We start from the raw sequence: 144,179 nt of genomic DNA on the forward strand, positions 1-144,179 counted from the left end.
GGCAGTGCAGTGGTGTTCGGGCAGTGTAGGGGGTTGTGCTGGGGTGGTGTTACAGGGTTTAGGGCAGTGCAGTGGTGTTCAGGCAGTGTACGGGGTCGTGTTGGGGCTGGTGTTTTAGGGTTTAGTGCAGTGCAGTGGTGTTTGGGCAGTGTAGGGGGTCGTGCTGGGACTGGTGTTTTATGGTTTAGGGTAGTGCAGTGGTGTTTGGGCAGTGTGGGGGATCGTGGTGGGGTGGTGTTTTACAGTTTAAAGTAGTGTAGTGGTGTTCAGGTAGTGTAGGGGATCGTGCTGGGGGTGTTGTTTTAGGGTTTAGGGCAGTGAAGTGGTGTTCGGGCAGTGTAGGGGGTCGTGCTGGGGGTAGTGATTTAGGGTTTAGGTCAATGCAGTGGTGTTCGGGCAGTGTAGGGGTCGTGCTGGGAATAGTGTTTTAGGGTTTAGGGCAGTGCAATGGTGTTCGGGCAGTGTAGGGGGTCTTGCAGGGGGTGGTGTTTCAGGGTTTAGGGCAGTGGTGTTCGGGCAGTGTAGGTTCTCGTGCTTGGGGTGGTGTATCAGGGTTTAGGGCAGTGCAGTGTTTTTTTGTGCAGTGTAGGGGGTCATGCGGGGGCTCGTGTTTCAGGGTTTAGGGCAGTGCAGTGGTGTTCAGGCAGTGTAGTGGTTCGTGCCGGGGTTGTGTTTCAGGGTTTAGGGCAGTGCAGTTGTGTTCGGGCAGTGTAGGGGGTCGTGCTGGGGCTGGAGTTTCAGTGTTTAGGGCAATGCAGTGGTGTTCGGGCAGTGTAGGGGGTCGTGCTGGGACTTGTGTTTCAGGGTTTAGGACAGTGCAGTGGTGTTCGGGCAGTGTAGGGATTCGTGCTGGGGCTAGTGTTTCAGGGTTAGGGCAGTGCAGTGGTGTTCGGGCAGTACAGGGGGTTGCGCTGGGGCTAGTGTTTCAGGGTTTAGGGCAGAGCATTGGTGTTCGGGCAGTGTAGGGGGTCGTGCAGGGAGTTGTTTTTCAGGGTTTAGAGTAGTGCAGTGGTGTTCGGGCAGTGTAGAGGATCTTGCTGGGGGTGGTGTTTCAGGTTTTAGGGCAGTGTTGTTCAGATAGTGTAGGGGTCGTGCTGGGGCTAGTGATTCAGGGTTTAGGACAGTGCAGTGGTGTTCGGGCAATGTAGGCGTTTGAGCTGGGGCTGGTGTTTAAGGGTTTAGGGTAGTGCAGTGGTGTTCGAGCGGTGTAGGGGGTCATGCTGGGGCTGGTGTTTCAGCGTTTAGGGCAGTGCAGTGGTGTTCGGGCAGTGTAGTGGGTCATGCTGGCTGGTGTTTCAGGGTTTAGGGCCGTGCAGTGGTGTTCGGGTAGTGTAGGGGGTCATGCTCGTGCTGGTGCTTCAGGGTTTAGGGCAGAGCAGTGGTGTTCGGACAGTGTAAGGGACGTGCTGGGGTGGTGTTTCAGGGCTTAGGGCAGAGCAGTGGTGTTCGGGCAGTGTAGGGGTAGTGCTAGGGGTGGTGTTTCAGGGTTTAGGGCAGTGCAGTGGTGGTCTGGCAGTGTAGGGGGCGCTGCTTGGGTTGTGTTTTAGGGTTTAGGGCAGTGCAGTGGTGTTCGGGCATTGTAGGGGTCATGCTGGGGCTGGTGTTTCAGGGTTTAGGGCAGTGCAATGGTGTTTGGGCGTTGTAGGGGGTCGTGCTGGTGCTGGTGTTTCAGGGTTTAGGGCAGTGCAGTGGTGTTTGGGCAATGTAGGGGGTCATGCGGGGGCTCGTGTTTCAGGGTTTAGGGCAGTGCAGTGGTGTTCGGGCAGTGTAGTGGGTCGTGTGGGGGGTGGTGTTTCAGGGATTAGGGCAGTGCAGTTGTGTTCGGGCAGTGTAGGGGGTCGTGCTGGGGCTGGAGTTTCAGGTTTTAGGGTAGTGCAGTGGTGTAAGGGCAGTGTAGGGGGTCGTGCTGGTGCTTGTGTTTCAGGGTTTAGGGCAGTGCAGTGGTGTTCGGGCAGTGTAGGGGGTCGTGCTGGGGCTAGTGTTTCAGGGTTTAGGGCAGCGCAGTGGTGTTCGGGCAGTGTAGGGGGTTGTGCTGGGGCTAGTTTTTAGGTCTCGCGAGCCAAAGGCTCGAAGAGACATTTTGTATGTGGGATTTTCAAAGTGCTACCCACAGTTTTGGCTGGCCTAAACCTTGAGTGCACGATCACATGCTCGTGCACAGCTGCTCCCACTCCCCCCTCCCTTCTCTATAGCTTTCTTTCACTTTAGCCGCTTTGACCCTTGCATTCCCCCTTCCCTTCTCACCCAGCCCTTTGATGCTCTGCTCGATTACTTTCACTTTCGCCGCTACAAACTTTCCACTCCCCCCTCCCTTCTCTATAGCTTTCTTTCACTTTAGCCGCTTTGACCCTTGCATTCCCCCCTCCCTTCTCACCCAGCCCTTTGATGCTCTGCTCGATTACTTTCGCCGCTACACATTTTTCAATCCTTTTACCGCCTTTGATTTTCTTTTATTTTGCTGATCCTTGATTCATACGCGCTTGTGATTTCAAGGGAAGTCTTACCCATCTTCAACTAACAGCATGCAGCCAAGCGTGAAGGATTATCGCTTGTACTTTCATTTCATATCATCTACAGCGCGTGTCCTCTAACGCATGTAAATAAATGTAAAGGCACGATCAGACAAACGGTAAGGATAATCGCTTGTGCTTCCATTCAACTTTGTCTTCAGCACGTGTGTTTGTCAGCGCGCAGCAGATTTTCATGTTTCCTCGCTCATGACTATACATCGACGCTTGCATCATGTTTCTCCATCTCTCCCTTCCTCCTATGTCCTTAGTCAACTTTACATCACTCTCTGCTCCTTTGCCACACACTCATTTGTCCTCAGTGTATCGCCTTAACGCTTTGCTTCCACTGATAGCATAACATAACATAGTATAGCATAACAAAACAAAGCATGGCATAACAAAACATAGCATAGCATCACAAAACATAGCAAAGCATAACAAAACAAAGCCTAGCATAGCAAAACACAACAAAACATAGCATAGCATAACAAAAAATAGTATAGCATAAAAAACACAACAAAAAATAGCCTAGCATAACAAAAAATATCAAAACAAAACATAGCATAGCATAACAAAGCTTAGCATAACAAAACAAAGCATAGCATAGCATAACAAAACATAGCATAGCATAACAAAACATAGCACAGCATTACAAAACTCAACAACACATAGCATAACAAAACATAGCAAAACAAAGCAAAGCATTGCATACAACAAAACGTAGCATAGTATAACAAAACATAGCATAGCATAGCAAAACAAAACATAGCATAACAAAAAACAAAACATAGCATAGCATCACAAAACATAGCATAACAAAACATAGCATAACAAAACAAAGCATAGCATAACAAAACACAACAAAACAGCATAGCATAAAACATAGCATAGCATAACACAACATAGCATAGCATAACAAAATATAGCATAACAAAACATAGCATAACATAACAAAACACAACATAACGTAGCATAACTAAACACAGACACAGGGCAAAATGCAAAGTACTGTGGTGGGGGAGGGAGGGGAGCGCGCACATGCCCAAAGACGTGCAAGCCCGCTCCATTCATCAGCTTTTGGATGTTATAAAATCCACAGTAGTTTAATACACCATAACATAGCATAACATAACAAAACATAGCCTAGCCTAACATAAAATAACAGCATAACATAACAGAACATAGCCTAACATAACAAAACATACCATCACATAACATAATAAAACATAGCCTAGCGTTGCATATCATTGCATAGCATACCATAACTTAACAAAACATAACATAACATAACATTTCAAAACATAGCCTCGCCTAACATAACATAACATAACAAATCATAACATAGCATAACAAAACATAACATAGTATAGCATAACATAACATAGTATAGCATAACATAACATAGTATAGCATAACAAAACAAAGCATAGCATAACAAAACATAACAAAACATAGCATAGCATCACAAAACATAGCATAGCATAACAAAACAAAGCCTAGCATAGCAAAACACAACCATTGCATAGCATACCATAACTTAACAAAACATAACATAACATAAAAAACATAGCCTCGCCTAACATAACATAACATAACAAATCATAACATAGCATAACAAAACATAACATAGTATAGCATAACATAACATAGTATAGCATAACATAACATAGTATAGCATAACAAAACATAACAAAACATAGCATAGCATCACAAAACATAGCTTAGCATAACAAAACAAAGCCTAGCATAGCAAAACACAACCATTGCATAGCATACCATAACTAAACAAAACACAACATAACATAAAAAAACATAGCCTCGCCTAACATAACATAACATAACAAATCATAACATAGCATAACAAAACATAACATAGTATAGCATAACATAACATAGTATAGCATAACATAACACAGTATAGCATAACAAAACATAACAAAACATAGCGGATCACAAAACATAGCATAACAAAACAAAGCCTAGCATAGCAAAACACAACAAAACATAGCATAGCATAACAAAACAGTATAGCATAAAAAAACACAACAAAAAATAGCATACCATAACAAAAGTATCAAAACAAAACATAGCATAGCATAACAAAGCATAGCATAACAAAACAAAGCATAGCATAGCATAACAAAACATAGCATAGCATAACAAAACATAGCATAGCATAAGAAAAAATAGCATAGCATAACAAAACTCAACAACACATAGCATAACAAGACATAGCAAAACAAAGCAAAGCATTGCATAACAAAACACAACAAAACGTAGCGTAGCATAACAAAAAATAGCATAGCATAACAAAACATAGCATAGCATAGCATAGCAAAACAAAACATAGCATAACAAAACACAACAAAACATAGCATAGCATCACAAAACATAGCATAACAAAACATAGCATAACAAAACAAAGCATAGCATAACAAAACACAACAAAACATAGCATAGCATAGTAGAACAAAACACAACAAAACATAGCATAGCATAACTACACAAAACATAGCATAGCATAAAAAACATGGAATAGCATAGCATATCAAAACAAAACATAGCATAAAAAAGCATAGCATAGCATAACAAAACATAGCATAGCATAACAAAACACAACACAACATACTTTCACTTTCGCCGCTACAAACTTTCCACTCCCCCCTCCCTTCTCTATAGCTTTCTTTCAATTTCGCCGCTTTGACCCTTGCATTCCCCCCTCCCTTCTCACCCAGCCCTTTGATGCTCTGCTCGATTACTTTCACTTTCGCCGCTACAAACTTTTCAAGCCTTTTACCGCCTTTGATTTTCTTTTATTTTGCTGAGCCTTGATTCATACGCGCTTGTTCCGATTTTAAGGGAAGTCTTACCCATCTTCAACTAACAGCATGCAGCCGAGCGTGAAGGATTATCGCTTGTACTTTCATTTCATATCATCTACAGCGCGTGTCCTCTAACGCATGTAAATAAATGTAAAGGCACGATCAGACAAACGGTAAGGATAATCGCTTGTGCTTCCATTCAACTTTGTCTTCAGCACGTGTGTTTGTCAGCGCGCAGCAGATTTTCATGTTTCCTCGCTCATGACTATGCATCGACGCTTGCATCATGTTTCTCCATCTCTCCCTTCCTCCTATGTTGTCCTTAGTTAACTTTACATCACTCTCTGCTCCTTTGTCACACACTCATTTGTCCTCAGTGTATCGCCTTCACGCTTTGCTTCCACTGATAGCATAACATAACATAGTATAGCATAACAAAAAAAAACCTTGCATAACATAACAAAACATAACAAAACATAGCATAGCATCACACAACATAGCATAGCATAACAAAACAAAGCCTAGCATAGCAAAACACAACAAAACATAGCATAGCATAACAAAAAATAGTATAGGATAAAAAACACAACAAAAAATAGCATAGCATAACAAAAAATATCAAAACATAGCATAGCATAACAAAGCATAGCATAGCATAACAAAACATAGAATAGCATAGCATATCAAAACAAAACATAGCATAAAAAAGCATAGCATAGCATAACAAAACATAGCATAGCATAGCAAAACACAGCATAGCATAAGACAACACAACAAATCACAGCATAGCATAACAAAGCATAGCATAACAAAACATAGCAGAGCAAAACAAAACATAGCATAACAAAACAAAGCATAGCATAACAAAAAACAACAAAACATAGCATAGCATGGCAAAACATAGCATAGCATAACAAAACACAACAAAACATAGCATAGCATAGCATAACAAAACATAGCATAGCATAACTAAACAAAACATAGCATAGCATAAAAAACATGGAATAGCATAGCATATCAAAACAAAACATAGCATAAAAAAGCATAGCATAGCATAACAAAACATAGCATAGCATAACAAAACATAGCATAGCATAGCAAAACACAACACAACATAGCATAGCTTAACACAACACAACAAATCACAGCATGGCATAACAAAGCATAGCAAAACAAAACACAACAAAACATAGCATAGCAAAACAAAACATAGTATAACAAAACAAAGCATAGCATAACAAAACACAGCAAAACATAGCATAGCATCACAAAACATAGCATAGCATAACAAAACACAACATAGCATAGCATAACACAAAATAATATAACAAAACAAAACATAGCGTAACAAAGCATAGCATAACAAAACACAACAAAACGTAGCATAGCATAACTAAACAAAACATAGCATAGCATAACAAAACAAAACATAGCATAGCATAACAAAACATAGCATAACGACGCATAGCATAACAAAACATAGCATAACAAAACATAGCATAGCATAACAAAACATAGCATAGCATAACAAAGCATAGCTAAACAAAACATAGCATAACAAAACACAACAAAACATAGCATAGCATAGCAGAACATAACAAAACATAGCAAAGCATAGCATAGCAAATCAAAACATAGCATAACAAAGCATAGCATAACAAAACATAGCATAGCATAACAGAACATAACAAACATAGCAAAGCATAGCATAGCAAAACAAAACATAGCATAACAAACATAGCATAACAAAACACAACAAAACATAGCATAGCATAACAAAACATAGCATAGCCTAACAAAACATAGCATAGCCTAACAAAAGAACACATAGCATAGCAAAACACAACAAAACATAGCATAACAAAACAAAACATAGCATAACAAAACATAGCATAGCATAACAAAACAAAGCATAGCATACACAAAACATAGCATAGCATAAGAAAACATAGCATAGCATAGCATAACATAACATAAGAAAACATAGCATTAAGTTTGATAGACTCATAGTAGCGGGCTAGCTAGCTTTAACGGGCAGTGAGTGTAAGCAACTCCATAAACCCAGAAGCAGTCACTCGGTCACCTTTGCTCTTGTATTGCAGTGGCTTCGTTTATTAAACAGTGCCCATATTTATACTGTTAGCACTTTACTTGTGCAAATTTCAGGGCTCACAAAACTTTGATGAATCGAAATTCACAACAGAGGCTGTTAAGTTCGTGCTATATAGAACCCTAAGGATAAATAAAAAACATTGCCATTTACAATGTGAATAGCTCCAAAAAACACAAGACCTTTTTCAAAGAACAAAACATTGCCATTAACAATACCAATAGCTCCAGCTCCAACAAATGCGAGACCTATTGCATTTCCAATGCTTGTTTAGAGTTGAAGGCAGTACAGTGGTGTTCGGGCAGTACAGGGGGTCATGCTGGGGCTAGTGTTTCAGAGTTTTGGGCAGTGTAGTGATGTTCCGGTAGTGTAGGGGGACGTGCAGTATACGGGGTCGTGCTTGGGGTAGTGTTTCAGGGTTTAGGGCAGTGCATTGGTGTTCGGGCAGTGTAGGGGGTCGTGCAGGGAGTGGTTTTTCAGGGTTTAAAGTAGTGCAGTGGTGTTCGGGCAGAGTAGGGGGTCGTGCTGGGGGTGTTCTTTCAGGGTTTAGGGCAGTGGTGTTCAGGCAGTGTAGGGGGTCTTGCTGGGGGTGGTGTTTCAGGGTTTAGGACAGTGCAGTGGTGTTCGGGCAGTGTAGGGGTTCGAGCTCGGGCTGGTGTTTTAGGGTTTAGGGTACTACAGTGGTGTTCGAGTGGTGTAGGGGTCATGCTGGGGCTGGTGTTTCAGCGTTTAGGGCAGTGCAGTGGTGTTTGGGCAGTGTAGTGGGTCGTGCTGGTTGGTGTTTCAGGGCTTAGGGCCGTGCAGTGGTGTTCGGGCAGTGTTAGGGGTCATGCTCGTGCTGGTGCTTCAGGGTTTAGGGCAGAGCAGTGGTGTTTGGACAGTGTAGGGGGACGTGCTGGGGTGGTGTTTCAGGGTTTAGGGCAGAGCAGTGGTGTTCGGGCAGTGTAGGGGGTAGTGCTATGAGTGGTGTTTCAGGGTTTAGGGCAGTGCAGTGGTGTTCGGGTAGTGTAGGGGGACGTGATTGGGTTGTGTTTTAGGGTTTAGGGCAGTGCAGTGGTGTTCGGGCAGTGTAGGGGTCGTGCTAGGGGTGGTGTTTCAGAGTTTAGGGCAGTGCAGTGGTGTTCGGACAGTGTAGGGTGTCATGCAAGGTGTGATGTTTCAGGGTTTAGGGCAGTGCTATGGTGTTCGGGCAGTGTAGGGGGTCATGCAGTGGGTGGTGTTTCCGGGTTTAGGGCAGTGCAGTGGTATTTGGACTGTATCGAGGGTCTTGTAGGGGTGATGTTTCAGGGTTTAGGGCAGAGCAGTGGTGTTCTGGCTGTGTAGGGGGACGTACTGGGGTGGTGTTACAGTGTTTAGGGCAGAGAACTGGTGTTCAGGAAGTGTAGGGGGTTGTGTTGGGGGTGGTGTTTCAGGGTTTAGGGAAGTGCAGTGATGTTCGGGCAGTGTAGGGGGACGTGCTGGGGTGATGTTTTAGGGTTTAGGGCAGTGCAGTGTTTTTCTTACAGTGTAGGGCATTTTGCTGGGGGTGGTGTTTCAGGGTTTAGGGCAGTGCAGTGGTATTCGGGCAGTGTAAGGGGTCATGCAGGGGGTGGTGTTTTCGGTTTTAGGGCAGTGCAATGGTGTTCGGGCAGTGTAGGGGGTAGTGCTGGGGGTGGTGTTTTCGGTTTTAGTGCAGTGTAATGGTGTTCGGGCAGTGTAGGGGGTCTTGCAGAGGGTAGTGTTTTAGGGCTTAGGGCAGAGCAGTGGTTTTCGGGCAGTGTTTGGGGTCGTGCTGTGGGTGGTGTTTCAGGGTTTAGGGCAGTGCAGTGGTGTTCAGGTAGTGTAGGGGTCGTGCCTGGAGTGGTTTTTCAGTGTTTAGAACAGTGCAGTTGTGTTTGGGCAGATTAGGGATTCGTGCTGGGGGAGGTGTTTCAGGGTTTAGGGCAGTGGTGTTCAGCCAGTGTAGGTTGTCGTTCTTGGGGTGGTGTATCAGGGTTTAGGGCAGTGCATTGGTGTTCGGGCAGTGTAGGAGATGTGCTGTGGGTGGTGTTTCAGGGTTTAGGGCAGTGCAGTGGTGTTTGGGCATTGTAGGGGGTCGTGCTGGGGCTGGTGTTTCAGTGTTTAGGGCAGTGCAGTGGTGTTCGGGCAGTGTAGGGGTTCATGCGGGGGCTCGTGTTTCAAGGTTTAGGACAGTGCAGTGGTGTTCGGGCCGTGTAGGGGGTCATGTGGGGGCTGGTGTTTCAGGGTTTAGGGCAGTGCAGTTGTGATCGGGCAGTGTAGGGGGTCGTGCTGGGGCTGGAGTTTCAGGGTTTAGGGCAGTGCAGTGGTGTTTAGGCATTGTAGGGAGTCGTGCTGGGGCTTGTGTTTCAGGGTTTAGGGCAGTGCAGTGGTGTTCGGGCAGTGTAGGGGGTCATGCTGGGGCCAGTGTTTCAGGGTTTAGGGCAGTGCAGTGGTGTTCGGGCAGTGTAGGAGGGCCTGCTGGGGCTAGTGTTTCAGAGTTTAAGGTAGTAGAGTGGTGTTCGGCAGCATAGGGGGTCGTGCTGGGGCTAGTGTTTTAGAGTTTTGGGCAGTGCAGTGGTGTTCGGGTAGTGTAGGGGGACATGCAGTATAGGGGGTTGTGCTGGGGCTAGTATTTCAGGGTTTTGGGCAGTGAAGTGGTGTTCGGGCAGAGTAGTGGGTCGTTCTGGGGCTTGTGTTTCAGGGATTAGGGCAGTGCAGCGGTGTTCGGGCAGTGTAGGGGGTCATGCTGGGGCTAGTGTTTCAGGGTTTAGGGCAGTGCAGTGGTGTTCGGGTAGTGTAGGGGGTCGTGCTGGGTGTAGTGTTTTAGGGTTTAGGGCAGTGCAGTGGTGTTCGGAGAGTGTAGGAGGTCATGCTAGGTGTGGTGTTTTAGGGTATTTGGTATTGCAGTGATGTTCAGACAGTGTAGGGGGTCGTGCTGGGGCTGGTGTTTTAGGGTTTAGTGCAGTTCAGTGGTGTTTGGGCAGTGTAGGGGGTCATGCTGGTTCTGGTGTTTATGGTTTAGGGTAGTGCAGTGGTTTTCGGGCAGTGTGGGGGTCATGCTGGGGGTGGTGTTTTACAGTTTAGGGTAGTGTAGTGGTGTTCGGATAGTGTGGGGGGTCATGCTGGGGTTGGTGTTTTAGGGTTTAGGGCAGTGCATGGTATTCGGGTAGTGTAGGGGGTCGTGTTGGGTGTAGTGTTTTAGGGTTTAGGGCAGTGCAGTGGTGTTCGGGCAGTGTAGGAGGTCATGCTAGGGGTGGTGTTTTAGGGTTTAGGGCAGTGCAATGGTGTTTGGGCAGTGTAGGGGGTCTTGCAGGGGGTGGTGTTTCAGGGTTTAGGGCAGTGCAGTGGAGTTCGGCAGTGTAGGGGTTTTTGCTGGGGGTGGTGTTTCAGAGTTTAGGGCAGGACAGTGGTGTTTGGGCAGTGAAGGGGGTCTTGCTGGGGGAGGTATTTCAGGGTTTAGGGTAGTGTAGTGGTGTTCGGATAGTGTGGGGGGTCATGCTGGGGTTGGTGTTTTAGGGTTTAGGGCCGTGCATGGTATTCGGGTAGTGTAGGGGGTCGTGTTGGGTGTAGTGTTTTAGGGTTTAGGGCAGTGCAGTGGTGTTCGGGCAGTGTAGGAGGTCATGCTAGGGGTGGTGTTTTAGGGTTTAGGGCAGTGCAATGGTGTTTGGGCAGTGTAGGGGGTCTTGCAGGGGGTGGTGTTTCAGGGTTTAGGGCAGTGCAGTGGTGTTTGGGCAGTGTAGGGGGTTGTGCAGAGGATGGAGTTTCAGGGTTTAGGGCAGTGCAGTGGTGTTCGGCAGTGTAGGGGTTTTTGCTGGGGGTGGTGTTTCAGAGTTTAGGGCAGGACAGTGGTGTTTGGGCAGTGAAGGGGGTCTTGCTGGGGGAGGTATTTCAGGGTTTAGGGCCGTGGTGTTCGGGCAGTGTAGGGGGTCTTGCTGAGGGTGGTGATTCAGGGTTTAGGGCAGTGCAGTGTTTTTCGGGCAGTGTAGGGCGTCTTGCTGGTGGTGGTGTTACAGGGTTTAGGGCAGTGCAGTGGTGTTTGGGCATTGTAGGGGGACGTGCTGGGGATGGTGTTTGAGGGTTTAGGGTAGTGCAGTGGTGTTTGGGTAGTGTAGGAGATCGTGCTGGGGTGGTGTTTTAGGGTTTGGGGCAGAGCAGTGGTGTTCGGGCAGTTTAGGGGGTTGTGCTGGGGGTAGTGTTTTAGGTTTTAGGGCAGTGCAGTGGTGTTCAGGCAGTGTAGGGGGTCGTTCTGGGGGTGGTGTTTTAGGGTTTAGGGCAGTGCAATGGTGTTTGGGCAGTGTAGGGGGTCTTGCAGGGGGTCGTGTTTCAAGGTTTAGGGCAGTGGTGTTCTGGCAGTGTATTGGGTCCTGCTGGGGGTTGTTTTTCAGGGTTTAGGGCAGTGGTTTTTGGGCAGTGAAGGGTTATGTTCTGGGATTGGTGTATCAGCGTTTAGGCCAGTGCAGTGGTGTTCAGGCAGTGTAGGGGTTCGTGCTGGGGCTAGTGTTTCAGGGTTTAGGGCAGTGCAGTGTTTTTCGGGCAGTATAGGGGGTCGTGCTGAGGCTGGTGTTTCAGGGTTTTGGGCAGTGCAGTGGTGTTCGGGCATTGTAGGGGACGTGCTGGGTGTGGTGTTTTAGGGTTTAGGGCAGAGCAGTGGTGTTCGGGCAGAGTAGTGGGTCGTGCTGGGGGTGGTGTTTCAGGGTTTAGGCCAGAGCACTGGTGTTCGGGCAGTGTAGCGTGTTGTGCTGGGGCTGGTGTTACAGGGTTTAGGACAGTGCAGTGGTGTTCGGGCAGTGTAGGGGTTTTTGCTTGGAGTGGTGTTTCAGGGTTTAGGGCAGGGCAGTGGTGTTCGGGCAGTGTAGGGGGTCTTGCTGGGGGAGGTATTTCAGGGTTTAGGGCAGTGGTGTTCGGGCAGTGTAGGGGTCTTGCTGAGGGTGGTGATTTAGGGTTTAGTGCAGTGCAGTGCTGTTCGGGCATTGTAGGGGGTCGTGCTGGGGCTGGTGTTTCAGGGTTTAGGGCAGTGCTGTGGTGTTCGGGCAGTGTAGGGGGTCGTACTGAGGCTGGAGTTTCAGGTTTTAGGGCAGTGCAGTGGTGTTCGGGCAGTGTAGGGGGTCGTGCTGGGGCTGATGTTTCATGGCTTAGGGCAGTGCAGTGGTGTTCTGGCAGTGTAGGGGATCGTGCTGGGTGGTGTTTCAGGGTTTAGGGCAGTGCAGTGGTATTCAGGCAGTGTAGGGGGCCAAGCAGGTGGGTGGTGTTTCAGGGTTTAGGGCAGTGCAGTGGTGTTCGGGCAGTGTAGGGTGTTGTGTGGTAGCTGGTGTTTCATGGTTTAGGGCAGTTAAATGTGGTGTTAGGGCAGTGTAGGGGGTGGTGCTGGGGCTGGAGTTTCAGGGTTTAGGGCAGTGCAGCGGTGTTCAGGAAGTGTAGAGGGTCGTGCTGGGGCTTGTGTTTCAGGGTTTAGGGCAGTACAGTAGTTTTCGGGCAGTAATAGGGGGTCGTGCTGGGGTTAATGTTTCAGGGAGTTGGTCAGTGCAGTGGTGTTCGGCTTTGTAGGGGGACGTGCTGGGTGTGGTGTTTTAGGGTTTAGGGCAGAGCAGTGGTGTTTGGGCAGAGTAGTGGGTCATGCTGGGGGTGGTGTTTCAGGGTTTGGTGCAGAGCAGTGGTGTTTGGGCAGTGTAGGGTGTCGTGCTGGGGCTGATGTTTCAGGGTTTAGGGCAATACAGGGGTGTTCGGGCAGTGTAGTGTGTGGTGCTGGGGCTGGTGTTTTAGGGTTTAGGACAGTGCAGTGGTGTTCGGGCAGTGTAGGGGGTCATGCTGAGGCTGGTGTTTCATGGTTTAGGGTAGTGCAGTGATGTTCGGGCAGTGTAGGGGATCGTGCTGGGGCTGATGTTTCATGGTTTAGAGCAGTGCAGTGGTGTTCAGGCCGTGTAGGGGGTCGTGCTGATGCTGGTATTTCAGGTTTTAGGGCAGTGCTGTGGTGTTCGGGCAGTGTAGGGGATGTGCTGGGGGTGTTATTTCAGGGTTTAGGGCAGTGCAGGGGTTTTCGGGCATTGTAGGGGTCTTGCTTGGGATGCTGTTTCAGGGTTTAGGGCAGGGTGTTCGGGCAGTGTAGGGGGTCGTGTTGGGGGTGGTGTTTCAGGGTTTAGGGTAGTGCAGTGGTGTTCGGGCAGTGTAGGGGGTCGTGTTGGGGGTGGTGTTTCAGGGTTTAGGGCAGTGCAGCGGTGTTCAGGAAGTGTAGAGGGTCGTGCTGGGGCTTGTGTTTCAGGGTTTAGGGCAGTACAGTAGTTTTCGGGCAGTAATAGGGGGTCGTGCTGGGGTTAATGTTTCAGGGAGTTGGTCAGTGCAGTGGTGTTCGGCTTTGTAGGGGGACGTGCTGGGTGTGGTGTTTTAGGGTTTAGGGCAGAGCAGTGGTGTTTGGGCAGAGTAGTGGGTCATGCTGGGGGTGGTGTTTCAGGGTTTGGTGCAGAGCAGTGGTGTTTGGGCAGTGTAGGGTGTCGTGCTGGGGCTGATGTTTCAGGGTTTAGGGCAATACAGAGGTGTTCGGGCAGTGTAGTGTGTGGTGCTGGGGCTGGTGTTTTAGGGTTTAGGACAGTGCAGTGGTGTTCGGGCAGTGTAGGGGGTCGTGCTGAGGCTGGTGTTTCATGGTTTAGGGTAGTGCAGTGATGTTCGGGCAGTGTAGGGGATCGTGCTGGGGCTGATGTTTCAGGGTTTAGAGCAGTGCAGTGGTGTTCAGGCCGTGTAGGGGGTCGTGCTGATGCTGGTATTTCAGGTTTTAGGGCAGTGCTGTGGTGTTCGGGCAGTGTAGGGGATGTGCTGGGGGTGTTATTTCAGGGTTTAGGGCAGTGCAGGGGTTTTCGGGCATTGTAGGGGTCTTGCTTGGGATGCTGTTTCAGGGTTTAGGGCAGGGTGTTCGGGCAGTGTAGGGGGTCGTGTTGGGGGTGGTGTTTCAGGGTTTAGGGTAGTGCAGTGGTGTTCGGGCAGTGTAGGGGAGCTTGCTGGGGGTGGTATTTTAGGGTTTAGGGCAGTGCAGTGGAGCTCGGGCAGTGTAGGGTGTCGTGCAGGGGGTGGTGTTTCAGGGTTTAGGGTAGTGCAATGGTGTTCAGGCAGTGTAGGGGGTCATGCAGGGGGTGGTGTTTCAGGGCTTAGGGAAGTGCAGTGGTGTTCGGGCAGTGTAGGGGGTCATGCTGAGGCTGGTGTTTCATGGTTTAGGGTAGTGCAGTGATGTTCGGGCAGTGTAGGGGATCGTGCTGGGGCTGATGTTTCAGGGTTTAGAGCAGTGCAGTGGTGTTCAGGCAGTGTAGGGGGTCGTGCTGATGCTGGTATTTCAGGTTTTAGGGCAGTGCTGTTGTGTTCGGGCAGTGTAGGGGATGTGCTGGGGGTGTTATTTCAGGCTTTAGGGCAGTGCAGGGGTTTTCGGGCATTGTAGGGGTCTTGCTTGGGATGCTGTTTCAGGGTTTAGGGCAGGGTGTTCGGGCAGTGTAGGGGGTCGTGTTGGGGGTGGTGTTTCAGGGTTTAGGGTAGTGCAGTGGTGTTCGGGCAGTGTAGGGGGTCTTGCTGGGGGTGGTGTTATAGGGTTTAAGGCAGTGCTGTTCGGCAGTGTAGGCGGTCTTGCTGGGGGTGGTGTTTCAGGGTTTAGGGCAGTGCAGTGGTATTCTGGCAGTGTAGGGGGTCGTGCAGGGGGGTGGTGTTTCAGGGTTTAGTGCAGTGCAGTGGTGTTCGGGCAGTGTGAGGGGTCATGCTGGGGCTGGTGTTTTAGGGTTTAGGGCAGTGCAGTTGTGTTCGGGCAGGGTAGGGGGTCATGCTGGGGGTAGTGCTTTAGGGTTTATGGCAATGCAGTGGTTTTCGGACAGTGTAGGGGTCGTGCTGGGGGCGGTGTTTTAGGGTTTAGGGCAGTGCAATGGTGTTCGGGAAAGTTGGGGGGTCTTGCAGGGGGTGGTGTTCCAGGGTTTAGGGCAGTGGTATTCGAGCAGTGTATGGGGTCTTGCTGGGGGTGGTGTTTCAGGGTTTTGGGCAGTGGTGTTTGGGCAGTGTAGGGTGTCGTGCTGGGGGTGGTGTATCAGTGTTTAGGGCAGTGCAGGTGTGTACGGGCAGTGTAGGGGGTCATGCTGGGTGTGGTGTTTCAGGGTTTAGGGCAGTGCAGTGGTGCTCGGGCATTGTAGGGGGTCGTGCTGGGGCTGGTGGTTCAAGGTTTAGGGCAGAGCAGTAGTGTTCAGGCAGTGTAGGGGGTCATGCGGGGGCTCGCGTTTCAGGGTTTAGGGCAGTTCAGTGGTGTTCAGGCTTTGTAGCGGATCATGCGTGGGCTTGTGTTTCAGGGTTTAGGGCAGTGCAGTGGTGTTCAGGCAGTGTAGGGGGTTGTGCTGGGGCTGGAGTTTCACATTTTAGGGCAGTGCAGTGGTTTTCGGGCAGTGTAGAAGGTCGTGCTGGGGCTGGTGTTTCACGGTTTAGGGCAGTGCAGTGGTGTTCGGGCAGTGTAGGTGGTCGTGCGAGGGCTGGTGTTTCAGGGTTGAGGGCAGAGCAGTGGTGTTCGAGTAGTGTAGGGGTTGTGCTGGGGGTGGTGTTTCAGGGTTTAGGACAGTGCAGTGGTGTTCGGGCAGTGTAGGTGGTCGTGTTGGGGATGGTGTTTCAGGGTTTAGGGCAGAGCAGTGGTGTTCGAGTAGTGTAGGGGTTGTGCTGGGGGTGGTGTTTCAGGGTTTAGGACAGTGCAGTGGTGTTCGGGCAGTGTAGGTGGTTGTGTTGGGGATGGTGTTTCAGGGTTTAGGGCAGTGCAGTGGTGTTCAGGCAGTATAGGGGGCCGTGCTGGGGGTAGTATTTCAGGGTTTAGGGTAGTGCAGTGGTGTGCGGGCAGTGTAGGGAGTCGTGCTGGGGTAGTGTTTCAGGGTTTAGGGTAGTGCAGTGGTGTTCGTGCAGTGTAGGGGCTCGTGCGGGGTAGTGTTTTAAGGTTTAGTGCAGTCCAGTTGTTTTTATGTAGTGGCAGTGCATGCGCTGCGTCGCTAGGCGAGACCTAAGAAGCATTGCACCAAGATGGCTGCCAACACTTCCTGGATTGAAGTGTTGGCAGCCAATTAGAGCCAAGCTCTAGCTTTTGTAGTTAGGTCCCACCCAGACATATAAAGATTTTTTTTACTTTAATATCTTGAAAATTACTAAACGGATTTACACCATTTAAAAAAAAGGTCGTTTTATGATCCAAGCACTACCTTCTTGACAAATTTGGTGTAATTCCGTTCAGCAGTTTCAGCTGTAACCGTGTCTAAAGTGTCCTATGGGAAATTGATTTTTTGAATTTCTCAGAAACTACTGAACGGATGTAAATCATTTAAAAAAAGGGTCTCTTTCTGAACCAAGGGCTACCTCTTTGCCAAATATGGTGTAACTCCGTTCAGCAGTTCGGGCTGTAGTCGTGTCTAAAGTTTCCTATGGGAAATAACATGGAGAAAATGCGTCTTGGGACCCCCCCCTTCTTACTCTGCCCCTGCTTGGCGAATCACCCTGAAACTTTCAGGATAGGAGCCGACCCAAGCGAGACCAACGTTTTGATAATTTCTTGAAGATCAACCGGCACCAAAGTTATTTGGAAAAGAAAAAACGCTTTTTGAATAGAAACAAGGTCCTAACTATAGCTACCTACTGGCGACCGCCAGTAGGTAATATATGTATATATATATATATATTCACTAAAAAAAACATAGGTTTCAGGGGCGTTATAGTTAGCTGGACCTTTCCCTCATATAAAACCCTAGAAATTCCCCTGTTATAGTTAGTTCAGCTAACTATAACTCGCACCCCCGCAATGCACTGCTGATGACGTCAAATATTACATCACTTATGACATGGTCAGTGACATCACTGATGACATCTCAAATGACATCACTGATGATATCACTGATGACATCATCCAGTGAATGTGTGTTGTTCTGAAAAGTTTAAATATGTTTTATATATTTATAGTGAAAGGCCTATGGAAGAATGAGTGGGTGTATAAGTGTGCGAATGGGTGATTTTCTAGGTACGTAACTGACTCTATAAGTGAGTCATTAACTGTATCTTACTGCAGAGTAGTGACTAAACTGTGTGAATTTCTGTATGTGTCTGTGTGTTGGTGTATAAGTGACTGCATGGTTTTGTGAATAGCTATATGAGTGTCTATATGGGTTATTGATTGGTTGTCTGAGTATTTGTATGGGTGCCTGAGTGTTTCTGTGGGTAGGGTGTGTGTGACTCTGTGCATAGATGTATGAGTGGGTGATTTAGTGGGTGCATGGTTTTAAGAGTGCATCTGTGATGGACTGTATGGTTGGGTGACTGTATGTAAGGGTGTGTTAGTGATTGAATGTGTATCTCAGTTGTACATGGGTCAGTAACTACATATGTGAAACGCAGTGTATATGTGTGTAAGAGTATATAGCTATTTATATGTGAGAGTGTGTGATTTTGGGAGTGGCTGCATGGATGAGTGTGTGCTTGTATCAGTAATTGTGTAAGAGCGTCAGAATTTGTTAGTATTTTTATGAGTAAGTGAACTTGAGTGTGTTTAACTGTATAGGTGAGTAAATTGGACTGTAATTTATTATTTGCATGACTGACTATGTGTGTCAGTACCTCAATGGATGATTGGCGGTGTGTGAGTGTCTATATAGGTGTATAAATGCATATGATTGTCCTGTACTGAGTGACTGTAAGTATGAGTGACTGTACAGGTGAGTGAGTTGAGGTGTATGTAGACCTAAGAGTCAATGAGTGGGTATGTAGTTATTGGTTTTGGAGTATCTATGGTTTTCAAAATGGCCGTCTGAAATTTTGAGTCGGTGTATCAAAGGTTATATTAGGGTGTGAGAAGATGCATTAATTTATCACATGGATGACGTCATCAGTGATGTCATCAGTGAAGTCATTTGAGATGTCATCAGTGATGTCATCAGTGATGTCACTGACCATGTCATGAGTAATGTAATATGTGACGTCATCAGCAGTGCATTGCGGGGGCGCGAGTTATAGTTAGCTGAACTAGCTATAACAGGGGAATTTCTAGGGTTTTGTACTAGGGAAATGTCCAGCTCACTATAACGCCCCTGAAACCTATGTTTTTTTTAGTGAATTCCTAAGGCTTTTTAAATGCCAATTCCTAACTATAACGCCCCTGAAACCTTTGGTTTTTTCAGAGAATTTCAAAGGTTTTTTAAATGCCAATTCCTATCTATAACTTATCTCTGAAGATATCATGTTTAATGATATTCATTGGGTTTCTATATTTGTCAAATTCAGTGTGTCAATTACATTAATTATGTTTTTTTGAAATTCTTTTTTATCACCATTTTTTAAATTTATTTTTTTAATTAATTCTTTTAAAAACATAAAAAATATTATTTGTTTTTATTGGGTTTTTCAAACATTTTTTTTATATTTTTAAAAATATTTCTTTAACTATATGTTCAAAACTTTATTTTATATATATATTTTTCCATGTTTTTGGATCCACGCACCCTATGCGCACCGTTCTCGATCCCTACGCGTTAGCATCCGCGCATGGTATGCGTTGGGCACGTGTTTAGTGCGCGATCGCAATGCGACTGGTACGCGACTCCCAGCCTATACGTTCGATGTACGTAACGCGACGTTTACGCGCTTCCGCGATGCGTCATCTGCGTCTATGACGCGGTAGGTGCGCGGATCCCGCAAAGTAATTAACATTTAAAAAAACATATGTATGTATTTCATGTGAATATTAATTGAAGACAAACTATAAACTAGTCTTAAAACTAAAATATTTTTACATCTAATCCTATAATTTTTTTAAATTCAATTTCGCCGATGCGCGCTGGGTGCGTGCTGCGTAAGCGCAGGGTGCGCGGATCCCATGTGACCTGCAAAAAAAGACATTTGATTGGTTCATTACACTTCCTCTTCTAACTATTGAAAGACCCCACCCATTTCAATCATTCTTCTTTGACCTTTGATGAATTACAGTCACTGGTATGACTGTAATTCATCAAACGTGATCTATTGTATTAAATGCCCTTGCGGCAAAGCATATGTGGGCAAGACTGAGCGTAAAATAAAAACACGCATTACCGAACATAAGAGTAGAATCAGGAACAAAAGCACCACCTCAAGTATTGCCACACATTGGGCCGAGGCTAAACATACGATCTCTCAGTTACGGTTCCAAATCTTAGAAAACTTGACAGTACGACCAGGTCTTGATGTTAAAAATACTTTATTACGAAGAGAAATTTTCTGGATTCAGAAATTGCATTCCATGTTTCCTTCCGGTCTCAATGATCGTTTGGATATGTCGTGTTTTCTTTAAAGACCAGAGCTATTAACTAATATTCAGTAACATCTGATTTCTACCTGACTTTTCATTCATTCTTTCTTTTTTCTATCATTAACACTAATACTGTCATTTCATTTCATTTTGTACCTGGAGCCTGACATTTGGGCATGTCCTGCGCTATTTTTCTCATTTCACTTTGGTGCCGATCACGATCCTGTAAAAACCGTTTACGAACCGTCGGACAGAGCATATTCTCCGTCCGACGCGTACCCGGTCGTCAAAACTTACAAACATGGAATTACGAATCGCATGGAAACTCCATTTCCGTACGATTCGTACAAAACCCCGACCGACGAAAATAAACATACAAATGCGATCCGGGAAAGCGCCGACGTGACGTCGGGACGCACGCAGCCTGCCATTCACGAACCAGGAATTACGATTCGCACCGACGTCATCCCGCACGGTGAATATTTTCCGGCTGCCAAAAACTGCCGGGAAATCAGGACGACGCGAACAAGAAGTACCTGCACGCGACGGACAGACATGGACCCGAACCTACGTGTCATCCCGGCCCTCATAGCAGTCGACCTCCTCTACAGGTTCGTACGCAGATGCCGCAGAAGGTCAGAACAACAAAGGGAGTGGGAAAGGGGGGGGCAGGACCAGGGGCAGGCCACAAAACCCCCGCCAAAGTCACACAGCACACATGCCCTGGACATACCTGACCCCCAGGCCCTGGTCACTACGAGGGGGTGGGGGCGTGTCCAGCAAAGCCAGCGTCCGCCACAACGGAAGTGCTTGACGACGCGAACCGGCAACACAACAATACAGGTACGTCCCGTACCCACGCCTTAAGAGCGTGGGTACGAGTTGTACCCCGCCCACACCTACGTCATCCCAACAATGGCGGGAAGGCTGTACCCACGTGGCAAAGGCCTGGGTACGGCTCGCACAAGCATCACATAGCATGGGGACGGATATGTACGGACCGTACCCCCACCCCCGTATGCATGGAGCGTACCCCCACCCCAACAGTGTAAGTACGACCCGTACCCTCACCCGCCTGACGTATGGAGCGTACCCCCCACCCCAACAGTGTAAGTATGACCCGTACCCTCACCCGCGTACGTATGGAGCGTACCCCCCATGCCAATAGTGTACGTACGGACCGTACCCCCACCCCGTATGCATGGAGCGTACCCCCCACCCCAACAGTGTAAGTACGAACCGTACCCCACCTGCGTACGTATGGAGCGAACCCCCCACCCCAACAGTGTAAGTACGACCCGTAACCCCACCCGCAGACGTATGGAGCGTACCCCCCACCCCAACAGTGTAAGTACGACCCGTACCCTCACCCGCGGACGTATGGAGCGTACCCCCACCCCAACAGTGTAAGTACAACCCGTACCCTCACCCGCGGACATATGGAGCGTACCCCCCACCCCAACAGTGTAGGTACGACCCGTACCCTCACCCGCGGACGTATGGAGTGTACCCCCATGCCAATAGTGTACGTACGGACCGTACCCCCACCCGTATGCATGGAGCGTACCCCCCACCCCAACAGTGTAAGTACGACCCGTACCCTCACCCGCGTACGTATGGAGCGTACCCCCATGCCAATAGTGTACGTACGGACCGTACCCCCACCCCATATGCATGGAGCATACCCCCCACCCCAACAGTGTAAGTACGACCCGTAACCCCACCCGCGTATGCATGGAGCGAACCCACACACGTGTATGTTCTAATCATACATATTGATAAATAGGAGGGGTGTGTGCAGAGTCCTCCCAGCAGTGCCCAGAGACAGGAGGGGTGTGTGCCTATCACTCCCAGCAGTGCCCAGAGACAGGAGGGGTGTGTGCCTATCACTCCCAGCAGTGCCCAGACACAGGAGGGGTGGGTGCAGAGTCCTCTCAGCAGTGCCCAGAGACAGGAGGGGTGTGTGCAGAGTCCTCCCAGCAGTGCCCAGAGACAGGAGGGGTGTGTGCCTATCACTCCCAGCAGTGCCCAGAGACAGGAGGGGTGTGTGCCTATCACTCCCAGCAGTGCCCAGACACAGGAGGGGTGGGTGCAGAGTCCTCCCAGCAGTGCCCAGAGACAGGAGGGGTGGGTGCAGAGTCCTCCCAGCAGTGCCCAGACACAGGAGGGGTGGGTGCAGAGTCCTCCCAGCAGTGCCCAGAGACAGGAGGGGTGTGTGCAGAGTCCTCCCAGCAGTGCCCAGACACAGGAGGGGTGGGTGCAGAGTCCTCCCAGCAGTGCCCAGAGACAGGAGGGGTGTGTGCAGAGTCCTTCCAGCAGTGCCCAGACACAGGAGGGGTGGGTGCCTAACACTACCAGCAGTGCCCAGAGACAGGAGGGGTGTGTGCAGAGTCCTCCCAGCAGTGCCCAGACACAGGAGGGGTGGGTGCCTAACACTACCAGCAGTGCCCAGAGACAGGAGGGGTGGGTGCAGAGTCCTCCCAGCAGTGTCCAGAGACAGGAGGGGTGTGTGCAGAGTCCTCCCAGCAGTGCCCAGACACAGGAGGGGTGGGTGCCTAACACTACCAGCAGTGCCCAGAGACAGGAGGGGTGTGTGCCTATCACTCCCAGCAGTGCCCAGACACAGGAGGGGTGGGTGCCTAACACTACCAGCAGTGCCCAGAGACAGGAGGGGTGGGTGCAGAGTCCTCCCAGCAGTGCCCAGAGACAGGAGTGGTGTGTGCAGAGTCCTCCCAGCAGTGCCCAGACACAGGAGGGGTGTGTGCAGAGTCCTCCCAGCAGTGCCCAGACACAGGAGGGGTGGGTGCCTAACACTCCCAGCAGTGCCCATGGAACGCAAAGGGTGGAGTAGCCACAGATACCATGCCCAAAAATGTCAGTCAGGTGCACAAAGACCCTGCAGTACATGTACCACATGTGTGCGAGGCTGGGAGTATACGCATGTACAGCGCCGAAAAGAAAACATGTCCACATGAAGTCATGTCAATAGTCCACATACACAACTACAATGACTACCAAGGATGCCACGAATGATGCAGGTGGAGACATCGCTCAGCATGCATGTGCAAAGTTAAAGGAGTCCGTCACACACCCAGCTAATGTACACACAGCTCAGCGCTAAATATTGGGGACACCCTGCAGGGAAGATGTCAGGGTACACAGAGGAAGGAATACACCTTGGGACAATTTCACCATGCAGTAACTGCTTAGATGAACAGAGAAACCTAGCTAACACCATGTGATGGCACACAGATACCAGGGTCCCCCCTATGACCAGCACACAACTACATTTCCCACACAGCCAACACATGATTACCACCCAAAATCATGTAGCAGCCCCACCAACAGCAACATCAGAAAAGCAGTAGTGTTCAAAGGAAACAAAAATGGCTTTAATCAGCATGATCTTAAATAGTGTGTTCGTGGAAAGTTCAATATTTACAAAGCCCATAGGGCAGTCCATGAGTCACAGCTGGACGGGGGACACAGTGGGACACGTGTCCCCTAGCTTGCCTGCACAGTCAGACTCCTTCGTCTTCCACAGCGGGGAGGGCATCATGTTGGGGGGAAGGACCAGGCACCGCAGGGACAGGAGGGCGAAGGGTAGGCGTCGTGGGTGCAGGGATGGAGGACTCCACCACAGGGGGTGGGGCAGGGCCAAAGGCGGAGGCCAGGATCTCGCTGCACACCTTAGCAAGGTCATCCAGCGTCTCCCCTGCACCCGAAGGAACCACAGGCCCTAAGGAGGGGGGGGGGCAGAGGGATGGGTCGCAGCACCAGTGGCGGAGGGTGTGGACAGGGGGGGACTCAACCACCCTGACCGGGGACTCCCTTGACCGCTTGCGGGGTGGTGTCACAGTGGGGCTCAGGGACAGAGCGGCCATGAAGGAGTCCTTGCCGGATATGTGGCCAGGAGAGCTGAGGGGAGGGGATTTGGAGGGAGTGGATTGGGTGGAATGCGGACTCCCACTCTGGCTGCGTGTCTTACGTTTGCCCCCCGACCCAGTGGGTGTGCCTACCTCACCCTGTGTGCGCGTGCCAGGAGGTGTGCGTATGACCTTCTCTGCTGGTGTGGTGCCTGTGTCTGTTGTGGTGGGTGCATGCTGACGTCTGGGTGTACGTGGGACAGGCATGGGAGTGGGAAGTGTGGATGGGGCAGGGGTAGGGGGTGGGACGTAGCGCTGCAGGAGACCCACTGCTGCAGTCAGTGTCGAGTCTATGGACCTCAGCAACTGGCGTTGGTCAGCCTGCGACGAAAAAATGCCCTCCAAGTATGCCTCCATGTTGTGCAGCACTTGGCTGTGGCCATGGAGGACATTAAGGATCGCAGCCTGACCAACCTGCAACTGCCGCTGGATGTCCACAGACTCGGCATTGGCGGCAGCAGTGGAGACAGGGGCAGGGGGTGCGGTGCCTGGCAGGAAGGAGACATGTGGTGACCGTGGACGTTGGGAAGGGACACGAGCAAGTGGGAGGCGGCTGATGGCAATGGAGGGGGCGGGGTGCGATGTTGTTCCGCTGTCAGCTGCTGGTGCAGCCTCCGCCCACTCGGAGAGATCATCCTCGGACCCGTCGGCTTCATATTCGGTGGTGCCAGTGGACAGGTCCTCGGCCTCACTCTCCTCCGCCTCTGTACCACTCAATGTGCCAGCCACGATGTCAACGCTGGCACTGGTGCTCGGTCCCTCCGCTCCGTCTGTGCTCATGTCTCCCTCTGTGTCCCCCGACGATGCTGTGGGCAAGGTGAAGAGACAGCAATTAATCACACACCTGTATACATATGTCACATGAGTCCAATCTACATAGGTTACAGTGCATAGCCTGCAAAGAAAGTTAAGTAACATCTACAAAACAAGGTACAGATGTAGGGCATGCAACACACAGTTGGTTGACCCACCATGCCACAGAAAATCCATGGAGAGCATGACACAATTGCAAATGACATGAAATGGAGTTTGACATAGAAGCCAGGCCCTGGGGACAATCCAGCACTGCATCTGCACCACACAGCGTTGCCGACAATAGGGATGAGGAGGGACCAAATCCATGAGCTTGAGGCACATGCTGCATAGGTAATACTGAAAACATGCCCAACATGACTGGCTCACTGCACCTTGAGTGTATGTCCAGACAAACATCACACACTGGCCAGACCTAGCAAGGAGAATTCTGGTTTTGACATGTAGGCTTGGCCCGCACCAACCACCCCCTACATGAGACAATTTGTTGAGACACAAGTGGCAGTTACATCTCTTAGTCTGGGTGAAATACACAGGGGATGCATAAATGCAAGATTGGACGCCAAATACCCGAGGTGCGCCTGTCCAAATAATCATGTACAAATGGCCATCATCAGATGATTGTAACAAGACACACAGGCACTGGCCACTGTGACTATGAACAAGGAAAATCAGGTCAGGCTGTACAGTGGACACTTGTACTACATTTCACGTCAATATACATGGTGCCAGGGGACAATGGCACAGAGCACAACCAATGCTGTAGACACTGAGAGTGTCCACGTTTTGTGATGACACACATGACACCTATGAAAATATGCCCCAGGGGACAGTAGTGGCAACACAACTCCATGGTCCTGAATGGGAATGACTGCAACACACGCCACCATCCCTGCACTATGCGTATCGCACACTCATGCACATCATGTCACAGGCCACAAAATAGGACATGCGTGCTGTAAGGCATGACACTTGTGAGACTAACTCCCATGTCTTGACTCTGCATCAGTGCCAACTGACATGGAACCCACATGTACTGAACTGGACAGGGCACCGGCAAGGTCCCCAAACCTGTTACACACCACCCCCACACATGATGCTACAGGCATAGTTCACGTGGAGAAAGCGCCAGCCTACATTACCTTGGGAAGGAGTGACTACACACAGACCAGGGAACACATTGCAAGGAGGGGAAGGGAGGCAGGAGAGCACAGCTATACTGTGGGTAACTGGATCTGCACAGCACCTTTCAACCCTGGCAGTGTATCCATGCAGCTGTGCACTTACAAATGCTGGTGAAACACAACAAGCACACATGTACCTACCCCCTTCCTGCTGCTGCTTCTCCTGTAAGCGCCTCTCCAAGTCTGGAAATACCACCGGCAGCACACGCTTGTGGATGTGGGTCAGTCGGCGGCGCCCGCGGTTCTTATGGCTCTCAGGTGAGTCCCCCAGCAGGATCCGTGCGATCTTCCGCGTCCAGCACCGGATATCCTGCCAGCGTTTCCTCACCTGGGACAGGCGCCGCTTCCGACCATCCGCACTCCTCACGGCGCTGACGGCGGTCAGCCATATCTGCTCCTTGGCAGAGGCACCTACCTGTGAGGATGAACAAGTGACACTACATCAATACACCTGGCACATGTCACAGGGACACATATTAGAACACATTTTCTGTTTACAACAAGGCAAAGTATGCATCCAACGCATTGCACCTTTGTCATAGGGACATGATCCTCTGGGGAAGGGCAAAAGCAGTACGTGCCATTGAAAGGACACAGGTAGAATGAGGGCAACTACACAATCAATGATCCAGGCTCACACTGTGCATCACAAGCTACACCAGGATAATGTGCAGCACCTCTAAGCAGTCACATGCCACAGGCCACTGACGCTACCGCAGCAGAGTACACAGACACACACAGGCACAGGACATTCACCTGCCATTGCCAAATGCAGCGACATACCTCACTCTGCACATGTGCCACTAGACGGGGGGGGCTCACAGGTGTGGGGCTGGCTCTGCACGTCAGACACACAGCACTGCTCCCTGCTCACATCACATGGCCAGGGTATATCCATCCCTCATGCAGCTGGGGTACTACACTCCACATATGCACCCACCCACATGACAGGGGACTTACACACACACCGATGTCCAGGGTACGAACACATCATGTGGACACTCTCAGCACAGGTACACAGAACTAACACACATCTGTGGGTACAGTCACCTGTCACACTGGTGTGAGCACAGAATCACATGAGGGCTGTAGAGGCTACATTCCCAGGAGGACAAGACAGGCAGAATGTGGCATGCACCATGCAGTGATTGTCACAGTAAACACAATGCAAGTGAGGACGGCAGACATGCAACACAGCATGCACTGGCTGGGAGACATCAGGCATTCCCCCCCTGGCCCCCCCCTACAGTACATAGCATGTGTGCCACACCTGGACACAATGCCAGAAGTCACACTCACAAAAAAGGGACACAGTCTGTGCTGGTGGACTCTGCACTCACCTGATACCCTGGTCGCCCAAACAGCATGGGGTAATGTGGGAGGATCACATCCAGCAAAGCCAGGTTCTCCTCCAGGGTGAAGGGCTGTGACCTCTCCACAGACCTTGACATGGTTCCAGGGAATCAGTAGCAGCAGCTGGGTCGTGGAATACAAAGATGTGCAGGCAAGTGCTCCCTCATAGGACCTGGCTGCCTTATATCTGCCTTGCTGGCCTGTTTCATGCACAGGAGTACAGAGTGATTGGTCACTCACATTTGCATCCTATGTTTCCTCCAATCCCTTCAAACCTAGCACAGTCAGTGGGTTCTTATTGTGTTTTTTTCTTCAGCATGATGTCAACCCCACAAACACATTGCAACAAAGTAGATTCATTTCAACTGACTTCTGCTGTGCACCTTCAAGAACAAATTCTAACTTTAAGCTTGGTCTCCATGACAACCAGCATGCATGTAGGCCTTTATACTTGTCCCTCATGTGTCCCCTATGTAATTTGGAGCTTCACACACAGGTACGGTGCGTTCCGGGGCCCTAGGGCACCCCAAATGCATATCAACGGCCCGTACAGGCGTGTGTACGCTCCGTACCACTATGGGTGTTCTCGCGTATGCGTACTCATGGTGGTACGGAGCGTACACACGCCTGTACGCTCACTATCACTATGAGTACGCATACGCGAGAACACCCATAGTGATAGTGAACGTACGCACGCGTTTACGGTCCGTACCACTATGGGTGTGCTTGCGTATGCGTACTCATGGTGGTACGGAGCGTACACACGCCTGTATGCTCACTATCACTATGAGTACGCATACGCGAGAACACCCATAGTGATAGTGAACGTACGCACGCGTGTACGGTCCGTACCACTATGGGTGTGCTCGCGTATGCGTACCCATAGTGATAGTGAGTGTACAGGCGTGTGTACGGTCCGTACCACCATGAGTACGCATACGCGAGAACACCCATAGTGATAGTGAACGTACGCACGCGTGTACGGTCCGTACCACTATGGGTGTTCTTGCGTATGCGTACTCATGGTGGTACGGACCGTACACACGCCTGTACGCTCACCATCACTATGGGTGTTCTCGCGTATGCGTACTCATAGTGATAGTGAGCGTACAGGCGTGTGTACGCTTCGTACCACTATGGGTGTTCTCGCGTATGCGTACTCATGGTGGTACGGAGCGTACACACGCCTGTACGCTCACTATCACTATGAGTACGCATACGCGAGAACACCCATAGTGATAGTGAACGTACGCACGCGTGTACGGTCCGTACCACTATGGGTGTGCTCACGTATGCGTACTCATGGTGGTACGGAGTGTACACACGCCTGTACGCTCACTATCACTATGAGTACGCATACGCGAGAACACCCATAGTGATAGTGAACGTACGCACGCGTGTACGGTCCGTACCACTATGGGTGTGCTCGCGTATGCGTACCCATAGTGATAGTGAGGGTACAGGCGTGTGTACGGTCCGTACCACCATGAGTACGCATACGCGAGAACACCCATAGTGATAGTGAACGTACGCACGCGTGTACGGTCCGTACCACTATGGGTGTTCTTGCGTATGCGTACTCATGGTGGTACGGACCGTACACACGCCTGTACGCTCACCATCACTATGGGTGTTCTCGCGTATGCGTACTCATAGTGATAGTGAGCGTACAGGCGTGTGTACGCTCCGTACCACTATGGGTGTTCTCGCGTATGCGTACTCATGGTGGTACGGAGCGTACACACGCCTGTACGCTCACTATCACTATGAGTACGCATACGCGAGAACACCCATAGTGATAGTGAGCGTACGCACGAGTGTATGGTCCCTACCACAATGGGTGTTCTTGCGTATGCATACTCATGGTGGTACGGACCGTACATACGTGCGTACGCTCACCATCACAATGGGTACACATACGGCAGCACTCCCATAGTGATACGGGAACGTACACAGGCCCTCTTTGCGAAAGTATGGTGGTTTTCACACATCACAGTGGTGACAGGCAGCACACAGGAAGGAATAGGGCTGACATACTTGTCCATGGATGGACATCAAGGCATTGTCTGGGCAGTACTACATGTGTGGGGCACAGGTGTGAAAGGCTGTGATGTGGCACATTACTCCTGAGTTGAGAAGGCACCAGATGTATGATGAGATGTGTACACATGTAATGTGTGACGGTGCAATGTGTGCCAGGCATGCCCTTGACTCCTTTGACATGTGTGCATGTCGTACTGCACACTTGGGATGAGCGTCACTGGCATGGCACGGACAACAACACACAGAAGTGTCCCCTGAGGCCCGGTACAGGAGTTACCACACCTGACATGTCACTATCCACGGTGCACGATGTGACTGTGTCATGTATGTGTGGGGGATTCCCATTAGCTTGATGTTGGAGCTCGCTCAAAAGCAGCAGCTGTTGCAGCAACCAACATGTGTCTGTGTGTAGATTGACATGGCACACTGTTCCGCACACCATGCCACATGTGGCATCGGATGTGAGGTGCGTATGTATGCATGGGACACGGAGTAGCGTAACAAGGACATGTCTGCATCCTCTCTATGAATGTGTGGTGAGTCATCACATGTACACCTTCATGGCAAGGTGTGTGGACTGTCCTAGTGTAATGTCATGTGACCTGTGGCTCTAGTGTTCCGCTACCAGTCTCTGCAATCGACATCCTACTTCTGCTGATGTGTTGATGTATGTCACTCCTGTCTTGCGTCTGGCTGTTCACTTACACTGGGACACAGCTAATCCCATGCCATGGCATGTGGAGGTTCACAATCTCCGTGTGTAGCTGGGTCTTGGTAGGAGTGTCACCTGGCAGCCATACATATCCAGGGCATGTGGCACATACCTGACTCCATATGTAGCATATGTGTATTGACAGATTAACATTTGCTCAGTACAAATAAATTGTTGTTGTGGTGCACTCACTCTTCCTTGTCACTTCCAAATTACTGCAGAGTGCCGCCTCTTCCCCGACCAATTCCGGACTTGGCTGCCATGCGGGAGAATGACTGTATCCGGTGCTACCGCTTCCCCCAACGGTTGATTCTGGAGTTGACGGCGAGACTGGCACCACACCTGCAACCGCTGCACAGGTATCCTACGGCACTGACACCCAAGCTGAAGGTAATGGCAGCCCTACATTTTCTTGCCACGGGTACCTTTCAAAATACCATAGCTTATGTTGGTGGCATGTCCCAGAGCATGTTCTGCCGTGTGCTGCATGATTTCTTAGAGGCCATGTTGCTTCACCTGGATCACTTCATCCATTTCCCAACCCCTGAGATGTTGACTGGGGTCAAGCGTGGATTCTATGCCCTGGGAGGGATGCCCCATGTCATTGGGTCCATAGATGGGACACATGTGGCTTTGGTACCACCACAGGCACAGGAGGTAGCGTACAGGAATCGCAAGCACTACCACTCCATCAATGCCCTTGTGGTGTGTCTATCCAACATGGTGATTTCACATGTCTGTGCTCGTTTTCCAGGATCAGCACACAATGACTACATCATGAGGCGTAGCAGGGTGCCTGAAATGATGACGCAGCTGCGCAACGAACGAGCATGTGTTGTTGGTGGGTACACTCTGTCTGTCCTGTATTTTGCGTAGACTTCCAGCACGACCGCTTCTCCTGTCCTACTTATGTCCATGTGCTTTCCATGTAGGGGACGCTGGCTATCCAAACATGCCATGGCTGATCACACCTCTCAGCAACCCCATCACGCCAGCCCAGCTCCGCTACAACACCGCCCATGGCCGGACAAGGCGAGTGATAGAGAGGACATTCGGCCTCCTGAAGAGCCGATTCCGATGCCTCCACAAGCCCGGCGGCGCCCTCCCATATGCCCCGGCGAAGGTCTGCAATATCTTCATGGTCTGCTGCATGCTGCACAACATGGCAGTTGAGAAAGCTGTGCCACTCATCCTGGATCAAGATGATCAGGACCATCCACCCGTGGAGGACGAAGGGCTTGGCAATGGGGCTAGTGATGTGGAGGATGTGGAACCGCAAGAGGACATCCGGACTCGGCTCATACGCGACTTCTTTGCTTAGTGGTGAGTACCAGTGTCTGAGTGTGCACGCATTGGTCACCGTGTGGCATGTGTTGCGATGTGTGTGTCCATCTGCATGTATGCCACGTGAGTCAGAGGTGTGTGTGGATGTGTCACTGGAGTGATGGTGCCAGTGATGAGTGTATTTCCCCAGTCATAATTGTGACCTAGCATGTTGTCATCCATACATGTGTCGAGTACATGCACATGCAAGTGGCTGTGCTTTTTGTGGCTGACTTCTTGTGTGTCTCTCTTCCCCAGGTACTTGCGCATGCCGTCTGCTGGTTGCATTGTTGTGGCACTGCTATTCCTCATGGACACGTCATCGTGTGCTGACTCAGCGTTACACGCACGGACAAGTTTGGAAGTCTCCTTAGGGTAAGGGATGCATCAGGGGTGTATTGGGTGTGGCAGTTGTTCACGATGTATGCACACTGCCCCTGTCGATGTTTGGTTCCTCTGCAGACATGTCGCATCACCATGGTACACATGACATGCAGCTGGGTACACCTGAATAGATGGTCAGACTTGTTGACAGTCATCAGTGATGGGATTGTGGAATGTGATGATGGCATCAATGTGTGTTACACTGCCCTCGGACACATACGGTTTGCATTGGCTTGACATGGTGTGGGACCTCCACATCAGCGGTTCTATGGTGTATGGCAGGCTCTCAGTGAGCAGCAGGGGGTGTTTAGCTGTTAGCCGACACTTGTGTGCCAGTTCCATGGATATCACGCATTTGTGGTGCAGAAGGGGGGTGCCAGTGTTGGACCCACATGTTACTCCACATGACCTGTTCATGTGTACTCCGAGTTGCCTCTGCAATCCCGAATACATGACTAATAAAGGTGTCCCTATGCCTCCAAGGTGCCTCTTCTCAGTCAATGCTGGTGTGTTGCCATGGGGCATACGGCATGTCTGGCATGGTTTACCGTGATAGTGGCTATGTGTCTATGTGTAGAGTAGCAAGATGCAAGCTGTTTGTGTGTGATTAGACTGTGTATTGTGCATGATGTCCATGACTGTGTGGGTATTGTGACATGTGCCATCCCCATGCATCCAACGTTGGCCAGGCCACCATTCTATGCATCCACCTGACTCAAGCTTGCAGGACATGGTTCTGCCACCGGTCCACACATACCTGGGTGCCCCCCAGGACACTCCACATGATCCCTGACCTCTGCGCATGGCTGTCGCTGTACTCAATATGTCTGTCGGCACGGTTGTGCGGCCACCCCCTCAGCTGGTTGGGCCCATCACGGGTGTGTATGGTGCTCCATGTCTGTCTTGCCTAATACACTGTGACCCGTGTGTCCTGTGCCAGACTCAGGCCCCAGGGTGTGGATGGTTGAAGTCAAATGAGAACTCAGGCATGGTTAGACTTTACAAGACACATGTAAGGTAATAATGCAACCAGTAGGCATCTTCTCTTCATGGTGTGACTATTTATTTTAGTGGGGGGGGGGTTTGACATGAGGGGCTTTCCGGGTGTGTGGAATCCAAAGTTCACTAGGGGAGTTGGTGTCCTTGCCATTTGAAATCCTCAGAGTCCATGCCACAGTCTTTGTCAACATTGGTCAGACAGTGACCAGCAAGGCCATGTGGCAGAGAATGTCTTTTGATGCTGTGCTGCTGTTGGTCCAGTGGGCCAGGTGCCAGGCCAGGTGTCCTGGGAGATGGTGCTGTAGCGCCGACCCTCACGGTCTTTTACGTGGACGACCCGCCCTCCTGCGGGGACCCTCAGAAGCAGGCCGTGACGATGTTTGGGATGCTCCATCGGATGTTTCCTCTTCCTCCTCCTGATCCCTCCCTGTGGGTGGTGATGTTCTACGCCTGCTGGCACAGGGAGGGTTGCCCATGTTGTCAGCCATCCGACGGAGTGTACTGTGAATTCCCGTGAACACCGTCACGAGCTCAGCCTGTCTGTCCTCCATCCGCCGTTGGTGTTGCTGTAGACAGGCATGTTGCTCCGCATGTAGCTGTGCCTGCTGGGTCTTGATCTCCTCGAGGATGGACACAACCTGGGCCATGCCCGTGGTGTCCTGCCGGTATGTGTCCAGGATGTTTCGGACATGGGAATATACCAGATCCCCAGCCAACTGGTCAGGCTGGCGCCTCCGCCATCCTCCACTCCCACCACCCCTGCCCACTTGCACCTGGCATGCCCTTGTGGGCACATCGGGTCTCCGGGACCCCTGAGGGGTGGCATTGGTGTTGTCGCCTGCCTCCTCCTGGGTGCCCGGGACACCGTGTCCCTCCTGGCCAGCCTGGCTGCTTTGTGGTGGTGGGGCAGGGATCCTGGGTGTCTCCTGGGATGTGGCAGGAATGGGGGTGGTGGTTGGCCTGGTTGTACCTGACGCAGGTGCTGCAGGTCGTTGGACACCAGAGGGGCCAGGTTGGTCGGGGACGGGTTCGTCCACAGAGTGGTGAGAGTCGTCGCTGCCGGTGGCTCCTTCATCCCGCCGAGCCGGGTCCTGTGAGTCTTCCCCCCCAGTGTTGGGGGGTGATCCACGACGTTGACCTGTGTGTGAGAGAGACAATGTTAATTTTGTTCCATGCAACATCCATGTTTCATTCGTTTCAAAGCTGGAACATTTCCTCTGGGAATTTGGTTATGTCTTGTATTCCACTCACAGTGCACTTGTGCATGGGTATGTCCCTTGGGCACAGCTTTGGCGACTTTACCTATGTGTGGCACAGTCTTACTTGCTGCGTCAAGTGTGACTGCAGTCAGCAGTAGAGTGGGCAGGTGTGGCGAGCCGTGCATTGGCGCCTTCCGTGTAGCACTGTACGTGGGCACATGAAGTTGTTCCACACACTTATATGATGAAGGTAGCTGTCGTTGTTCTCGTGCACAGGTTGTGACATGGCCCTGTGTTTTGCCATGGAGGAGAGGGGGGGTGCTGGCACTGGCCACCCTTGTCTACATGCACGCAGTCCACCTGCTGACGAGCAGACATTCCCACACCCCACAAGGCTGATTTGCTCTCCCTATGTCTCCCTCCCTCTCTGTCCCCCTCTCCCTCCCTCTGTGTGTCAGCCTCCTCCCTCTGTCGTCTCCCTGTGTCTCCCTCCCTCTCTGTCCCCCTCTCCCTCCCTCTGTGTGTCAGCCTCCTCCCTCTGTCCGTCTCCCTGTGTCTCCCTCCCTCTCTGTCCCCCTCTCCCTCCCTCTGTGTGTCGGCCTCCTCCCTCTGTCCGTCTCCCTGTGTCTCCCTCCCTCTCTGTCCCCCTCTCCCTCCCTCTGTGTGTCAGCCTCCTCCCTCTGTCCGTCTCCCTGTGTCTCCCTCCCTCTCTGTCCCCCTCTCCCTCCCTATGTGTGTCAGCCTCCTCACTCTGTCCGTCTCCCTGTGTCTCCCTCCCTCTCTGTCCCCCTCTCCCTCCCTCTGTGTGTCAGCCTCCTCCCTCTGTCTGTCTCCCTGTGTCTCCCTCCCTCTCTGTCCCCCTCTCCCTCCCTCTGTGTGTCAGCCTCCTCCCTCTGTCCGTCTCCCTGTGTCTCCCTCCCTCTCTGTCCCCCTCTCCCTCCCTCTGTGTGTCGGCCTCCTCCCTCTGTCCGTCTCCCTTTGTCTCCCTTCCTCTCTGTCCCCCTCTCCCTCCCTCTGTGTGTCACCCTCTGTCACCTCAGCCCAGCTTACTGTGCACACACTGTTAGCAGATCTTTGAATGGCCCTTGGATTGTTGATGTGAGTTTGTTTCTGATCTCCAGGCACCCATTGGGTGTAGTGTGTGTGTCTGCACTGCTGCTGTGGTGGTGTGTGCTGCCACTCTTTCACAGTGTTGGCTGTTCATTGGCTGCTGTCATGTGCAAGAACGTGCCGTCACCCCCATGTGTTGATGCAAGGCGTCCGCCATTTGCTGGCAAGTCATTCCTGTGTTGGGACACACTGTTTGTCTGGCTGTGACCTAGGCCATATGGGCAGGGGGCATTGTTGTCTGCTTCTGAGTTGCACTATCTGATTTTTTGGGCCCACCCTCCCGCCATCCGGCTTACCGTGTCATGTGTTGGTGTCTTCTGTAGCCTGTGACTTGACATTGTCCAGCTGGGTGCATGGGGCATGGTGGCGCCAGTGGCATGTGCGTGTTCATGGAGTGTGGTTGAGTCATGCGATAGCTTGGGGTGGTTGCGTGCCTGTTTGTGAATTTGGTTGTGGATGACGTTCCCCCCATGTGAGGTGAGTTGTTTGTGTACTCACCCGGCTCTCGGAGTCCATCTACTCCGTCCACTGCCACCACCGGCAGTATGGCCATCACCCTCTCCTCCCAGGGATGGTAGTGTACAGGTCTGCGGGCCGGCCCTCCTCCAGTGACGTTGGCCTGGTTGTGTTCATCGGTCATCTTGGCTCGGACCCTCCTCCGCAGATCGTACCACCTGGCTTGGCATTCCTGCTTGTTCCTTCTGGTGTCCGCAACAGCATTCACAGCATCGACGATGGTCTGCCACATGGCTGTTTTTGCTGAAGTGCTGGTCTGTCTGACCAATGTTCCAAAGAGGTGTGGCTCGACTCTGAGGATTTCATCGACAAGGACCTCCAACTCTCGGCTAGTGAACTTTGGATTCTTGTTAGTGGGCATGGTGAGGGGTGTCGGTGTGGATGGTGGGGGGGTGTGGATGGTTGTGGGTGTGTGGGTGTGGTTGTGCAGGTGTGGGTGTGAATGTGATTAGGGGGTGTTTGTGAAGGTGTGTGTGTGAGAAGGTGTGCAAGTGTAAGGTGTGGTAAAGCTTCTAGTATGGTGCTGTAGGTTGTCTGTGGGGTCTGGCAGCAGTGAGTCTGTTTCAAAGGCTCATGGTTTGTGTGTGTGGGCCATTTTTATTGGTCCATTGGTGGGTGTGGCTGTGTTTGAACTTTGGGTGGGTGTGTTATAAGGAGTGGTTGTGTTTTGGGCCTCTGTTTTGGTTTTTGGCAGTTGCAGGTCAGTGAATGTGTTGTTTTAGTGGTTGATGGACATGTTTTGTGGCTTTGTGCCATTCGAATGGTGTATTCTTGTGTCGTTTTGGTTTGTCCTGGTTGTGTACGTGCGTTTTTTGCGTGTGTACGGTGTGTACATGGGCCATTTTGTTGTACAGTGCTGTCCTTGTGTGTGGCTTGGTACGACTCGTACATGCGCGATGTTGTGTGAAGGTGGTGATGTTGGGGCCTGGGGTGCGCTCCGTACTTAGAATGTTGGGGTGGGGGTACGCTCCATGCATACGCGGGTGGGGGTACGACTCTAACGTACACGGGTGTACATACACGGGGGTACGACACGTACACGGGTGTACATACAGGGGGGGTACGACTCTAACGTAAACGGGTGTACATACACGGGGGTACGACACGTACACAGGTGTACATACACGGGGGTATGACACAAACGTACAGGGGGATACGACACGTACATGGGTGTACATACACGGGGGTATGACACGAACGTACACGGGTGTAAATACCGGGAGTACGACATGAACGTACACGGGGGGGTACGACACGTACACGGGTGTACATAAAGGGGGGGTACGACACGTACACGGGTGTACATACACGGGGGTACGACACGTACACGGGTGTACATACAGGGGGGGTACGACACGTACACGGGTGTACATACAGGGGGTTACGACACGTACGTACATGGGTGTAAATACCGGGGGTACGACACGAACGTACACGGGGGGTACGACACGTACATGGGTGTACATTCAGGGGGGGTACGACACGTACACGGGTGTACATACACGGGGGGTACGACACGTACATGGGTGTACATACATGGGGGGTACAACACGTACACGGGTGTACATATACGGGTGGGGGTGTACATACATGGGGGGTACGACTCTAACATACACAGGTGTACATACCCGGGGGGTACTACTCTAATGTACACGGGTATACATGCACGGGGGGTATGACACGTACACGGCTGTACATACCAGGGGGTACGACACGAACGTACACGGGTGTAAATACGGGGGGGGTACGACACAAACCTACACGGGGGTACGACACGTACACGGGTGTACATACACGGGTGGGGGTGTACATACACGGGGGGTACGACTCGAACGTGCGGGGGCTGGGGGGAGTGTTGGGCGCGTATGCGGGCACATGTCTCCATGGTTGCTATGGAAGTTCGGTGCGGACGGTGTTTTTTCCATACGGTTGTAACATCGGACGCACGGGATGGATCGTGATTCCGCGGTAGGACTTCACTTTTCACATTTGTACGGTGATTCGTCCGAGGACGTGTCGGACACATTTTCTGACACGAGGACGTGTGGGGAATTATTTCCAATGCGATTCGTATGGTCTTTTTCCCATCCGAATCGCAATTGGCAGTTTGTACGGCACTTGTACGATTCGTACGGGAAAAAGACCGGATACGAGTCGTACGGGCTATTTTTTTGCAGGATCGTAATCGCACCATAGTGTCCTTAGTGTCATTTGGATTTGCGTGTCACGTGGTTCTTCTGGCATGTCCAGCGTCATTTAACATTAAGTAGATAGGTTTTTATAACTTCTTCTGTATATACACATTTTCTTTGTTGTATATATTTTGTATATTTGTGGGGTATTTATAGAGCGCGACGTTCGCTCCGGAGGGAGCATCTTGGCGCTAGGGAACCTAAGTGAGCCAGTGCAAGAGGATTAGATGGAAGCTTTGGAGTGATCGTCCGGGAGATTAAAGATCCAGGTCTTTAGCAGTTTTCGAAACGGTTTTTCCTGGGTTTGTTGTCTGAGGGATTTGGGTAGTTTGTTCCAGGCTTTGGTTGCAAGGAAGCTGAGGGTCTTCTCGCCCTTCGTTTTCAGATTGTATTTGGGGAGAAGAATGAGGTTGTCGTTGGTTGAGCGAAGGTGACGGCTGGGCAGGTAGTGGGGGAAGCGTTTGGTGAGGTATTTAGGGCCAGTTTTGTTGTAGGCACGGAAGGCTATAATCAGGATCTTGAAGAGAATCCTTTTGTGAAGGGGGAGCCAGTGAAGTGAGCGAAGTGCTGCAGAAATAGAGGATCTGCGGGGAAGGCCCAGGACAAGACGGGCGGCTGTGTGTAGTACGCTCTGCAGTTTTTGGATGGTTTTCTTTTTAGCTCCTGCGAGCAAGCCGTTGCAGTAGTCCAGTCGCGAGATAATGAGTGCTACTGTCACCGTCTTTCTGGCATCGATGGGAAGAAAGTCAAAAAACTTTCTCATGGATCTGATCATTCCAAAGCATTTGCCTGCGACGGTTCTGGCATGCTGATCGAAGGAGAGGTCGGAGTCAAAGGTAACGCCGAGGTTCCTGGCTGACGAAACTGTCTGGGGGGGGGCAACAGAATTGTCAGGCCACCAAAGTGATGGACAAAAGGAGATGTTAGTACCGATCGGAAGGATTTCCGTTTTGCTCGAATTGCATTTCAGGTGGTTATTGTCCATCCAACGAAATACTTCAGTCAGGCAGTGTTTTAGGTTGAGTTCAGCTTTGGTGGATAGTTTGTCTAATGGCACAATGAGCTGTGTGTCATCGGCATAGGAGGTAACAGGTATGCCGAAAGATTCTATTAGATTAAGGAGGGGAATGAGGTAAACGTTGAAAAGGAGAGGGCTCAGGATGGAGCCCTGCGGGACACCTGAGGAGACAGGTTTGTCTTTGGAGTGAAATGGGCCCAAAGAAACGGCTTGGGAACGGTCGGAGAGGAAAGAGGAGATCCAGGAAAGGGCAGAGTCAGAGATGCCGATGTCCCTGAGTCTGCTGATAAGGATAGTGTGGGAGACAGTGTCAAACGCCGCCGTTAGATCGAGAAGGATGAGGATGGAGTTTTTTCTCTGATCATGCAGGGTTTTTATAGTGTCAGACAGTTCAATGAGGGCGGTTTCTGTCGAGTGCTTGGGGCGGAATCCAGATTGTTGAGGATGGAGAAGGTTGTTTTCATCTAGATAGTGTTTCAGTTCATTGTGGACTAGATGTTCCGTGATTTTTCCCAAGGCCGGGAGTAACGAGATTGGGCGGAGGTTGGTGAGATCCGTCGGGGGTTTATTCGCCTTCTTCATAAGGGGTTTGACGATTCCTTTTTTCCAGCGGCTAGGAACGGTGCCTGAGCTAAGCGAGGAGTTGATTAGGTTGTTGATGGTCGGGTTAACCTCGTTGATTAGTTGGTGAAGTATCTTGGGAGGACAAGGATCGGACGGGGAGCCCGATTTACAGGCCAGGATGGCTTTTTTCGACTGCTCAAGCGTGACAAGGGAGAAGCGGCTTAGCGTACAGTTTTGGGAGACCAGTGGGGGGGGGATTGGGAGAGTGGCAGGGGGGGGAAAGTTGATTTGGATCGAGGCAATTTTTTCCTCGAAGAAGTCAGAAATTTGATCGCAGAGTTTCTGAGAGGGTGGGATTTCAGGCAACAGAGCCTTGGGTTGAGTAAATGATTTGACTATCGCAAACAGCGTCTTTTGTTTTTGGCCTGCGTTTTTTATGGCGTTGGTGTAGTAGTTTTTCTTTGCCAGTTTAATTTCCGAAAGGTATTTTTTCCTAGTTGCGATATAGGAGGAACGATAAGTAACCTCGTAGGCCTTCCGCCATTTTCTTTCTGCTTTTTTACAAAGCAGATGAGCATTAGCGAGTTCTGGTGTAAACCAGGGGGCGTTGGGTTTAGTTTTGCCCCGGGAGGTGCGGGGACGTGGGGGCGGGATTCTGGAATTTATTTCTTGGGTGATCCAGTTGTGAAAAAGATCGGCATCGGTATCAATATTACCTGAGAGGGTAGGTGCTTGAATTTGTATTAACGGATTGAGAGTAATGTTATCCTGGACCTTTTTCCAATTGATGTGATTGGCGGGCAGGGAAGCAGATTTGTTGCGGTTGGAAAGGTTTTCGTTAAGGATGTGGAATGGGATCAAGAGGTGATCAGACCAGATCAGGGGCAAGGGCGATAGTGTGGTCAAGAGAGAGAAGTTTGTGCAGACTCCATCGAGGGTATGACCTATGGAGTGGGTGGGTGAGGTAACAAGTTGTTTAAGATCGAATATATCGAGGGTGTGTACGAAATTGATGGTATGAATGTCTGTAGTTGATTCTAAATGGAGGTTAAAATCTCCAAGGAGGGTGAAGAAAGGGTATCTGAGTAAAAGTTGTCCTAGCGAGTCATGCAGTGAGTCGAGGAATTCAGAAGTGTTGCCGGGTGGGCGATAAATGAGTCCGCCTGAGAATGAAGTGTGGTCGTTAAGTTTAATGGAGAAACCTAATCCTTCAGTCTTTTTTAGGGACTCAAGACTAAAGGTGTGGCAAGAGAAGGTGTCTTTGAGAATGATTGCAACACCTCCGCCACGGCCCTTGGCTCTGTCTTCCCTGAAGAGTGAGTAGCCCAGGGGAAGAGCGACAGCAATATCAGGGTTACTGTCTGCTGTTAGCCATGTCTCAGTTATCATGAGGCAGTCGAGGTCAGACTCCAAGATAAGGTCGTGTATATCTTGGTTGTGTTTGCACATGGAGCGCGCGTTGATCAGGCCGCCTTTGAAGGGGGGCCGAGGGGCCAGAGGCATGTTGGCCGGTGGGACCGCTAAGATGAGCCCGGTGGTCCAGTGGCATTGTTTGCAACTGACTGGGCCAGAAAGTGTGGCTGGGTCGAGTATACATGGACACTGCTTAGTGACCTGTAGTTGCAGGAGGTCGTTAGAATGGTAGGAAATGCGGGAGGTAAAATGGGCAGAGTTTCCTGCGCCTGTCGCGGTCTTATCGCGGACGGGCGCAGACGGGCTTGCCTTAGGCGCGCCTTCGGCGCGCAAACGGCGCTCCCGCTGCGCTCGTCCGCTGCGCGTCTTGTATAGGCACATTTATGGGAGATCAAGGGGGGTGTGGCCTCAGAAAGGGGCGGAGTCAGCGTGCACGCCGGTGGTGATGGCGGCGGCAGGCTGGAAGAACCAGGAAGGGCGCGAAGCAGCTAATCCATCAGCTGTGCGCGAGCGCTAAGAAAGGTATGAGGCTTAGGTCCTTTAAAAATACAAAAGATCGAATTTGTGACACCACACAGTTAAATGTTAAAATTACAGAGTACCTCCAGTTCCCGGCTTCCGCCTCAGGAACTGGGTCAAATGGTTTCCGTTGCAGCTCGAGAATCGGCTGTTTATGTACACTGGGCGGGGGGCGTGGCCTCAGAAAGGGGCGGAGTCAGCGTGCACGCCGGTGGTGATGGCGGCGGCAGGCTGGAAGAACCAGGAAGGGCGCGAAGCAGCTAATCCATCAGCTGTGCGCGAGCGCTAAGAAAGGTATGAGGCTTAGGTCCTTTAAAAATACAAAAGATCGAATTTGTGACACCACACAGTTAAATGTTAAAATTACAGAGTACCTCCAGTTCCCGGCTTCCGCCTCAGGAACTGGGTCAAATGGTTTCCGTTGCAGCTCGAGAATCGGCTGTTTATGTACACTGGGCGGGGGGCGTGGCCTCAGAAAGGGGCGGAGTCAGCGTGCACGCCGGTGGTGATGGCGGCGGCAGGCTGGAAGAACCAGGAAGGGCGCGAAGCAGCTAATCCATCAGCTGTGCGCGAGCGCTAAGAAAGGTATGAGGCTTAGGTCCTTTAAAAATACAAAAGATCGAATTTGTGACACCACACAGTTAAATGTTAAAATTACAGAGTACCTCCAGTTCCCGGCTTCCGCCTCAGGAACTGGGTCAAATGGTTTCCGTTGCAGCTCGAGAATCGGCTGTTTATGTACACTGGGCGGGGGGCGTGGCCTCAGAAAGGGGCGGAGTCAGCGTGCACGCCGGTGGTGATGGCGGCGGCAGGCTGGAAGAACCAGGAAGGGCGCGAAGCAGCTAATCCATCAGCTGTGCGCGAGCGCTAAGAAAGGTATGAGGCTTAGGTCCTTTAAAAATACAAAAGATCGAATTTGTGACACCACACAGTTAAATGTTAAAATTACAGAGTACCTCCAGTTCCCGGCTTCCGCCTCAGGAACTGGGTCAAATGGTTTCCGTTGCAGCTCGAGAATCGGCTGTTTATGTACACTGGGCGGGGGGCGTGGCCTCAGAAAGGGGCGGAGTCAGCGTGCACGCCGGTGGTGATGGCGGCGGCAGGCTGGAAGAACCAGGAAGGGCGCGAAGCAGCTAATCCATCAGCTGTGCGCGAGCGCTAAGAAAGGTATGAGGCTTAGGTCCTTTAAAAATACAAAAGATCGAATTTGTGACACCACACAGTTAAATGTTAAAATTACAGAGTACCTCCAGTTCCCGGCTTCCGCCTCAGGAACTGGGTCAAATGGTTTCCGTTGCAGCTCGAGAATCGGCTGTTTATGTACACTGGGCGGGGGGCGTGGCCTCAGAAAGGGGCGGAGTCAGCGTGCACGCCGGTGGTGATGGCGGCGGCAGGCTGGAAGAACCAGGAAGGGCGCGAAGCAGCTAATCCATCAGCTGTGCGCGAGCGCTAAGAAAGGTATGAGGCTTAGGTCCTTTAAAAATACAAAAGATCGAATTTGTGACACCACACAGTTAAATGTTAAAATTACAGAGTACCTCCAGTTCCCGGCTTCCGCCTCAGGAACTGGGTCAAATGGTTGTACCTATCAGAACGTACCCCACATTTGTTCTGTGTCTCTCCAGCTGTTATCTCTTTATTACCCGTTCAGTATTCAATAGGCTTGCATATCCGCCTTTCTCAACTTTTTCTATTTTCCTTATATTGCGACCATTTCGCGCGTTCTTAATTCTTGCTTTGGTTCTTTTAAGATGTTACTTAACTAGCATTTGTTCAGCATTTGATTCATTTTGCATATGTTGCACTACGCACTTAACTTTCCAACATGGCCAACATGGCCCCCTTTTTCCCTATCTCTCGACAACGACCCCAGAGGTCCGTTGTTTCATTCATTCGTCGTCTTTTGTTTCTAATACTTTATTAGTCAAACACCGTTAGGTCCCGCGATATGTCGGCTTCGGCACCAGACTGCTCCTGTGTAACGCTTTGCGTCTCTACGGTTCAACTCACCAGTAAGTTTCTATTCCGAATCTTTGTTTTTTTGTCCGCTGGACCTGATTTAAGTATTTTGTGTTTAAGTTAATAATTAGCATCTGACACATATCTGAGCTCTTTTTTCCTTTACCATTGTTTCAGATCCACACTGTCTTTTTACCTCGAGCAAATTGGGGGGTAAGTGTCTTGTTTCACTGACTCTCCCATACTTGAGCCATTCTGACTAACGTAGTCTAATCAGTTCCATTCCTTCTTCTCTCCTAGTAACATATCGGACCACATTTGGGTTTCCGATTGACCAGACTTATTCTTTTGTTACTTTCATATTGGTATATTTGACGAGGTGAGTCCGTCTCGTTTGCCCCTACCTGCTCACTTTCTTCTTCTGCTTTTGTCTTTTGATTTATCTCCAAGAGTAGAAGTCTGTCTTAATAACTCACGACTAATCACATGGTGATCGACAGTTCCCGGTGGCGTTGTTTTTACACTCTTTGAACCTTCATTACAGCAGTTTCTGATTAATCTATAGAGATGTGTGATTTATCAATGGAGCACTATGCATCTACACAAGTAATGGTTTCTATGCATTGGGTGCTAATATATTTGTCTAAAAAGTAGTATTGTTAATTATTATTGTCTCCTTGTTTTTAGATTGCCCCTGACGAAAGGACGCACCAGTCCCGAAATGCATTGGGCTTTTTTCATTTCATGGTTATCCATATCTGTACATAAGAAATGTTTCAAATATGCCATAATGTGTGAATAATGGCATTAATATGTTATTCATGAACTGTTATGATTGGTGTGTATAAATTTCACTATTTTTGAAAAACTTGAATGTAACAAATACATATATGTGAATAGAATATATGTGACAAATGAACATAACCTATTAGTTGTATTCGAATATTTTTTCCATTGAACAAGCTGGATATTTGTTTGGGTTATGGGCACCCATAGAATTGTGCGCAATGCCGACTACCTCCTGGTTAGTCTCAATTTGCTTAAACTGCAGCCATGTGGTGACACAGGCACCCTTGCACCATAGTGCAAGGATATCTGTGTCATGTGCTGTTTGTTTTTCTGCAGGAAGACACACCTTCCTGCACAAAAACAATGAGAAAATGCATTTTTCTCCTTCAATGTATGCTGATCATTTCAGCATGCATTGAAGATATAAAAATGTGGAGAAATGAAAACAATTCTCATTGTTGTGCTTTCCTACACCAATTTTAGAATGGTGCACCATTCACACACATATCGAGATTTCTGATTTCTGATGAATCTAGACATGTGTCTTGTTCTATGAGTATTCAGTGCAATCATGCACAACAACACTTATAGAACACCCAATCAACGCAAAGTGGTCTGCATGATGAGGTTGTATTTACATGGAGTATAAAAAGTGCACAAAGTGCCTTTTCCTCTCTTTGTAAATATGAAAGAGTATCTTACGCAATAACTATGTTACAAAAAGTGACATATTTCCGTTTTTAAAATTCCTTGCGAATAATAAAAGGTAAGCACAGAGTTTTGTCTGCAAAGATGTTCAAAGATGAATGATTGAAATAATTGCGGTCCTTCAATAGCTAAAATAGGAAATATTATGAACCCGTCAAATCTATTTTTTTGCAGGTCACATGATATCTGATTATGGTCAGATTTCAAAACTACATAGGTATAAACAGAGTGTTTTTAGAAACATGTTTCCACTTTGTAGCTTCTTGCAGACCTCCTCATTCTGCATATTGAGACTTAGTAAACTTACCTTCACAGTAATAGGAATAAAAAATGGTACACATTTTTTTCACATTTTCATTCCAATTTAAATTCTTAAAAATTGCTTATTTTAAAATTTGGATCTGTGAAAGAAAAGAAAAAAAATTATAACATGTAATAATACATTTTTTATAACACAGCATAATTTCCACAAAGTAATTTGTTTGCCTTTTTCGCTGTTCTCAGAATATATTGAATTTCACTAGAAATAGTGATTTCAATCGTACTCATCACTTAACAGCGGGCAAAAAAAAAACAATCAAAAAGATTGTTAAAACAAAAACAACATACTATTCTCAGTAAAATACCAGAAAATACAAATCATACATATATGAAATGCTTACAGATTACAAAATTTTATAACTTTACCTTATAAAAACTGTAAATGTTGCCGCATTAAAATAATCACCGAATAAATGACCACCAAAAAGTCCATAATTCAAAAATATACCTTTCCTTGAGGCCAAATGGTATTTTTGCACTTCTTCTTTATGTAAATTGTCCAATGGTAGTCCTAATAAATTATAATAATAAATTCCTCAGAGAGTGAATTATCTTCCTAAAACTTTCGCTTTAAAAATATTAGGTAGGAATTTGGTAATTCACTAGGCAAACGTTGTTTGAAAACCAACTGGGCATCATTACAAAGTGTCCAGCCTTTATCACATTTTAGATAGGCAGTGTAATGTCCAGATGTGGTGGAAGGTCCATCATGGAAAATTATTGCAATTGCTACAAAAGTCCTTCCTTATATTGATAGTTGTGCTGCTACAAATTGTTTTATTAAAGTATCCAATTTTCTTCCATCAGCTGTACAACGTTGCATCATTAAAATGATGTATTTTCCATATTTTGTTAAGAATAATGTGGATAACATTTCTGATTTACATTGGCTACACTCCATGTATTGAATTGCACCTTTCACTAATTTATTGAAAGACACTGATTTACAGTCTGGTAATGTTAAATACAGAAATCTCTCAGTGTCTACATTGGTTCTACATGTATACATGCAATTCTCACAATAATGTTCCCATTTGTAAGAAAGGCCAAAAATATTTTCTATTTCTACACCTTCATTTTCAAAAATGGTAAGCATATACATTAAAAATTCCTGAGCATCTTGTTGGATATTTTGTGTAAATTGTGTAGAACCAGAACACACATCCAAAAGACTACGAACATCTGAAACAGATTGTATTTTACTTCTATCTGTTGTCAATTTTTCATAAACAGAATGCAACATCTTTTTTGCCGATTCTCCATAATTTGTTCTTGCAAACCTTCAAGATAAAAAACAACATTGACCACTACATTAGCATAGCAGTTGACACCTGAACTATTTTCAAACTGATAACCGACAATCTCTCCAACAATGTCCAATTTCTTTTTACCTGCAATCACATTATCTTGTTCTTTTCTTTTCTTGACACCTTCAGAACAGATATTCTCTATCCTTCTTTTTCGACCAACCACGCGCTTTTCAAATACAGGATATTGACCTAAATTTGGAGCATACACCCTTCTTAACCTTTTATACTCTTTTACACAGTTTGCATCTGCAGTAACCTTTGTCTCATCAAAATCAATCAAAAACAAACCAGATAATGTTCTGACTCGCGACAAAGCAACATATGCCATACCCTCTTTAAATACGGTAGATCCAATGTTCACCAATGCACTGTCTACACTTAATCCTTGAGATTTATGAATAGTCACTGCATATGCCAGAGAAAATGGAAATTGTTTCCTACGGACATATAAATCTTTAACAAGCAAAAAACGAACTGAACAACAACCAATTTCTTTAACTTCATCAATCTGATCAAATTTAATTTTTTAAAATTCAATCCCTTCTTTTTTCTGATAATTCACAAAATCCACCACTTTGCCAATTGCACTATTAACTAAACCTTTCTCTACATCCAAATTACGCCTTAAAATTACCCGACAGTTTACACACGCATACAGTGTCTTTTCCAAACCAGCAGTTTTAGATATTTTTTTTTTAAAACAATCCAGTTTTGATCTCAACTTACCCGTCAAAATAATAGTGATTCCTTTATGCAGTATTTTATCAGTGGCTTCCATTTTTACAATTTCTTCATTTTCCAATTTTAATAATTCTTCGTTGAATATTGAACACTCACGCAGTGTTGGCATTAAGCAAATCACTGACTTATTTTTAGCAATTTCCACGTACACTTTTGCAGGAACTGCATTTTCATTTGGAAAGACATTGCAAAGTAATCGACTCTCCAAAGCTTCTTTCCCTTGTTTTGAAAGAATTCCAATTCTTATATCTTGAAGAATACTTCCATATTCAGCATAGTGTCCTGTCGCATATTTGTTGTCAGTTCTTTGTATTCAAAATTAGTCCAAATGTTCACATTACCAACACTGCCAAGAGACTTTCTAGTATCTTCATGGGCAAGTGTTTTAAATACCGGTTGTCCTTTTACTGGTGTCAATTGCAGTAGATCTCCAAAAACTATGACGTGTTTTCCTCCAAATAACACGTCATACTCTGTTTTAAGAAATTGCTGCATTCTTAAATGCACAAAGTCAAGCATCAAGTTTGAAACCATGCTCACCTCATCAATAATGAGAAGTTTCATTTTCTTCAGGACTCTTGAAACTTCACAACAAGCTTCTCCAGATAGCTTGTGGTATTCCAATTTGTTCTCATGCTCTACTGGCAGCATTAGTAAACGATGTAAAGTAATTCCTTTAATGTTATGTGCTGCCAACCCAGTTGGAACAGTGACAACACAAGACAAATGCGACTCAGTTGTTTTTTGCAGATAACTTGTAATTACTTTAATTAAGAAACGTTTTCCTGTTCCAGCTTGACCACTCACATACATTCGGATAGGTTGAAATTATGTACATGAGCACCCTCTCTTTTCATGAAGTAATCCATGGTCAATCAGCTCTTTCACTTGCTGATATATTTGTTTCTGTTCAACATTTAGTTGCTCTTCCAAGTTTCCTAACTGTATTGCATCTTCTTGTGCTTGATACATTGCTGTTTCCACCTCATTCATTGCAATCGTTGCTTCATTTTCAACAATTGGTTGTCCTAGTGGATCTTGACTCACTGCAGCAGAACTTTGACTGTCTTGAGAACTGTCTCTAGCAATCTCAGCTGCAATTATAGCTTCTTGATCAATTTCATCATTCAACATTTTGACATAATTTGCTAAAGCACTGCATTGTATGCTATCTTTACAAGCATTAAATGAATCTTCATAGCTGGGAAAATCTCCAAGTAATTCCAGTTCAGAACGCCATGGTTTGAACATTTGCAAAAGGGCTAAATAGTAAAATTCCCTTTTGTCAGTAGTGTCGCAACTCAGTTTTCTGTGATTAATTAAATTTCCTTTCCTTGGTTTCACCAGACATCCTTCAGAACCAATCACTCCATATATTCCATCGTTGATGTTCTCTGTAATATTCCGTTTAAAAGTGTAGTTTTGCAGCACTTCATAGAGACACATGTTCTCAAGATGATGACTTCTATTTGGATAGTATGTGTCCAACATATTGTTTTTCAAAATATCTGTACTTTCAGGGTCATTTTCTGCTGAATATTCAATTTCTTGAACAGATTACAGTACCCGATTTCGCATTCCTGCAAGACCTAGACTCACCCAAATGATTCTTCTACTTTTGGAATATAGACTTACAGATGATAACCGATCTAACATTCATATGCTCCAATTTCACGATGCGATAACATCTTCAAACTGAAACTGTATAATTTCTTACTTAGAGTCTTCTCATGAGAAATCTCTTCACACATTTCTTTCAATTCAGTCTTTTCTGATTTAGTAATGTAAGACGTTACATATCAAGCAACAGCAATGGAATTGTCCGCAACATACTGAATATCCATGTTAGCGTTCCACATGGATAAAATAACTGGATTGTAGTCATTTATGTATTTTGATTGTTCGCTTCTTCTTAAGTTGTAGGTGTTTTTCTGAGACTTTCTTGTGATGGTATGTCGTAGAGCTGACATAAAACTGTTCACTCTTCCTTTGGATAATACAGGACGTGGAATTCCAAAACGACATTTGGTATAGAACTTATCCTTTGACGTGTACTTTCGCTGACAGTATTTTCCAAACCTGTGGCTTTGAAATCGTAAGACTTGTTGTTTTAAGTTTTTCTCTTCTCTGCTATTTGGAAGAGCACATGTAGCATAATCTTCAATGGAAGACAAAACAGTTTCATCAGAATCTGTTCCAAATTTGGGGGCGTCCTTGACCCATAACAACATATGTATGTGAGGAGCACCTCTTGCTTGATACTCCTTTCTCCAAAAGAAATCCACAACTTCTCCAAGAGGAGGATTCTTTTTATTGCAGATGAAAGACATCAGAGCTTCAAATCTATTATTGAAATATCTGCATACATTGACAGGATCCAAAGAGCACAATTCTCCAGGTGTCTTGTATTCAATATTTTTTATATTGGAATTTGCCTCTCGAAGAAATTCAAGTAAATCATCCCAAGCATACTCAGCACAGCTTAGTCTAACAAACCATGTAGGAGTTCCTAAGTTCTGTAGCATACATTTCAGTTATCCATGTCGACGGTACCAATATTCATTAGTCCCACACTGACATGCCATCAGATTAATCAACTGGGATTCAAAATGATCCTCTCTCTGATGCACTTTATCCATAAAATCCTTTGCAGTTACATTTTGAAGATGCATTCCAGTTTTTAAAATGTGATTTACTGCATATGAAAGTCCAGACAAGTCACTTTCAAACAGAAGATGAAACATATAAGGGATACATTGTCGAAATCTTGGATCTTCTGCATATAATCTTGTTGTCCGATATTCAGATGCAGGAATCTGCACAGGACGTTCATCATATCGTCCACCTTTTCCTGTTGGAAATAACTGCGGGAAACAACGATTTTACAAGCTCTCTTCCCATACACTCATGGGACTTCCTGTTGCTTTTTTCATTTGAAACAACTCAATCGTATTCCCCATCACCTCTTTGGAATGGAGTGGATGTACACTGTAATGTTCATAGATCTCTTCACATCTGGACATGTCCACTTTTTCAATTTGTCCACTTAATGTTTCACTATCTTCTGCTAAATCTATTTCTTCTTCTCCAAAAAACACATTTCTATAGTACTCATTATTTTTTAACAGATACAATGATGCCTTTTGCACTTTTCTAACATCCACTAACTCTTGCCAGATGTTCTTATTCTTAGTAGGAACACCATTAACTAGAATGACTAGTGGCTCATTTTCTGCATGATCTGCACCAATAGTTTCAATATTTTTCCTTAAATCTAAAGGAAAATACACAACTCTTCTTTTCTATCCTCTTTGCAACTCTGATGGAGGTAATTTACTTGTTTTGGGCTCCATACGAACAATAGCCTGAAACGGGTGAACACATTGTAATAGAATAGACTCATAAGTATTGAAATCTATCAGCTTTCGAGGAATAGAAACCAACTCTAGATTATTATGAACAGCTCTAGCAGGCATTTTATTCTCATCTAATTTGTTATAACAATATTTGCAAATACGCTGCTCACATCCCAAATCAAAACAATCCTCTACCAACAAATAAGTTGCAAATTCCATCCACTTATCATTATCTTCTATTTCACTTTTTAAATACAGATTGACACCCCTAGTCTGATTTTTATAGTGCCTTCGCCGACAACAAATACAAGAAACATTTGGTCTTTCACCTGAAATTACCTTAAACTTTGTGATTTCATCCTCAAATTTTTCTGTAATTACGGGTTCTACATTGTCTTCAACATTTTGTCCTACTAATGTGTCATTTTCTTCACTCTCTTGCTGAGGCCCAAAGTAACAAAACTCAATATCCTCACAGACCTGCTTCACATCTGAAACTGACCCACGTAAAAGAGCACTGTTCAACTCACTTAACTTTAGTGCTGGATTTTTTGCATAATACAACCTTCTCACTAACTTCCGCATTTGAGTATGATGTACTGCCAGCATTCTGAAATGGTGAAAAACACTTTCACAAACTTTCCTAGAAAGACAAGCCAGAGAATGGCCTTGCAAACCAGTATGTTTTCTCACTCTGCAAGGGTCTAGTCCTTGCAACAGCTTAATCTTTTGTTTTACACTTTTTTTAGTAAAGGCTCTTAAAAAACTACATAATTTTTCAATAGATTCCTGTCGTACACAGCAAACACAATTGCAATCCCAAGTGTACACAGGGTTTTTAGCACGTCTCCCTAAAACTTCATCAGCTATCACTTCTTCTGCATTTCTTTCAACCATTTGCTCTTTCTCCATTGGGCAACCATCACTAACCTCATAACCTCTACCACTGGTGTCAACTGCATACAAAAATGTTTCACTCAGTGAATAACTCTCTTCATTAAAAAAAGGCTCTGAACTAGAACTGTGTTTCCATTCTCCCCCAAAAAATCACAAAATAATTTTTTTATTAATAACTCTTTTCCTCCTACTTTTGGCCTACATTACATATATTGGTTTATCTAGTGATCAAATTCTGTTTAACACTAAAATAAAAAGTTTCCTTTTTACTTCAAAAGCTTTTTCCACAATGCTTTCAATATGCTTCTTCTTTTTATAAAATAAAGCTTTCTTTTTATATTTCTTCACATCTTTCAGCAAATTATGCACTACTCTCTTGTAAAATATGTTTTGCGTAATTCCTTATACTGATTTTGTCTTCTTTTACCATACTTTATCTCCTTTGACTGAACATTTGCTTTTTTACTTTTCCTCTTATTTTGAATTTTTTTCTTACTTGAAAAATTCTCAGAAGTTGCAGAATTATCTACATTTTGTTTGCTCCTACAAACATTTTTAATAAATTGATTCGCGCTCTTACCAGAAGATTTTTTCCTTTTAGCCACATTATCTTGTTCATTCAATACTTGTGGTTGATGTTTCTTCAAATAATCCTCCTGACTCTGTTCTTTTGTTTTTCTTTTTTTTCTGGCATAATTTCTCTATTTTAACGTTGAAAAACAGTATCTGTAAAAAAGAATCACAAATAAATGTATATTAATAACTTTCAAATTTACACTATTCCATTACTGTACGAACACATTTTATATAAAAACTGACTAAGAAACTATAGCCCTGAACCAAAAGTGTGACGATGGTTAAAACACTACATGCATAGTGCATACTACTTTGAAGCAGTTCATGCCCTAAAGCCTACCTCACTAAAAGACTACATGCTAACTGACTGAATGATTACAGTACTATAAGGAGACACACTGGGTGAGTAACAGGGTGTTTGCTAGAAGTGTATGAATACTAACTGGGGAATTAAAGGTGTGAAAGACAACTGTGTAGCTGATTAGAGGACTGAATGCATACTGGATAGGCATTTAAAGCAGTCCATGTGCTAAGGCCTGGCTCACTGCATGAGTACTTGGGTACTGACTGAATGATTAGACTGCAGCAAGGAGAGTGCCTGGGTGAATTTATAAGTGGTAGGCTTTTGGCGCAGGGAATGGATTAGTACTTGGTACTGAATGGGTCACTAGAGGAGTGCAAAGGGAGTCACAGGATGTTTGCTGGACGGTATGGATACTGACTAGGGAATCAAAAGTCTGAAAGACAAGTGTCTAGGTGGTTAGAAGAGTACATGCATAGGGGATAGGGGTTTGAAACAGTCCATGTGCTAAGGCCTGGCTCAGTGCATGAATACTTAGGCACTGACTGAATGATTAGAGTACTGCAAAGAGAGTGTCTTGGTGAATTTATAAGTGTTTGGGTTTTGGCACAGTGAATGGATTAGTACATGGTTCTGAATGGGTCACTAGAGGACTGCAAAGGGAGGGACAGAGTGTTTCCTGGAAGTGTATGAATACTGACTAGGGAATTTAAGGTGTGAAAAACAACTGTGTAGGTGGTTAGATGACTACATGCATAATGAATAGGCGTTTGAAGCAGTCTATGTGATAAGGCCTGGCTCACTGCATGAGTACTTGAGTACTGACTGAATGATTAGAGTACAGCAAAAAGACTGCCTGGGTGAATTTATAAGTGGTAGGCTTTTGGCGCAGGGATTGTATTAGTACTTGGTATTGCATGGGTCACTAGAAGAGTTATCTGTCAGAAAATACACAATATTACCCAATCCTTCTCTCACAGTGGTTCCCAAATGCACACAGACTCACTGTGTGATTCTAGACAACAACCACTATCCCTAGAAGTTAACCAAAACTCATTTACTACTGTGGAAGTGGTAAGGGAACTGCACACAATCTACATATTTCAGGACTGCACTTTTGTGTCAAAGCCTGACTCATTTAATCAAAGCATAAGCAAAGACTGCCTTCTAAAGCTACTAAAACTTGACAACATGGAGGGTTTTAAAACAGTTATCTGCCACCAAATACACAATGTTACCAAATGCTTCTCTCACAGTTGTTCCCAAATGCACACAGACTCACTGTGTGATTCTAGACAACAACCACTATCCCTAGAAGTTTACCAAAACTCATTCATTACTGTGGAAGTTGTAAGGGAACTGCACACAATCTACATATTTCAGGACTGCACTTTTGTGTCAAAGACTGACTCATTTAATCAAAGCATAAGCAAAGACTGGCTTCTAATGCTACTAAAACTTGACAACATAATAGGTTTTAAAACAGTTATCTGCCACCAAATATACGATGTTACCAAATGCTTCTCTCACAGTGGTTTCCAAATGCACACAGACTCACAGTGTGATTCTAGACAACAACCACTATCCCTACGAGTTTACCAAAACTGATTCACTACTATGGAAGTGTTAACGAAACTGCACACAATGTACATATTTCAAGACTGCACTTTTGTGTCAAAGCCTGACTCATTTAATCAACGCATAAGCAAAGACTGGCTTCTAATGCTACTAAAACTTGACAACATGACCGGTTTTAAAAGACTTATCTGTCAGAAAATACACGATGTTACCCAATCTTTCACTCACAGTGATTCCCAAATGCACACACACTCACAGTGTAATTCTAGACAAGCACCACTATCCCTAGGAGTTTCCCAAAACTCATTCACTAAAGTGGAAGTGGTAAGGGAACTGCACACAATCTATATATTTCACGACTACACTTTAGTGTCAATGCCTGACTCATTTAATGAAAGCATAAGCCATAACTGTCTTCTAATGCTACTTAAACTTGACAACATGACATGTTTTAAAACAGTTATCTGTCATCAAATACACGATGTTACCAAACACTTCTCTCACAGTGGTTCTCAAATGCACACAGACTCACAGTGTGATTCTAGACAAGCACCACTATCCCTAGGAGTTTACCAAAACTCATTCACTACAGTGGAAGTGGTAAGGGAACTGCACACAATCTACATATTTCACGACTGCACTTTAGTGTCAATGCCTGACTCGACTCATTTAATCAACGCTTAAGCAAAGACTGGCTTCTAATGCTACTAAAACTTGACAACATGACAGGTTTTAAAACAGTTATCTGTCAGCAAATACACAATGTTACCAAATGCTTCTCTCACAGTGGTTCCCAAACGCACACAAACTCTCAGTGTGATTCTAGACAAGCACCACTATCCCTACAAGTTTACCAAAACTCATGCACTACAGTGGAAGTGGTAAGAGAACTGCACACAATCTACATATTTCAGGCCTGCACTTTTGTGTCAAAGCCTGACTCATTTAATCAACGAATAAGCAACAATTGGCTTCTAATGCTACTAAAACTTGACAACATGACAGGTTTTAAATAGTTATCTGTCAGCAAATACACAATGTTGCCAAACACTTCTCTCACAGTGGTTCCCAAATGCACACAGACTCACAGTGTGATTCTAGACAAACAACACTATCCCTAGGCGTTTACCAAAACTCATTCACTACTATGGAAGTGGTAAGGGAACTGCACACAATGTACATATTTCAAGACTGCACTTTTGTGTCAAAGCCTGACTCATTTAATCAACGCATAAGCAAAGACTGGTTTCTAATACTATTGAAACTTGACAACATGACACGTTTTAAAAGAGTTATCTGTCAGAAAGTACACAATGTTACCAAATGCTTCTCTCACAGTGGTTTCAAAATGTACACAGACTCACAGTGTGATTCTAGACAAGCACCACTATCCCTAGGAGTTTCCCAAAACTCATTCACTACAGTAGAAGTGGTAAGGGAACTGAACACAATCTACATATTTCAGGCCTCACTTTTGTGTCAAAGCCTCACTCATTTAATCAACGCATAAGTAAAGATTGGATTCTAATGCTACTAAAACTTCACAACATGACAGGTTTTAAAACAGTTATCTGTCACCAAATACACAATGTTACCAAATGCTTCTCTCACAGTGGTTCCCAAATGCACACAGACTCACAGTGTGATTCTAGACAACAACCACTATCCCTAGGAGTTTACCAAAACTTATTTACTACTATGGAAGTGGTAAGGGAATTGCACACAATGTGCATATTTCAAGAGTGCACTTTTGTGTCAATGCCTGACTCATTTAATCAATGCATAAGCAAAGACTGGCTTCTAAAGCTACTAAAACTTGACAACATGACAGTGGTTCCCAAATGCACACAGACTCTCTGTGTGATTCTAGACAAACAACACTATCCCTTGCCCTATACCATAACACATTTCTTCATCTACAAGGAGTACTACATTTTAGTGCAGAAACATAACTCATTTCACAAATTCATAAACAATGACTGGTTTCTAATTCTACCAAAATATAAAAACTGCATAGTTATCTGTCTACAACACATGAAAAAAACAAATGCTTATCACAAAATGGTTTCTACATGCACACACACTGTCAATACGATTGTAGAGAGAAAAAAGTACTCCCTACACTTTAGCAGAAGAAATACATTAGTTTGATTAAAATAAAAATAGTCTACATACATCCCCTCACAATTAAATAACTCACCTTTCAAGATGTTTTGTAGATTAAGAAGTATAACAGTCACACACCAGATATCAGTCACACACCAGATTTTCTTATACAGAATCTCTGCACTGTGCACCTGTCAGCAGAACCAAATAATGGCAAAGTTTCCCTCTCATTTTCCACACATATACATGTAAACATCAAATCACATTCCTTCCCACATAAATTCAAAAGCAAACACACATTTCTATTGGTTAAACATTTCAACCCTTTCCAAATGACATAAACTTCAACCCTTCTCCCAATCTGCCTTCTGCCCGTTACCATAGAAACATGTCATGGAACACTGTACTGAGCACACAGGTCACAAGTTCAGTACACACAATGTTGCCAATCAAGACAGCAATCATGCGTTTAAAAAACAGAAATATACACCCTACCTTTCAGTGTAGAAGGTTGTCAAACAACCAATGATTTCTTGTCTTTTTTCAAAATTGCATCTTAGCCACCATTTTAGAAACATCTCACTTTCCAAACTGCCATTTCATTTACAGAGACCATCTGAGTGCATCCAGACCTCCTTACAAGATGCTTACAGTGTGGATTGTGGGACACAGCTACATTTTCTGGAGCCAAAGGTATGCAGAAAACAAAGGCATTCACAAAGAAATAGGTTTGCCAAATGTAGACATTAAATGGATTGGACAGAGAGGGTTAAAGTGGCACCAATTGATGCCATTGGTTAAATCCTTCATGTAAATCCAACACCCTGACCTCATAATAGTGCACTGTGGTGGCAATGACCTAGGCACTTTGACTGGGGTAGGTCTGGAAATGCTTATGAAGGACACCTTTGCAGAACTGATTTCACTTTTCTCTAAAACTGCCTTTGTGTATTCTAACATATGCCAAAGGCAGAAATGGAACTGGTCCGATCATTTTTGTCCACAGATTGAGAAAAATAGGAAACATGTGAATAAATCTGTTTCTGCTTTTCTCCGAGACTACAGAATGGGGTCCATTTACAATAACAATCTGCGCTTTCATATGCAAGAGATGTATAGGAGAGATGGAGTACACTTTACTGATCAAGGAAACAGAGTCTTCCTCAACAGCTTTAGACTCGGTATATGTACTTACTTATAAGTACCAAAAACTCTCAATGAACACAACAGCTCTTTTTAGAGCCACTCAAGAACAAAACACTTAAGCTTAATCTTTATCTCCCAACAATTTCATTTTTTTTCCCCTTGGATCCGCGAACCCACCGCGAGAGAATCTGTGCATCCAACGCGATAGAATGCACGCACTGTGCGCGCATTTCGCCGTTTTAAAAAAAATAAAAAAGGGGGGCCCCAGGGGGTCCTTCTGGGACCCCCTAAGCAGCTCTAGAGGGTCAGAGTATTTCCGCTCTGCCTCCTTCATATATTTTATACACTTATTCCCCTTGCTTCTTCAGCCTCACTTCTACCGAGGCAGAAAATAGCCGCCAACAGTTCCTGGTTTCCGATGTAGACAGATACTCGACAGCCAATTAGCATTCAGCGCGCGATCGCGAGGATGCGCGCTCGGTTCAGGGAGGGTGCGCTCACGGTGCGGGTAGGGTCCGCGGATCCTCCCCGGCCATAGATATTTATGTACATTTAACTCTAATTTTCTCAGGAACTACTGAACGGATTCACACCATTTATGCAAAAGGCACGATTCTGAACTGAGGACTACCTCTTTGCCAAATTTGGTGTCATTCCGTTCAGCGGTTTGGGCTGTAGCTGCGACAACAGATCCTGTGGGAAATTGCATGGGGAAAATGTGTTTTGGGACCCCCCCTTTTTCTCGGCCCCCGCTTGACGAATCACCACAAAACTATCAGGGTAGGAGCGGAGCGGAGCTGGCCAAATGTTTGGAAAATTTCGCGAGGATTCATCAACCGGCGCCAGACTTATTGGGAATAGAATGTTGCGGATTTCGTATGGAAAATAGGTCCTAACTATAACTATCTACTGGCGACCGCCAGTAGATAATATATATATATATTTATGCAGTTTAGAAATTTCATCAAACAACCACTACAAGTATATTGATTTACAAAATGTACTGTGACAGTTTCCTCACAACAATGTATGTTTCATTTAGCGGAGTATTTCTTCTATGTCTGTTGGTGAAGGTCATTTGATTCACGATGTTATGTTTAAAATAATGGCGGGCGCAATGGTCTTTGTGTGATCAAGGGCACTCAGTGCTCGAAACACGTCACAGAGGGGAGTTTATGGAATAAATATCTTCCTGCTAGAGCCGTGCGGGTCCGTCTCTCTTTTTTCCGCTGGGAGCAAAAGTAAAGTGGAAGTGTGGAGAGTTTACTTGGTTAATATATATATATATATATATATATATATATATATATATATATATATATATATATATTCACAGAAAAAAACATAGGTTTCAGGGGTGTTATAGTTAGCTGGACTTTTCACTTGTACAAAACCGTTGAAATTCCCCCGTTATAGTTAGTTCAGCTAACTATAACTCACGCGCCCGCAATGCACTGCTGATGACGTCACATATTACATCACTCATGACATGGTCAGTGACATCACTCATGACATCACTGATGACATCATCCAGTGAATGTGTGTTTTTCTGAAAATTAAATATGTTTTATATATGTATATCTCAAGGTCGATGGAAGAATAAATGGGTATATAAGTGTCTAAATGGATGATTTGTTTTTTAAATGAATCTGTCATTGCGCACAATGTATTGCATATTATATTTCACGCCCGGTTCATCTTATATCACACTTTTTGGTGCATAGTTTATACCATACACTATATCTAGTTTTCATTTTCAATCGTGCTCTCAGGACTATGTTCTATATAACACTGTGTTCACCTACCCTTTTCACGGGCATTACATTTTGCGATAGGGGGTGGAGGGTCAGGGGGTGTTTCTGCCAAGTGAGCCCGGAGTCACAGTCACAAACGTCCTCTTCTTCCTGAATAAAAGTGAGATTATGCTGCATACTTGTTCATATTTTAAGTAGTTCGCAAAGACACACGTTTTAAAAACAATAAAGTTCCTAATACCCGCCTTCTCTGAACAGTTAGCTTGCTGCCCCTTCCCCCTCCTCCCTATCCTCTGTTGTGTGAATCCATGGACTAGCCTCCTCCCTGCTGCCATGCATGGTCTGATGTGCTGCCACTGCCCTCAATTTAGTATGATGTACCAGTCCACTCCTCCTGCCCTCCATTGCCCAATTCTATGCCCCATCATTGACCTCCTGCTTAAACTCTGTACTTAGCTTGCTGCCCCTATTCTCCTTCCCCCTGCCCTCCGATGTCTTTGTGTATGCCCCTGCTCCATCCTTTTTGCCCACCATGTTCCATGGACCTGCCACTCCTATCTACTCTGAGTGTTCTGTTGAGCTGCCACTCCCCTCCCACCTGCCTAGCATTGTCAGATGACTGTAACCTGTCCCTGCCACCTCCACCCTGCCTGTCCACATGCCATGCCCCTATCCTCTTCCTCCTGTCCTACATGGTCCATTGTACTGCCACACCCTTCTGCCCTCCCTGGTCTGTTGTGCTGCAACTGCTCCTCCTGCCTGCCCCGTGCGGTCTGTTGTGAGGCCCCTTTCTCTGAACTTTCTTGTCTGTGCACAGGTCCTGACCCTCCCTTCTATCCTCCATCGTCCTTTGTGCATGCCCCTGCACCCTCCTTCTTGCCCATCATAGCCATTGTGCTACCACTAACCCTCCCACTTGCCATGCATGGTCTTCTGTGCTGCCATGGCCCCTCCCACCTTCCCTGTGTGGTCAGTTAGCTGCCCCTGAAACCCTCCCACCTTCCCTCCATGGTCTGTGTGTATGCCATCACAGTCTCACTGTTGCTCTTCATGGTGTGTCCTACTTCTAGTGCCCATCCTGCCTGACCTCCATGGCTATTTTGCTGCTCCTGCCCTGCCCCCTTGCCCCCAGCCCTCTGTTTACATGTGCAGACCCCTACTCCCTTCCTCCTGGCTTGTCTGTTCCATTGTAATGCCCCTGATCCATCCCTCCTGCCCTTTATGGTCTGTTATGCTGCAGCTTTCTCTCCCGTCTGTCCATTATGGTCCTGCCTCTTGCCCCTCTGTTCTCTGTTGTCCATGTGCATGGTCCTGTCCCCTCCCTCTTGCTTTCTATGGATTGTTGTGCTGCACTCCCGTCCCGCATGCCCTGTGTGGTGTATTGTGCTGCTGCAAACCCTGATGCCTGCCCTGCAGTCAGTTTGGTGCACCTCTCCATGTCCCTCCTGTCCTCTGTTATCCAAGTCCATGTCCCTACCCCATTTCCTTCCATGATCCAATGTACCATACTTGCGAACATTTTGAACTTGGTAAGAGGGAGATTTTGAAAAAAAACTGGGGTATTGATTTTCCCCTTTGAGTTACATTGAAAAAGAGGAGATTGTAGACAGGAGACAGGTAAAATAAAGCCCATTTGAGCTTAAAAACATTGGACGTTTCCTGGCTGAATCGGATCTGTTGGCATGTATGGTTGTACTACCATTGCCTCTTCCTTCTGCCCACAATGGTCTATTACATTGCCACAGCCTCTCTTGCAAGTCCTGTATTGTTGGTTTGTTGCCCCTGCCCCCCTTTCCACTGCCCTCCATAGTCTGTTGTGCTGCCACGGCCCTTCCTGCCTGCTCAGTGTGGTTAAATTGTTGCCTTTGCACCCTCCTACCTGCCTTCAATTTTCAGAGTCCGTGCCCCTGGCCTCTGCCTCTCAACAGTATCCTAATGAACAACTAGATTGCTAACATTCTATATTTATTACAAAAGTGTGGAACGCCTGACGTCATCTTGATGTAATCAAAACTGTAATACCTAGAGCATTTCCTTTAGAAATTACATATATGAGAGGGTCTTATTGGCATCAAAATAAAGGTTAGTGCTCTAAAAGACAAAAATAAGGACATATTTTCTGAGTTTTCAAATAGCGAGAAAGCACTTTTAAATTATTTGTTACCTTTATGTTTTTTTATCCAGTTGACCACTTGATTAAATGTTGCACTTAGGGGAGAGGATGTGGTGTTACTTCCAGAACTGCAGACTTTGCAACTGGGGAACCAGGTTGGAGTTTCTGCTTCAGCTCGACATTCTGTGATTCTGGTCAAATCACTTAGTCTCCCCATGTCTACAACCAAAATGAATATGTTCTTGTGTGATGTAACCAATGCTCATGTAAAGCGCTCCAATACCTGACAAGTCTGCACTATATAACACTGCAAAAACACAAAATAATAAGTGTTTTGCACACTTCTGTCATTGGGCTATATTCGGGCTACATCTGGGTGATTTTGGGCTACATTTGGGCTCTTTTGACTCCGGTGGCCATCTTGGGAGATTTATTTGTTATGAAGTTTCCTAATTTCCTCATGTACTGCAGTCTCCTCAGTAGGAAATGCTTTCAGATTTTTACTTTGATTCCATCATGAAGGTATTCAGATATGTCACACATTTGCCATAAATTCTGAATGTTAGCACTCTAGTTGCTCATTAGATCACTGTAGTAAAACTAATGTTCACCATGGAAGTCTGCTCCTGGTATTAAAAGTGCATGTTTCAGTCTGCATGTCAGAAATTTTAATGAAATAGAAGAGGATTTGAGAAGTCACTCAAAATGTGCCCTCATTTTCTTTCTTCAGCATTAATCATAATTTCTATGGCAAAATGAACCCCCTCATTGTGTTCCTTTTTGAATTAAATGTTTTAAGTGTTACCAGTTTATTCCAATCAAGATGGCTTCAGGTGTGCCATACTTTTGTCATAATGAAGACAGTAAGCGCTCTAGTTGTTTTTAAGAACACTCTGGGACATTCTGTCATTGGGCTATACTTGGGCTACATCTGGATGATATTTGGGCTACATTTGGGCTCTTTTGTCTCTGGTGGCCATCTTGGCAGACTTATTTGTTATTAAGTTTCCTAATTTCCTCATTTACTGAAGTCTCCTCAGTAGGAAATACTTTCAGTTTTTTACTTTGATTCCAAAGGCATTCAGATGTGTCACACATTTGCCATAAATTCAGAATGTTAGCACTCTAGTTGCTCATTAGATCACTGTAGTAAAGCTACTGCTCACCAGGGAAAACTGCTGCTGGTATTGAAAGTGCATGTTTCAGTCTGCATGTCAGAATTTTTTAATGAAATAGAAGATGATTTGAGAAGTCACTCAAAATGTGCCCTAAATTTTCTTTCTGCAGCACTAATCATACTTTTTATGGAAAAATGAACCCCCTCATTTTGTTCCTTTTTAAATTAAATGTTTTAAGAGTTACCACTTTAATCCAAGCAAGATGGCTTCAGGTGTGCCATACGTTTATCATAAGTAGGACTGTTAGCGCTCTAGTTGTTCTTTGGAACACTCTGGGAAGCTGCAGTATAACACAAAGGAATCAACTGACAGTCTCTGCCCTTGTTGGATGTACATGTTTTACTGAGAATGGCAGACTTCATTCTTACATGACTGAGAAAGATAATGTGAATTTACAGAAAATAAGCTCTCAGTTTAGCTTATAGATCACCTTCCAAACCTCTGTGGGAAAAGCATGAGAAAATATTTTTCTCTCAATCATGATATCCCAGCAGAAGGCTTTTTCACATGGTGAAATCACCTTAGAACATACCACAATTCCTAAAATGAGTATGGTACCATCAACAAATGATTTATAATGTAACTAAAGTCTTAAAACCTTCTATTAACTGCAATGCTTTTTAATGAGGTGCTATCATGTATATTGGTCCCAAGATGGCTGCCAACACTTCTTGGATGAAGTGCTGACAGCCAATCAGATCTCAGGATGAGATGTGTGGTTAGGCTCCGCCCACATATATATATGATTTTACTTTTGATTTTCTCAGGAACTACTGAACAGATTGACACCAGACCTGCAAAAGGCACATCCCTGACCTGAGGACTACCTCTCTGCCAAATTTCAAGTAATTCTGTTCAGCCGTTCGGGCTGTACCTTGGACTAAAGGTCCCTATGGAAAATTGCATGGGGAAAACGCTTTTTGGGACCCCCCTTTTTTCTCAGCCCCCGCTTGACGAATCCCCCCGAGACTTTCAGGGTAGGAGCGGAGCGGAGTGCCCCACCTATTTTGAAAATTTCGCGAGGATTCGTCAACCGGCGCCAAAGTTATTCCAAATAGAATGTTGCGGATTTCCTATGGAAACACGGTCCTAACTATAACTACCTACTGGCGACCGCCAGTAGATAACATATATATATATTCACTGAAAAAACCAGAGGTTTCACACACGTTATAGTTAGCTGGACATTTTACTCGCAAAAAACCAATGAAATTCCCCCGTTATAGTTAGTTCAGCTAACTATAACTCGTGCGCCCGCAATCCACTGCTGATGACGTCACATATTACATCACTCATGACATGGTCAGTGACATCACTGATGACATCACCGATGACATCTCAAATGACATCACTGATGACATCACTGATGACATCATCTAGTGAGTATGTGTTTTAGAAACATTTGAATATGTTTAATATATATAGGGAAAGGCCTGTTTAAGAATGAGTGGGTGTACAAGTGTGTAAGTGGATGATTTTCTGTGGTGCATAACATGATTCTTTAAGTTAGTCATTAAATGTATCTTACTGCAGACTAGTGAGTAAACTGTGTAAATGTATGTATGTGTCTGTATGTTGGTGTATAAGTGGCTGCATGGTTTTGAGAACAGCTATATGAGTGTCTATATGAGTTATTGATTGCTTGTGTGAGTATCTGTATGGGTTCATAAGTGTTTGTGTGGGTAGGGTGTGTGTGACTCTGGATATAGATGTGTGAGTGGGTGATTCTATGGGTGCATGGTTTTAAGAGTGCATCTGTGTTGAACTGTATGGTTGGGTGAGTGTATGTATGGGTGTGTTAGGGATTGCATGTATATCTCAGTGGTACATGTGTGACTAACTACATATGTGAAAGGCAGTATATATGCGTGTAAGAGTATATAAGTGGGTATATGTGAGAGTGTGTGATTGTGAGAGTGGCTGTATGGATGAGTGTGTGCTTGCATCAATGATTGTATAAGAGCGTAAGAATGTGATACTATTTTTATGAGTAAGTGAACTTGAGTGTGTTTCACTGCCTAGGAGAGTAAATGGGAGTGTGATTATTTGCATGATTGAGTAAGTGTGAGAGCATCTCTATGGATGATTTGTAGTGTGTGAGTGTCTATTTATGTGTGTGTATAAATTCATATGACACTTTTGTATGAAGTGACTGTAAGTATGAGTGACTGTACAGGTGAGTGTGTGGAGGTGTATGTTGACCTAAGAGTTAATAATTGGGTATGTAGTTATTGGTATTGCAGTATGTATGGTTTTGAGAATGGAACTCTTAAATATTTTGTCGGTGTTTCAAAGGTTATATTATTGTGTGAGAAGATGTGCTACTCTATCACACGGATGATGTCATCAGTGATGTCATCAGTGATGTCATTTGAGATGTCATCAGTGATTTCATGAGTGATGTCACTGACCATGTCATGAGTGATGTAATATGTGACGTCATCAGCAGTGGATTGCGGGCGTGCGAGTTATAGTTAGCTGAACTAACTATAGCGGGTGAATTTCATTGGTTTTTTGCCAGTAAAATGTCCAGCTAACTATAACGTGTGTGAAACCTCTGGTTTTTTCAGTGAATTTGCAAGGTTTTTTAAATGCTAATTCCTAACTATAACGTGTGTGAAACCTATGGTTTTTTCAGTGAATTTCAATGGTTTTTTAAATGCTAATTTTTTTATTTATTTTTTATATTTTTGAAATATTTCTATTTAAAAAACTTTCCTATGTATACATTTATATATTATCTCTATCCTTTAATTTGGTGTGGCTTGTTTTTAATTTTTTTTTAAATTTAAAGTTGAACAGCATAGTTAATATCTTCTATTAAGTTATGTCCTCTTTTTTTTTTTATATATAAACTCTTGGGGTGCGCGCTCAGAGCGCGCACCTAGTACGTTTGCGTACATTTTTCATGAATTCCGGCGTACGTTATTTACGTACGCATACATACGTATTACTGCGCGCTCGGAGCGCGCACCTAGTACGCATGCGTACGTACGCACGCTTACGTACGTCGTACGTACTCCACGCGGTATACTTCCGTATACGCGAAGAGTACGCGCGCTGATGTTTACGCATACGCGCGTGCTGCGTATGCGCGTTACGTACGCGCATAGTACATAAGCGCATGCGCGCATACGCATTCGCGCATGCGTAATTGTACCGTGCGCGCAGGGAGCTTGCTCGGTGCGCGCACCTCGGGGTATGTGATGAATAAAACAACACTTCTAATTGGTTTTCATTACTTTCAGTTTCAGATTGTTTCAACACCACACCCAATCCCCTCATGGCAAGTCATGTGATCCAGAAACATCACTTTTCATTGGTTCAAAGTACTTTCAGTTCCAGATTCTTCCAAAATCACACCCACCCCCCTCATTGTTAGTTCTGATTCCCTAGGAGAAGGAGCTAATCTGTGTGTTGAGATACAATGGCAGAGCATCAGCCTCCTTCTGAGAGTGAGCAGGACACTCTTGAGAGACAGAGGCAGAGGAAGCAGAAAGACTCCTTTATATGGCAGTTTTTCACTTTTCCTGAGGGACAAAAGAAGGTGAATGCACCAAAGGTCACCTGCAAACTTTGTCAGTGCATCGTGTCACGTGGGAATCCTAACAAGAAGTATTCTTTTAGTATTCATACTATGTCGAGACACGTTGAGAAAATGCATCCAGTGACTTTTGGTCGAGCTTCTGGAGCAAACCCTCCACCTGCTCAGCTGACGACATCTGCAGCAGCTCAGCCGAGCACATCTTCGGCAGCTCAGGCAAGCACTTCTTCTGCAGTGGTGCCTTCACCTTCTACCACACCTCTGGATATTCGTCCTTGTTTTGGGAGGATGAGTACACGGTGCATGGATTGTGGTACTCTTATTACTATGGGTGAGAGCAGTATTGATCTCATTCAGAGGGAATTTGAGGAGCACCCTTGCACTAGGCCATAGTTTTCTTTTTTTTTCTTCGTTTTTCTCTTCCTCTGTCCCTACATTAACTCAAGGGCTCTTTTTAGAGCCACCTAAAATCCAAACACAAAAACTTGATTTTTAGAATCTATTTCTCTTTTTTTTTTTTAGAGTGCGCGCACCCAGCGTGCACCCAATGGGTTTTTTTTAAAAAAAAAAAAACATTTTTTTTCACCTTTACTTAACCTTCAGGAACTCCTTGAGAAAGAGAGGGCAGTGGCAAAGTAATTAAAAAAGAGATGGTGTACATTTCACAGATGAACGTAAGACAGTTTTCCTATTAAACTTTAAACTCTGCATCAGTATTTATGTATAGGTACCCAAAAAACATAATAGCTCATTTTAGTACTGCATTTGAATTTGCTGTATTTACAAGGAGAGGAAAAGACACACAGAGAGGCTTATCCTCTCCTTGTAAATATGGAGGAGCACCCTGCGCCACTAGTACGTCAAGAAAATTGACGTAGTGGTAGCGCAGGTGGCTTGTAAATGTGCCCCAGAGATGTAAAGGAAATTAAGGGTGAAACAGACAAATCAAGAGTGACATATACAGACACAGAGAGCAAACAACTGACAAGGAGTAAGGCAGTTAAAAAGACTAAGACATATGGATACAGAAAAAGAAACATGGATGAAAAATTAGTTTTAGAGGTAGTAAAGGTAGGGGAGTAGTATAGAAGGAGTGAGGAAGTTACAAAAGAGTAGTAAAGCAGGAAGAGAGAGTGAGAATAGAAATGAGAAAAGTAGAGTAAGGACAGGTGAAGAAAAGGAAGCATGAAACGAAACCAGTGACACATACAGATATGTTAAACTTACCTGACCATCAAAATAAATAATTTAGAATTAAATGTTTTTATTTAATTGCAAAGATAACTGAATAAGATCTTCTAAATTTTCTTTCTAGTTCTGTAAAAAAGAAAAAAAGTATTAATATTCAACAATACACTTTATTAAACAGTACATGTTTTTTCATATTTAGCAAAGCAATTTTTTGCCCTTTTTTTGCTGTTTTCAGAATGTTTTGATTTTCACTGAAGATAGTGAAATCAATTGTATTCATCATTTAACAGCGGGCAAAAAAAAAAAACAATCTGAAAGATTGTTTAAAAAAGCCCCAAATGTATCCTCACTAAAACATACCTTAATAGAAATATTTAAAATACATTTTAAGAAGAATAACAATTTCTAAAAAATAACATCTGTAAACCTTGTTGCAAAAGAACATTTTCCAAAATAATATCTGTCAAAGAAGTCCACAATTGTTTGTTTTACCTTTCCTTACGGCCAAATAATAAGTTTAAAATCCCTTTTGAGAGAAATATCCAATTTTAATCCTTTTAAATTTTAATAATGCGTTCTTCCAATGATGATGTTAGTATTTAAAATTTGGGTTTCAGAAAAATTAGGTAACAATTGGGTAAATCATAAGGCAAACGTTGCTTGAAAATCAATTGAGAATCATTAACAGTGTCCATCCTTTTTCACATTTAAGATAAACTGTGTAATGACCAGAAGTTATAGAAGGTCCATCATGAAAAATTATTGCAACTGCAACAAAAGTTTTTCCAGATATTGATAATTGTTGTCCTGTAAACTTCTTTATTAAAGTGTCCAGTTTTGTTCCATCAGCTCTACAACGTTGCATCATTAAAATTACACACTGTCCATATTTCTTTAAAAATAACGTTGATAACATGTCTGATTTACATTGAGAACATTCCATGTTGTGATTAGCATCTTTAACTAATTTACTAAAAGTCACTGTTTTACTCTCTGGTAATGGTAAATATATGAACCTTTCAGAATCAACATTACTACTGCTTGTGTTCATACAGTTATCACAACAATGTTCCCATTTATAAGAGACACCAAATACATTTTCTACTTCTACTCCTTCATCTTCCAGTACCATCAGGATATACATCAAGAATTCCTGTGCATCTTGCTGGACATTTTGTGTAAACTGTGTACGTCCAGAAAATACATCTAAAAGATTTCTAACATCAGAAGCACTTTCTATTTTAGTTTTATCATTACTCAGCTTCTCATAGAGGAGACTCAGCAAAGAACAGAATCTTTTTTCTTGATTTAGTATTATCTGCTCTTGCAAACTTTCAAGATAAAATACAACATTCAGCACTACATTTGCGTAGCAGTTGACACCAGAGCTATTTTCAAAATGACAACCAACAACCTCTTCAGCATTGTCCTTTTTCTTTTTGCTTGCAGTCACATCACTATCTTTTTGTTTTCTCTTCTGTACACCCTCATTACAGATATCCTCAAATCTCCTTTTCCGACAAACAACACGTTTTTCAAACACAGGATACTGACCTAAATGAGGAGCATAGATTCTTCTTAATCTATTATACTCCTTTACACAGTTTACATCAGCACTTACTTTTGAGTCATCAAAGTCTATCATGAATAAACCAGATAATTTTTTCACGCGTGATAAAGCAACATATGCCATTCCTTCTTTAAACACACTAGATCCAATGTTTACAAAAGCACTATCAACAGTTAATCCTTGAGACTTGTGAATAGTTACAGCATATGCTAGAGAAAACGGAAACTGCTTCCTACGCACATATAAGTCTTTCACAAGCAAGAAACGAACTGAACAACGACAAATGTCTTTAACCTCTTGTATCTGATCAATTTTTATTTTTAAACATTCAATTCCAACTTTTTTCTGATAATTAATAAAACCCACAACTCTTCCCATAGCTCCATTCACTAAACCTTTCTCTACATCCAAATTCCATCTTAAAATTACTCTACAGTTCATACACACATAAAGATTCTTTTCCAAACCTGCTGTTTTTGAAATGTTTTTCTCCAGAGAATCCAATTTAGTACCCAATTTGCCTGTCAATATAACAGTTATTCGTTCATGTTCTATTTTATCCACAGCTTCCAGTTTTATAATCTCTTCATTTTCCAATTTCAAAAGTTCTTGATTGAATACAGAGCATTCATGTAGTGTTGGCATTAAGCAGATTACAGTATTTTTTTCTGCAATTGTCTTGTATATTTTCTCTGGAACTATTTGTTCTGTTGGAAACAAATTACTCAGCAATCGACTCTGTAATGCTTTTCTGCCATGTTCTGTGAGTAGTCCAATTCTTATATCTTTCAGAATACTTGCATAGTCCTCATCATTGGCTTGCCTCATATTGGTAATTAGTTCCTTATACTCAAAATATGTCCAAATATTTACATTGCCTATACTTCCTAATGACTTTTTTGTGTCTTCATGTGTAAGTGTATGGAATACCGGTTGTCCTTTAACTGGAGTAAGTTGCAAAAGATCTCCAAAAACTATGACATGTTTTCCTCCAAATAGGACGTCAAAGTCTGTCTTCAGAATTTGCTGCATTCTTAAATGCACAAAGGCAAGCATTAAGTTTGATACCATGCTTACCTCATCAATAATGAGTACTTTCATTTTCTTCAATACTCTTGAAACTTCCAAGCATGCTTCTCCTGCTAGTTTGTGGTACTGTATTTTGTTCTCATGCTCTACTGGTAACATTAGCAAACGATGTAAGGTAACTCCTTTGATGTTATACGCTGCTAACCCAGTTGGAGCAGTAACAACACAAGACAAAATGGAATCCATTTTCTTCTGTAGGTAGCTTCTAATTACATTAATTAAGAAACTTTTTCCAGTTCCTGCTTGTCCACTTACATACATTCTCATTGGTTCAAAAGATGTGCATGAGCACTCTTTATTTTCATGTAGTAGTCCGTGATCAATTTTTTGTCTGACTTCTTCATAAATTTGTTTTTGTTCTTCATTCAGTTGCTCCTCCAAATATGTTAAGTCTACAAAATCTTCCTGAGCTTGATTCATAGCTGTTTCCACTTCGTTCATGGCTATTGCTGCTTCATTTTCGATGATCGGTTGTCCTAGAGGATCTTGACTGAATGTCCCAGAACTTTGACTGTCTTGAGAACTGTCTCTAGCTACTTCAGCTGCAATTGTTGCTTCTTGTTCAATTTCTTCATTTAACATTTGAACATAAGTTGTGAAAGTACTGCATTCAACGTTGTCTTTGTTGGCATTGAAGGAATCTTCATAGCTCTGAAATTCTCCAAGTAGTTCCTCCTCTGTACGCCATGGTTTAAACAGCTGCAAAAGTGCCAAGTAGTAAAAATCCTTTTTATCAGGAATGTCGCAACTCAGCTTCCGGTGATTTATCAAACTTCCTTTTGTTTGCTTCACCAAACATCCTTCCTCACCAATGACTTTATATTTTCCATTGTTGATATCTTCTGTGACATTCCGTTTAAAAATAAAGTTCTGCAGCACTTCATAGAGACACATGTTCTCAAGGTGATGACTTCTTTGTGGGTAATATGTGTCCAACATGTTTGTTCTTAAAATGTCTGTACTTTCTGGTTCGAACTCTGCTAAATATTCAATTTCTCGAATAGATTTCAGAACCCGATTTCGCATTCCTGCAAGGCCTAAACTTGTCCAAATTATTCTTCTGGATTTCGAGTACAGACTTGCAGATGATAACCTATCTGAGCATTCGTAGGATCCAATTTCTCGATGCGATAACATCTTTAAACTGAAACTGTATAGCTTCTTACTGACAGTCTTCTCGTGAGAAATCTCTTCCCACATTTCCTTCAATTCCGTTTTCTCAGATTTAGTGATGTAAGATGTGACATAGCGAGCAACAGCAATAGAATTGTCAGCCACATACTGTATATCCATGTTAGCATTCCACATGGATAAAATGACTTGGTTGTAGTCATTTATATATTTTGACTCTTCTTTTCTTCTTAGGTTGTAGGTATTCTTAGGCGGTTTTCTTGTAATAGTATGTCGCACAGCTGACATAAAACTGTTTACTCTTCCTTTTGAAAGAACAGGTCGTGGAAATCCAAATTGACATTTTGTGTAGAATTTATCTTTACTCTTGTACTTCCGTCGACAGTATTTTCCACACCGATGACTTTGGAATCGTAAAACTTGCTCTTTTAAATTTTTCTCTTCTGTGCTTTTAGGTATAGCACATGTTGCATATCCTTCGATGAAACTTAAAACTGCATCATCAGAATCTGTTCCAAATTTTGGAGCATCCTTGATCCACAACAGCATATGAATATGAGGAGCACCTCTGGCTTGGTACTCTTTTCTCCAAAAGAAATCCACAACTTCTCCAAGAGGTGGATTTTTTTTATTGCAGATGAAGGACATCATAGCCTCAAATCTATGATTGAAATATCTGCAAACATTAACCGGATCCAATGAGCACAATTCTCCTGCTGTCTTGTATTGGATGTTTCCAATATTTGAATTTGCCTCTCGAAGAAAATCCGGAAGATCTTCCCAAGCGTACTCAGCACAGCTTAGGGTAAGGAACCATGTAGGAGTTCCTAAATTCCGTAACATACATTTCAATTCTCCATGGCGTCGGTACCAATATTCATTCGTCCCACGCTGACAAGCCATCAAATTGATCAATTGAGATTCCAAATGATCATCTCGCTGTTGCACTTTGTTCATAAAATCCTTTGCAGTCAAATTACATAGATGTACTCCAGTTTTCAAAATGTGATTTACTGCATAAGATAGTGCTGACAAGTCACTTTCAAATAAAAGATGGAACAAATAAGGAATACTTTGACGAAATCTCGGATCTTCAGCATATAGTCTTGTAGTCCGATACTCAGAAGCAGGAATCTGTACTGGACGTTCATCATATCGTCCTCCTTCTCCTGTAGGAAACAGCTGGGGAAAACAACGAGCTTCCAAGCTCTCTTCCCATACACTCACGGGAGTTCCTTGTGCTTTCTTCATCTGAAACAGATCAATAGCGTTTCCCATAACTTCTTTAGAATGTAGAGGATGTATGCTGAAATGGTCATAAATTTCTTCTTCTTTTGACTTATCCACTTTTTTAAGTTGCCCAGTTGGTATTCCTGTGTCTTCTAGTATTTCTTCTTCATCCATATAAATGGCTTCATACCATTTATTATTTTTTTTCAAATACAAATTTGCTCTTTGTACTTTTCGTACATCCACCAGCTCCTGCCAAATTTTCTTATTCTTTGTAGGTACACCATTAACCAGAATAAATAATGGTTCAGTATCCAAAGTATCTGCATCAATTGTTTCCATATTTTTTTTCAAATCTAATGGCAAATAGACAACTCTTCCTTTTAAACCTCTCTGTAAATCCGAAGGAGGTAATTTACCAGTTTTTGGCTCCATACGCACTATGGTCTGAAACGGATGGACACATTGAATGAGTATAGACTCATACGTATTTAAATCAGAAAGTTCTGGAGGAATATCAACCAATTCTAAATTATTATGTACAGCTCTAGCTGGCATTCTATTTTCTTCTAACTTATAACAGTATTTACAAATACGCTGATCTTCACCAAAATCAAAACAATTTTCCAGAAATATATATGTTGCAAAATCTTTCCACTTATAATTATCTTCATTTTCACTTTTTTTATACAGATCAACATTCCTTGTTTGATTTTTTAATGACTTCTCCGGCAACATATACAAGTAATATTTGGTCTTTCATTAGAGATGATAGCAAATTTTGTCATTTCATCATCAAAATTTTTACTAACAGTGAGTTCTACATTCTCTTCCACATTTTCATCAATAACTGTATTATTTTCTGCACTTTCTTGTTCTGGACCAAAGTAACAAAACTGAATTTCATCAGTAACCTTCACTACATCTGATACAGATCCACGGAACAGAGCATTATTCAACTCATTTAACTTTAGTGCTGGACTTTTAGCAAAATACAATGTTCTCACAAACTTTCTCATTTCAGTATGATGAACTGCCAGCATCCTAAAATGGTGAAAAACACTTTGACACACTTTCCGAGATAGACAAGCCAGAGAATATCCTTGCAAACCAGTATTCTCTCTCACTCTACATGGATCTAGTCTTTGAAGCACCTTAATCTTCTGTTTAACACTCTTTTTACTATATTCTCTTAGAAAGTCACGTAATTTATCAATAGATTCCTGACGCACAGTACAAATACTACTACAATTCCAAGTGTACACTGGGGCTTTAGGACGTCTTCCCATAACCTCATCAGCCATCACTTGTTCCTCATTTCTTGGAACCATTTTCTCCTTTTCCATTACACACCCATCCTTAACTTCATATGCTCTACCATTGGTGTCAACTGCATGCAACAAACTATTACTTTCAAGATAACTCTCTTCATTAAAAAATGGTTCAGTACTTGAACTATGCTTCCATTCTCCTAAGAACACTTTACAAAAGTTTTTTTTTTTACTTCTCTTTTCCTTTTGCTTTGTGACTTCATTGCATTCACTAATTTATCTAATCTACGCATCCTGTTCAAAATTAAAATGAATAGTTTTTTTTTTATTTCTAATGCCTTTGTAACAATAGTTTCAATTAATTTCTTTTTCTTATAAAACTTGGTTTTTTTCTTATATTTTTTCATATCCTTCAGCAAATTTAACATCACTCTTCTCTGAAACATTTTTCGACGAATGTTTTTAAAATCTATTTTCCGTGTTAAGTCACTCTTCCTAACTTCTGAGTCTATATTAGCATTTTGTTTTTGCTGTCGACTCTGTTGTTGTTTTGAACTTGAAACACTATTTGAATGTATCTTCCGATCATTTTTTTTTTTTGAAGATATTTTAAAAAAAATCTTTAGTTTGCTTACCAGAAGACTTTTTCTGTTTTCCAACACGTTCTTCGCCTCCTATTTTTTTTTATCAGTCGTCTTCAAATATAGTTGTTGTTTCTTTTCTTTTGTTTTTCTTAACTTTATAGGCATCTTTATATTTTTTCACTGTTGCTCACCAATACCTGCAAAAAACTAAAAAAAATACCTTTATGTAATTTAAATTCATTACATTTTTAAAAAAAAAACTTTTCAAATCCTATCACATGAGCTGATCCTTTGCTACGAGTCAAACTCTTACAAAATAGAAGAAACATGAATTAAATCTCTGACAACAATTCCTGTGTCCACACAGACTCATGGTCTGATTCTAGGCAGAAAGCAAAACTTCCTTTGGCAATTTGAAAGCACATTTACTACTGGGGTAGAGCAAGTGATAATTACTGTAACAGACTGACACATGTTCCTTCTAGTTTAGACAGGCAGAAAGGAGCACATGTCCTAACAGCTCCTTGAGACCATGACCATGTGTTACAGGGTGACTGATTAGACTAGAGCAAAGGAAATGAGCCTTGGTGATTTAGAATCTGTTTGCGTTACACACTGCTATCTGAAACAGCACAGAGCTGACTAATACACATGGGAGTGTAGCAGAAGCTGCTGCGTGTGTGCAAAGAGTGTGTTTCTGGAGACTGTGTATTGTCAGCTGCAACAGACATCTGCATAGAGACTCCCACAACTGCATGAAGAGTACAGACATGTGTGTAAGAGTACATGTGTGGTAAGGGTTAATTGGAGTTTTCAACATGTAGGAACCACCTCAGCCATTGCAAGAATTGATGAATAATCTACCATGCTATTTTCAAATGTGTTTGCATTTGCATCACATTTTTGAGATACTGCTTTCTGCTGATTGCTAACCAACACATTGGAAGAAAACAAGCTGAGCCTTTCTTGAATGTGCAAGTTTTTCTGATCAACAGCAATACAAATTAAAACGCTAACAACAATTCCTGTATGCACAAAGACTCATGGTCTCATTCTAGGCAGAAAGCGATATTTCCTTTGGCAATTTGAAAGCACATTTACTACTGGGGTAGAGCAAGTGTTAATTACTGTAACAGACTGACACATGTTCCTTCTAGTTTAGACAGGCAGAAAGGAGCACATGTCCTAACAGCTCCTTGAGACCATGACCATGTGTTACAGGGTGACTGATTAGACTAGACCAAAGGAAATGAGCCTTGGTGATTTAGAATCTGTTTGCGTTACACACTGCTATCTGAAACAGCACACAGAGCTGACTGATACACATGGGAGTGTAGCAGAAGCTGCTGCGTGTGTGCAAAGAGTGTGTTTCTGGAGACTGTGTATTGTCAGCTGCAACAGACATCTGCATAGAGACTCCCACAACTGCATGAAGAGTACAGACATGTGTGTAAGAGTACATGTGTGGTAAGGGTTAATTGGAGTTTTCAACATGTAGGAACCACCTCAGCCATTGCAAGAATTGATGAATAATCTACCATGCTATTTTCAAACGTGTTTGCATTTGCATCACAATTTTGAGATACTGCTTTCTGCTGATTGCTAACCAACATATTTGAAGAAAACAATCTGAGCCTTTCCTGAATGTGCAAGTTTTACAGAACAACAGCAACACCAATTAAAACGCTAACAATAATTCCTGTATGCACACAGACTCATGCTCTCATTCTAGGCAGAAAGCAAAACTTCCTTTGGCAATTTGAAAGCACATTTACTACTGGGGTAGAGCAAGTGATAATTACTGTAACAGACTGACACATGTTCCTTCTAGTTTAGACAGGCAGAAAGGAGCACATGTCCTAACAGCTCCTTGAGACCATGACCATGTGTTACAGGGTGACTGATTAGACTAGACCAAAGGAAATGAGCCTTGGTGATTTAGAATCTGTTTGCGTTACACACTGCTATCTGAAACAGCACACAGAGCTGACTAATACACATGGGAGTGTAGCAGAAGCTGCTGCGTGTGTGCAAAGAGTGTGTTTCTGGAGACTGTGTATTGTCAGCTGCAACAGACATCTGCATAGAGACTCCCACAACTGCATGAAGAGTACAGACATGTGTGTAAGAGTACATGTGTGGTAAGGGTTAATTGGAGTTTTTAACATGTAGGAACCACCTCAGCCATTGCAAGAATTGATGAATAATCTACCATACTATTTTCAAACGTGTTTGCATTTGCATCACATTTTTGAGATACTGCTTTCTGCTGATTGCTAACCAACACATTGGAAGAAAACAAGCTGAGCCTTTCCTGAATGTGCAAGTTTTTCTGATCAACAGCAATACAAATTAAAATGCTAACAACAATTCCAGTATGCACACAGACTCATGCTCTCATTCTAGACAGAAAGCGATATTTCCTTTGGCAATTTGAAAGCACATTTACTACTGGGGTAGAGCAAGTGATAATTACTGTAACGGACTGACACATGTTCCTTCTAGTTTAGACAGGCAGAAAGGAGCACATGTCCTAACAGCTCCTTGAGACCATGACCATGTGTTAGAGGGTGACTGATTAGACTAGAGCAAAGGAAATGAGCCTTGGTGATTTTGAATCTGTTTGCGTTACACACTGCTATCTGAAACAGCACACAGAGCTGACTGATACACATGGGAGTGTAGCAGAAGCTGCTGCGTGTGTGCAAAGAGTGTGTTTCTGGAGACTGTGTATTGTCAGCTGCAAGAGACATCTGCATGGAGACTCCCACATCTGCATGAAGAGTACAGACATGTGTGTAAGAGTACATGTGTGGTAAGGGTTAATTGGAGGTTTCAACATGTAGGAACCACCTCAGCCATTGCAAAAATTGATGAATAATCTACCATGCTATTTTCAAACGTGTTTGCATTTGCATCACATTTTTGAGATACTGCTTTCTGCTGATTGCTAACCAACACATTGGAAGAAAACAAGCTGAGCCTTTCCTGAATGTACAAGTTTTTCAGATCAACAGCAACACAAATTAAAACGCTAACAACAATTCCTGTATGCACACAGACTCATGCTCTCATTCTAGGCAGAAAGCGATATTTCCTTTGGCAATTTGAAAGCACATTTACTACAGGGGTAGAGCAAGTGATAATTACTGTAACAGACTGACACATGTTCCTTCTAGTTTAGACAGGCAGAAAGGAGCACATGTCCTAACAGCTCCTTGAGACCATGACCATGTGTTACAGGGTGACTGATTAGACTAGAGCAAAGGAAATGAGCCTTGGTGATTTAGAATCTGTTTGTGTTACACACTGCTATCTCAAACAGCACACAGAGCTGACTAATACACATGGGAGTGTAGCAGAAGCTGCTGCGTGTGTGCAAAGAGTGTGTTTCTGGAGACTGTGTATTGTCAGCTGCAACAGACATCTGCATAGAGACTCCCACAACTGCATGAAGAGTACAGACATGTGTGTAAGAGTACATGTGTGGTAAGGGTTAATTGGAGTTTTCAACATGTAGGAACCACCTCAGCCATTGCAACAATTGATGAATAATCTACCATGCTATTTTCAAACGTGTTTGCATTTGCATCACATTTTTGAGATACTGCTTTCTGCTGATTGCTAACCAACACATTTGAAGAAAACAATCTGAGCCTTTCCTGAATGTGCAAGTTTTACAGAACAACAGCAACACAAATTAAAACGCTAACAACAATTCCTGTATGCACACAGACTCATGCTCTCATTCTAGGCAGAAAGCTAAATTTCCTTTGGCAATTTGAAAGCACATTTACTACTGGGGTAGAGCAAGTGATAATTACTGTAACAGACTGACACATGTTCCTTCTAGTTTAGACAGGCAGAAAGGAGCACATGTCCTAACAGCTCCTTGAGACCATGACCATGTGTTACAGGGTGACTGATTAGACTAGACCAAAGGAAATGAGCCTTGGTGATTTAGAATCTGTTTGCGTTACACACTGCTATCTGAAACAGCACACAGAGCTGACTGATACACATGGGAGTGTAGCAGAAGCTGCTGCATGTGTGCAAAGAGTGTGTTTCTGGAGACTGTGTATTGTCAGCTGCAACAGACATCTGCATAGAGACTCCCACAACTGCATGAAGAGTACAGACATGTGTGTAAGAGTACATGTGTGGTAAGGGTTAATTGGAGTTTTCAACATGTAGGAACCACCTCAGCCATTGCAAGAATTGATGAATAATCTACCATGCTATTTTCAAACGTGTTTGCATTTGCATCACAATTTTGAGATACTGCTTTCTGCTGATTGCTAACCAACATATTTGAAGAAAACAATCTGAGCCTTTCCTGAATGTGCAAGTTTTACAGAACAACAGCAACACCAATTAAAACGCTAACAATAATTCCTGTATGCACACAGACTCATGCTCTCATTCTAGGCAGAAAGCAAAACTTCCTTTGGCAATTTGAAAGCACATTTACTACTGGGGTAGAGCAAGTGATAATTACTGTAACAGACTGACACATGTTCCTTCTAGTTTAGACAGGCAGAAAGGAGCACATGTCCTAACAGCTCCTTGAGACCATGACCATGTGTTACAGGGTGACTGATTAGACTAGACCAAAGGAAATGAGCCTTGGTGATTTAGAATCTGTTTGCGTTACACACTGCTATCTGAAACAGCACACAGAGCTGACTAATACACATGGGAGTGTAGCAGAAGCTGCTGCGTGTGTGCAAAGAGTGTGTTTCTGGAGACTGTGTATTGTCAGCTGCAACAGACATCTGCATAGAGACTCCCACAACTGCATGAAGAGTAAAGACATTTGTGTAAGAGTACATGTGTGGTAAGGGTTAATTGGAGTTTTCAACATGTAGGAACCACCTCAGCCATTGCAAGAATTGATGAATAATCTACCATGCTATTTTCAAACGTGTTTGCATTTGCATCACATTTTTGAGATACTGCTTTCTGCTGATTGCTAACCAACACATTTGAAGAAAACAAGCTGAGCCTTTCCTGAATGTGCAAGTTTTACAGAACAACAGCAACACAAATTAAAACGCTAACAACAATTCCTGTATGCACACAGACTCATGCTCTCATTCTAGGCAGAAAGCAAAATTTCCGTTGGCAATTTGAAAGCACATTTACTACTGGGCTAGAGCAAGTGATAATTACTGTAACAGACTGACACATGTTCCTTCTAGTTTAGACAGGCAGAAAGGAGCACATGTCCTAACAGCTCCTTGAGACCATGACCATGTGTTACAGGGTGACTGATTAGACTAGAGTGTTACAAAAAAACATGCTGCCCCTTGCCTGCGAGTGCAAGGGTAATAGAGCAAGACCAACCGGAATGAAAACTCTCTTTACATTTCCTATGTGCTCACTGTCTCATGGTATGATTCTAGGTAGAAAACAGTATTCCTGAGTGATACCAGTACACATTAACTTATAATGAAGTCATACTCCATAATATATAACAACGTCAAGCCACTTAAATATCTTCCTTTACATAAAATGTAACATAAAATGTTAAACACAACTTTTAAAGTGGTCGGAAAATGTACCATACTATTTTCAAATGTGTTTGCATTTGCCTCTCACTGATCAGTAAATGATTTCTGCTGAATGCTAACCATCACACTTTAACATAACAAACTACCCCTTTTCTGCAAGTGCAAGGCTAACAGAACAAAAGCAACACAAAATAAATCTCTGTAAAAAAATCCTGTGTGCAGACAGACTCATGATGTAATTCTAGTCACAAAACAATATTCCTCACTAATACCACTACACCTTAACTCACAGTGAAGACATACTCCATAATATGTTACAAGTTCTAGACTGTTAAATTTCTCCTAAATCACAAAATGTAAAACACAACTTAAAATCAAGAATGAGAAATCTATTATTTATATCAAAATACACCACATACTTCCCCTCTCAAACTCATAACTCACCTTTAAAATTAATTAGCTGAGAAAGAAATGTGGGACTCAAACAGCAGATTATCAGAGCCAGAATCTCAGAGCTCTACACCTCTCTCCTCTCTGCAGAGCCAGTAAATGGCAATTTGTCCCTCTCTTTTTTCCCACATATACATGTTAATGTAAAATCACAGACCTTCCCACATTTTTTCAAATGGAATCACACATTTCTATTGGTTGCAACTTTCAACCCCTTTGCAAATCATCCCTTCCCCCAACATGACTTCTGCCTGCTACCATAGCAACAGCTCATGGAACACTGGTGTGAGCACAGAGGTCAGAAATTCAGCAGACATTGTTTCAAATCAAAACAGCAAGAGTGCTTGACTTTTCAAACCTAACAGCAAATCCAAAGTAATGTTCAGTGGGAACACATTTTTCTGTACCAATCCAAAACATGCTTTTAAAAATTTAAACATACAGCCTAGTTTTAACTGTAAAATGGTTTAAATCAGCCAATGAGTTATTTTTATCAAAATAAAGTATGTATGCCTCCATTTTCCAACTGTGTTTCTTTTCATATTGCCATTCTACTGAAAGACACCTTCTGAGTGAATCCAGATCTCCTTGAAACATGTTCACAGTGTGGATTGTAGGTCATAGCTATGTCTTCTGGAGTGAAATATTTGCAGAAAAAAGAGGTATGGTGAGAGACCTTGCTTTGCCAAATGTAGACATTAAATGGATTGGTCAGAGAGGGTTAAAGTGGCACCAATTAATGCCTTTGGTGAAAACCTTTCTACATCTCCCACAGCCTAACCTTATTATTGTGCACTGTGGTGGAAATGACCTAGGCACTTTAACTGGGGTAGGTCTGGAAATGCTTATTAAGGACACCTTTGTGCAATTGATGTCGCTTTTTCCTCAATCTGCCTTTGTATATTCTAACATATGCCAAAGGCAAAAGTGGAACTGGTCCAACCAATTTTGTCCACAGATTGACAAAGCAAGAAAGCACGTCAATAAGTCTGTTTCTGCTTTCCTCAGAGACTATGGTATGGGTTCTATATACCACAACAACTTGCGTTACAACATGCAAGACATTTATAGAGGAGATGGTGTACATTTCAATGATGAAGGGAACAGAGTCTTCCTTCGAACTTTAGACTCTGCATCGGTACTTACTTGTAGGTACCGAAAAACACTCAATGAACACAAGGGCTCTTTTTAGAGCCACCTAATATCGAAACACTTAAAAGTGATTTTTATTACTTTTTTTTATAATGTTTTTTTTCGGGTGCGCGCTGGGTGCGCGCACCTCGTGATGTTTTTTAGGTTTTTTCGGGTACGCGTAGAGTGCGCACATCTCGCGATGTTTTTTAAAAAATTTAAATCTTTTTTTTGCCCTTCGTGGTCCTACTGTGCCCCCCTGACAATGACTAGGGGGTCTACAACTCCCTACCCTGCCCCCTCTTCACGGTCTCCACCTTTCCTTTTTAGTGCGACAGACAATATGGCGGCCGACACTTGATGATTCACCCCGAGACTTTCAGGGTAGGAGCTGAACGGAGCGCCCCATTAGTTTTGAAAATTTCACGAGGATTCGTCAACCGGCGCCAAAGTTATTCAAAATAGAATTTTCAGATTTCCTATGGAAACATGGTCCTAACTATAACTATCTACTGGCGACCGCCAGTATATAATATATATATATATATATATATTCATTTATTTATTTATATATATTCCTAAAAAATCTTCCTCCATAAGGTCGACAAGGGGACACGGCAGGGCTAAAAACACAGTTGATTCAAAGCCTGGCATGACGCGTTTCGGCGGAAGCCTTTCTCAAATGCCTCTGGCGCTGTAGTTCCGTTTAGTTCAGAAGTGTTGGCCCATCCTCCTAAAGTAGCGTGAGACCCACCTGACCAGGTTCTAAGTCACGCCCAAGCAGTTAGTGTGTGGAGGACTGCATTATCCATCATGCAGTTTGTTCGTGGCATTTTGGGGATGTTACTATCAGCCTAAATTTTGATTGTTCATGGTTGAGAGGCTGATGTCGAGCGTGGTAGGACACCCTCTCCCCGTACACAGTGTGCCTGGAGACGTCAATTTTCATATATATATATATATATATATACATATATATATATATATTCACTGAAAAAACCATAGGTTTCAGGGGCGTTATAGTTAGCTGGACTTTTCACAAAACCATAGAAATTCCCCCGTTATAGTTAGTTCAGCTAACTATAACTCGCGCGCCCGCAATGCACTGCTGATGATGTCACATATTACATCACTCATGACATGGTCAGTGACATCACTCATGACATCACTGATGACATCTCAAATGACATCACTGATGACATCACTGATGACATCATCCAGTGAATGTGTGTTTTTCTGAAAATTACATATATTTTATATATGTATATCTCAAGGTCGATGGAAGAATAAATGGGTATATAAGTGTCTAAATGGAAGATTTGTTTTTGAAAAATTGATTGTATAACTGACTGATTAAGTGTATCTTAGTGAATACATGGCTTAGTGAGTAATGTTTAAATATGTAAATATCTGTATCAGTCTCTCACTTTGTGTATAAGTGGCTGCATGGGTTGGTGAGTAGCTACATGAGTGTCTATATAGGTTATTAGTTGGTTTTTTGAGTATCAGTATAAGTGTCTGATGTCTGTATGGTTCGGTGGGGGGTATTACGTAGTGCATAGGTGCATGAATGAGTGACTCACTGTTTGTATGTGTTGAAGACAGCATGTGTGCAGGACTGTATGGGTGGATGAGTGTGTGCATGGGTGTGTTAGTGAGTGAATGACTGTCTCAACAGTGTCTCTATGAGTAACTACATATGTTTTAAACTAGTATATGTGACTATTGGTGTATATAAGTGAGTATATGTGAGAGTGAGAGATTGAAAGAGTTCCTGTATGAATAAGTATGTGTTTTTATAAGTGATTGTTAAAAAGACTAAGTATGTGTAAGTTTCTGTAGAAGTAAGTGTGGTGGTGTGTGTATAACTGTATATGCAGGTAAACGAATGTTTGATTCTTTATTAGCATGAGTGACTATGTGTGTGAGTAACTTTATGGATGAGTGGCGTTGTGTAACAGGATGTATAGGTGTATGAGTACATATGATGAGTGAGTACACGTATGAGTGACTGTATAGGACTGTTGGTGAATGAGTGGATGTGGATGTGGATCTTACAATTACTGAATAGGTTGTTGTAACTGGTATTGGTATGTCCATTGTTTTGAAAATTTTAATTTCTATTTTTGAATGTGTGTATCAAAGGTTATATTAGGGGGAGAGGAGGTCTGCCACTCTATCACAAGGATGATGTCATCAGTGATGTCATCAGTGATGTCATGAGTGATGTCACTGACCATGTCATGAGTGATGTAATATGTGACGTCATCAGCAGTGCATTGCGGGCGCGCGAGTTATAGTTAGCTGAACTAACTATAACGGGGGAATTTCTATGGTTTTGTACGAGTGAAAAGTCCAGCTAACTATAACGCCCCTGAAACCTATGGTTTTTTCAGTGAATTTCTAAGGTTTTTTAAATGCTAATTCCTAGCTATAACGTGCCTGAAACCTATGTTTTTTTCATTGAATTTCAAAGGTTTTTTAAATGCTAATTTCTAGCTATGCCTACAAAGATAGGACATGTGAAGAAAGAAGGAAAACGCACAGAAAGAAAAAAAAGAAATGCAGAAAGAAGCAACAGAAGTCCTCAAAGACGAAGAAAAGTGCAGGAAGAAGTATAACGTGCAGAAAGAACAAACAGAAGAGCAGAAACAAGCCTTGTTGCAAAATCATCCTGTACCCTCAACTTTTTCAGACGGATACTGGTGGTTACTGAGTCTGACTAACCAGTCCTAGAGCCAGTGCTATGTTAAAAGACACTCAGAATACAGTGAAAACACCTACATACACTAGGGCACACTATGTGTTGGGGTCCCCCTGTGATTAGCATGACCTCCTCTGTAAGCCCCTAGTATATAATAGGGCAGGGGATTAAAACTACCTCTTAAAACGCACCACAGGGTGTGTTTGAACACGTAACCTCATGCCCCGTCCCCTCCCTTCCCCACTGTGTAAACACGCCCTGTAGTCGTTTTAAGTTGGGAGATTAAGTCCCCTTGAATCCTGAGGGTCCCTAGGGTCCAACTAGACCACTAGGTACCTCCAGTAAGCGCCACAGAGCTGCGTTGCAGAGAGGTGTAAAAAGTGGCACGGCCTGCACCACCTCTCTGCAACACAGAGCAGTGGTGCTTACTGGAAGCACCTGGTGGGCTAGTTGGACCCCAGGGTCCCTCAGGATTGAAAGGGAATTATTTCCCCAACTTAAAAACGCGCCACAGGGCCTGTGGGCATTCTGAGTTGAAAGATTAAGTCCCCTTGAATCCTAAGGGTTCCTAGGGTCAAACTAGCCCACTAGGTACCTCCAGTAAGCGCCACAGAGCTGCGTTGCATGGAGGTGTAAAGAGGGGCGTGGCCTCAGAAAACCTGTCTGCAACACAGCTCCCTGGCGCATACTGGAGATACCTGTTGGGCTAGTTGGCCCTCAGGGACCCTCAGTATTGAAGGGGAATTAATTCCTCAACTTACAACTGGCCAGGGGGCGCGTTTGAAGAGTGCTGCAAAGAGGGGGCGTGGCCTCCGGCGCGATGCCGGTCTTTTATTTATTTATTTTTAAGAAGGAGGGCTGTGTGGCCCCCTTTCTTTTTCTAATTTATTAGCCCTGGGGACCCCATCCCCCAGGGCCTGCACCCTAATTTTTTTTGTTGAAAAAAATTAATTTGGCCCTCCCAAGGCCTTAATCAGCCCTGGGGATCCCAACCCCCAGGTCATGGCCTTTTATTTATTTTTTTATTCTTTAGGAGGTGGGCTGTGTTGCCCCCCTCCTCAGGCCACTTATGGCCCCGGGGACCCCATCCCCCGGGGCCGGCATTTGTTTTTTATTTTTTTATTTTTAAAAATATATTTATAGAAACACCTAGGACATGCTGGACAAACCGTATGTACCTATCACCATGACGATTTGCATGATATTCATTAAAAGGTGACTATGCATACAATGAATCCACGTAGAATGTATTCACACCGCTAGTGAAGCTCTGACATGTCTGACACCCTACCGTGCCTAATCCCGGCGCCCCCGCTGGTGGGTACTCTCCAAGTAGACACCCTTGTCGTTTATTTATACAAACATGGGTAGCTATTGACGGGCACATTTAATACACATGCACACCAAGCCATTCAAAGGGGATTCGACAAAAATTCGACCAAACTATGCAAGAAACCCCCTCACGGTTAATAAAACACACATCCACCGCCGGATGTGTGATACTTTTTATTTTACTCCCTGGAAAGGAGACAAACCTCAGTTGAGAGTCACAGCGTGCTCCCGGCTGAGCCCAATGCTGTGTAACACCCACCAGTGCCCGCCGAGTGCCACACATCTCTGTGTTGTATTCCACCAGCTAGTGCGTATGCTATGACACTCTCTAGCCCATGTGCACTGTAACACCACCCCGTGAATATGTCATGCCACACTTGCCTTCGCACGGGTTATATTGCCCCATCTAACGTGCCTTCCTCGATGCCTATGTTATAAAGCACAGCGCTATGCCATACATATTACAATCTGAGATCCATATCTTTGTCACAGTGCATATGCAATGTTACACTACCCAGCATATATTTTATATTACAACTTTAGAGACTACTTAGGTTACACAACACTGCCCTGAGCATATTACACTCCAAGGCGCATATCATATAGCAAGCGCTAGTGCCTGTGCTATCTCGAGCTCTCCAATTAATCTGTCATTGCGCACAATGTATTGCATATTATATTTCACGCCCCGGTTCATCTTATATCACACTTTTTGGTGCATAGTTTATACCATATACTATATCTAGTATTCATTTCCAATCGTGCTCTCAGGACTATGTTCTATATAACACTGCGTCCACCTACCCTTTTCATGGGCATTACATTTTGCGATGGAGGTGGAGGGTCAGGGGATGTTTCTGCCAAGTGAGCCCAGAGTCACAGTCCCAAACGTCCTCTTCTTCCTGAATGAAAGTGACATTATGCTGCATACTTGTTCATATTTTAAGTAGTTCGCACAGACACACATTTTAAAAACAATAAAGTTCCTAATACCCACCTTCTATGAACAGTTAGCTTGCTGCCCCATCCACCTCCTCCCTATCCTCTGTTGTCTGAATCCATGGACTAGCCTGCTCCCTCCTGCCATGCATGGTCTGATGTGCTGCCACTGCCCTGCATTTAGCATGATGTACCAGTCCACTCATCCTGCCCTCTATTGCCCAATTCTATGGCCCATCATTGACCTACTGCTTAGCCTCTGTGCTTTGCTTGCTGCCCCTATTCTCCTTCCCCCTGCCCTCCGATGTCTTTGTGCATGCCCCTGCTCCATCCTTTTTGACCACCATGTTCAATGGACCTGCCACTCCTATCTACTCTGAGTGTTCTGTTGAGCTGCCACTCCCCTACCACCTGCCTAGCATTGTCAGATGACTGTAACCTGTCCCTGCCACCTCCACCCTGCCTGTCCACATGCCATGCCCCTATCCCCTTCCTCCTGTCCTCCATGGTCCATTTTACGGCCACACCCTTCTGCCCTCCCTGGTCTGTTGTGCTGCAACTGCTCCTCCTGCCTGCCCCGCGTGGTCTGTTGTGAGGCCCCTTCCCCTGAACTCTCTTGTCTGTGCCCAGGTCCTGACCCTCCCTTCTATCCTCTATGGTCCTTTGTGCATGCCCCTGCACCCTCCTTCTTGCCCATCATAGCCATTGTGCTGCCACTAACCCTCCCACTTACCATGCATGGTCTTCTGTGCTGCCATGGCCCTCCCACCTTCCCTGTGTGGTCAGCTAGCTGCTCCTGACCCCCTCCCACCTTCCCTCCATGGTCTGTGTGTATGCCATCATAGTCTCACTGTTGCTCTCCATGGTGTGTCTTGTTTTTAGTGCCCATCCTGCCTGACCTCCATGGTCATCTTGCTGCTCCTGCCCTGCCCCCTTGCCCCCAGCCCTCTGTTTCCATGTGCAGACCACTATTCCCTCCCTCCTGGCTTGTCGGTTCCATTGTAATGCCCCTGATCCGTCCCTCCTGCCCTTTATGGTCTGTTATGCTGCAGCTTTCTCTCCTGTCTGTCCATTATGGTCAGCTAGCTACCATTGCCTCTTTCCCTTCTGTTGTCTGTTGTCCATGTGCATGGTCCTGTCCCCTCCCTATTGCTTTCTATGGATTGTTGTGCTGCACTCCCGTCCCGCATGCCCTGTGTGGTGTATTGTGCTGCTGAAAACCCTGATGCCTGCCCTGTAGGGTCAGTTTGGTGCACCTCTCAATGTCCCTCCTGTCCTCTGTTATCCGAGTCCATGTCCCTACCCCAATTCCTCCTGCCTACCATGATCCAATGTACCATACTTGCGAACATTTTGAACTTGGTAGGAGGGAGATTTGGAAATAAAACTGGGGTATTGATTTTCCCCTTTGAGTTACATTGAAAAAGAGAAGATTGTAGACAGGAAACAGATCAAGTAAAGCCCATTTGAGCTTAAAAACATTGGACGTTTCCTGGCTGAAAGGGGTCTGTTGGCATGTATGGTTGTATGACCACTGCCTCTTCCTTCTGCCCACAATGGTCTATTATATTGCCACAGCCTCTCTTGCCAGACCTGTATTGTTGGTTTGTTGCCCTGCCCCCCTTTCCACTGCCCTCCATAGTCTGTTGTGCTGCCACTGCCCTTCCTGCCTGCCAAGTGTGGTCAAATTGTTGCCTCTGCACTCTCCTACCTGCCTTCAATTTTCAGAGTCCGTGCCCCTGGCCTCTGCCTCTCAACAGTATCCCAATGAACAACTAGATTGCTATCATTCTATATTTATTACAAAAGTGTGGAATGCCTGACGTCATCTTGATGTAATCAAAACTGTAATGCCTAGAGCATTTCCTTTAGTAATTACATACATGAGAGGGTCTTATTTGCATCAAAATTATGGTTAGTGCTCTAAAAAACTAAAATGAGGACATATTTTCTGAGTTTTCAAATAGCGACAAAGAACTTTTAAATGATTTGTAATCTTAGTTTTTTTATCCAGTGACCACTTGATTAAATGTTGCATCCAAGGGGAGAGGGTGTGGTGTTACTTCCAGAGCTGCAGACTTTGCAACTGGGGAACCAGGTTGGATTTTCTGCTTCAGCTCAACATTCTGTGATTCTGGTCAAATCACTTAATCTCCCCATGTCTACAAACAAAATGAATTTGATCTTGTGTGATGTAACCAATGTTCATGTAAAGCACTCCAATACCTGACAAGTCTGCACTATATAAAACTGCAAATACATAAAAAATAAGTGTTTTGCACACTTCTGTCATTGGGCTACAGTTGGGCTACATCTGGGTGATATTTGGGCTACATTTGGGCTCTTTTGTCTCTGGTGGCCATTTTAGGAGATTTATTTGTTATGAAGTTTCCTAATTTCCTCATTTACTGCAGTCTCCTCAGTAGGAAATGCTTTCAGTTATTTACTTTGATTCCATCAAGAAGGTATTCAGACACATTTGCCATAAATTCTGAATGTTAGCACTCTAGTTGCTCATTAGATCACTGTAGTAAAGCTACTGCTCACCACGGAAGTCTGCTGCTAGTATTAGATGTGCATGTTTCAGTCTGCATATCAGAATTTTTTAATGAAATTGAAGAGGATTAGAGAAGTCACTCAAAATGTGCCCTAAGTTTTCTTTCTTCAGCACTAATCATAATTTCTATGGCAAAATGAACCCCCTCATTGTGTTCCTTTTTAAATTAAATGTTTTAAGTGTTACCAGTTTATTCCAATCAAGATAGCTTCAGGTGTGCCATACTTTTGTCATAAGTAAGACAGTAAGCGCTCTAGTTGTTCTTAAGAACACTCTGGGACATTCTGTCATTGGGCTATACTTGGGCTACATCTGGGTGATATTTGGGCTACATTTGGGCTCTTTTGTCTCTGGTGGCCATCTTGGGAGATTTATTTGTTATGAAGTTTCCTAATTTCCTCATTTACTGCAGTCTCCTCAGTAGGAAATACTTTCAGTTTTTTACTTTGATTCCATCAAGAAGGCATTCAGATGTGTCACACATTTTCCAAAAATTCTGAATGTTAGCACTCTAGTTGCTCATTAGATCACTGTAGTAAAGCTACTGCTCACCAGGCAAGTTTGCTGCTGGTATTCAAAGTGCATGTTTCAGTCTGCATGTCAGAATGTTTTTATGAAATAAAAGAGGATTTCAGAAGTCAAAATGTGCCCTAGTTTTTCTTTCTGCAGCACTACTCATAATATATATGGCAAAATGAGCCCTCTCATTTTGTTCCTTTGTAAATTAAATGTTTTAAGTGTTACCACTTTATTCCAATCAAGATGGCTTCAGGTGTGCCATACTTCTGTCATAAGTAAGACTGTTAGCGCTCTAGTTGTTCTTTAGAGCACTCTGGGAAGCTGCAGTAGAACACAAAGGAATCAACTGACAGTCTCTGCCCTTGTTGGATGTACATGTTTTACTGAGAATGTCAGACTTCATTCTTACATGACTGAGAAAGATAATGTGAATTTACAGAAAATATGCTCTCAGTTTAGCTTATAGATCACCTTCCAAACCTCTGTGGGAAAAGTATGAGAAAATAGTTTTCTCTCAAACATGGTTCGTGATATCACAGCAGAAGGCTTTTTCACATGGTAAAATCACCTTAGAACACACCACAATTCCTAAAATGAGTATGGTACCATCAACAAATGATTGATAATGTAACTAAAGTCTTAAAACCTTCTATTAACTGCAATGCTTTTTAATGAGGTGCTATCATGTATATTGGTCCCAAGATGGCTGCCAACACTTCTTGGATGAAGTACTGACAGCCAATCAGATCTCACGATGAGATGTGTGGTTAGGCTCCACCCAGATATGTATGTGATTTTACTTTTGATTTTCTCAGGAACTACTGAACATATTGACACCATATATGCAAAAGGCACATGCCTGACCTGAGGACTACCTCTTTGCCAAATTTCAAGTAATTCTGTTCAGCCGTTCGGACTGTACCTTGGACTAAATGTCCCTATGGAAAATTGCATGGGGAAAACGCGTTTTGGGACCCCCCTTTTTTCTTAGCCCCCGCTTGACGAATCCCCCCGAGACTTTCAGGGTAGGAGCGGAGCAGAGCGCCCCACCTATTTTGAAAATTTCGCGAGGATTCGTCAACCGGCGCCAAAGTTATTCCAAATAGAATGTTGCAGATTTCCTATGGAAACACGGTCCTAACTATAACTATCTACTGGCGACCGCCAGTAGATAATATATATATATATATATATATATATATATTATCTACTGGCGGTCGCCAGTATATAGTTATAGTTAGGACCGTGTTTCCATAGGAAATCCGCAACATTCTATTTGGAATATCTTTGGCGCCGGTTAACGAATCCTCGCGAAATTCTCAAAATAGGTGGGGCGCTCCGCTCCTTCCCTGAAAGTCTCTGGGGGATTCGTCAAGCGGGGGCTGAGAAAAAGGGGGGGTCCCAAAACGCGTTTTCCCCATGCATTTTTCCATAGGACCTTTAATACGAGCTACAGCCCGAACGGCTGAACAGAATTACTTGTAATTTGGCAGAGAGGTAGTCCGCAGGTCAAGGATGTGCCTTTTGTAGGTCTGGTGTAAATCTGTTCAGTAGTTCCTGAGAAAATAGCATTTAAAGCAATATATATATCTGTAAGCGCGCTCCGTGTGCTTACGGTAAGCTTACCGTACGCGTACGGTGCCGTGCGCGAGCTCAAATCTGATTGGTTGTCACATGACTGTAAACATTCGAATCGGACGAAATCAGGAAGTGTCGGCCGCCATTTTGTGTGTTTCACACAGAAAAAAAAGGGAGATAACGTGAAAAGGGGGCAAGGAAGAGAGTTACAGACCCCCTAACATTTGAAAGGGGGTCAAAGAAGGACACAAAAGTACGAAAAATACATTTATTAATTTTAAAAAAAAATCGCGGAGTGCGCGTACGGTAAGCTTACCGTACGCGTACGGCAGAAAAAATAAAGAAATAAAGAAATACAATTCAGATTTAAGTTTTTAGATATTAGTGGGCTCTAAAAAGAGCCGTTGTGTTTAAGAAGTGATTTTTTAGTGAAAGAGCCGTTGTGTTTATGAAGTGATTTTTTAGTGGTACCTACAAGTAAGTACAGATGCAGAGTCTAAGGTTCAAGAGGAAGACTCTGTTCCCTTCATCAGTGAAGTGTACACCATCTCCTCTATAAATGTCTTGCATGTTGTAACGCAAGTTGTTGTGGTAAATGGAACCCATACCATAGTCTCGGAGGAAAGCAGAAACAGATTTGTTGACGTGCTTTCTTGCTTTGTCAATCTGTGGACAAAATTGTTTGGACCAGTTCCATTTTTGCCTTTGGCATAAGTTAGAATACGCAAAGGCAGTTTTAGGGAAAAGTGAAAACAGTTGTGCAAAGGTCTCCTGCATAAGCATTTCCAGACCTACCCCAGTCAAAGTGCCTAGGTCATTGCCACCACAGTGCACTATTATGAGGTCAGGGTGTTGGATTTGCATGAAGGATTTCACCAATGGCATCAATTGGTGCCACTTTAACCCTCTCTGACCAATCCATTTAATGTCTACATTTGGCAAAGCAAGGTCTCTCACCATACCTGTTTTCTCTCCATACTTTTCACTCCAGAAGACATAGCTGTGCCCTACAATCCACACCGTGAACATCTTCCAAGGAGATCTGGATGCACTCAGGAGGTGTATTTCAGTAGAATGGGAAAATGAAATGAAAGACAGTTGGAAAATGGAGGCATACATATTTTTTTTAATAAAAAGAACTCAATGGCTGTTTCAAACTCAAACTCAAAACTAGGCTGCATGTTTACATTTTAAGAAGCATGTTTTGTATTGGTTCAGAAAATTGTGTTCCCACAGAAGATTAAATTGGATTTGCTGTAAGGTTTGACAGGTCAAGCAGTCTTGCTCTTAGCAATAGAAACATTGTTTGATGAACTTCTGACCTCTCTGCTCACACCAGTGTTCCATGAGCTGTTGCTATGCTAGGAGGTAGAAGTTATGTTGGGGGAAGGGTGCATTTGGAAAAGGGTTGACATTTTCAACCAATAGAAATGTGTGTTTCCATTTGAAAAAATGTGGGAAGCAGTGTTATTTGAAGTTAACATGTATATGTGTGGAAAAAGAGAGGGAAACATTGCCATTATCTGGTTCTGCTGAGAGGAGAGAGGTGTACAGAACAGAGATCCTGGCTCTGATAATCTGCTGTTTGAGTGCCACATTTCTTTCACAACTAACTAATTTTAAAGGTGAGTTATGAGTTTGAGAGGGGATGTATGTGGTAAATTTAGAAATGAATAATAGAATTGGGATTCCTTTTGTTGAAGTTGTGTTTTTCATTTTGTGTTTTGGGAGAAATTTAAATGTAAGGAACATGTAAAATATTATGGACTATGTTTTCACCATAAATTAAGGTGTACTGGTATGAATGAGGAATACTGTTTTCTGCATAGAATCAGAAGATGACTCTGTGTGCAAAGAGGAATTGTTGACAGAGATGTATTTAGTGTTACTCTGGTAATTGTAGATTTGCATTACTAGGAAAGGGGCATCTTTTTTACTGTAGAAGTAGACTCTTAGCACACACCCAGCTGCATATCCTGTAGAATCAAGCTTAGTATTTACAACTGAGTTGTGTTTGAGGTTGCAGCGAGTAATGCAAATACATTCTACATCACTAAGGCTGGTTGCCTTTGCTGGAGTGTAGTCATTCACCCAGGTTACACATGTTCCTGGTCTCAAAAAGCTGTTTGGACATGTGCTGTTTTCAGATTTTGAAAAGTGGATTGAAAAAGTGTCAGACTGTAAAAGTACTTATCACTTGCCAAAAAAAGAGTAGTAAGTGTGCTTTCAAATTGGCAAAGAAATTTCGTTTTCTGCCTAATATCAAACCATGACTCTGTGTGCAAAGAGGAATTGTTGACAGAGATTTATTGCGTATTACTCTGGTAATTTTAGATTTGCATTAGTAGGAAAGGGGCAGCTATTTTTCTGCAGAAGTAGACTCTTAGCACACACCCAGCTGTTTATCCTGTAGAATCATGCATAGTATTCACAACCGAGTGGTGTTTGAGGTTGCAGTGAGTAATGCAAATACATTCTTCATCACTAAGGCTGGTTGCCTTTGCTGGAGTGTAGTCATTCACCCAGGTTACACATGTTCCTGGTCTCAAAAAGCTGTTTGGACATGTGCTGTTTTCAGATTTTGAAAAGTGGATTGAAAAAGTGTCAGACTGTAAAAGTACTTATCACTTGCCAAAAAAAGAGTAGTAAGTGTGCTTTCAAATTGGCAAAGAAATTTCGTTTTCTGCCTAATATCAAACCATGACTCTGTGTGCAAAGAGGAATTGTTGACAGAGATTTATTGCGTATTACTCTGGTAATTTTAGATTTGCATTAGTAGGAAAGGGGCAGCTATTTTTCAGCAGAAGCAGACTCTTAGCACACACCCAGCTGCATATCCTGTAGAATCAAGCTTAGTATTTACAACTGAGTGGTGTTTGAGGTTGCAGTGAGTAATGCAAATACATTCAACATCACTAAGGCTGGTTGCCTTTGCTGGAGTGTAGTCATTCACCCAGGTTACACATGTTCCTGGTCTCAAAAAGCTGTTTGGACATGTGCTGTTTTCAGATTCTGAAAAGTGGATTGAAAAAATGTCAGACTGTAAAAGTACTTATCACTTGCCAAAAAAAGAGTAGTAAGTGTGCTTTCAAATTGGCAAAGAAATTTCGTTTTCTGCCTAATATCAAACCATGACTCTGTGTGCAAAGAGGAATTGTTGACAGAGATTTATTGCGTATTACTCTGGTAATTTTAGATTTGCATTAGTAGGAAAGGGGCAGCTATTTTTCTGCAGAAGTAGACTCTTAGCACACACCCAGCTGTTTATCCTGTAGAATCATGCATAGTATTCACAACCGAGTGGTGTTTGAGGTTGCAGTGAGTAATGCAAATACATTCTACATCACTAAGGCTGGTTGCCTTTGCTGGAGTGTAGTCATTCACCCAGGTTACACATGTTCCTGGTCTCAAAAAGCTGTTTGGACATGTGCTGTTTTCAGATTCTGAAAAGTGGATTGAAAAAGTGTCAGACTGTAAAAGTACTTATCACTTGCCAAAAAAAGAGTAGTTATTGTGCTTTCAAATTGGCAAAGAAATTTCGTTTTCTGCCTAATATCAAACCGTGACTCTGTGTGTAAACAGGAATTGTTGACAGAGATTTATTGCGTATTACTCTGGTAATTTTAGATTTGCATTAGTAGGAAAGGGGCAGCTATTTTTCAGCAGAAGCAGACTCTTAGCACACACCCAGCTGCATATCCTGTAGAATCAAGCTTAGTATTTACAACTGAGTGGTGTTTGAGGTTGCAGTGAGTAATGCAAATACATTCAACATCACTAAGGCTGGTTGCCTTTGCTGGTGTGTAGTCATTCACCCAGGTTACACATGTTCCTGGTCTCAAAAAGCGGTTTGGACATGTGCTATTTTCAGATTCTGAAAAGTGGATTGAAAAAGTGTCAGACTGTAAAAGTACTTATCACATGCCAAAAAAAGAGTAGTAAGTGTGCTTTCAAATTGGCAAAGAAATGTTGTTTTCTGCCTAATATCAAACCATGACTCTGTGTGCAAAGAGGAATTGTTGACAGAGATTTATTGCGTATTACTCTGGTAATTTTAGATTTGCATTAGTAGGAAAGGGGCAGCTATTTTTCTGCAGAAGCAGACTCTTAGCACACACCCAGCTGTTTATCCTGTAGAATCATGCATAGTATTCACAACCGAGTGGTGTTTGAGGTTGCAGTGAGTAATGCAAATACATTCTACATCACTAAGGCTGGTTGCCTTTGCTGGAGTGTAGTCATTCACCCAGGTTACACATGTTCCTGGTCTCAAAAAGCTGTTTGGACATGTGCTGTTTTCAGATTCTGAAAAGTGGATTGAAAAAGTGTCAGACTGTAAAAGTACTTATCACTTGCCAAAAAAAGAGTAGTAAGTGTGCTTTCAAATTGGCAAAGAAATTTAGTTTTCTGCCTAATATCAAACCATGACTCTGTGTGCAAAGAGGAATTGTTGACAGAGATTTATTGCGTATTACTCTGGTAATTTTAGATTTGCATTAGTAGGAAAGGGGCAGCTATTTTTCAGCAGAAGCAGACTCTTAGCACACACCCAGCTGCTTATCCTGTAGAATCAAGCTTAGTATTCACAACCGAGTGGTGTTTGAGGTTGCAGTGAGTAATGCAAATACATTCAACATCACTAAGGCTGGTTGCCTTTGCTGGAGTGTAGTCATTCACCCAGGTTACACATGTTCCTGGTCTCAAAAAGCTGTTTGGACATGTGCTGTTTTCAGATTCTGAATAGTGGATTGAAAAAGTGTCAGACTGTAAAAGTACTTATCACTTGCCAAAAAAAGAGTAGTAAGTGTGCTTTCAAATTGGCAAAGAAATTTCGTTTTCTGCCTAATATCAAACCGTGACTCTGTGTGTAAACAGGAATTGTTGACAGAGATTTATTGCGTATTACTCTGGTAATTTTAGATTTGCATTAGTAGGAAAGGGGCAGCTATTTTTCAGCAGAAGCAGACTCTTAGCACACACCCAGCTGTTTATCCTGTAGAATCATGCATAGTATTCACAACCGAGTGGTGTTTGAGGTTGCAGTGAGTAATGCAAATACATTCAACATCACTAAGGCTGGTTGCCTTTGCTGGAGTGTAGTCATTCACCCAGGTTACACATGTTCCTGGTCTCAAAAAGCTGTTTGGACATGTGCTGTTTTCAGATTCTGAAAAGTGGATTGAAAATGTGTCAGACTGTAAAAGTACTTATCACCTGCCAAAAAAAGAGTAGTAAGTGTGCTTTCAAATTGGCAAAGAAATTTCGTTTTCTGCCTAATATCAAACCATGACTCTGTGTGCAAAGAGGAATTGTTGACAGAGATTTATTGCGTATTACTCTGATAATTTTAGATTTGCATTAGTAGGAAAGGGGCAGCTATTTTTCAGCAGAAGCAGACTCTTAGCACACACCCAGCTGCATAATCTGTAGAATCAAGCTTAGTATTTACAACTGAGTGGTGTTTGAGGTTGCAGTGAGTAATGCAAATACATTCAACATCACTAAGGCTGGTTGCCTTTGCTGGTGTGTAGTCATTCACCCAGGTTACACATGTTCCTGGTCTCAAAAAGCTGTTTGGACATGTGCTGTTTTCAGATTCTGAAAAGTGGATTGAAAAAGTGTCAGACTGTAAAAGTACTTATCACTTGCCAAAAAAAGAGTAGTAAGTGTGCTTTCAAATTGGCAAAGAATTTTTGTTTTCTGCCTAATATCAAACCATGACTCTGTGTGCAAAGAGGAATTGTTGACAGAGATTTATTGCGTATTACTCTGGTAATTTTAGATTTGCATTAGTAGGAAAGGGGCAGCTATTTTTCTGCAGAAGCAGACTCTTAGCACACACCCAGCTGTTTATCCTGTAGAATCATGCATAGTATTCACAACCGAGTGGTGTTTGAGGTTGCAGTGAGTAATGCAAATACATTCTACATCACTAAGGCTGGTTGCCTTTGCTGGAGTGTAGTCATTCACCCAGGTTACACATGTTCCTGGTCTCGCAAATCTGTTTGGACATGTGCTGTTTTCAGATTCTGAAAAGTGGATTGAAAAAGTGTCAGACTGTAAAAGTACTTATCACTTGCCAAAAAAAGAGTAGTAAGTGTGCTTTCAAATTGGCAAAGAAATTTCGTTTTCTGCCTAATATCAAACCATGACTCTGTGTGCAAAGAGGAATTGTTGACAGAGATTTATTGCGTATTACTCTGGTAATTTTAGATTTGCATTAGTAGGAAAGGGGCAGCTATTTTTCAGCAGAAGCAGACTCTTAGCACACACCCAGCTGCTTATCCTGTAGAATCAAGCTTAGTATTCACAACCGAGTGGTGTTTGAGGTTGCAGTGAGTAATGCAAATACATTCAACATCACTAAGGCTGGTTGCCTTTGCTGGAGTGTAGTCATTCACCCAGGTTACACATGTTCCTGGTCTCAAAAAGCTGTTTGGACATGTGCTGTTTTCAGATTCTGAAAAGTGGATTGAAAAAGTGTCAGACTGTAAAAGTACTTATCACTTGCCAAAAAAAGAGTAGTAAGTGTGCTTTCAAATTGGCAAAGAAATTTCGTTTTCTGCCTAATATCAAACCGTGACTCTGTGTGTAAACAGGAATTGTTGACAGAGATTTATTGCGTATTACTCTGGTAATTTTAGATTTGCATTAGTAGGAAAGGGGCAGCTATTTTTCAGCAGAAGCAGACTCTTAGCACACACCCAGCTGTTTATCCTGTAGAATCATGCATAGTATTCACAACCGAGTGGTGTTTGAGGTTGCAGTGAGTAATGCAAATACATTCAACATCACTAAGGCTGGTTGCCTTTGCTGGAGTGTAGTCATTCACCCAGGTTACACATGTTCCTGGTCTCAAAAAGCTGTTTGGACATGTGCTGTTTTCAGATTCTGAAAAGTGGATTGAAAATGTGTCAGACTGTAAAAGTACTTATCACCTGCCAAAAAAAGAGTAGTAAGTGTGCTTTCAAATTGGCAAAGAAATTTCGTTTTCTGCCTAATATCAACCATGACTCTGTGTGCAAAGAGGAATTGTTGACAGAGATTTATTGCGTATTACTCTGGTAATTTTAGATTTGCATTAGTAGGAAAGGGGCAGCTATTTTTCAGCAGAAGCAGACTCTTAGCACACACCCAGCTGCTTATCCTGTAGAATCAAGCTTAGTATTTACAACCGAGTGGTGTTTGAGGTTGCAGTGAGTAATGCAAATACATTCAACATCACTAAGGCTGGTTGCCTTTGCTGGAGTGTAGTCATTCACCCAGGTTACACAGGTTCCTGGTCTCAAAAAGCTGTTTGGACATGTGCTGTTTTCAGATTCTGAAAAGTGGATTGAAAAAGTGTCAGACTGTAAAAGTACTTATCACTTGCCAAAAAAAGAGTAGTAAGTGTGCTTTCAAATTGGCAAAGAAATTTCGTTTTCTGCCTAATATCAAACCATGACTCTGTGTGCAAAGAGGAATTGTTGACAGAGATTTATTGCGTATTACTCTGGTAATTTTAGATTTGCATTAGTAGGAAAGGGGCAGCTATTTTTCAGCAGAAGCAGACTCTTAGCACACACCCAGCTGCTTATCCTGTAGAATCAAGCTTAGTATTCACAACCGAGTGGTGTTTGAGGTTGCAGTGAGTAATGCAAATACATTCAACATCACTAAGGCTGGTTGCCTTTGCTGGAGTGTAGTCATTCACCCAGGTTACACATGTTCCTGGTCTCAAAAAGCTGTTTGGACATGTGCTGTTTTCAGATTCTGAAAAGTGGATTGAAAAAGTGTCAGACTGTAAAAGTACTTATCACTTGCCAAAAAAAGAGTAGTAAGTGTGCTTTCAAATTGGCAAAGAAATTTCGTTTTCTGCCTAATATCAAACCGTGACTCTGTGTGTAAACAGGAATTGTTGACAGAGATTTATTGCGTATTACTCTGGTAATTTTAGATTTGCATTAGTAGGAAAGGGGCAGCTATTTTTCAGCAGAAGCAGACTCTTAGCACACACCCAGCTGTTTATCCTGTAGAATCATGCATAGTATTCACAACCGAGTGGTGTTTGAGGTTGCAGTGAGTAATGCAAATACATTCAACATCACTAAGGCTGGTTGCCTTTGCTGGAGTGTAGTCATTCACCCAGGTTACACATGTTCCTGGTCTCAAAAAGCTGTTTGGACATGTGCTGTTTTCAGATTCTGAAAAGTGGATTGAAAATGTGTCAGACTGTAAAAGTACTTATCACCTGCCAAAAAAAGAGTAGTAAGTGTGCTTTCAAATTGGCAAAGAAATTTCGTTTTCTGCCTAATATCAACCATGACTCTGTGTGCAAAGAGGAATTGTTGACAGAGATTTATTGCGTATTACTCTGGTAATTTTAGATTTGCATTAGTAGGAAAGGGGCAGCTATTTTTCAGCAGAAGCAGACTCTTAGCACACACCCAGCTGCTTATCCTGTAGAATCAAGCTTAGTATTCACAACCGAGTGGTGTTTGAGGTTGCAGTGAGTAATGCAAATACATTCAACATCACTAAGGCTGGTTGCCTTTGCTGGAGTGTAGTCATTCACCCAGGTTACACAGGTTCCTGGTCTCAAAAAGCTGTTTGGACATGTGCTGTTTTCAGATTCTGAAAAGTGGATTGAAAAAGTGTCAGACTGTAAAAGTACTTATCACTTGCCTAAAAAAGAGTAGTAAGTGTGCTTTCAAATTGGCAAAGAAATTTTGTTTTCTGCCTAATATCAAACCGTGACTCTGTGTGTAAACAGGAATTGTTGACAGAGATTTATTGCGTATTACTCTGGTAATTTTAGATTTGCATTAGTAGGAAAGGGGCAGCTATTTTTCAGCAGAAGCAGACTCTTAGCACACACCCAGCTGCTTATCCTGTAGAATCAAGCTTAGTATTCACAACCGAGTGGTGTTTGAGGTTGCAGTGAGTAATGCAAATACATTCAACATCACTAAGGCTGGTTGCCTTTGCTGGAGTGTAATCATTCACCCAGGTTACACATGTTCCTGGTCTCAAAAAGCTGTTTGGACATGTGCTGTTTTCAGATTCTGAAAAGTGGATTGAAAAAGTGTCAGACTGTAAAAGTACTTATCACTTGCCAAAAAAAGAGTAGTAAGTGTGCTTTCAAATTGGCAAAGAAATTTTGTTTTCTGCCTAATATCAAACCGTGACTCTGTGTGTAAACAGGAATTGTTGACAGAGATTTATTGCGTATTACTCTGGTAATTTTAGATTTGCATTAGTAGGAAAGGGGCAGCTATTTTGCAGCAGAAGCAGACTCTTAGCACACACCCAGCTGTTTATCCTGTAGAATCATGCATAGTATTCACAACCGAGTGGTGTTTGAGGTTGCAGTGAGTAATGCAAATACATTCAACATCACTAAGGCTGGTTGCCTTTGCTGGATTGTAGTCATTCACCCAGGTTACACATGTTCCTGGTCTCAAAAAGCTGTTTGGACATGTGCTGTTTTCAGATTCTGAAAAGTGGATTGAAAATGTGTCAGACTGTAAAAGTACTTATCACTTGCCAAAAAAAGAGTAGTAAGTGTGCTTTCAAATTGGCAAAGGAATTTCGTTTTCTGCCTAATATCAAACCATGACTCTGTGTGCAAAGAGGAATTGTTGACAGAGATTTATTGCGTATTACTCTGGTAATTTTAGATTTGCATTAGTAGGAAAGGGGCAGCTATTTTTCAGCAGAAGCAGACTCTTAGCACACACCCAGCTGTTTATCCTGTAGAATCATGCATAGTATTCACAACCGAGTGGTGTTTGAGGTTGCAGTGAGTAATGCAAATACATTCAACATCACTAAGGCTGGTTGCCTTTGCTGGAGTGTAGTCAGTCACCCAGGTTACACATGTTCATGGTCTCAAAAAGATGTTTGGACATGTGCTCTCTTCTGATTCTGAAAAGTGGATTGAAAATGTGTCAGACTGTAAAAGTACTTATCACTTGCCAAAAAAAGAGTAGTAAGTGTGCTTTCAAATTGGCAAAGAAATTTCTTTTTCTGCATAAAATCACACCATGAGTCTGTGTGCACACAGGAATTGTTTTTAGATATTTAATTCGTGATGGTTTTATTGTGATTTTCACTTGTAGGAAAGGGGTACATAGTATTTTAAGATTTGAAAAGATCATAAAAAATATAGTAATATATTTAAATAAAATAAAGGATTTTTTTTTTAGTTTCTTTCAGGTATTGCTGAAGAGCAGTGAACAAAATTTAAGATGCCTACAAAATCCAGAGTAAGGAAAAACCAGAAAAAAAATCTATATTTGAAGACAACTGGAGGACCCAAGTTAGTTGGAGATTCTCATGTTGGGAAAAAGAGAAAGTCTTCTGGTAAGCAGACAAAAGATTTTTTAAAAAATATCTTCAAAAAAAGGAAAAATGTACAAAATGTCTGTACTGGAAATACTGTTTTAAATAGAAAACTACAGGAAAAAAATGAGCATTTATTTAATGCAAATGTACCTTCAGAAACAATAAAGATTAACTTAAAAAGAAAAACAGCGTTTAAAGAGATTCGTAGAAAAATGTTTCAGAGAAGAGTTATGTCCAATTTGATAAAGGATGTGAAGAAATATAAGAAAAAAGCGAAATTTTATAAGAGAAAAAAAGAAATTGAAGCCATTGTAGCAAAGGCTTTAGAATTAAAAAGGAAACTATTCATTTTAATTTTGAACAGGATGTGTACATTAGATAAAATGGTCAATGTACTGAAATCACAAAGCAAAAGGAAAAGACTAGTGAAAAGAACAAACTTTTGTAAAGTGTTTTTTGGAGAATGGATGCATAGTTCAAGTAGTGAACCTTTTTTTAAAGAAGAGAGTTATCTTCAAAGTAATAGTTTGCTGCATGCAGTTGACACCAGAGGTCGTGCTTATGAAGTGAAAAATGGTTGTATAATGGAGAAGGAGAAAATGGTTCCAAGAGATGAGGAACAAGTGATGGCGGATGAGGTTATGGGGAGACGTCCTAAAGCCCCAGTGTATACTTGGAATTGTAGTAGTATTTGCACTGTGCGTCAGGAATCTATTGATAAATTTCGTGAGTTTCTAAGAGAATATAGTGAAAAAAAAGTGTTAAACAGAAGATTAAGGTGCTTCAAAGTCTAGATCCATGCAGAGTGAGAGAGAATACTGGTTTGCAAGGACACTCTCTGGCTTGTCTATCTAGGAAAGTGTGTCAAAGTGTTTTTCACCATTTTAGGATGCTGGCAGTTCATCATACTGAAATGAGAAAGTTTGTGAGACGATTGTATTTTGCTAAAAGTCCAGCAATAAAGTTAGATGAATTGAATAGGGCTCTGTTCCGTGGATCGGTATCAGATGTAGAGAAGGTTACTGATGAAATTCAGTTTAGTTACTTTGGTCCAGAACAAGAGAGTGCAGGTAATGACACAGTTATCGAGGAAGATGTGGAAGAGAATGTAGAACCCTCTGTAAGTAAGAAATTTAATGATCAAATGACAAAATTTGCAATCATCTCTAATGAAAGACCAAATATTACTTGTATTTGTTGCCGCAGAACTCATTATAAAAATCAAACCAGGAATGTTGATCTCTATAGAAAAAGTGAAGAAGAAGATAATTATAAGTGGAAGGATTTTGCAACATATATATTTCTGGAAAATTGATTTTGATTTGGGTGAAGATCAGCGTATTTGTAAATACTGTTATAACAAGTTAGAAGAAAATAAAATGCCAGCAAGAGCTGTACATAATAATTTAGAATTGCATGATATTCCTGCTGAACTTTCTGATTTAAATACTTATGAGTCTATACTCATTCAATGTGTCCATCCGTTCCAGACTATAGTACGTATGGAGCCAAAAACCGGTAAATTACCTCCTTCAGATTTACAGAGAGGTTTAAAAGGTAGAGTTGTCTATTTGCATTGGATTTGAAAAAAAATATGGAAACTATTGATGCAGATACTTTGGAAACTGAACCATTAGTTATAATGGTTAATGGTGTACCTACAAAGAACAAGAAAATTTGGCAGGAGATGGTGGATGTACGGAAAGTACAAAGAGCTAATTTTTATTTGAAAAAGAATAATAAATGGTATGAATCAATTTATATGGATGAAGATGAAGAAGATTTAAGTGGAGCCACAGAAACAAATTTGGGCAAATTGAAAAGTTGGACAAGTCAAAAGATGAAGAAATGTATGAACATTTCAGCATACATCCTCTTCATTCAAAAGAAGTTATAGCAGATAGTATTGATCTGTTTCAGATGAAAAAAGCCAAAGGAACTCCCGTGAGTGTATGGGAGGAGAGCTTGGAAGCTCGTTGTTTTCCCCAGCTGTTTCCTAAAGGAGAAGGTGGACGATACGATGAACGCCCAGAACAGATTCCTGCTTCTGAGTATCGGACTACAAGATTATATGCACAAGAGCCAAGATTTCGACAAAGTATTCCTTATTTGTTCCATCTGTTATTTGAAAGTGACTTGTCAGCACTATCCTATGCAGTAAATCACATTTTAAAAAGTGGAGTACATCTACATAATGTGTCTGCTAAGGATTTTATGAATAAAGTGCAGCGGCGAGATGATCATTTGGAATCTCAATTGATCAATCTGATGGCTTGCCAGCGTGGGACAAATGAATATTGGTACCGACGCCATGGAGAATTGAAATGTATGTTACGGAATTTAGGAACTCCAACATGGTTCCTTACCCTAAGCTGTGCCGAGTACGCTTGGGATGATTTACTGGATTTTCTTCGAGAGGCAAATTCAAACATTAAAAACATCGAATACAAGACAGCTGGAGAATTGTGCTCATTGGATCCAGTTAATGTTTGCAGATTTTTCAATCATAGATTTGAGGCTATGATGTGCTTCATCTGCAATAAAAAAAATCCACCTCTTGGAGAAGTTGTGGATTTCTTTTGGAGAAAAGAGTACCAAGCAAGAGGTGCTCCTCATATTCATATGCTGTTGTGGATCAAGGATGCCCCAAAATTTGGAACAGAATCTGATGATGCTGTTTTAAGTTTCATCGAAGAATATGCAACATGTGCTATACCAAAAAGCACAGAAGAGAAAAAGTTAAAGGAGCAAGTTTTACGTTTCCAAAGTCATCGGTGTGGAAAATACTGTCGACAGAAGTACAAGAGCAAAGATAAATTCTACACTAAATGTCGATTTGGATTTCCTAGACCTGTTCTTTCAAAAGGAAGAGTAAACAGTTTTATGTCAGCTGTGAGACATACTATTACAAGAAAATCACCTAAAAATACCTACAACCTAAAAAGAAAAAAAGAGTCAAAATATATAAATGACTACAACCCAGTCATTTTCTCCATGTGGAATGCTAACATGGATATACAATATGTAGCTGACAATTCCATTGCTGTTGCTCGATATGTAACGTCTTACATTACTAAATCAGAAAAGACTGAATTGAAAGAAATGTGGGAAGAGATTTCTCACGAGAAGACTGTCAGTAAGAAGCTATACAGTTTCAGTTTAAAGATGTTATCGCATCGAGAAATTGGATCCTACGAATGTTCAGATAGGTTATCTTCTGCAAGTCTCTACTCGAAATCAAGAAGAATAATTTGGGTAAGTTTAGGCCTTGCAGCAATGAGAAATCGGGTACTAAAATCTGTTGGAGAAATTGAATATTTAGCACAGTTCGAACCTGAAAGTACAGACATTTTAAAAACAAACATGTTGGACACATATTACCCAAAAAGAAGTCATCACCTTGAAAACATGTGTCTCTATGAAGTGCTGCAGAACTTCATTTTTAAACGGAATGCCACAGAAGACATCAACAATGGAAAATATAAAGTCAGTGGTGAGGAAGGATGTTTGGTGAAGCAAACAAAAGGAAGTTTGATAAATCACCGGAAGCTGAGTTGCGACACTACTGACAAAAAGGAATTTTACTACTTGGCACTTTTACAGCTGTTCAAACCATGGCGTTCAGAGGATGAACTACTTGGAGAATTCCAGAGCTATGAGGACTCATTTAATGCATGTAAAGATACGATTGAATGCAGTACTTTCACAAATTATGTCCAAATGTTAAATGAAGAAATTGAACAGGAAGCTACAATTGCAGCTGAAGTAGCTAGAGACAGTTCTCAAGACAGCCAAAGTTCAGGAACGCTCAGTCAAGATCCCCTTGGACAACCAATCGTAGAAAATGAAGCTGCAATAGCCATGACTGAAGTGGAAACGGCTATGAATCAAGCTCAAGAAGAATTAATAGACTTACCAAATTTGGAAGAACAACTGAATGAAGAACAGCAACAAATTTATGAAGAGATCAGAAACAAAATTGATCACGGATAACTACATGAAAAAAAAGAGTGCTCATGCACATCATTTGAACCAATCAGGATGTATGTGAGCGGACAAGCTGGAACTGGAAAAAGTTTCTTAATAAAAGTCATCAGAAGCTACCTACAGCAAAAAACGGATTCAACTTTGTCTTGTGTTGTTACTGCTCCAACTGGGTTAGCAGCATATAACATAAAAGGAATTACCTTACATCGTTTTCTAATGTTGCCAGTGGAGCATGAGAACAAAATAGAATACCACAAGCTAACAGGAGAAGCATGCTTCGAAGTGTCAAGAGTGTTGAAGAAGATGCAAGTTCTCATTATTGATGAGGTGAGCATGGTATCAAACTTAATGCTTGCCTTTGTGCATTTAAGAATGCAGCAAATTCTAAGGAGAGACTATGACGTGTTATTTGGTGGAAAACATGTCATAGTTTTTGGGGACAACCAGTGTTTAATACTGTGACACATGAAGACACAAAGAAGTCATTGGGAAGCATTGGTAATGCAAATATTTGGTCCTTCTTTGAGTACAAGGAACTTACTACTAATATGAGGCAAGCAAACGATGAAGATTATGCAAGTATTCTGAAAGATATCAGAATTGGACTACTCACTGAAGTTGGCAGGAAAGCATTACAGAGTCGGTTGCTACATAATTTATTCCCAAAGGAAGAAATAGTTGCAGAGAAAATATACAAGAACATTGCAGAAAAGAAAAGTGTAATCTGCTTAATGCCAACTCTATGTGAATGCTCAATATTCAATGAGGAACTTTTGAAATTGGAAAAGGAAGAGATTAAGAAATTGGAAGCAGTGGACAAAATTCAGCATGAAAGAATTACAATTACATTAACAGGCGAACTGAGAAAAAAATTGGATTCTCTAGAGAAGAAAATTTCGAAAACCGCTGGATTAGAAAAAAATCTATATGTTTGCATGAACTGTAGAGTATTTTTAAGGAGAAATTTGGATGTTGAAAAAGGTTTAGTGAATGGAGCTATGGGTAAAGTTGTGGGTTTTGTGAACTACCAGAAAAAAGATGGGATTGAATTTTTAAAAATAAAGTTTGATCAGATTGAAGAGGTTAAAGACATTTGTTGTTGTTCAGTCCGTTTTTTGCTTGTGAAAGACTTATATGTACGTAGGAAGCAGTTTCCGTTTTCTGGCTTATGTTGCTTTGTCACGAGTAAAAACATTATCTGGTTTATTCATGATAGACTTTGATGACTCAAAAGTTAGTGCTGATGCAAATTGTGTAAAGGAGTATAATAGATTAAGAAGAACCTATGCTCCTCATTTAGGTCAGTATCCTGTGTTGGAAAAACGTGTTGTTTCTCGTAAAAGGAGAATTGAGAATATCTGTAATGAGGATGTAGAGAAGAGAAAACAAAAGAAGAGTGATGTAATTGCAAGCAAAAAGAAAAAGGACAATGTTGAAGAGGTTGTTGGTTGTCATTTTGAAAATAGCTCTGGTGTCAACTGCTACGCTAATGTAGTGCTGAATGTTGTATTTTATCTTGAAAGTTTGCAAGAGCAGATAATAGTAAATCAGGGAAAAAGATTATGTTCTGTGCTGAGTCTCCTTTTTGAAAAGCTGAGTATTGATAAAACTAAAATAGAAAGTGCTACTGAAATTAGAAAACTTTTAGATGTATGTTCAGAATGTACTCAGTTTTCTCAAAATGTACAGCAAGATGCACAAGAATTCTTGATGTATTTTCTTCAGGTACTGGAAGAAGAAGGGGTACACATAGAAAATATGTTTGGTCTCTCTTATAAATGGGAACATAGTTGTGAAAACTGTTTCAATACATGTGGCTCTAATGTTGATTCTGAAAGGTTTATTTATTTAACATTGCCAGAGAGTAAAACAGTCACTTTTGCTAAATTAGTTAAAGATGCTAATCATAGCATGGAATGCGGTGAATGTAAATCTGACATGTTTTCAACGTTAATTTTAAAGGAATACGGACAGTATGTAATTTTAATGATGCAACGATGTAGAGCTGATGGTTCAAAATTGGATATTTTAATAAAGAAGTTTACAGGACAGCAATTATCAATTTCAGGAAAAACTTTTGTAACAGTTGCAATAATTTTCCATGATGGACCTACTGTAACTTCTGGTCATTACACCGTTTATCTAAAATGTGAAAAAGGCTGGACAATGTGTAATGATTGTCAATTGGTTTTTAAGCAACGTTTGCCTTTTGATTTAGCAAATTCCTATCTAATCTTCCTGAAACCTAAATTTTAGAGAGAATTGGCAACATCTGTACAAATCAATTTTACCATTTTATTGGATTACCATTGGAATTTTCTATTAAAAAGATTTTTAAAATTACCATTTGGCCTAAAGGAAAGGTAACCAATTGTATTGTGGACTTATTTAATTCCTAATTAATCTTTCGGAAACCAAAATTTTAGAGAGAATCGGTAACATCTGTACAAATCAAATTTTGGAATTTTATTGGATTACCATTGGAAATTTATTCAAAAAAGAATTTAAAAATTACCATTTGGCCTAAAGGAAAGGTAACCAGATGTATTGTGGAGTTATTTGAGATATATTATTTTTGTGATTATTCTTCTGTAACAAAATTGTCAGACGGTATTTTTTAGAAATAGTTATTGTTATTAGATGATATTTTTATTGAATATTTTGCATTTCTATAATGTTATGTTTAAGTGAGAAGAGATTCTGGGCTTTTTTAAAACAATCTTTGAGATTGTTATTTTTTTTTTGCCCGCTGTTAAGTGATGAATGCAATTGCTTTCACGATTTATAGTGAAATGCAATATATTCTAAAAACAGCAAAAAAATGGCAAAAAATTGTTTTTGGAAAATATGTAAATACGTGTACTGTATTATAAAATGTTTTATTAAATATTAATACTTTTTTCTTTTTTTTTTCAGATTGAGAAAGAAAATTTTCGAAAAATTAAACCATTTTTCTAGCAATTTAAATAAAATTTTAATTGATATTTAATTTTTTGGGTGGGTCAGGTAAGTCAGAAATTTCATGGTCCCTTTTTTCCACTTCTCCTCAATCAGATTTTCAGTTTTTCGTTATAATCCCTCAAGGACCTTGTAATGTGGTATTTTTTTTTTAGTGTTTTTAAAAAAAAAAAAAGAAAAATACGTTTACCGTACGCGTACGGTAAAAAAAAAGATAAAAAAGTTAAAAGAAAAAAAAAAAAAGTTGAAAGGTAAGGTTGGCTCTTAAAAGAGCCGTTGTGTTCATACAGGGACAGAGGAAAGAAAGAATGGGAATATTAGCTGGTAGGACAAATGTGCTGGTCTATTCTGTTGTTAATTAGGGGAACACTGGTCTCCCCACGAACAATTAGACCATGACAATTTGAGCACCGCATTGTAACCCTCGCAAATCGAGGGTTAGTTTCCAGAGTACCAGAAAAAGGTGATTCTCACCCCACAGATGAAGGGCTCAGCTGAGCTGCCGAAGATGTACTCGGCTGAGCTGCTGTGGATGTGCTCGGTCGACTAACTGAAGGGTTTGCTCCAGTATGTCGAGCATTTGTCCTAGGGTGTACATCCTGAAGGTGTCTTAACATAGTGTGATTCTTGAAGGAATACTTCTTGTTAGGATTACCTCTAGTACACGCTGGCAAAGCTTGCAAGTCACTAAAGGAGCATTTACCTTTTTCTCGCCCTCTGGAAACGTAAAATACTCCCATATAAAAGAGCTCTTTTGTTTCCTCCTTCTCTGCCTGATGGTGGTGCTGCTAGCCTCACTCGAAGAAGAGGACTGCTGGTCTGCCATTGTATCCCAAAGACAACTCAGCTCCTTCTCCTAAGGGATCACAAGCAGAAATGAGGGGAATGGGTGTGGTGTAGGAGAGTTCTAGAACTGAAAGTAGTTTAAACCAATCAAAAGTGTTGTTTCTTGATCACATGACCCACCGTGCGCGTACGTTATGCTTACGGAGCGCTTATGGAGCGCTTACGGTAAAAGTACGCATGCACATATAAAAGACATGCGCATGCGCGCATGCGCATAACAGGCACGCCCCAACACTTCCGCGTAACGTACGCGTGTAACGTATGCGCTTACGCGCCGCGTACGCAGTACGCACGTCTACGTAAATTGCGTAAGCATACGCAAACAGAGTAGAAATATTACATACATAAAGCAAAACGTGCGCTTACGGTAAGCTTACCGTACGCGTACGTAAAAAAAAAAAAAAAAAAAAATTGGAAAAAAAGAATCACTATGTTATACTAATATATCTTACCTGTTTGGTTAAAAAAAAGGTGAAAAAAATATATATTGCAGAATTTTTTAAATTTTACAATAGTGTTTAAAGAGAATATAAAGTAAAAATAAAAAGATGTAAAAAACCTTGCAAAAAAAAAAAAAAAAAAATCACACACGTTAAATATAAGAATTAGCATTTAAAAAACCATACAAATTCACTGAAAAAACCATGGGTTTCACACACGTTATAGTTAGGAATTAGCATTTAAAAAACCTTGCAAATTCAGTGAAAAAAACCATAGGTTTCACAGACGTTATAGTTAGCTGGACATTTTACTCGTAAAAAACCAATGAAATTCCCCCGTTATAGTTAGTTAAGCTAACTATAACTCGCGCACCCGCAATCCACTGCTGATGACGTCACATATAACATCACTCATGACATGGTCACTGACATCACTCATGACATCACTGATGACATCTCAAATGACATCACTGATGACATCACTGATGACATCATCCTTGTGATAAAGTGGCAGACCTCCTCTCACCCTAATATAACCTTTGATACACACATTAAAAAATAGAGACTAAAAAATAAAAAATTAATGGAAATTCCAATACCAGTTTTAACAAACTCTTCTGTAATTCTAAGAACCACATACACATCTACTCATTTACCAACAGTCCTATACAGTCACTCATACATGTACTCACTCATATGTACTCATACACCTGTACATCCTGTTACACAATGCCACTCATCCATAGAGTTACTCACACACATAGTCGCTCATGCTAATAAAGAATCAAACATCCATTTACCTTCATATACAGTTATACACACACCACCACACTTACTTCTACGGAAACTTACACATACTTGGTCTTTTAAACAGTCACTTATAGAAACACATACTTATTGATACAGGAACTCTTCCAATCTCTCACTATCACATATACTCACTTATATACACCAATAGTCACATATACTACTTTAAAACATAAGTAGTTACTCATGGAGACACTATTGAGACAGGCATTCACTCACTAACACACCCATACACACACTCATCCACCCATACAGTCCTGCACACATGCTGTCTTCAACACATACAGTGAGTCACTCATTCATGCACTCATGCACTACGTAATACCCCCCACCAAACCATGCAGACACTCAGACTGATACTCAAAAAACCAACTAATAACCTATATAGACACCCATGTAGCTACTCACCAACCCATGCAGCCACTTATACACAAAGTGTGAGACTGATACAGATATTTACTTATTAAAACATTACTCACTAAGCCATGTATTCACTTTGATACACTTTATCAGTCAGTTACAAAATATATTTTTCAAAAAAAATCATCCATTTAGACACTTATATACCCATTTATTCTTCCATCAACCTTGAGATATACATATATAAAACATATTTAATTTTCAGAAAAACACACATTCACTGGATGATGTCATCAGTGATGTCATCAGTGATGTCATTTGAGATGTCATCAGTGATGTCATGAGTGATGTCAGTGACCATGTCATGAGTGATGTTATATGGGACGTCATCAGCAGTGGATTGCGGGTGCGCGAGTTATAGTTAGCTTAACTAACTATAACGGGGGAATTTCATTGGTTTTTTACGAGTAAAATGTCCAGCTAACTATAACGTCTGTGAAACCTATGGTTTTTTCACTGAATTTGCAAGGTTTTTTAAATGCTAATTCCTAACTATAACGTGTGTGAAACCCATGGTTTTTTCAGTGAATATATATATATATATAGATATATAGATATATATATATATATGCAAAAAAGAAGCAGAGAACTCTAGGTAGTTCTCAAGTTTAGGTGGAAAGCAGCTCCTGTATAGAGCACTCTCAACACCAGCGACACTCTAGATCTGCTCACCTCAAATGTCTGCTTTTCTATCAACGTCTTTAACAATAAGATTAACACAGTGCTATACACGCCAAGATAGAAATGGACAAAGTCTTTTGCCATTTCTACAGCAAAATCTTTAAGCATAGGACTAGCACAGTGCTGTCCTTGCCGAGCTGTAAAATGACAAAAGCCATTTACCACTCCAGGCACAGTATTACAGCTTTGAATTGGTAAAATTCCAACCAAGCAAACATAAAATGAGTAAAAGCAACCCCTGACACAGTGTTTCGCTCTAATTAGAGCTCTTCAGTGAGGTATTGCTTTGTCCAGACACAAGGGCATTTTACCAATTCAAAGCTGTAATACTGTGCCTGGAGTTTGAAATGGCTTTTGTCATTTTATATAAATATACACATTACCTACTGGCGGTCGCCAGTAGGTTGTTATAGTTAAGACCTAGTTTCCATAGGAAAAGCGTTTTTTGATTTACTGATATCTTTGGCGCCGTTTTATGAATCTTTGCAAAGTTTTCAACACTAATGGCCCTCGGGTCGATTCGTCCAGCAGGGGCCATGAAAATAGGGGGGTCCCAAAACACATTTTCTCCATGTAAATTTCCATAGGAAACTTTAGACACAGTTACAGCCTGAACTGCTGAAAAGAATCACACCAAATTTGGCAAAAAGCTAGCTCTTGGTTCAGAAAGAGTTCATTTTGTTAAATGATGTAAATCCATTCAGTAGTTCCTGAGAAATTTCAATAGTTACAGATATCCATATATCCTCTCGAAGGATCAGGGAACCCTCCCGATCTCAAGCCTGAGACCTGACTGGCCATCAACACTTCAAACCAGAAAGTGTTGACAGCCATCTTGTGACTTGCTTGAACCGAGTCACAAGAAAAAACTTTAAAAAAAAAGAAAAGCGGGCAGGGTAGAAACATGCTGACTTCCTATGCATGCTCATGGGGCCAAACAGGGACTCCGAGGGCCCCAAAAAGCATTTTAAAAAAATTCTGTGTTATTCGCACTGGGTGCACAAATCCTGCCAAATTCTTTTTTTAAAAGAAGCGCCGTCTCCTGCCCTTTGTTTTTTTTAAGCCCTTGGGTGGGCCAGGTCCCAGGGGCAATGCAAAATTATGATGTGGGGAACTGCCACATCCCCAGGGCGATAGTCATTAAATACGGGGGTCACATGCCCCCCCACAGTACCAGGGACCGCCACCTACCCTGGGATTCATTAGTTAAAAATATTAGTGGGAGCTCTTGACCCCCCACACAGCCCCAGGGACCACCACCTCCCCAAGGCTATTTGTAAAAATTGAAATGTGGGGGGCTCGAGCCCCCCCACACGGCCCTCAAGACCACCACCTCCCTGGGACTACAAATAAGATGTGAGGGGGCCTTTCGGCCCCCCTGCAGGAGCCCTCCATGGCCCTGGGGACCACCACCCCCCCCCAGGGCCAGCTCCAGCAATGTCCTGGGGTGCCCACCCCAGGATATTGCAGTTTGCTAAGGCATGGTGGGAGCACTGCCCCTGCCATGCCATACCAAACTCTGCTTCGCTTCATGGAAGTGAGAGCATGATAAATGCTCTCGCTTCCATGAAGTGAAGCAGAATTGCTTTTGGGCAAAGGAAGCTGGATGTTAGCAGCTCCCTCTTTTCAAAAGCAATGCCGGCTATCGCAGGAGACAGTGAGCTGGCAGGGACCGTGGGGGCCTTGAGGCTCTCCCTGCGGTCCCCAACGATATTTCTGCACCTTTCTTATACTTTTATCACCCTTCTTCATCTTTCTACACACCTCTTGCTTCTTTCTGCACCTCTCTTGCCTCTTTCTTTACCTCTCTTGCCTCTTTCTGTACCTCTCTTGCTTCTTTCTGCTCTTCTCTTGCTTCTTTTGACACCTTTCTTTCTCTTTCTGCACTTCTCTTGCCTCCTTTTCTACTTCTCTTGCCTCTTTCTATACCTTTATTTCCTCTTTCTGCACCTCACTCTCTTCTTTCTGCACCTCTCTTGCTTCTTTCTGCACTTCTCTTGCCTCTGTCTGCACTTTTCTTCCTCTTTCTGCACCTTTCTTCCTCTTTCTACACCTCTCTTGGTTCTTTTTGCACCGATCTTGCTTCTTTTTTGCACCTCACTTGGCTCTTTCTACACCTCACTTGTCTCTTTTGCACCTCACTCTCTTCTTTCTGCACCTCTCTTGCTTCTTTCTGCACCTCTCTTTTTTCTTTCTGCTCTTCTCTTGCTTCTTTCTGCTCCTTTCTTTCTCTTTCTGCACCTTTCTTCCTCTTTCGGCAACTTTCTTCTTCTTTTGGCACCTTTCTTCCTCTTTCTACACTTCTCTTGCCTCTTTCTGCTCCTCTCTTGCCTCTTTCTGCACCGCTCTTGCCTCTTTCTTCACCGCTCTTGACTTTTTTTTCACCTCACTCTCTTCTTTCTGCATCTCTCTTGGTTCTTTCTGTACTTCTCTTGCTTCTTGCTGTACCTTTCGTCCTCTTTCTGCATCTTTCTTCTGCTTTCTGCAGTTCTCTTGCTTCTTTCTGCACTTCTCTTGCCTCTTTCTGTACCTCTCTTGTTTCTTTCTGCACTTCTCTTGCTTCTTTCTGCACATCTCTGGCCTCTTTCTGCACTTCTCTTGCCTCTTTTTGCGTACCTCTTTTGCTTCTTTCTGCACCTTTCTTCCTCTTTCTGCACTTCTCTTGCCACTTTCTGCATTTCTCTTGCTTCCTTCTGTACCTCTCTTGCCTCTTTCTGCACATCTCTTGCTTCTTTCTGCACCCCACTCTCTTCTTTCTGCACCTCTCTTGCTTCTTTTTACACTTCTCTTGCCTTTTCTGCACCTCTCTTGCTTCTTTCTGCATTTCTTCCTATTTCTGCACATGTCTTACCTATGTAGGTGTAGTTAGAAAATAGCATGTAAAAAAAACCTTGGAAATTCACTAAAAAGAAACATAGGTTTGAGGGACGTTGTAGTTAGGCTGAAATTTCACTCATACAAAACCCGAGAAATTCAGCCGTTATAGTTAGCTGACCTAACTATAACTCATGCCCCTGAAATGCACTGCTATTGACCCACCTCCGGAACATCATAAACAACTCCCTCACATCCGCCACCTTCCCAGAGAGCTGGAAGAACACTGAGATCAACGCCATACTGAAGAAACCCACGGCGGACCCTAAAGACCTCAAGAACTTCCGCCCTATCTCTCTTCTTCCCTTCCCTGCTAAAGTCATCGAGAAGACCATCAATAAACAGCTGACAGCGTTCCTCGAGGCAAATGGCTCCCTCGACCCATCCCAGTCTGGATTTCGAGCCAACCACAGCACTGAGACCGCCCTCATCGCAGCCACCGACAACATCAGGACCCTGCTTGACAACGGGGAAACAACCGCTCTCATCCTCCTAGACCTCTCAACAGCCTTTGATACAGTCTGCCATCGCACCCTAATAACCCGCCTCCACAACGCCGGGATCCAAGGTAATGCCCTGGACTGGATCACCTCGTTCCTCTCCGACAGAACCCAGAGAGTCCACCTTCCTCCCTTCCGCTCAGCGGCCACCGAGATCATCTGCGGCGTAACCCAAGGCTCTTCGCTCAGCCCAACCCTCTTCAATATCTACACGCCGCAATCGCACGCAAACACAACCTCAACATCATCTCATACGCCGACGACACCCAGCTGATACTCTCCCTCACCAAAGACCCAGTCACCGCCAAATCCAACCTCCAGGAAGGAATGAAAAACATCGTGGAATGGATGAAACTCAGCCGTCTCAAACTGAACTCATCCTCGCACCATCCCCATCCACCTGGGACGACTCCTGGTGGCCCACAGCACTGGGCACCGCCCCGACACCCACGAATCACGCACGCAACCTGGGATTCATCCTGGACTCCTCCCTCACGATGACCAAGCAAGTCAATGCCATCTCATCCTCATGCTTCAACACCCTGCGCCTGCTCCGAAAGATATTCCGGTGGGTCCCTACCGAAACCAGAAACCAGAAAGACTGTCACCGAGGCCCTCGTCACCAGCCGACTGGACTACGGGAACGCCCTCTACGCAGGAACCACAACCAAACTTCAGAAAAGGCTCCAGCGCATACAGAGCGCATCCGCACGACTCGTCCTTGACATCCCTTGCCACAGCCACATATCTGCCCACCTGAGAGAACTGCACTGGCTTCACGTCAGCAATAGGATCATTTTCAGGCTCCTCACCCACGCACACAAAGCGCTCCACAACACGGGCCCCGAATACCTCAACAGCTGCCTCACGTTCCACACTCCAACCCGCCAGCTCTGCTCCACCAGCCTCGCCCTCGCCAGCGTACCACGGATTCGCAGAACCACCTCCGAAGGAAGATCATTCTCTTACCTGGCTGCCAAGACGTGGAACTCCCTACCCACCCACCTACGACTGACATGGACCATCTCACCTTCAGGAAACACCTCAAGACCTGGCTTTTCGAGCAGTAGCAGCACCCCCCCCGCCCCTCAGCGCCTTGAGACCCTCACGGGTGAGTAGCGCATGCTATAAATGTAATGATTGATTGATTGATTGATTGATTGGCGTCACATATTACATCACTCATGACATGGTCAGTGACAACACTAATGACATCACATATATATACATACACACACACACACACACAGACAAATATATATACACATATATATTTATACCCATAAATATATATATATATATACACATATATACACACATTACCTACTGGCGGTCGCCAGTAGGTAGTTATAGTTAGGACCCTGTTTCCATAGGAAAACCGCAACATTCTATTTTGAATAACTTTGGGGCCGGTCGACGAATCCTCGCGAAATTTTCAAAACTAATGGGGCGCTACGCTCCGCTCCTACCCTGAAAGTCTCAGGAGATTCGTCAAGCGGGGGCTGAGATAAAATGGGGGTCCCAAAACGCGTTTTTCCCATGCATTTTTCCATAGGACCTTTAGACACAGCTACAGCCCGAACGGCTGAACAGAGTTACTTGAAATTTGGCAGAGAGGTAGTCTACAGGTCAAGGAAGTGCCTTTTGTAGGTCTGGTGTAAATCTGTTCAGTAGTTCCTGAGAAAATAGCATTTAAATCAATATATATATCTGTGGCAGCTTACCGTGCACTTACCGTGCGCTTACGGTAAGCTTACCGTACGCGTACGGTGGCGTGCGCGAGCTAAAATCTGATTGGTTGTCACATGACTGTAAACATTCGAATCGGACGAAATCAGGAAGTGTCGGCCGCCATTTCGTGTGTTTCACACAGAAAAAAAAAGGGAGATAACTTGAAAAGGGAGCAAGGAAGAGAGTTACAGACCCCCTAACATTTGAAAGGGGGTCAAAGAAGGACAGAAAAGTTAAAAAAAAACATTTATTAATTTTAAAAAAAAATCGCGGGGTACGCGTACGGTAAGCTTACGGTAAGCTTACCGTACGCGTACGGTAGAAAAAAAAAATAAAAATAGAAATAAAATTCAGATTTAAGTGTTTAGATATTAGGGGGCTCTAAAAAGAGCCGTTGTGTTTATGAAGTGATTTTTTAGTGGTACCTACAAGTAAGTACCGATGCAGAGTCTAAGGTTCAAGAGGAAGACTCTGTTCCCTTCATCAGTGAAGTGTACACCATCTCCTCTATAAATGTCTTGCATGTCGTAACGCAAGTTGTTGTGGTAAATGGAACCCATACCATAGTCTCGGAGGAAAGCAGAAACAGATTTGTTGACGTGCTTTCTTGCTTTGTCAATCTGCGGACAAAAATGATTGGACCAGTTCCATTTTTGCCTTTGGCATATGTTAGAATACACAAAGGCAGTTTTAGGGAAAAGTGAAAACAGTTGTGCAAAGGTCTCCTTCATAAGTATTTCCAGACCTACCCCAGTCAAAGTGCCTAGGTCATTGCCACCACAGTGCACTATTATGAGGTCAGGGTGTTGGATTTGCATGAAGGATTTCACCAATGGCATCAATTGGTGCCACTTTAACCCTCTCTGACCAATCCATTTAATGTCTACATTTGGCAAAGCAAGGTCTCTCACCATACCTGTTTTCTCTGCATACTTTTCACTCCAGAAGACATAGCTGTGCACTACAATCCACACTGTGAACATCTTCAAAGGAGATCTGGATGCACTCAGGAGGTGTATTTCAGTAGAATGGGAAAAATAAATGAAACACATTTTGGAAATGGAGGCATACATATTTTTTTTAAAATAAAAAGAACTCATTGGCTGTTTCATACCATTCTACACTAAAAACTAGGCTGTATGTGTCAATTTATAGAAGCATGTTTTGTATTGGTACAGAAAAATGTGTTACCAAAGAACAGTACTATGGATTTGCTGTTAGGTTTGAAAAGTCAAGCACTCTTGCTCTTTATAAATGAAACATTGTGTGGTGAACTTCTGACCTAACTCCAAACAGCAGTGTTCCATGAGCTGTTGCTATGGTAGCAGGCAGAAGTCAAGTTGGGGGAAGGGTACTAGCAGGAAGTCAAGTTGGGGGAAGGGTACTTTTGGAAAAGGGTTGGTTTTCAACCAATAGAAATGTGTGATTACATTTGAAAAAAGGGGGAAGCACTGAGATTTGAAATTAACATGTATATGTGTGGAAAAAGAGAGGGAAACATTGCCATTATCTGGTTCTGCTGAGAGGAGAGAGGTGTACAGAACAGAGATCCTGGCTCTGATAATCTGCTGTTTGAGTGCCACATTTCTTTCACAACTAACTAATTTTAAAGGTGAGTTATGAGTTTGAGAGGGGATGTATATGGTAAATTAAGAAATGTATAATAGAATTGGAATTCCTTTTGTTGAAGTTGTGTTTATCATTTTGTGTTTTGGGAGAAATTTAAATGTAAGGAACATGTAAAATAATATGGACTATGTTTTCACCATAAATTAAGGTGTACTGGTATAAATGAGGAATATTTTTAGGGTTTGAGGTTGCAGTCAGTAATGCAAATACATTCAGCATCACTAAGGCAGGTTGCCCTTGCTGGAGTGTAGTTAGTCACCCAGGTTACACATGTTGCTGGTCTCAAAAAGCTGTTTGGACATGTGCTGGTTTCAGAATCTGAAAAGTGGATTCAAAATGTGTCAGACAGTAAAAGTACTTATCACTTGCACAAAAAAAGATTAGTAAGTGTGCTTTCCAATTGGTAAAGAAATTTCGTTTTCTGACTAATATCAAACCATGACTCTGTGTGCAAAGAGGAATTATAGAAAGAGATTTATTGTGTATTACTCTGGTAATTTTACATTTGCATTAGTAGGAAAGGGGGAGCTATTTTTTCTGCAGAAGCAGACTCTTAGCACACACCCAGCTGCTTATCCTGTAGAATCATACATAGTATTCACAACCGCGTGGGGTTTGTGGTTGCAGTCAGTAATGCAAATACATTCAGCATCACTAAGGCTGGTTGCCCTTGCTGGAGTGTAGTCAGTCACCCAGGTTACACATGTTGCTAGTCTCAAAAAGCTGTTTGGACATGTGCTGGTTTCAGAATCTGAAAAGTGGATTCAAAATGTGTCAGACTGTAAAAGTACTTATCACTTGCCAAAAAAAGAGTAGTAAGTGTGCTTTCAAATTGGCAAAGAAATTTCGTTTTCTGACTAATATCAAACCATGACTCTGTGTGCAAAGAGGAATTATAGAAAGAGATTTATTGCGTATTACTCTGGTAATTTTACATTTGCATTAGTAGGAAAGGGGGAGCTATTTTTTCTGCAGAAGCAGACTCTTAGCACACACCCAGCTGCTTATCCTGTAGAATCATGCATAGTATTCACAACCGAGTGGGGTTTGCGGTTGCAGTCAGTAATGCAAATACATTCAGCATCACTAAGGCTGGTTGCCCTTGGTGGAGTGTAGTCAGTCACCCAGGTTACACATGTTGCTGGTCTCAAAAAGCTGTTTGGACATGTGCTGGTTTCAGAATCTGAAAAGTGGATTCAAAATGTGTCAGACAGTAAAAGTACTTATCACTTGCACAAAAAAAGATTAGTAAGTGTGCTTTCCAATTGGTAAAGAAATTTCGTTTTCTGACTAATATCAAACCATGACTCTGTGTGCAAAGAGGAATTATAGAAAGAGATTTATTGTGTATTACTCTGGTAATTTTACATTTGCATTAGTAGGAAAGGGGGAGCTATTTTTTCTGCAGAAGCAGACTCTTAGCACACACCCAGCTGCTTATCCTGTAGAATCATACATAGTATTCACAACCGCGTGGGGTTTGTGGTTGCAGTCAGTAATGCAAATACATTCAGCATCACTAAGGCTGGTTGCCCTTGCTGGAGTGTAGTCAGTCACCCAGGTTACACATGTTGCTAGTCTCAAAAAGCTGTTTGGACATGTGCTGGTTTCAGAATCTGAAAAGTGGATTCAAAATGTGTCAGACTGTAAAAGTACTTATCACTTGCCAAAAAAAGAGTAGTAAGTGTGCTTTCAAATTGGCAAAGAAATTTCGTTTTCTGACTAATATCAAACCATGACTCTGTGTGCAAAGAGGAATTATAGAAAGAGATTTATTGCGTATTACTCTGGTAATTTTACATTTGCATTAGTAGGAAAGGGGGAGCTATTTTTTCTGCAGAAGCAGACTCTTAGCACACACCCAGCTGCTTATCCTGTAGAATCATGCATAGTATTCACAACCGAGTGGGGTTTGCGGTTGCAGTCAGTAATGCAAATACATTCAGCATCACTAAGGCTGGTTGCCCTTGCTGGAGTGTAGTCAGTCACCCAGGTTACACATGTTGCTGGTCTCAAAAAGCTGTTTGGACATGTGCTGGTTTCAGAATCTGAAAAGTGGATTCAAAATGTGTCAGACTGTAAAATTACTTATCACTTGCAAAAAAAAGATTAGTAAGTGTGCTTTCCAATTGGCAAAGAAATGTCGTTTTCTGACTAATATCAAACCATGACTCTTTGTGCAAAGAGGAATTATAGACAGAGATTTATTGTGTATTACTCTGGTAATTTTACATTTGCATTAGTAGGAAAGGGGGAGCTATTTTTTCTGCAGAAGCAGACTCTTAGCACACACCCAGCTGCTTATCCTGTAGAATCATACATAGTATTCACAACCGCGTGGGGTTTGTGGTTGCAGTCAGTAATGCAAATACATTCAGCATCACTAAGGCTGGTTGCCCTTGCTGGAGTGTAGTCAGTCACCCAGGTTACACATGTTGCTAGTCTCAAAAAGCTGTTTGGACATGTGCTGGTTTCAGAATCTGAAAAGTGGATTCAAAATGTGTCAGACTGTAAAAGTACTTATCACTTGCCAAAAAAAGAGTAGTAAGTGTGCTTTCAAATTGGCAAAGAAATTTCGTTTTCTGACTAATATCAAACCATGACTCTGTGTGCAAAGAGGAATTATAGAAAGAGATTTATTGCGTATTACTCTGGTAATTTTACATTTGCATTAGTAGGAAAGGGGGAGCTATTTTTTCTGCAGAAGCAGACTCTTAGCACACACCCAGCTGCTTATCCTGTAGAATCATGCATAGTATTCACAACCGAGTGGGGTTTGCGGTTGCAGTCAGTAATGCAAATACATTCAGCATCACTAAGGCTGGTTGCCCTTGGTGGAGTGTAGTCAGTCACCCAGGTTACACATGTTGCTGGTCTCAAAAAGCTGTTTGGACATGTGCTGGTTTCAGAATCTGAAAAGTGGATTCAAAATGTGTCAGACTGTAAAATTACTTATCACTTGCAAAAAAAAGATTAGTAAGTGTGCTTTCCAATTGGCAAAGAAATGTCGTTTTCTGACTAATATCAAACCATGACTCTTTGTGCAAAGAGGAATTATAGACAGAGATTTATTGTGTATTACTCTGGTAATTTTACATTTGCATTAGTAGGAAAGGGGGAGCTATTTTTTCTGCAGAAGCAGACTCTTAGCACACACCCAGCTGCTTATCCTGTAGAATCATGCATAGTATTCACAACCGAGTGGGGTTTGAGGTTGCAGTCAGTAATGCAAATACATTCAGCATCACTAAGGCTGGTTGCCCTTGCTGGAGTGTAGTCAGTCACCCAGGTTACACATGTTGCTGGTCTCAAAAAGCTGTTTGGACATGTGCTGGTTTCAGAATCTGAAAAGTGGATTCAAAATGTGTCAGACTGTAAAAGCACTTATCACTTGCCAAAAAAAGAGTAGTAAGTGTGCTTTCAAATTGGCAAAGAAATTTCTTTTTCTGACTAATATCAAACCATGACTCTGTGTGCAAAGAGGAATTATAGACAGAGATTTATTGCGTATTACTCTGGTAATTTTACATTTGCATTAGTAGGAAAGGGGGAGCTATTTTTTCTGCAGAAGCAGACTCTTAGCACACACCCAGCTGCTTATCCTGTAGAATCATGCATAGTATTCACAACCGAGTGGGGTTTGAGGTTGCAGTCAGTAATGCAAATACATTCAGCATCACTAAGGCTGGTTGCCCTTGCTGGAGTGTAGTCAGTCACCCAGGTTACACATGTTGCTGGTCTCAAAAAGCTGTTTGGACATGTGCTGGTTTCAGAATCTGAAAAGTGGATTCAAAATGTGTCAGACTGTAAAAGTACTTATCACTTGCCAAAAAAAGAGTAGTAAGTGTGCTTTCAAATTGGCAAAGAAATTTCGTTTTCTGACTAATATCAAACCATGACTCTGTGTGCAAAGAGGAATTATAGACAGAGATTTATTGCGTATTACTCTGGTAATTTTACATTTGCATTAGTAGGAAAGGGGGAGCTATTTTTTCTGCAGAAGCAGACTCTTAGCACACACCCAGCTGCTTATCCTGTAGAATTATGCATAGTATTCACAACCGAGTGGGGTTTGCGGTTGCAGTCAGTAATGCAAATACATTCAGCATCACTAAGGCTGGTTGCCCTTGCTGGAGTGTAGTCAGTCACCCAGGTTACACATGTTACTGGTCTCAAAAAGCTGTTTGGACAAGTGCTGGTTTCAGAATCTGAAAAGTGGATTCAAAATGTGTCAGACTGTAAAAGTACTTATCACTTGCCAAAAAAAGAGTAGTAAGTGTGCTTTCAAATTGGCAAAGAAATTTCGTTTTCTGACTAATATCAAACCATGACTCTGTGTGCAAAGAGGAATTATAGACAGAGATTTATTGCGTATTACTCTGGTAATTTTACATTTGCATTAGTAGGAAAGGGGGAGCTATTTTTTCTGCAGAAGCAGACTCTTAGCACACACCCAGCTGCTTATCCTGTAGAATCATGCATAGTATTCACAACCGAGTGGGGTTTGAGGTTGCAGTCAGTAATGCAAATACATTCAGCATCACTAAGGCTGGTTGCCCTTGCTGGAGTGTAGTCACTCACCCAGGTTACACATGTTGCTGGTCTCAAAAAGCTGTTTGGACATGTGCTGGTTTCAGAATCTGAAAAGTGGATTCAAAATGTGTCAGACTGTAAAAGTACTTAGCACTTGCCAAAAAAAGAGTAGTAAGTGTGCTTTCCAATTGGCAAAGAAATTTCGTTTTCTGACTAATATCAAACCATGACTCTGTGTGCACACAGGAATTGTTTTTAGATATTTAATTTTTGATGGTGTTATTGTGATTTTCACTTGTAGGAAAGGGGTACATAGTATTTTAAGATTTGAAAACATCATAAAAAATGTAGTAATATAATTAAATAAAATAAAGGAATTTTTTTTTTGTTTTTTTCAGATAGTGCTGAAGAGCAGTGAACAAAATTTAAGATGCCTACAAAATCAAGACTAAGGAAAAACCACAAAAAAAATCTATATTTGAAGATAACTGGAGGACCTAAGTTAGTTGGAGATGCTCATGTTGGGAAAAAGAGAAAGTCTTCTAGTAAGCAGACAAAAGAGTTTTTAAACAATATCTTCAAAAAAAGGAAAAATGTACAAAATGTCTGTACTGGAAAGAATGTTTTAAATAGAAAACAACAGGAAAAAATTGAGCATTTAGTTAATGCAAATATTCCTTCAGAAACAATAATGTTTAACTTAAAAAGAAAAACAGCGTTTAAAGAGATTCGTAGAAAAATGTTTCAGAGAAGAGTTATGTCCAATTTGATAAAGGATGTGAAGAAATATAAGTCAAAAGCTAAATTTTATAAGAGAAAAAAAGAAATTGAAGCCATTGCAGCAAAGGCTTTAGAATTAAAAAGGAAACTATTCATTTTAATTTTGAACAGGATGCGTACATTAGATAAAATGGTCAATGTACTGAAATCACAAAGCAAAAGGAAAAGACTAGTGAAAAGAACAAACTTTTGTAAAGTGTTTTTAGGAGAATGGATGCATAGTTCAAGTAGTGAACCTTTTTTTAATGAAGAGAGTTATTTTCAAAGTAATAGTTTGCTGCATGCAGTTGACACCAGAGGTCGTGCTTATGAAGTGAAAAATGGTTGTATAATGGAGAAGGAGAAAATGGTTCCAAGAGATGAGGCACAAGTGATGGCGGATGAGGCTATGGGGAGATGTCCTAAAGCCCCAGTGTACACTTGGAATTGTAGTAGTATTTGCACTGTGCGTCAGGAATCTATTGATAAATTTCGTGAGTTTCTAAGAGAATATAGTAAAAAAAGTGTTAAACAGAAGATTAAGGTGCTTCAAAGTCTAGATCCATGCAGAGTGAGAGAAAATACTGGTTTGCAGGGTCATTCTCTGGCTTGTCTATCTAGAAAAGTGTGTAAAAGTGTTTTTCATCATTTTAGGATGCTGGCTGTTCATCATACTGAAATGAGAAAGTTTGTGAGACGATTGTATTTTGCTAAAAGTCCAGCAATAAAGTTAGATGAATTGAATAGGGCTCTGTTCCGTGGATCGGTATCAGATGTAGAGAAAGTTACTGATGAAATTCAGTTTTGTTACTTTGGTCCAGAACAAGAAAGTGCAGAAAAGGACACAGTAAATGAGGAAGAAGTGGAAGAGAATGTAGAACCCTCTGTGAGTAAGAAATTTAATGATCACATAACAAAATTTGCAATAATCTCTAATGAAAGACCAAATATTACTTGTATTTGTTGCCGCAGAACTCATTATAGAAAACAAACCAGGAATGTTGATCTCTACAGAAAAAGTGAAAATGAAGATAATTATAAGTGGAAGGATTTTGCAACATATATATTTCTTGAAAATTGTTTTGAATTGGGTGAAGATCAGCGTATTTGGAAATACTGTTACAACAAGTTAGAAGAAAATAGAATGCCAACCAGAGCTGTACATAATAATTTAGAATTGGATGCTATTCCTGCCGAACTTTCTGAATTAAATACATATGAGTCTATACTTATTCAATGTGTTCATCCGTTCCAGACCATAGTACGTATGGAGCCCAAAACTGGTAAATTACCTCCTTCAGATTTACTGAGAGGTTTAAAAGGTAGAGTGGTGTATTTGCCCTTGGATTTGAAAAAAAATATGGAAACTATTGATGCAGATACTTTGGAAACTGAACCATTAGTTATTCCGGTTAATGGTGTACCTACAAAGAATAAGAAGATTTGGCAGGAGCTGGTAGATGTTCGGAAAGTACAAAGAGCAAATTTGTATTTGAAAAGGAATAACAAATGGTATGAATCAATTTATATAGAAGAAGAAGAAGAAGATTTACAAGAAGACACACAAACACCAACTGGACAAATTGAAAAAGTGGACAAGTCAAAGGAAGAAGAAATTTATGAACATTTTAGCATACATCCTCTTCATTCAAAAGAAGTTATGGGAGACAATATTGATCTGTTTCAGATGAAGAAAGCAAAAGGAACTCCTGTGAGTGTATGGGAGGAGAGCTTGGAAGCTCGATGTTTTCCCCAGCTGTTTCCTACAGGAAAAGGAGGACGATACGATGAATGTCCAGAACAGATTCCAGCTTCTGAGTATCGAACTACAAGACTATATGCAGAATATCCAAGATTTCGACAAAGTATTCCTTATTTGTTCCATCTTTTATTTGAAAGCGACTTGTCTGCATTATCTTATGCAGTAAATCACATTTTAAAAAGTGGAGTACATTTACAAAATGTGTCTGCTTAGGATTTTATGGAGAAAGTGCAGCACCGAGATGATCATTTGGAAACACAACTGATCAATCTGATGGCTTGTCAGCGTGGGACAAATGAATATTGGTACCGACGCCATGGTGAATTAAAATGCATGTTACGGAATTTAGGAACTCCAACATGGTTCCTTACCCTAAGCTGTGCCGAGTACGCTTGGGATGATTTACTGGATTTTCTACGAGAGGCAAATTCAAACATTAAAAACATCGAATACAAGACAGCAGGAGAACTGTGCTCATTGGATCCGGTTAATGTTTGCAGATATTTCAATCATAGATTTGAGGCTATGATGTCCTTCGTCTGCAATAAAAAAAATCCACCTCTTGGAGAAGTAGTGGATTTCTTTTGGAGAAAAGAGTACCATGCAAGAGGTGCTCCTCATATTCATATGCTGTTGTGGATCAAGGATGCCCCAAAGTTTGGAACAGATACTGATGAAGCAGTGTTATCTTTCATTGAAGAATATGCAACATGTGCTATACCAAAAAGCACAGAAGAGAAAAAGTTAAAAGAGCAAGTTTTACGTTTCCAAAGTCATCGGTGTGGAAAATACTGTCGACGGAAATACAAGAGCAAAGATAAATACTACATTAAATGTCGATTTGGATTTCCTAGACCTGTTCTTTCAAATGGAAGAGTAAACAGTTTTATGTCATCTGTGAGACATACTATTACAAGAAAATCACCTAAGAATACCTACAACCTTAAAAGAAAAGAAGAATCAAAAAATATAAATGACTACAACCCAGTCATTTTATCCATGTGGAATGCTAACATGGATATACAGTATGTAGCTGACAATTCCATTGCTGTTGCTCGATATGTAACGTCTTACATTACTAAATCAGAAAAAACTGAATTGAAAGAAATGTGGGAAGAGATTTCTCATGAGAAGACTGTCAGTAAGAAGCTGTACAGTTTCAGTTTAAAGATGTTATCGCATCTAGAAATTGGATCCTACGAATGTTCAGATAGGTTATCTTCTGCAAGTCTCTACTCGAAATCACGAAGAATAATTTGGGCAAGTTTAGGCCTTGCAGCAATGAGAAATCGGGTACTGAAATCTGTTGGAGAAATTGAATATTTGGCCGAGAATGACCGAGAAAGTACAGATATTTTGAAAACAAACATGTTGGACACATATTATCCCAAGAGAAGTCTTCATCTAGAGAACATGTGTCTCTATGAAGTGCTGCAGAACTACATTTATTCACGGAAAGCCACAGAAGACATCAACAATGGAAAATATAAAGTCATTGGTGAGGAAGGATGTTTGGTGAAGCAAACAAAAGGAAGTTTGATAAATCACAGGAAGCTGAGTTGCGACACTACTGACAAAAAAGAATTTTACTACTTGGCTCTTTTACAGCTGTTTAAACCATGGCGTACAGAGGACGAACTACTGGGAGAATTTCAAAGCTATGAAGATTCCTTTAATGCTTGCAAAGACAGCATAGAATGCAGTACTTTCACAAATTATGTGCAAATGTTAAATGAAGAAATTGAACAGGAAACTACAATTGCAGCTGAAGTAGCTAGAGACAGTTCTCAAGACAGGCAAAGTTCAGGAACACTCAGTCAAGATCCCCTAGGACAACCAATCGTTGAAAATGAAGCTGCAATAGCTATGACTGAAGTGGAAACGGCTATGAATCAAGCTCAAGAAGAATTTATAGACTTACCAAATTTGGAAAGACAACTGAATGAAGAGCAGCAACAAATTTATGAAGAGATCAGAAACAAAATTGATCACGGATTACTACATGAAAAAAAGAGTGCTCATGCACATCATTTCAACCAATCAGGATGTATGTAAGCGGACAAGCTGGAACTGGAAAAAGTTTCTTAATAAAAGTCATCAGAAGCTACCTACAGCAAAAAACGTATTCAACTTTGTCTTGCGTGGTTACTGCTCCAACTGGGTTAGCAGCATATAACATAAAAGGAATCACCTTACATCGTTTGCTAATGTTACCAGTGGAGCATGAGAACAAAATACAATACCACAAGCTAACTGGAGAAGCATGCATGGAAGTTTCAAGAGTATTGAATAAGATGCAAGTTCTCATTATTGATGAGGTGAGCATGGTATCAAACTTAATGCTTGCCTTTGTGCATTTAAGAATGCAGCAAATTCTAAGGACAGACTATGACGTGTTATTTGGTGGAAAACATGTCATAGTTTTTGGGGATCTTCTAAAGCTTACTCCAGTTAAAGGACAACCAGTGTTTAATACTGTGACACATGAAGACACAAAGAAGTCATTGGGAAGCATTGGTAATGCAAATACTTGGTCCTTCTTTGAGTACAAGGAACTTACTACTAATATGAGACAAGCAAACGATGAAGAATATGGAAGTATTCTGAAAGATATCAGAATTGGAGTACTCACTGAAGCTGGCACAAAAGCATTACAGAGTCGGTTGCTACATAATTTATTTCCAAAGGAAGAAATAGTTGCAGAGAAGATATACAAGAACATTGCAGAAAAGAAAAGTGTCATCGGCTTAATGCCAACTCTACGTGAATGCTCAATATTCAATGAGGAGCTTTTGAAATTGGAAAAGGAAGAGATTAGGAAATTGGAAGCAGTGGACACAATTCAGCATGAAAGAATTACTATTACATTAACAGGCAAACTGAAAAATAAATTGGATTCACTAGAGAAGAACATTTCCAAAACAGCTGGATTAGAAAAAAATCTATATGTTTGCATGAACTGTAGAGTATTTTTAAGGAGAAATTTGGATGTTGAAAAAGGTTTAGTAAATGGAGCTATGGGAAGAGTTGTGGGTTTTATTAATTACCAGAAAAAAGATGTAATTGAATGTTTAAAAATAAAATTTGATCAGATAGAAGAAGTTATAGACATTTGTCGTTGTACAGTTCGTTTCATGCTTGTGAAAGACTTATATGTACGTAGGAAACAGTTTCCGTTTTCTCTAGCATATGCTGTAACTATTCACAAGTCTCAAGGATTGACTGTAGATTGTGCATTTGTAAACATTGGTTCAACTGTGTTCAAAGAAGGTATGGCTTATGTAGCTTTGTCACGAGTGAAAACATTATCTGGTTTATTCATGATAGACTTTGATGACTCAAAAGTTAGTGCTGATGCAAATTGTGTAAAGGAGTATAATAGATTAAGAAGAACCTATGCGCCTCATTTAGGTCAGTATCCTGTGTTGGAGAAACGTGTAGTTTCTCGAAAAAGGAGAATTGAGAATATCTGTAATGAGGATATAGAGAGGAGAAAAAAAAAGAGGAGTGATGTAATTGCAAGCAAAAAGAAAAAGGAAAATGTTGAAGAGGTTGTAGGTTGTCATTTTGAAAATAGCTCTGGTGTCAACTGCTACGCTAATGTAGTGCTGAATGTTGCATTTTATCTGGAAAGTTTGCAAGAGCAGATAATAGTAAATCAGAGAAAAAGATTCTGTTTTGTGCTGAGTCTCCTTTTTCAAAGGCTGAGTAATGATAAAACTCAAATAGAAAGTGCTACTGAAATTAGAAAACTTTTAGATGTATGTTCAGGACGAACACAGTTTTTTCAAAATGTACAGCAAGATGCACAGGAATTCTTGATGTATTTTCTTCAGGTACTGGAAGAACAAGGGGTACACATTGAAAATATGTTTGGTGTCTCTTATAAATGGGAACATAGTTGTGAAAACTGTTTCAATACATGTGGCTCTAATGTTGATTCTGAAAGGTTTATTTATTTAACATTGCCAGACAGTAAAACAGTCACTTTTGCTAAATTAGTTAAAGATGCTAATCATAGCATGGAATGCGGTGAGTGTAAATCTGACATGTTTTCAACGTTAATTTTAAAGGACTACGGACAGTATGTAATTTTAATGATGCAACGATGTAGAGCTGATGGTTCAAAATTGGATACTTTAATAAAGAAGTTTATAGGAAAGCAGTTATCAATTTCAGGAAAAACTTTTGTAACAGTTGCAATAATTTTCCATGAAGGACCTACTGTAACTTCTGGACATTACACAGTTTATCTTAAATGTGAAAAAGGCTGGACACTGTGTAATGATTCCCAATTGATTTTCAAGCAACGTTTGCCTTTTGATTTAGCAAATTCCTATCTAATCTTTCTGAAACCTAAATTTTAGAGAGAATTGGCAAGATCTGTACAAAACAATTTTACCATTTTATTGGATTACCATTGGAATTTTCAAATAAAAAGATGTTTCAAATTACCATTTGGCCTAAAGGAAAGGTAACCAATTGTATTGTGGACTTATTTAATTCCCACTGAATCTTTCAGAAACCAAAAATTTGGAGAGAATCGGTAACATCTGTACAATTTAAATTTTGAAATTTTATTGGATTACCATTGGAAATGTAATCAAAAAAGATTTTTAAAATTACCATTTGGCCATAAGGAAAGGTAACCAATTGTATTGTCGACTTATTTAATTACTAATTAATCTTTCGGAAACCAAAATTTTAGAGAGAATCGGTAACATCTGTACAATTTAAATTTTGGAATTTTATTAGATTACCATTGGAAATTTGATCAAAAAAGAATTTTAAAATTACCATTTGGCCTAAAGGAAATGTAACCAGATGTTTTGTGGAGTTATTTGAGATATATTATTTTTGTGATTATGCTTCTGTAACAAAATTGTCAGACGGTATTTTAAAGAAATAGTTATTGTTATTAGATGATATTTTTTTTGAATATTTGAGATGCAATATATTCTGAAAACAGCGAAAAAATGGCAAAAAATTGTTTTTGGAAAATATGTAAATACGTGTACTGTATTATATAATGATTTATTAAATATTAATACTTTTTTCTTTTTTTTCAGATTGTGAAACAAAATTTTCGGAAAAAAAAACATTTTTACAAGTAATTTCAATTAAATTTTAATTAAAAATTAAATTGTTGGGTGGGTCAGGTAAGTCAGAAATTAGATGGCCCCTTTCTTCCACTTCTCCTCAAACAGATTTTCAGTATTTAGTTATTAATCCCTCAAGGACCTTGTAATGTGCTAATTGTTTTTTAGTGTTTTTTAAAAAAAAAAAAAAAAAAAAATACGCTTACCGTACGCGTACGGTAAAAAAAAAAAAAAGTTTTTAAGAAAAAATTTAAAAAAGTTGAGTGGTAAGGTTGGCTCTTAAAAGAGCCGTTGTGTTCATGCAGGGACAGAGGAAAGGAAGAATGGGAACATTAGCTGGTAGGACAAATGTGCTGGTCTATTTTGTTGTTAATGAGGGGAAGACTGGTCTCCCTATGAACAATTAGACCATGGCAAAATGAACACCGCATTGTAACCCTCACAAACCGATGGTTTGTTTCCACAGGATCAGAAAAAGGTGAATCTGCCCCCACAGATGGAGGGCTCAGCTGAGCTTCCGAAGATGGACTCGGCTGAGCTGCTGTGGATGTGCTTGCTCGACTTACTGAAGGGTTACCCCTAGTATGTCGTGCATTTGTCCTAGGGTGTACATCCTCAAGGTGTCGTAACATAGTGTGATTCCCGAAGGAATACTTCTAGTTAGGATTACCTCTTGAAAGTACATGCTGGCACAGCTTACAAGTCACCAAAGCAGCATTGACTTTTTTCTCGCCCTCAGGAAAAGTAAAATACTCCCATATAAAAGAGCTCTTCTGTTTTCTCTTTCTCTGCCTGATGGTGGTGCTGCTAGCCTCACTCTCAGCAGAGGAGTGCTGGTCTGCCATCGTATCACAAAGACAAGTCAGCTCCTTCTCCTAAGGGATCACAAGCAGAAATGAGGAGAATGGGTGTGGTGTAGGAGAGTTCTAGAACTGAAACTACTTTAAACCAATCAAAAGTTTTGTTTCTTGATCACATGACCCACCGTGCGCGTACGTTACGCTTACGGTACGCTTACGGAGCGCTTACGGTAAAAGTACGCATGCGCGTAAAAAAGACGCGCTCGCGCGCATGCGCATAACAGCCACGCCGCAACACTTCCGCGTAACGTGCGCGTGTAGCGTACACGCTTACGCGCCACGTACGCAGTACGCACGGCTACGTAAATTGCGTAAACATACGCAAAAAGAGTAGAAATATTACGAACATTATGCAAACCGTACGCTTACCGTAAACTTACCGTACGCGCACGTAAAAAAAAAAAAAAAAAAAAAGGAAAAAAAAAATCACTATGTTACACTAATATATCTTACCTGTTTGGTAAAAAAAAAAAATGAGAAAAAATAATATATTGCAGTATTTTTAAAAATTAAGCATAGTGTTTTAAGAGAATATAAAGTAAAAAAAAAAAAGTAAAAAACCTTGCAAATAAAAAAAAAAAAAACACGTATAATATAAGAATTTGTATTAAAAAAACCATACAAAAACAATGAAAAAACCATGGGAATCACACATGTTATAGGTAAGAATTAGCATTTAAAAAACCATACAAATTCACTGAAAAAACCATGGGTTTCACACACGTTGTAGTTAGGAATTAGCATTTAAAAAACCTTGCAAATTCAGTGAAAAAACCATGGGTTTCACACACTTTATAGTTAGGAATTAGCATTTAAAAAACCTTGCAAATTCAGTGAAAAAACCATAGGTTTCACACACGTTATAGTTAGCGGACATTTTACTCATAAAAAAACAATGAAATTCCCCCGTTATAGTTAGTTAAGCTAACTATAACTCGCGCACCCGCAATCCACTGCTGATGACGTAACATATTACATCACTCATGACATGGTCAGTGACATCACTCATGACATCACTGATGACATCTCAAATGACATCACTGATGACATCATCCTTGTGACAGAGTGGTAGACCTCCTCTCACCCTAATATAACCTTTGATACAAACATTCAAAAATAGAGACAGAAATTTTCAAAAAAATGGACATACCAATACCAGTTACAACAACCTCTTCAGTAATTCTAAGATCCACATACACATCCACTCATTCACCAACAGTCCTGTACAGTCACTCATACGTGTACTCACTCATCATATGTACTCATACACCTATACATCCTGTTACACAATGCCACTCATCCATAGAGTTACTCACACACATAGTCACTCATGCTAATAAAGAATCAAACATACATTTACTTGCATATACAGTTATACACACACCACCACACTTACTTCTATGGAAACTTACACATACTTACTCTTTTAAATAATCACTTATAAAACACATACGTATTCATACAGGAACTGTTTCAATCTCTCACTCTCACATATACACACTTATATACACCAATAGTCAAATATACTTCTTTAAAACATATTTAGTAACTCATAAAGACACTATTGAGACAGTCATTCTCTCACTAACACACCCATACACACACTCATCCAACCATACAGACATGCACACTTGCTGTCTTCAACACATACAACCAGAGAGTCAATCATTCATGCACCTATGCACTACGTAATACCCCCACCGAACCATGCAGACACTCAGACTGATACTCAAAAAACAACCTAATATCCTATATAAACACCCATGTAGCTACTCACCAACCCATGCAGCCACTTATACACAAAGTGAGAGACTGATACAAATATTTACACATTTAAACATTACTCACTAAGCCATGTATTCAGTAAGATACACTTAATTAGTCAGTTATATAATCAATTTTTCAAAAACAAATCATTCTTTTAGACACTTATATACCCATTTATTCTTCCATCGACCTTGAGATATACATATATAAAACATATGTAATTTTCAGAAAAACACACATTCACTGGATGATGTCATCAGTGATGTCATTTGAGATGTCATCAGTGATGTCATGAGTGATGTCACTGACCATGTTATGAGTGATGTAATATGTTACGTCATCAGCAGTGGATTGCGGGTGCGCGAGTTATAGTTAGCTTAACTAACTATAACGGGGGAATTTCATTGGTTTTTTATGAGTAAAATGTCCGCTAACTATAACGTGTGTGAAACCTATGGTTTTTTCACTGAATTTGCAAGGTTTTTTAAATGCTAATTCCTAACTATAACGTGTGTGAAACCCATGGTTTTTTCACTGAATATATATATACACACATATATATACACACACACATATTTAAAACCCAGTCGCCACTGGGTAGTTACAGTTAGGTCAGCTGTTTCAGAGGAAAAGTGTTTTTTGTGCTGCTAATAACTTTGGCTCCGTTTGACAAATCTACATAAACTTTCCAAAAAGTTGCTATTTTTTTTAATAGTTTGTGCAAGGAAAGGTTCGGGGTTATCCATCAAGTGGGGGCCGAGAAAAATGGGGGTTTACAAAATGCTAAATTCCCATGTTCTCATAGACTTCTTTAGGCACGGCTACAGTAAAAACTGCTGAATGGAATTATACCAAATTTGGGAGGAGGCTAGATCTTAGTTCGCAGATTGTGCTTTTTGTGATTTGGTGCAAATCCGTTCAGTAATTTTTGAAAAATGAAGGTTAAAATATATTTGTATATCTGGACAGTTGAGTCTGGGACAGATTCAAGAGACTCTCGGGAAGTGCCAATTTAAATATAGAGCATTCTGATTTGCACAGGGAGCTTTATTTTCCTTGAGCCTTGGGCTGAGCACTCTGGCTGCCAGCAACATCAGAAAAATGTTGCTGGAAGCCATTACAAGTCCCAGTGACTTAGCCCCTGTCCTGGAGTTTAAAAGAAAAATGATCTAAGGGGGAAGGGTAGGGATACCCTGTCCCCGCCAGGCCCCATGAGGGGGACCCAGAGGGAGCCCTCCGGGACAAAATTGAAAGAAAACAAGGATTTTGTGCCATAATCCTGCAAAACTCTCGCAGGATCATATGGCAGCCCTGGGCCACATTAGTAAATTAAGGGGAGGTGGGCATGCAGCCCTCTTTCCCAAGCCATTATAGGCCCCAGGATGCCCACCTCCAGGGCCAAAATGTGAACAAAAGGGGAGAGGTGCATTTGGACCCCCTACCCAAGCCTTAAAAGGCCCGAGAAGCTCATCCCAGGGTCAAAATGTGTCAAAAAGGGGAAGGGGAGTGAACCCCCCTCCTCAAACCTTCAAAGGCTCCGAGGAGCACACTACCTGGGCAGATCAATTTAATTAAAGGGGAGGGGGGAAGCGGAGCCCCCCTCCTTGACCCTTTGAAAGGCAACGGAGATCTCTTCCTCCAGGGCCACTACCTTTAACAAAAAGGTAGGGAGGCCTTTGGCCATGTCCAGATCACTTAATTTGCCCTGGGGAGTCCAACCATGGGACACACCAGTTTCCCTGCCCACAATGGTGGGGGCAGGCAAACTTGTATTTGCTCCTGCTTGTTGAGAGCATTTTTAAAACTTCCACCAAACAGAAAAAAACACAAAGTATACTCCCTGCGGGCAGGAGCTTTAAAAATGCTCCTGATGGCTGGGAGCAGACTTGTGATCTCTTTCCCTGCCAGCACTGATGCGGGCAGGGAAACAGATCAACAGACTGCTCCCACCCGAAGGTAGAAGCATAAATAACTGTTCCCTCCAGCCAGGGGGAATGCTAGCTCATGCAGCATGCGGGAAGATGGCTGGGGCAATGGGGGCCCTGTGGCTCCCCCCACGGCCCCCAAAGCTGTGTCTGGTAGGTGCCCTGGGTGGTCACCAGGGCATCCACCTGTATTAAACGAAGGCCCCAGGGTCAGAATAGACTTGGGGAGGCATGCCACCTCCCCTTAAAAAAAAAACCCTTGAGAATGGGGTCACCGAGGCCGAATTAGGCCTAAATGGCAGAATCTGCGGACCGAGATCTAGCTTCTTCCCAGATTTGGTGTAATTCCATTCAGCAGTTTTTGCTGTAGCAATGTCTAAAGAAGTCTATAGAGAAAGCATGAGGAAATTTGCTATTTGACCCCCCTTTTTTCTCGGCCCCCTTTTGATGGATCACCCTGAAATTTTTCAGGATGGAAAGAATGCGGATTTGCTTTTTGTTTGGGGAACGTTTTGTGAAGAAGATTCATCAAATGGCACCAAAGTTATTAGCAAACCAAAAAACGCCTTCTCTATGAAAAAGCAATAATAACTATAACAACTCAGTGGTAACTGCCACTGGGTTTCACACATGTATTGATATATATTCACTGAAAAAACAATAGGTTTCAGGGATGGTATAGTTAGGAATTAACATTTAAAAAACCTTAGAAATGCACTAAAAAAAAAAAAGGTTTCAGGGCCGTTATAGTTAGTTGGACATTTTACTCATACAAAACCAGAGAAATTCGGCCGTTATAGTCAGTTCAGCTAACTATAACACGCCCCCGCAATGCACTGCTGATGACGTCACATATTACATTATTCATGACAACATCACTGATTACATCACTGATGACATCTCAAATGACATCATCACTGATGACATCATCCAGTGACTGTGTGTTTTTGTAAAGTTTAAATATGTTATATGTATATGTATATATATATATATTCACTGAAAAAGCCATAGGTTTCACACACATTATAGTTAGGAATTAGCATTTAAAAAACCTTGCAAATTCACTGAAAAAACCAGAGGTTTCACACACGTTATAGTTAGATGGACATTTTACTCGCAAAAAAACAATGAAATTCCCCCGTTATAGTTAGTTCAGCTAACTATAACTCGCGCGCCCGCAATCCACTGCTGATGACGTCACATATTACATCACTCATGACATGGTCAGTGACATCACTGATGACATCACTGATGACATCTCAAATGACATCACTGATGACATCACGAATTCCGGCGTACGTTATTTGCGTACACATACATACGTATTACTGCGCGTTCAGAGCGCGCACCTAGTACGCATGCGTACGTATGCACGCTTACTTCGTCGTACGTACTCCACGCGGTATACTTCCGTATACGCGTAGAGTACGCGCGCTGATGTTTACGCATACGCGCGTGCTGCGTATGCGCGTTACGTACGCGCATAGTACGTAAGCGCATGCGCGCATACACGTTTGCGCATGCGTAATTGTACCGTGCGCGCAGGGAGCTTGCTCGGTGCGCGCACCTCGGGGTATGTGATGAATAAAACAACACTTCTAATTGGTTTTCATTACTTTCAGTTTCAGATTGTTTCAACACCACACCCAATCCCCTCATGGCAAGTCATGTGATCCAGAAACATCACTTTTCATTGGTTCAAAGTACTTTCAGTTCCAGATTCTTCCAAAATCACACCCACCCCCTCATTGTTAGTTCTGATTCCCTAGGAGAAGGAGCTAATCTGTGTGTTGAGATACAATGGCAGAGCAGCAGCCTCCTTCTGAGAGTGAGCAGGACACTCTTGAGAGACAGAGGCAGAGGAAGCAGAAAGACTCCTTTATATGGCAGTTTTTCACTTTTCCTGAGGGATAAAAGAAGGTGAATGCACCAAAGGTCACCTGCAAACTTTGTCAGTGCGTCTTGTCACGTGGGAATCCTAACAAGAAGTATTCTTTTAGTATTCATACTATGTCGAGACACGTTGAGAAAATGCATCCAGTGACTTTTCGACGAGCTTCTGGAGCAAACCCTCCACCTGCTCAGCCGACGACATCTGCAGCAGCTCAGCCAAGCACATCTTCGGCAGCTCAGGCAAGCACTTCTTCTGCAGTGGTGCCTTCACCTTCTACCACACCTCTGGATATTTGTCCATGTTTTGGGAGGATGAGTACACGGTGCATGGATTGTAGTACTCTTATTACTATGGGTGAGAGCAGTATTGATCTCATTCAGAGGAAATTTGAGGAGCACCCTTGCACTAGGCCATAGTTTTCTTTTTTTTTTTCGTTTTTCTCTTCCTCTGTCCCTACATTAACTCAAGGGCTCTTTTTAGAGCCACCTAAAATCCAAACACCAAAACTTGTTTTTTAGAATCTATTTCTTTTTTTTTTTTTTTAGAGTGTGCGCACCCAGCGCGCACCCAATGGTTTTTTTTTTTTAAAAAAAAACATTTTTTTTCACCTTTACTAAACCTTCAGGAACTCCTTGAGAAAGAGAGGGCAGTGGCAAAGTAATTAAAAAAGAGATGGTGTACATTTCACAGATGAACGTAAGACAGTTTTCCTATTAAACTTTAAACTCTGCATCAGTATTTATGTATAGGTACCCAAAAAACATAATAGTTCATTTTAGTGCTGCATTTGAATTTGCTGTATTTACAAGGAGAGGAAAAGACACACAGAGAGGCTTATCCTCTCCTTGTAAATATGGAGGAGCACCCTGCGCCACTAGTACGTCAAGAAAATTGACGTAGTGGTAGCGCAGGTGGGTTGTAAATGTGCCCCAGAGATGTAAAGGAAATTAAGGGTGAAACAGACAAATCAAGAGTGACAGATACAGACACAGAGAGCAAACAACTGACAAGGAGTAAGGCAGTTAAAAAGACTAAGACATATGGATACTGTTCTGCTCGATTTTCCTGGCCTTCTTGTGTTAACAAGTGATTGGATGTGACTTCAGTCTCTTATCATTCAAGCCTAAGGGTTAGAGTAGTGAATGGAGCCTATTTACTAGGCACTTTGATATGATTCTGTGCTCTTCCCCATAGATCAGGGCTTGCATATATAGCCTAGGGGATAGATTCGTTAGTATTAGGGATAACCTGTCCTATAGTGAGAGTATTTCATGGAGCTGTGCTGAATTCAGGCCTGTTAGGCCTCAAACGGGAGAGACTCCATCTTTCTTTCTGCTTCGGCAGCTTGGGATGCTTCTAGGCCAAAAGCTATGTTTTAGTTATGAGGTGTTATTCGCTTGGAGAGAACCGGTTCAGGCCGGCCCTTATCGAAGGATTGTATTTTTCTTCATGCCGAAGACACTACATCAGGCCGGCCGGCTGGGAACGTGTCCTTGGTACGGGGAGGTACAAGAATTTGGTGGGCGGCAGGTTACGGGCCGGAATTTTCCATGAGGAAATGCACCTCTATATTAGTGAAAGTCTTAGGCAGTTACACGTTCAGTCCGTAGGCGGCATCTGGCCGTTAGCAGTAAAGCTACTACTTATTCCAGGGAAGACAGACGCCATCTTGAAGGCGGAGAAGAACCGAGAGACAGATGCTTTCCTAGCAGAATAGCCAGAAAGGAGAGAGTAGCCGATAAGGGAGAGGTCCCAGTGACTCGAAGAAGGGTGACTCCCGGCGAGCCGAGATACAGACGAGAAGGGAACCTAGATGACCACTGAGTGCAGGCTACATACTACTAAGGTGATGTCGACCCTTTCTTATTAGAGTGTACAACTTAATCTTTCACTTTTCTTTGCAGGTTATGTGTTATATCGTAATGTTATGTGATTATGTATGTAATGAGTAATAAAATATCCAGTTTGTAGTGAACCAACATGTACTGCGTGTTCTTGTATAAGAGGGTAGCCTATTCTTCTAGTCAGCTGCGGCTACATGAACAGATGTTAACCCTGATCAGGTAAGTGGTAACTGAATAAGGGAAAGAGGAGCCCCTCGAACCTGAGAACAGGCTGTACTCAAACTGACAATCCTTGTGTGATCTGATGAATAGTGAGCCCTTTTTGTATGTTATGGTAACCATAGGATGAACTGTCGTATGAGACTGCCATCTGGGTAGAGAGGTCTGGATTCGTAGGGGATAGCGAGGCCGCCGATTGTGCTGATACTGTCGTCTGGGCAGAGAGGTCTGGGTTCGTATGGGACCGCGAGGCCGCCACTTGTGCTGATACTGTCGTCTGGGCAGAGAGGTCTGGGTTCGTATGGGACCGCGAGGCCGCCACTTGTGATACTGTCGTATGGGCAGAGAGGTCTGGGTTCGTATGGGACCGCGAGGCCGCCACTTGTGATACTGTCGTCTGGGCAGAGAGGTCTGGGTTCGTATGGGACCGCGAGGCCGCCACTTGTGCTGATACTGTCGTCTGGGCAGAGAGGTCTGGGTTCGTATGGGACCGCGAGGCCGCCACTTGTGATACTGTCGTCTGGGCAGAGAGGTCTGGGTTTGTATGGGACCGCGAGGCCGCCACTTGTGATACTGTTGTATGGGCAGAGAGGTCTGGGTTCGTATGGGACCGCGAGGCCGCCACTTGTGATACTGTCGTCTGGGCAGAGAGGTCTGGGTTCGTATGGGACCGCGAGGCTGCCACTTGTGATACTGTCGTCTGGGCAGAGAGGTTTGGGTTCGTATGGGACCGCGAGGCCGCCACTTGTGATACTGTCGTATGGGCAGAGAGGTCTGGGTTCGTATGGGACCGCGAGGCCGCCACTTGTGATACTGTCATTTGGGCAGAGAGGTCTGGATTCGTAGGGGATCGCGAGGCCGCCGATTGTGAGATCTTGGTATACATAGTAGGAATCCCCTGTCCTTAGGTGATAGATATATGTGGTTGTAGGATTGTAAATAGGTTCTAGGGAGGGGGTAACGTTCTGGCTGGGTTAGTGAGGCCCTGATGAGTGGGTTCTATCTGATCCGAAAACCCAAGCAGAACATTTGGCGTCACGAACCGTTTACGAAACCTGTGTGCATTGTGGTTGTATTGTGTTTGCTTCTGGTGCGTGTGTGGTTTCGTTTGTTTATTATTTTTACATAACTGTGAGTGTAGTTTTCTTTTCTCTTTCTTCTTTTTCTTTCTCTCTTTTTCTTTATTTTCAAACATGTTTTCTAGAAAGTCGAAATCTACTTTTAAGTTGCCCGTTGATATTCCCGGCTGGGATTCAACGCCTTATGAGGCCTTAGCCCGTGAGTGGGCTGATTCTACTGGTTTGAGTGAGAATTGGAATTCTTTTTTGGAACTGGCGGAGCCGGCTGCTGTGATCGCTTGTTTACAGAAGGCGCCCATATCTAAGGGTGATGACCTTCCCGTTTTGGGGCGCAGAGGTTGGATTGTTCTGTCTGCGTACAGGATCCTGCATGAGAGGCTGTTGAAATTACAGAATGTGCATAAGGATGTGGAAGCGAATTTTGTTGAGATTCAGAATGCTCATACTTTGTTGCGGTGTCAAAATAAGTTGCTTGCCGACAAACTTGATACGTACCAAACTATTGCCGAGAGGGCGGCTGTGCGAATTGCTCGTTATAAATACAAAAATCGGCGTGGTCGAGTTTTGAAGCGAAAAGTGCGTCTGGTCGTGGCGAAAGCCGGACTGGATTGGAATCCTGATGAATGGGATGGTAATATCTGGAACTCCAGTGATTCTCCTTCCTCGGGTGAGGAGTTTGCCCAGCGCGAGTCCTCTCGCTCCGGCCGTGATTGTAAATCTGCTTCTTGCGCCTCTGATGGTGCACTCCATGATTGCGTTCGTCCTTCGAGTGGGGTCGATGCTTCTTACACTGATTGTTCCTCTACGTGTACTGGTCGAGCTCCTTGTGATGCTCGTCCCGCGGTCTCGGTGCATCCGGTTTTTCGGCGGAAGTTGCAGCAGGCTCCCGGTGCTCCGAATGGTATTGCTTTAGACTCTTTGGAGGATTTTACTCAACAAGAAATTAGTGATATTTTACAAAGATTTCGGCAGCGAGCTGGTGAGTCCTTACTCACATGGATGGTGCGCCTTTATGAATTGGGCGCTGCTGGCATTATGTTGGATGTTGGCGATTGTTTGAAGTTTTGTTCCTTGAGTTCGGATTCTACTATACAGGATCATTTTCGCAACTTTAATGTTGGTGGTCAAATTTCTTTGCTTCAATTGGCGACTGAGGGTTGTAATCAAAAATATCCTACTGAATCTGATTGGCCTGTGAATGACAAACCGTGGTATACTGTGCGCGATGCTACGCAACGTCTCAAAGAGGAGGTGATGAAAACGGCAATTTTTCTGAATACTGCTGACCGGTTGCTTGATGCTTTCTTGACATCTTCTGTGCGGAATCGTATTATTCGTTCTTCTCCTGTTGCTTATAAGCAGGTTATGATGACTTTATTGATTAATCAGACTGGTAACATGTTATCTGTGGTGCTGGAATCGGTACGCCAACTCGGTGAGTTGGGTGAGTGGTTTAGACCTGAACGGCAATCCCGGCCTGACACTCGTACTCCTGGTGACAATAAACTTACTAGACGTGATATGTTTCTTGGTCTTCTGGCCGATGGTGTGCGAAAAGAGGACATTGATGGTGAGACTACTTCTCGTTTGTGGGAAATGTTTCGCAAACGTGGCTTGGATCGGAAGGAGGGTGCCCGGCGTGTTCGGACGACTGAGTGTGATCGTGGTTTTTCTGACGGTAGCGGTGATGACGACCGCCGTGGGCGCTCTGATCGTCGTGATGATCGACGTTATGTGCGTGACTTGTCCCCCCGTCGTGAGAGAGACAGGGAGAGAGAGGGGGAAAGAGAGAGGGGGAGAGATGATTATGTTAACAGCAGACGCAGAGATGATAGGGATCAATCCCCTGAGTTGAGAAGGAGAGAGGATCGACACACATTGGCCGATCGAAACCCGCAGTACAATGCAGGGAACAGTAATCCATTTCGTAATGGAGATGGATATGAACAGGAGGTATCGATACCTAGGAAACGTGAGAGTCTTTATCCTGATTTATCCTGGTACACAGAACGCAGTAAAGATGACTAGGAAATAGGTCAAGCTCCAGTACACAGATGGGGTCGCAGAGATAATAGACCCTATGTAGATATTGATATTTATTGGAGACATCGTAATGTCCAAAGGGCACGAGCATTGGTAGATACAGGAGCGGAGGCCACTCTTATTCATGGAAAATCAAAGAAGTTTAAAGGTCAGCCTTTTACAATTACCGGATTAGGCGGAAAGGAAACTCCCGCAGTTCAAACCTTACTTGAAATGAGAATAGGTAGAATTCCTAGAAAAGAATACTCTGTATTAGTGGTGCCACTCTTATAATTTATAATTGGAATTGATATTTTGAAAGGAATGACTTTGCACTTAGATGATGGATGTTACCAATTTGGAACTAGGCATTATATATCGTCCAGGCCTGTGCGGGTTGGTCGTTTAAGAATGCCCCCCATAAAAGTTCCCCAGGCGACAAAAGTGGTTCGTCAGAAGCAGTATCGTATTCCGGGTGGTCATGAAGAGATTAGTACCACTATTCAGGAGTTGGTGGATGCAGGTGTTATCACCCCAGTTACTTCTGCTTGGAATAATCCTGTTTGGCCTGTACGTAAGAGTGATAATTCTTGGCGCATGACTGTTGATTATCGAGAATTGAATAGACACACACCCCCTTTGACTGTTGCAGTACCGGATGTTATTACCCTAATTGAAAGAATCCAAAAACATCCAGGTACATGGTATGCGTCCATTGATATTGCTAATGCTTTCTTTTCGATTCCGATTGCCCCTGAGTGTCAGGAACAGTTCAGTTTTACGTGGAATGGGCGTCAGATGACGTTTAGAAGTCTTCCTCAGGGCTATGTACATAGTCCTACGATATGTCACCAGCTGGTGGCAGAGCATTTGGCTGAGGTACCGGTTCATCCACAAATTCAGATGTGTCATTATATTGATGATGTTTTGATCCAAGGCGAAACACAAGAGGAAGTTCAGACCCAATTGGACAGAGTCATTGAGTGCCTGCGTGAGAAAGGTTGGGAAATCAATCCGGATAAATTACAAGGCCCGTCCCAGGCTGTAAAATTTTTGGGTATTAATTGGCATGAAGGGCACCGAGAAGTGATCCCTCAGGTTAAACAGAAAATTCTTGATTTCGCAGTTCCGAGAAATAGGAAAGAAGCCCAAACCTTCATTGGTTTGTTTGGATTTTGGTGCCAGCATATTCCTCATTTGAGTCAAATATTGGCCCCTTTGTACCGTGTCACTCGTAAAAAGAATGCATTTGAATGGGATAAACCACAGCAAGATGCGTTCAGTCTGGCAAAAGAAGCAATTCAGCATGCTCTGGATTTATGGCCTGTATGTGATGGTGATGTGGATTTGAATGTGTCTGTACAAGGCCTTTATGCGAATTGGAGTTTGTGGCAGAAACAAGGCAAGAGTAGAGTACCGTTAGGTTTCTGGACCAAAAAGTTACCTGATTCTGGTGAGCGTTATACACCTTTTGAGAAACAGCTACTTGCATGTTATTGGGCTCTGGTGGATACCGAGCAGTTGACTTTGGGACATGATATAGTTTTGCGACCTGAAATTCCTATCATGCAGTGGGTTATGAGTTCGCCGAAAACTCACCGAATTGGACACGCTCAAGAGGCGAGTGTGATTAAATGGAAATGGTATATACAAGATAGGGCACGTGTGGGACAAAAAGGAGTTGCATCTTTGCATGAGCAGGTGGCACGGGCGCCATCAACTGAGACTGAGAGTGAATGTTTCGTACCTTTAGTACAGGAATCTCCTGTTAAGTGGGGTAAACCTTTCGATGATTTGTCCGCAGAGGACAGAAACCATGTCTGGTTTACGGATGGTTCAGCAAGGTTCATAGGGACGAAACGGCATTGGAAGGCAGTGTCCTATAATCCGATCACACAAAAATTGCTGAGTACAACTGGTGAGGGTAAGAGCAGTCAATTTGCTGAACTCTATGCTGTTTATCAAGTTCTGAAACAAGAGTTACCTGGCATATGTCATATTTTTACCGATTCTTGGTCTACTGCCAATGGACTGGCAGTTTGGTTACCGACTTGGCATTCCCATAATTGGAAAATCCATTCCAAGGAATTGTGGGGAAAAGAATTATGGCAGGAGATTTGGGAAATGCTCCCACGGAGTACTGTTACAATCTTCCATGTGGATGCTCATACCCCGATAGACTCTCTTGACAAATTCTTTCATAATATTGCAGATGAGAAATCTAAAATTGCTGAGGCAGTGGTGGACACGCAAGATTCTGATATTGCGGGATTGGCGAAATGGGCACACCAGAAAGCAGGACACTTTGGAGAGAAAGCCACTAGCAGGTGGGCTGCTGATAGAGGAATTTATATTCCCCTAGATTTAATTAAAAATGTTATTTTACATTGTCCCATTTGTCAGCATATCAGGCAGCACAAAGTGCCCCAAATTGTTAAAGGTCATTTACATCGCGGGAAAGTGCCCGCTCAAATTTGGCAGATTGATTACATTGGTCCACTCCCTATGAGTAGGAATTGTCAATATGTTTGCACCATTGTTGATACATACAGTGGCCTGTTGGTGGCCCTTCCCTGTAAGCAAGCTACCCAATTGAATACCATTAAAACATTGGAATTGATTATGATGTATTATGGTGTGCCATTCCAAATTCAATCTGATAATGCATCCCATTTTCGTGGAAGATTGGTACAGGAATTCTGTGTGGAAAACAATATTGACTGGGTATTTCATATCCCATACTATCCGCAGGCCTCGGGTCTTGTGTAGAGATTGAATGGTCTGCTGAAGGAGCAGCTGCGTAAATTGACAGATGACAAATACAAGAATTGGCGAGACTTTTTGCCCCAAGCGCTATTAATTTTGAATAATCGTCCTTTTCTAAATGCTGAATCTCCACTTATGCGTTTGTTCCCTCCGAATGTTAATGCTCAGCCAAATGAAATCGGAGAGACTGTGATGTACTGGGAAATTACTCCCGGAGCTATGGCTCCATGTAGAGCGACCCCAGGGTCGGCAGGTTTAGACTTGCATGCCATGGATGACACCGTTATAAAAGGTAAAGATCGGGTCATCATCGCGACCGGTGTTGGTGTTCATATACCAC

This window comes from Triturus cristatus, chromosome 1_1, assembly GCF_964204655.1.
Source record: "Triturus cristatus chromosome 1_1, aTriCri1.1, whole genome shotgun sequence".
In the NCBI taxonomy this organism is placed as follows: Eukaryota; Metazoa; Chordata; class Amphibia; order Caudata; family Salamandridae; genus Triturus; species Triturus cristatus.